The sequence below is a fragment of the Hesperophylax consimilis genome, chromosome 28 (assembly GCF_061612785.1).
Source record: "Hesperophylax consimilis isolate HC1 chromosome 28, BYU_Hcon_1.0, whole genome shotgun sequence".
In the NCBI taxonomy this organism is placed as follows: Eukaryota; Metazoa; Arthropoda; class Insecta; order Trichoptera; family Limnephilidae; genus Hesperophylax; species Hesperophylax consimilis.
In genome coordinates, this window is record NC_142863.1 from 24,666,522 (window position 1) to 24,810,700 (window position 144,179).

Below are 144,179 nucleotides of genomic sequence, written 5' to 3' on the forward strand. Positions count from 1 at the left end.
TTATTACATAGTTGTAGTACCTATTACGTATGTCCATAAAATATCATTATGTAATTTCGCCTGAGATTGTTATAAAAGGAAGGAAGTGTATGGATAGATAATAATGAATGAATTGAAAACAAGAAATATAATTAGCTCACGAATTGTAATTGACTGTTAATACATAGGAGTTTTGAAAAATGATGTGAAATTATTTTTGAAATATGTCATGCTAAGAAATTTAATAAGTTAGTTTTGAATGTTAGAAAGGAATCATGAAAGATGTCTAAATGTAGTAATTTTTCGTAATAGGTGTTTGTTGTGATTGCTCGAGTAATTACTGAGTTGTTTGCTGCATTGGTATTGTTGGCTTCAATGTGAAATAGTGTAGTGTGCCTGGTACGCCTCGTTGGAACATTTAAACCAATGACGGATAGCAATTCGGGACTATCTATTTTATTATTTAGCAGATTATGTAGAAACAACAAATCTGACAATGTGCGTCTTTTTTGTAAAGTTAACATATTATTTGTAGTTTTGTTGTATTTCTTGAGTAAATGTTTCGAAAATTTATTCTGTATACTTTCTACTAAATCTATGTATACCTTATATTGAGGATTCCATATTGTGGAAGCATACTCCAGTGGACTTCTGACCAATGAACAAAACAAAATTTTCAGAGTCTTAGCACTTTTGAAAACTTTGCATATTCTTAATAAGAAACCTAGCATTCTGTAGGATTTTGAAATAATGTGTTCAATGTGTTCAATAAGCCAGTTATTACGTTATTACGACACTATCCAAAAAGTTACAAATATATAAATATTGACAACATATCCGCCACCTTATGGAGGCCGCGATAAAAGTAGCGGATTTTGTCTACCTACTGTCGGAATCATTTTCTGGCCGTGCTCGCAAATATCGCTAACTGACCATAGATGGTGGATTTTGATATAGGGCTGATATTTTATATTTATTGAAATTTTGTCAAAATCCGTCCGTATCAGACCTACTAGCGAGCTTAAAAAAATATATGAATAGAACTTTAAGAGAACTTGAAATTTTAAATTTCTACGAATTGTTCAAACTCTGTGAAACAACTAACCCTAAAAGTTTACAAAACTTTAAATACATTTGAATAGAACTCAAAATTTAATTGTTTTTCTTTTTGGCTGATATATAAATGCAGATGATAAAAGGGGTTTTATGATAACTCCTCAAAATAACAATTCAACACACCTATAAAAAGTGCTATAAAGTTATGAAAAGTGATGAAACAAAAACTGGGTTAAATAAGTTACATATCTAACTATTTTAAATAGTTTTTATTTCCTCTGTTTTTTATAACTTTATAGCACTTTTTATAGGTGTGTTGAATTGTCATTTTGATGAGTTACCCGGTCACCGTTACCAAGTAATATCAAAAATTTTAAATTCTCAAATAGATTCAGAGATATGCTGAAAACATGGTTCCTAAGTAGACGCACTTTATATTAATCATCACTTTCTATCAATACTTATTTTTCATGAACATGTGCATTTAATATTATTTTAGATTATGTGTGAAAGTTATAATAATCTGAATATTTTATAATTAGTTACAATATTATGTATATTTAGAATTATTAATATTATGTATACATATTAACATTGCAATTGATCATGTACATCCTGTTGATAAATTGTCTAATTGTAGATTAACGAAATAATACTTTCAAGAACAATAAAAAAATTAAAAGTTTATATATTTTATAATATCTTCAATAAATTATGATTAAGTTGGTCTTGCACAGGACTATGGTGGTCCGTCAATATCCTTATATATCTTTCTCTCTGTGGTAATCTCATATTACAGAGAAAATAATTAAAGCATCTTCAGCCAGGAAGACATTGACAGCATAGTCATAATTCCCGTGTGGGACTTGAAGGAAAGATTTGCCAGAAAGTCACTTTTACATTATTACTAGCTGAAGTCTCCGGCGTTGCTTGGGTTTAACTAAAAGTTTTCATAAATCACTTGAAGACAGTAACCAATCTCGGAAAAAAAGTGTAGATCCGTATTAAAAAAAAAACCACAGCCACTCTTCTTCATATTTAGGTATATTATATATGCAGATAGATTGAAATGTTATGGAAAAAATATTTGAATAGGATGTGTAAGCAAATCCGTGCCGTGTCCAAAATGTCAGAAATAGAAAATTGAAACAAGATAAAGTACGAATACCGAATCTTGCGTCGCGCTTGGTGTGAATAATCAATAAGGCAATAAATTCGCCTGCGCCGCATTTACCAGGGCCGGGATAATGCCTTTAATAAGGTGACACATCTCGCGGGGATGCTTGAGCTTTAACACCCCCAGCGGAGGCGTTTAGCATACATATACATATTGTAATACCGAGGATCAAAGGGTTATGTCATAAATAAGTCGCAACACTTGAGAATGTACAGTTTCAGGTGCGGTAGGTGATGGGTTAACAGTTAACTATTCCGTTACCCGCTTGAAAAGTACCTTCAAGGCCGACGACAGTATAAAACATAGCGCGCGACTGAGTTTTGAAGTGTCACGTGATCAAGCGTATTAAATTAAAAAAGAGATTGAACTATTTTACAGTGAAGTTAACTTAGCGACAGCACTGGACAGCACTGACATCGTAATTTTAGGTCGCGCACCCAGGCCTGTGGGTACGTACTCTAGTTGCGTTACTCAACGTTACCTACCGTATTTTTGAGTTATTTACACATTTTCCTGCAGAAATCTTTTTGAAATATATTATTCATGACAAACTTCGACGAGGGCATCTAGAACGGTCGATAGATAAAGGTTTTGTCGATATTGTCGGGGTAACCTGTCATCGTCCCCGAACATGACTGCAAAACGCCAACGAAACAATGAACAACAGTTCACAACTATTAACTGTAGGTACTAAATGTATTAGATGTTCTTTATTTAAGTTTATTTAATACAGATACTGTACTTTATTTAATACAGGCAACGCTGTAGAAACTGCATAGACAGACCTGTTTTCGGACTTCTTTCACTGGGTTTAGAAGGGTTTAGTACTAAAATCTGACCCTGTGCAAGAAGTCTCTAACTGTCAGTCAGAAATGTTACAATACTTAAATGTTAATAATTAAACCATTACCTATGACAAATATAGGGATGGGATGGGATAAATTTATATTAATAATGATGGCGGTGATTGAGGCCATTGGGTTTTCTCACCAATCGAATAAATCTCTAGAGGTGAGATCTATAAACCGATTGAAAAAAAAACGGATGTAGTCATTTTAACGTAGTTTGACTCTTGCTTATTTACTGCTCAAGAAAGTTTTTGTTTTTTGAAAATGTTTTTTTCTCTCATGGAATGCGCATTTTCTTTTCAGACCTGTTTTGTGCGAGCATTGTGTTAATATTGGCTCCCTCCCAAATACCATTCAACATCTTCTATATTATCTGCACAGTTAAATAACATATAATGACAAACAAACAAGATCATCGGGGTTTTGTCCCCTTTGATGCAACAGTTTACGAGGCAGATGTTTTAAATCTTAATTTTACGTGTTTCTACGCGAAAACAACACTGAAGAGATAAAACGAAGGAGTATTATCAATTTACCAAATATCTTATGACTTCTTAGGCCCCAGTTGATATGTTCAAGAAAGAAATTTCGATATTATATGAAAATGTTTCACAAATCAATTTCACTCAAAGCAAGGCAAAGTTGACCTTACTCCGGGGCACTTACACGTCCACCATAACACACTTCTATCAACTTATCTTTTCAGTGTTAAAAAAAAAAAAAAAAAAAATTACCATTATGCCCCACTGTTGAAGTTGGGAGCTACCTCTGGTCTGGTGGAGCCTCTAAATACTTAACTAAATAACCCTCGACTCTGTGCAGAAACGGACAATCCGTTTGATAGATTCCCCTACCTTAACATATTGATTTAAATTAATTTGATTTAATTTGGATTGCAATATTTAAAGCACGTACGAGCACAGTTATGCTGTCCTTGTTCTATTGGTATTACAATGGAAGATGCTGCAAGGAACTAACGTCATTAATCCCTTCGAACAGGTCATTTCTACAACTCGTTCTTGAGTTTAACAGCTCGACTGTGAATTGATCTGCCGGCCTCTGCGTTTCCTCCTTCGTCTCCTTGATTAGACCCCCTACACAGCATCTCCAAAGATGGCAAAGGACACAAGGGAAATTATTTTCCTCTGGGCCTCCTGTGTGGAGTTAATGTACAAAAAAATAAAACGGGCGATATTACGAGTAGGTATAATAGAATCTGGAATGAGGTCTAAATAAAAAATAAAATAAATATGCCCACACCTGCTTTTGAACTTGCAACCTCTGGGTTTAAATGATATACATATGCCCACACCAGCTTTTGAACATGCAACCTCTGGGTTTAAATTATATAAATATGCTCACACCAGCTTTTGAACTTGCAACCTCTGGGTTTAAATGATATACATATGCCCACACCAGTTTTTGAACATGCAACCTCTGGGTTTAAATGGTATATGCCCACACCAGCTTTTGAACTTGCAACCTCTGGGTTTAAATGGTATATGCCCATTGCCCACACCAGCTTTTGAACATGCAACCTCTGGGTTTAAATGATATAAATATGCTCACACCAGCTTTTGAACTCGCAACCTCTGGGTTTAAATGATATACATATGCCCACACCAGTTTTTGAACATGCAACCTCTGGGTTTAAATGGTATATGCCCACACCAGCTTTTGAACTTGCAACCTCTGGGTTTAAATGATATACTTATGCCCACGCCAGCTTTTGAACATGCAACCTCTGGGTTTAAATGATATATGCCCACATCAGCTTTTGAACTTGCAACATCTGGCTTCAAAGCTGTTGTTTCCTCCACCAACTTGTCATAACTTACTAATCAATTTATTTAATTACAAGGGAAGCCACCAAAAAAATTGTTTGATTATTAAATCTCTCAATTTTTTTGTTTATTCAAAAAAACCTATATTAGACTTATTTTCTATATTCATTGAAAAAAACCAAATATTTTGTAATATCAAATAGTTTGCCTTTTGCAATTATTATTGTTTAATAAGCAGGCAGAGTCAAGGTCGGCCCTATGCGGGCCCAATTGGGGCAGTCCAATTGTCAAAGTCCAATTGTCAAAGAGTCAAAGCGCTAATAATGCCTAACACCTAACAGTCCTAACACATCGCCCTTGAGATTATTGTTCATAAAACGGCGCTACACGAAAATACAAATAATCTGAATATTATCAATCTTGTGAATCTTGATTAATTAGAGTTAGAGCCTTCCTAGGCGTTTACTGGTTTTGACAAAGGGTGCTAAAATTTTAATAGCGCCAGGGGCCGTTTGGCTCAGAGCCGGCCCTGGGCAGCGTTCTGCTTATGCGATGATATCTGATTTCAGCTTTAACAGTAATTGAATTTTCCTCTACCACTGAGCTAATGGGACCCTATCTCCTTCGGTCATATTTAACTGTATCATATTTCGAATAAGAACTACCATTGTCTTAATGTTTCTCAACGCAGATTTTTATTGGCAACTATCTTTATGTATGATAGCAAGATTCAACCCGAACTAAATGCAATCTAGAGAGTGTCTTTTAGATAAACATATCTTATTTTTAATGTGCGACATCTATTGACTTTTCTGCAAGTCTAGGATGAATATTTATTTTTTGGAATAACTTAGTAAGTAAAACATCAAATCGTAATATTTAATTATTGAAGACAATATTAGAGATTCCAAAACGAAAATCAGAAAAGGATACGGTCACAGTGTATATTAGCTCAGTGGTAGAGCGGTGCCCCGACGAGGCAATGGTCCTGGGTTCGAGTCCTAGATGTGACCGTATCCTTTTCTGATTTTTCTATTTCAGATGTTCGTTTAGGTTTAGGAATCTCTAATATTGTCTTCAATAATTAAAAGTAATTGAATTGTTTTAATTTTAAAATAAGTTGATCCTTTCGTCTCTCCAAATGAGAATCAAATGGAGCATCGGTTTATAATATTTGCAACATCGATGACATGTTGTGGAAGTTTGTTCCATGCGTCCACTATTCTATTTGCAAGGAAGCTTTTCCCGGGAATGGATGCAAACGGTGTTTTATTAATTTTTTAATGTTCGTGGAGATTTATATTTTTGACAAGAGATCCTGGGTTTGATTCCAAGTTGAGACCGTTATCTTTTTACTTTTCTCTGTCTTGTTCTGTTATATGTTTTGTTTAGATTTATTACTATTATCTTCTTCTTCAATGATATTTTTATATTATTCTTGGTGGTGAAGATTTCTTGGATGCCAAGGCAACTATAATGTACAGATAAAATTTTGAAAGTCACCTCTTTCTCTTCTTACTTTTAACATTGGTAATGTTAGTTCCTCGAGTCTATCTTCATATTGCTGGCCTTTGAAAAGGTCGGTATTTTTGGTTGTCATATACTCACTTATTATACTGGTACATACTCACCTCATTTGTATTTTGCTTCGCTATACTTACGCTTTGATTATAGTATGAGTGATGGCGTAAAAATTGTCTATACATATTAAACTTACATATAAAAATATGCAATATTAGTAATTATTATATTTACACAGTTTGAATGTACAAGAAACCGTACAGTTATTCCGCAAATTGCGCTATTCTGATGCACGTTAGACGTATATCAAAATACTAAATGACATATTTTATTCAAGAGACATGCGAAGCATCTGGTGCCAAATAAGTTGTTATGTGGTTGCCTCCAGAAAGTCGAAATGGTACGCGAATTTAGCTTTAGTGCAGGTCTATTTATTCTGATGCCGGTGGATGAAAATGATAACGACCAATTTTAAAAACAAACAAAATATATTTAACAGTTCTTTCTTACTTACAAATAATACAGTGCGGGAAACATCACCATATAAACAAATAAAATAATTTTACAAATGTCAATTGATCATTCCTTGAAGAATCCTGACCGCAAGTAGAAATCACCTCCACTCACCGATTTTCTGCTGTTTACTCCAGTTCCTGATGCCAAAATACTAGACATGCAAAGTAAGAAAAAAGTTCTTATTTCCACTGTTCGAGCGGGTTTATTGCTTTAGATAAACTATGGCATCTCCAATTGGGGTATGTTGCGTCTAAAGGGTTTGAGAAGGATATGTGGAAGAGGAAAGTGGGGAAGTACCTGGCTATTCAGATCTGATCACTAAACACGGCTAATTTATACCACTCTGAAAAGTGCTGCAAACATAACATATACCAGATATGATTTGAGATGTTCACGGTCAAAGTATTATCACATATTATGCTGTGTTGCACTTCCTCAAAGTGGCTAAAGAGGTAAACTTTGTAGTTTTTGGTATTCAATACTTGACGGCTACACCAAAACTAAACGCCGAAAATCACAGTAATTAAAATAATTATACTGAAATACCGGCCCTAAGAAGATTAACGCGCGCAACACAGTATCTCTTCAACATACATAAACACACACTTCACCACAGTCTACACATCTGCCCTGATGGTGGACACTGTAAAGCTGTCCGAAACCTTTGGCTAATTCCCAAAAATAAATCACGATAATAACATATAATACAATTTCTTTAGGTCAATTCGAATTTGCAAACCTTTGGATTCGTAATCAAAGATCTTCACCACTCGACAACAGAGGTCTTCTTCTTTAAGGTAAAGACGTTAGATCGTGAATAAAATATATACAGTCACAAATGTTTCATCAAATGAATGATAATTATGTGGTCACCGAATGCCCTCTCCATTCATTCCCCGGCGGGATTGATGAGGTTCACATGGCGACGCCTGAGGCCCTAGAATGGCTCGCAGACCTAGATGTCCCCCTCTGATCACCCCACCATACGAAAGAAGAATGATAATTATTTCTAATTACTTCCCACCATGACATTAGCGCATCTATTACACGGCTCATCTTCAAGCTTAGCCGTGAACCTCCTGCAACGTCCGCACTGCAATTTATCAACTTTCTCCACACTCAACACCCACTCCTCTTCGTGAGCTTCAGCCTCAGTCAAAACAACTTCCGACACTTGTAAAACTTCACACAACTCCCCGGAATCACTCCTCTCGCCCCCTTGCATTGTGAGCAACCTATCATACAACTCCGCCGTAGCCCTGATAGAAGCTGTATACTCTAAACTATTTAAACCAGCACACTTCTTATTCAAATCTTTCCTTATATCGGTAACAGATTCCATTAACATGTCAACAAATAGACGATTCCAAATTTCTTTCGGCGGTTCAAAAACAGTCTTAAAGAACGCTTTACCATCGTTCAACGGGTGATGACTCCAAACCTCTTCGACAAAATGCGGAATAATCGGCCCCAACGCTTGGCACAATGATACCAAAACATTATGAATAACAACTTGACAACCCGTACGTTCCGCAGAATTTTTTCCTTGACAATACAACCGATCTTTTACAATGTGGCAGTAAAATCCTGATACTTGATTGGTCGTAAAATGAAGTATGGACGTGCAGACTTTGTTGTATTGCATGGTTTCGTAATGCGCATTCAGCTGCGTCTGAAAGTTGTGCAGTTCGTGAAGCATGTACGAATCTACGTAGCCGAACTGTTGGGTTTCTGTTAACGTGTGTTGTTGCAAGTCACTTATGGCGCCGAGTAAGAATTTCATGAGTAGGCGCAGTCTGGATATCTCGGAGTTACTCTCGGCCATTATGTTGTCGCTGATGATGACTTGGGCATTCTGTGTACCGTGGCTGGCAACCCACCATCTTGAACAAATAAAAAATTATCATATTAAACTTTCAAAACACCGCGAGCCATCTTTAATATAATGTCAGGCACAAAAGGGAGTTGAGGTTAAGATAAGACGGGGGGTGACATACAAAATATTTTCTTTCAAATATGTATTCCTTTTCGTGATTTAAATTTACAGTCTGACAAATAATTGTATTAAAAATGAACGGCGCTGCAATCATTGAGGACAGGCTTTGGATGGTTATTCCAAAACTGTCCGCCGATAACCACATAAAAGAGGATTGACAGTGGCAACACAATGTCGATTCTAGTCGGGAAACATGCCAGATGCACCCAACATTTGTATGCAGTTGACATTTGTGACATGAGAACGGGTCGTTTCTACGAATCTTTATTGATTTTAACATCTCGGCTGAATCGGTCTGAATAAAGCACAAAATTAATTATCATAATACTACAAACCTCACTGTATCGATACCGTAAGCGGGATTCTTGTTCAGGTTTTTGCCTCCTTCTATTATCAGCTTGGGATCCACCACATTCCCCACAGATTTGGACATCTTGCGACCCTTCGAGTCCACCGTGAAACCATGGACGAACATACTCCTGAGAAAGGGAGAAATTTTTTAAATTTATTTTATTCGTAAGAAGCAAACAGCTTTTATACACAATGTCCAGATACTCGTAGTACAAGAGTCGATTTAGTATAATTTGTGTTTTCGTTTTCGACTAAAACAAGTCCAAAGGTGGAATTTTTGATATGATGCTAGTCTGATATGACAATATTACGCATTAGGCAGGAATATTTCACATTACTTACCCTTGCAATAACAACCGAAATTAGTATGTTTGATTATTGAATATTATTACTTGTAAGGAGCCTTGCCAGTGAGGGCCACGCTGGTGAGGAGGGAGGACTGGAACCATCCGGTGCACTGGTCCAGCCCCTCCAAGTACAGGTCTGCTGTGTGCCCACCCAACACCGAGGACCAGGTCAGGCCGCTGTCCAGCCAGATGTCCATGATGTCCTTGCCCTTCACCAGGCGCTCCATAGAGGTGTCGTTCTCCCGGAGGAAGTCTGCGGAGATGATGCGATCGTCCACCGCGTTGTTCCACCAGCTGTTGACGCCCTGCATGTCCATCCCGTCGCAGACTCTCTCCACCAGATCTCTGAAAGCAACGCGTCACTTGTTAACTAACTAATGGAGTGGTAGATACAAAGGTACAATAACCACTCGAGCGATAGCTACCCAAATTTGAGTACGTGATTTTTATGAATTTAAAATTAAAACCTAAAAATATGGGACAGACAGTGAAATCTAGGTGGATTCATTGGCTTTAACCACTCAGAACATTAGAACGTCAAAAGACGTAAATATGATAATAGCGGTCAAGACATTAGAACGTCTTTTCACGTAAACGCGCGAGATTTTACAAAAATTGATTTATTTCCATCACTAGTATACGGATTCCCATGATTTAAAAAACAGAGTATCGATAATGAATAACGCTACGCGTCTGTATTCAAGAATATCTATGGAACGTAGAGGTGCATTATCTAAGCCGATTGAATCTGTCATCTTGTTCGTTCATAATTTATTGAATTTCTAAATAATTTATTAAAAATATTTTAGTTTGGACGGTTAATATTTTGAGGTGACTAATAGTTTTTAATTATATTTCTTCAATATATAAAGTGTTATTTCTTTATGATACTCAGAAAAAAGTACATTTTTCAAGGCTTTGAAATAATGGTAAGCGATTTTTACATATTTTTGACGTTTTCATAAAATGTATATTTAGAAACGCAAATATTTAAGTATAACAACACAATGCGATAGTGGATTTCATAATCTTTCCAAAACATTTTTTTAGAATGAGGCTACGTTTCCCAAAACGTGAGTTATGAAGCTTTTAGCAAAACTCGTAAATAACACAAAAATTATCACGTTTTGACAGTTCTCAAAGGAACACATAATAAATAAAAGTCTTTGTCTGAGAGGTTAAACCACACTAAGCAATTTCATATGTTTCTGTATTAATATTTGGAGGTATGATTTTTGTAAGGAAATCCGAAATCACTCGAATAAAATTATATCAGCAAAAAATATAAATATGTAATTCGATTTATGTATATAAAACTCATTTGTGAAATCATTCAGAGCGCTAGATACTCTCTCTAGATACTTTTGCTCCGGTTAAAGATCTGTGCTCTTTTTCACATCTGGGCCAGCACCTTTCAAAAAAATTACTCAATAAATAGCACAAAAGTGGCTTGGGAGGTGTCTGTGACTGAACTCTCCATAATTCCAAAATGAATCAGGTTCTCACCTGGTGATCAGAGCCCTATCGCCATCATAGACAACGGGGATGGGGACTCCCCAGACCCTCTGCCTGGAGATGCACCAGTAGGGCCTGTTCTGCACTTGGTTGGTGAGGTTCAGTCGGTACTGTGCACTGCTGGAGGCGGGCAGGATGGTCACATCCTTTAATGCAGTCTGCGGAAACAACACACACATTTTATCCTTTTCTTTTCACTACGCTGAACTACATTGTGTCTATATAATATTATGATGTAATATACAACACTGCCGCCATGGTTGAAAGCACAGAATCCTCCTCGAGAGTCCCAAGGATATTGTGTTTTTACTTATGATGGCAGAATAATACCTCAGCACAGGTTCTCCTAGTTAGGTGTTCACAAAACACTACTACATACTAACCTATTTATATAGGTACATTTTTTACTAACATTTTCTGTATATTATTATCTGTGTAAACTGTGATCATCTGTCAAATGTATGTGCGAGACTGGAAATAAATAATGTCACATAGTACATGTCACTCTAATTACCTGACACTATTTAACATTATACACTATCTCCCTTACTTATAAATGCGTAAAAAAAACTTATATTTAAGTTTTTTTACTTAGTAAATATTACACGGCGCATAAGGTCAGAACAGTGAAAAACTTGACCACGGCGTTTGTATTGTTCAAACGGTCTCAAACCAGGCTCAAAGCTAGCTAGCACCAACGTTGAGCCGCCATGTAAGAATCTAATTAGTAAGACGATATCTACGCAAAGCGTATCAGCGTGTATCTGAAGGATTTTAACCAGCGATTCCTGAGCATATTTGTAGTAAAAACAGAAAGAAGGGAGAAGCATCCTCACCAGAGCCTGTTCCTTCAGCTTGCCCGTGTCGACAAACCACTGACTGGATGCCCTGACGATCAGCGGCTGCTTGGTGCGCCAGTCCAGCGGATAGGGGTGAAGGAAGGGGCCGCTGCGCAGGACTCGGGCCCCCAGTCGCTCGATGACTGCGCTCTGGCCGTCTTTTAGTGCCAGTAGACCGTCCAGGCTCGAGCCAAAGTCCGAGAAGCGACCGTCTTCATCCACGTAGCAATGCTGAAACAATTATATATAATACTATTTACCCTTAACTACCTACCCCCAGTCTCACAGACACCAGCAATATTATTTTTGTCAATTTTCTAACTACGCATTTTTACTTTTCGTGCCTGCGCTCTTCGAGGACGCACATGCAAGCGTTTGCATTCGGCGAGCAAAAAATTTCTCGTCTCCGGTCTGAGAGACCGAGGGTAGGAAGTAATTTTTAGTTGCAATTTTGGAAAATAACTACTTTTTAATGAAATTTGTATATTTATGCATAAGTAGATTATTGAATTTATGAAAATTAGTAACGAGAAGTTCCTAATTTATGTTTATGTGATCATGGATCTCATTTTCAAAACACATTGATTTTTTTCATTTATTCTTGAGTTTATGAAGAGATTTGATTTATCTAAGAAATACTGTTGATTTTTTATGTTTCTATAATTTTAATAAATAGAAAAAACCCTTAAAATAATTAGGATTATTTCAAATTATCTCCCACTGCCATAGTTTTTTTGCGAGAGCGATATATCGCCGATGTCTCACAGACCAAGGGTAGGTAGTTAAAATAGAGTATAGGTAGTTAAGAGTTAATTATTAAAAGAGTCAGAATAATAGAAGAGTATGTATGAATGTGAATGAGGCAAGAAGTGTGTGCCAAGAACGAGTTGTTTGGCGGTTCGTCCTCTCAGCCAACCCCTGCGGGAAAAAGGCTTAATGGTTAGTCAGTTAAGATTTTGAGCAAAGGAACATGAACATTTACATTTTTATTTATATAAATTATAGATTTTAAAGCCCTCACGATTTTCATGTTGTTTTTTAGGGCGACCAGGAAATCCTCAGGTCCGTGGGCCGGTGCCGTGTGCACAAGTCCCGTACCCTTCTCAGCCGACACGTGGTCGCCTTCCAGGAAGGGTAGGGTGACTCCGGTCCTCAAGGGGTGGTGGTACAAAGCAGAAGACAGGACAGATCCTGCAAAAAAGGGTTCAAATTGAATTCATTGCATAAATAAACACATTTTTTATGTGAATATCGCACTGAAAGAATGTTCTATCTAATGAGAACATGGAATGATACGAAATTGAGATTAACCCCTCCGGTATTTTTATGTACTTCATGGTACAAACTGAGACAGACTCATAAGTCTTCCTTCTCCTTTTGTATTATGGTGAGATATATGATTTAAGCAGAGTTAGAAAGAGGCAACAACATGCTTTGTATATTTATCTAAAAGTTTACAATTCACTTCCAAACAATTGTAATACATTCCAAAAAGATAACGACAGTAAAATTTGTTTTTATTTTTTAATGATAAACTAATGTTTATAAGACAAGGTTTTTTGCATAGCATAAAAGATAACAAATAATTGTAAGCAATAATTAGTCGCCTGAAATACATATCAATACAAATTGAAAATATCTCCCGAGTAAAAAATAAATGCCGCCAACGTGGTTATTGCTTATAATTATTTGTAAAATTTGTTATTTGTTTGCGAGAGATTTGTCAAATCTCTGAAAAAAGTGAAGTGATAATGAATAACCTTAATAATACTAAATACATAAGATTCAGCTCAACTATAAAAGGACAACCTAGCACACCATACACAATAAAAATACACAAGCTTAATTTTAATTCCGATATTATTGATTCTAACTGCAACTGTGAAGATTTGGAATGTGTGAAAAACATCAAATATCTAGGTATTATTATTAGAGATGTGCCGATTATGACTTTCGCCGACTAGCCGACTAGCCGATTAGTCGGTTGTAATAAGACCGACTAGTCGGCTAAGCCGATTACGGTTTCGGGGATAGTTCTAGGTACCCTGAAATGTCGCGCATGGCCAAAGTTTACCTCTGCTGTCCCGCAAGTTCTGTTTACAGTGAGAAGCTGTTCTCAGAGGCCGGAAACATATATGAAACAAAAAGAAATCGATTGCTACCAGAAAGGCAGAAGCTTTAGTCTCCTTACATCATAATTTACCCTTAATTAAAAAATATAAGTTATAAAAAATATAAGGAGATTATGATATTTTTGGTTGTCACAATTGTGACTTTGATTTGATTAGATTATGTAGGTATGGTTATAAGAAATATGTTTTTTTTGTTTTTTTTTTGTTTTTATCAAACAGTTCAACATTATATATAATATATACATATATTACTGTGCATCTTGTACATACAATCTTGATTTAATACATATAACTGAGTTTGTTAATTGAAAAAATCTACTTTTTATTTTAATAATAAGAAATACTTATAAATGTTCATTGAAGATAAGAAGATATTATGTTGTTTTTTATGTTAATTAGGATAGATACTAATTTTGTTCAATAAATGTCATAATTATGTTTTCTTTACAAGCAAGTAATTTTAAAAAGTGATTACCAAAGGAAAGATTGCTTTACATTTTTTAATGTATAAGACTGATTATAAAAAGAAAATATATATAATCAAGGTTTTTATTTCATGTAGTTCCCCCGCATTCATATTATTGAGAAATACATACAACGTAAGAAGCCGGATAGTCGGCGCTCTTTGCCGATTAGTCGCCGACTAATCGCCGACTACAATAGTGGCCGGATAGTCGGCTTTACCGACTAGTCGCCGACTAGTCGGAACATCTCTAATTATTATAGACAATAACCTTAAGCGGAAATATCACACCGAAAACCTTTCTATTTTATTTTTTTTTTTTAATTTTTATTCCAGATCTCGGGGAGGGTGGTGCAATCCCACGAGCTCCATATTATACATAAGGGTAAGAAAATTGATATACATATTCTTTGCATTAAGAAATATAATTAAACAACAAGACCTAAGAAAAATATATTTCGGATGGTGATTGTCATCTTAACATATGGTTGCATTGGTCGGGGAGCGTCAGGTAGAACAATTTTAGGTCCGCTTGTGAAGGCCCAGAAATCCGTTATTAAAGTCATTTTGCGTAAACCCTATAGATACTCTAGTGATCAGCTCTACATAAAATTTAATGTACTTGATTTTCGTCAAAACTTACATAAAAATGGTTATTTTTCACGTACACAAAAATCTAGAAAATCTAGATAAAATTGATCACAAATATATCACAAGAAGTCACACCCGAAAGGATCTCGTGGTCCCAGGGAGCAATACGGCAAAGTATCAAAAGTCGTATATATATCTGGGACCGAAATTATATAATATAATCCCCCAAGAATTAAATATTAAAAAAACTTAATATATATTCAATTTGGATAAAAGAAAAAAAAATTAAAAAAAACTTTTTTTGCACTTTAATTTTACAGAATAAATTTTTAGCAATTTAAACAGCATTTGGTTCCTTAGAATGGGCAATCTGCCGCTAAGAACTAATATTGACCTACAATTCATAATAACACTTGTACTTATTTTTCATATACTTATATGTACAGTTTTTTTATGCTTCCGATTTTGTTGTCCGGGTTAAATCTTCCCCATAGGAAAAACTAAACCCTTCCACTCACTTTTCCACAAATGATCAGCTAGTCAATCAACACTATGCAAGTGCATTATATAAGTAAAATAAATACAAAACAATACAAGAACAACAACACGTCAACTCACCAGAGATCAAATGGGAAAAAAAATTCACCGACTCCAGATATTTTCATATCAGAGGGTTCGGCTCAGTAGAACTTCTAACAGGGCCTATAAATCCTACTGATCCCTCAACATAAATATTTAAAAAATCTTTCGTTATCCTACATGTATTCAAAATGACCGACTTTTGCATCTTTATATATAAATTTTTTGATAGATCTAATACGCCTAAATTTTTAATGAGAGAGCTAGGTATAATGCCAGTAGCCGAAATAACAAATGGTAATATTTTTATAGTCTGAGAATGCCAAATTCTTTTTATTTCGTTTCCTAAATCTGTGTATTTTCTTATTTTTTCATTTACAGATTTTTGAATATTACAGGAATTTGGAATAGCGACATCAATGATATAAGTTATTTTTTTAATTTTGTCATGTAAAACTATATCGGGTCTATTATGACTAATCGTTCGGTCTGTTAGTATAGTTTTATCATAATATATTTTATAAAATTCGTTTTCTAAAAATGAATTTGGTTCGTATTCATAATATGGTACTATATTACGGCAGTCAATCAAGTTATGTTTAATTACCAAATTTTGGTGAATTATTTTTAAATTATTTTTTTGCAATATTATTATTTTGTCATTTTTGCTATATACATGTATCGAATATAATGTAATAAATAAAAATAAAAAATAAATATCATGTTTATGTAATTAAATTAAGTTAAGTTAAGTTTTTTAGTTTTGTATAAAGAGGTATTTCTAGGGATGTGATTTATTTTTGGGGTATGTTGTGCTACCTCATTTTTTAGCCAAATTTCGTAAAGCATTACAGTTTCCATCATCAGCCCACACATCAGCCCACACATCAGCCCACACATCTGCCCACACATCTGCCCTAATCATTGGCTAAAGAAGAAGGTAGCGCAACACGATTTCGTTCAAAATTTTAATATGTACATATTTTTAATTGCAAATGTAGATTTGTACTAAAATTTCTGCTTTCAAAAACAGTACTTTATTTTGAAATACATTTAAAACAGCGAAATCTCTTTGAAATTGAATGCCAAGTGGGAATATTTCATAACATGATATCATTTTGTCAAGGTCTGAGGGATCAATTAGCACAACAGTGGTTTGGAAGGTGTCCCTTACCTTCGAAGGAAAATACCTCCTGGTAATCAGTCTCCAGCGCCTTGCTGAAGTCCTCAAGGAGAGAAGTAGCCACGATGAGAAGCTGCCCATCATCAGGATGGCTCTGAGACTTGACTGCGGAGTAGCGCAAGCTTGGTGAGTAGCAAACGGCCTGGTTGCCGACCAGAGACCAGGGGGTCGTGGTCCAGATCACAGCCGAGAAGTTGGCACTGTTAAATGAGTATTAAACTTGAATGTTAGTTTTACCAATACAATGTTTGAAAACCCCCTCATGCTTCCAAGATAACAGGCAGCGTTAGCATGTGTAAAATGGAGTTATTTACAAAAGTCTCAGAGGAAAGCTGGTATTGTGTAAGCGATGAAACCATAGAAGAGCATTGTGGGCGTGTTTGTGTGTCCAAAGCAAGGTCAATTTTTTTTTTTAACACTGTTAAAATGAATCAAACATTTTCAATTATAACAGTACCACACAAGAGTTCCAACTGTTCCCAATGACTATGGCATCCCCAATTGGGGTATTTTGTGAGGCAGAAGAAAGTGGAGAGGAGAGAAGGAGATGGGGAATAACCTGGCTATTAAGATCTGGTCACCAAACATGGCTAAAGCCATTTCAAATATGTTTTGATTCTGAATGGTGGTCTTTCACCAGGGCGATACTGAAGGTATCGACCACTCTGAAATATACCATATATTATTTGAAATGAATAAATTGCGGGATAATATGCCGGGCTTTGAACTTGTGACCTCCACATTCGCGGCTAAGCATCGTAACCAATCAACTATGGAGGCCGTCAAATGCCGTGTTGAACAAGTAATCAATTATAATGACCTGCCTAGGACCTAGGAGTCGAAAAATCTCGGCCATATTTTGACAGAAGGTCAAAGTATTTCCGCTTATAATAAAATCCAAATAAATGGAATATTTCTGAATGTATCCGAAACTAAAAACTTTTTTTTAAAGGTGATGAAATACACTTTCAAAAATTATTATTGGTAATAAACGTGTGATTTTAGATATATTTATATTAAAAAATAAATAAAAATGGCAAACTTAATGTTTTTTCTCCCTACAATTACTGATAACAAAAAAATATATAAAAACACACATATTTTATTGGACAAGTGTATTACAAATGTTTCTGTCGTCTCGCTTCTTTGGAGTTTTATACATATAAAAATAATTCACAAAGTTTCATTAATTTTTTTTCGCTTACGTTCGGAATATTTGGTTTCATGGAGGTGTACTTTTAAGTTCTTCTATGGTTAGCTTCTAGATTTTAATATATAGCATTGTGTTTTCTCTTTCTAATACCGATTTCAAAATTATATTTCTTACCATGACAATAAGGGATATACATCGATTTCTGTGAGACCATGCAAGTTGTTCCCAAAAGCGAACAAAGGGTTAAAGGGTTGAAGGGTTAAAGAATAAAGAAGCTAGGTAACGTCGAGTACCATCTTGGATGCAGGAAGGTATGTGTATTGTGTTAAACAGATGAAATAAAAAACTTACTCGGGAGCCATTGCTTTAAGTTGCTCCGGAACATTGACCAGTGGAAGCTCCAAGTAGACCTGAGTGCTCTTGTGGTGTGGGTCATATTCCAACTCTGCCTCAGCCAGTGCACTCCTGGAAACGCAAGGTTAGTGCAATTTGATCAAAAGCTGAAAAGGACTGAGAGTTGGCCTTTAACTTATCTTCGATTGCATGGTCATCAAATATAATGAAGTTTAAAACACCCTAACCTAAAAAGAGTTAATTTTCATTTCCGGAAGAGGAAAGATTCTATAACCAGTTTAACCATCTTCTGACAGGTTAGGTTATTTTAAACTGGACCAGTCTGAAGATGCCTGTTGCAAGATGAAAGCTGTCCAGTGAAATAATAATAGTAAAAATAGATTATAAAGGTATTGAACACATTGGTGGATACTTGCTGGAAAATGTTCGAAAACAGAAATTCGTGATATGACGCACGCTGTCACATGTATTTTGTAAGTTGATTAAAATCAGTATTAAAAATATATTGAATTTGGGTGACAAATGGACAGGCTACATTCTACTACAATACAAAACATGACTTCTCTGTCCATTGTATCGTATCACATCACCGACTTACAGACGTATAAGTCCATTGTGTCATATTACATCTCCTATAAAACGACATCAATATACATTGTGTCAGTGAATGTGTTAATCAAAAATTCATTTTAAAATGGAACTACACCACAAATATAATAATAATTATAAATCATTTGTTTCAATATTAGTCTAATTAAAAACTCACCCTGACGATGGAGACCAATAGACGGGCTTCAGGTCTCTATAGATGAATCCCCTCTCGTACATGTTGTAGAACTGTCGCAGCTGATTCTTGACGTAGACCTTGTCGTTGGTGTAGTAGCACTGGTTGTCCCAGTCGGCCACCAGGCCCCAGCGCCGGAAGACTTCGCGCTGCGTGTATGCTGTCTCCACCGCAAACTTGCGCGCCATCTCGCGCAGCTGGATAGCGCCCATCGAGGACTTAGTGATGAGAACCTGAACAATGTATTATATCGATATTAGGTCATTTTTACTAATCATTCTTTTTTTTCTCATTCTTAACCTCTCGTGTGCCGCAGTAGCCGATAGGCACATTATAAAAAAACATTTCTCTGAACATAACTCAACGGTAACCAACTTACTCTCTTTCTCTCGACGGGTAGCACAAGGCCTAGACTGTAGGCATCAGACGGACGTAATCTACACGGACTTCGCAAAGGCATTTGACCGAGGTTTAGGTTATTTAGGTTTTAATCAACCCTTACTGACATTTTTTGTGTCATATTTAAAAGATAGAAGTCAGTATGTAAATATAAATGGATACGACTCGCATAAGTTCGCAGCTCTGTCAGGAATTCCTCAAGGATCGAATCTCGGTCCCATGTTATTCCTTATTCCGATAGATGACATTCAGGATTGCATACGTCACAGATCATGTCTACTATTCGCGGATGACATGAAACTGATGAAGGAAATCGAATCAGATTATGATTATTCGAAACTGCAAGCCGACCTCGATTCAATCATGATATGGTCGGTAGAAAATAAACTTAACTTCAATATTAAAAAATGCGTTGTTATGACTTATAGTCGTTCACAAAATCCGCTATTCTGCCAGTATAGAATGAATGGTGAAGTACTTACACGCGTAAACATCATCAAGGACCTTGGGGTGATCTTTGATCCCAAGCTGACATTTTCAAACCACATAGTCCAGCTTACCTCGGCTTGCTCCAAAACTCTTGGTTTTGTAATTAGAACTTGCAAACAATTCAATAACATAGAAGCAATGACCGCCATGTTCAACGGAGTGGTCAGAAGCAAGCTGGAGTACGCCAGTACTGTCTGGATACCTTATCAACTTAAATACATAAATATGATTGAACAAATTTAACGAAATTTGATTTTGAAATTTGAAATAATGAAACAATTTAAAAAAACATCATCAGTTATTACAAAAATAGAATCAGCTGGCGAAATGCTCAGATTTTTATTTTTACATTATCAAGTTTTTCTTTTATATATTCAACTATCTGATGTGTGCCCGGCATTGCTCGGGGTTATGAATGGTTTGGAGAAAAGATATGAATTTTTAAATTTTATAACCTTCTTGTACCTTTTAAAGTGGAAATATTTTCTTTCTCCGTTGTATGCTCAATCCATTGCAGAGATAAAGTGTTAAGTATTCCTTGATCATCCCAAACTTTTTCTACCGTTCGCATACCACATTGTTATTACTAAAAAAATATATTGTATGGACTTTTATTCGACTCCGTATCTCTTTCCAGTGCAGAGATAATGTGTTCAGTCTTCGTTGAGCGTCCCCAACATATTCTACAATTCAAACCACTCTCTTAACACTCCCGGCACTACTAGGATAAAACTTTTAAATTTTAAGCAATTTTTGAGTCTACAGGGGAGAAACAGTTTTATATTTTTTCCGACAATAATAGATATTATTATTAAATTTATTATTATTCAGTTTATTTGTGAACAAGTTCTGCTGTATAATTATTATTATTTTTTTATTTATTTTTCGGAATAACTTTACTGAGTAAAACCTCAAATTGTAATATTTAATTATTGAAGACAATATTAGCTATTTCTAAACGAAAATCTGAAACAGAAAAATCAGAAAAGGATACGGTCACATCTAGGTGTGTCCCGGCAAGACAAGGGTCCTGGGTTCGCGTCCTAGATGTGACCGTATCCTTTTCTGATTTTTCTGTTTCAGATTTTCGTTTAGAAATCGCCAATATTGTCTTCAATAATTAATTATTATTATGCATGACAGCCGTTTCACCTTCTGAAGGCATTATCATTGTCAACATTCTACAGTTTCTACTGTCAAACTGTCTAAAGTTCTACTATCCTACAGTTTGATATAATCGATACATATTATAAAAGTAAGTGTACAATGTGCATGCCGCTAAAACTCAGAAACGAGTCCCGGTACGATCAAGGGAGTTATATGGTCCATGAAGAAGGTTCCCGTTTTTACCTGAAGGGCTGCTTTTGAAGATATAAGGGTTGGATATTTCGCCCTCTAGAAATTTGTAGAACAGTCCAGAACATTTGAGAGTGTTCGAGAGCATTTCACACAGTTCGGGAATAGTCTGGAACGTTCGTCAAATATCCCAGAACATCCCAAATCATAATGAACTAAAAACAGGATTACAGGCCGTTTCCTGATAAACTTTTAGTAAATTCGTAATCGTGACGATACATTGGTATCTCCAAATAGTATAAAACTACTCTAAAGTCACTATCCGCGACTACTATAATATTATTTACTACTTACATACTAAAATTTGGACTTCACTGTCTGTCCGATTGTGCGCCTAGTTTTTCTAAACTATGCAACCGAGTTTGATAGGGTTTTCACTATAATTTAGAGAATTTCTTCCGGAAGGTTTATATATATTATAATACATGGATATTATATTTATTGAAAACAGAGACGCCGGGTACACGTCAGCTAGTAAAAAATAAAATAAAAATGGATTTTATATTTGATGTAGATTCACCAGTTTCCCGTTTGTACTACGACTTTCCGGACACTGTGTATAGTGTCTTATTTTGTCTTTGCTTCGTTCATATAATATTATGTACATTATATTCCCTTTCTGTAACTCTTATGTTTTGTATAATTGGACAATAATATATAAATAAATAACTTATTTATTTTGAAGTCGGGTGAAGTGAACTACCTTGGGGTCCTTCTTGTCCGCGTTGAGGGCCTTGAGCTCAATGGGCAGCCCGTGACAGTCCCAGCCCGGGATGTAGTGGACACGGCGCCCCCGGACCACCTGGTTGCGGATGGTGATGTCTTTAAGGATCTGAAAAGAAAACAAAATAATCATCATATTTATATATCTACACTGGTGATGGAATGCAGGGCTATTCTTGAAGAACTCGCTGCTATCAATAAAACAACAGGGAGGGTAATGAGCGGACTGACGGACTTAGCAAGGAAAACTATATTACTTTGAAAGATGTGTCAAATCCCAGCACTGGAAGGACCGGAATGAGACAATCCAAGGTACTTATTGAAGCAACTATATGCATCTTCCTTTAACACAGAGACGGTTCCTTGGTACGTACATTGTTAGTAGAAAACATCAATAGGTGCAGAAAATGTGAAGAGGATGAAAAGATTCTGATTCACCTATGGTGCCAATATCCCGCCCTGTTGGGAACAGTGGATCATGTACACATTGTGGAACCAGGAGCCAAATATCCATTGACAACACTGGCAAACAAAAGGGACCGGATTACTGTTATGAGGTAAAATGAGAGATAGCATAATTGGCCCAAGGCCTGAGTGCTTCCGGGAACAATTGGTAAGCCGTCTCCGCTTTAAATAAAATTTTAATAAATTTATCTCTCTGGGATCGCATTACATCTACTACTCCTAGGCACGCTTCTTTTGGTAATTTTTATTAGTAACTGCCGTAATCAATCTTTTGTTAACAGAGTTTCCTGCAATCACTCTTTATTCAAAATCTTAACAAGGATTATTCTACTTACTTTATTAACTGCATGCCCCATGTGTGGGTCTCCGTTGGCGTAAGGGGGACCATCGTGGAGAATATAATCTGGTCCTTTCAAGTTGTCCCTTTGCCAACAGTATAGACCTTCAAAATCTGCAGCCTAGAAAACATAATCATATTAAGAGATTAACTCAGGGGTGAAATGCAGATCACGCCAAACTCTGGGAATTGAATAAAAATGCACTTTCTAGATGAGAAAAGTGTGTAGAAACTCATTAAAAAAAGAATTAAGGCGCGGAAGAATAAATTGAGGGAGATACAGCCGATCAAAGTTTAATAAAATTGCACTTCGCGATCTGAGGGTAAAATTCGGTTTATGGGAGTATAACCGAAATTGAACTTGATTTAGACTAATTTAGGGCTGGGGAATCCGAATCTGAAAGAATTAGGTGGGGGTCGGCACTATTAACTGAGTTATAGGGTTTTGTTTTTGTTTTCAACTCATCTAATACGCGGTGCCACCACCTACTGTCAAATCACTCATCTACGTATTTTCTTTTATTGGAAACAAAACATTGCGCAAACTTTTGAAAATGAAGGGCATAACTTCACAAATCTTTCTTAAAAATCAGAAGCGTGTCCAGCGAGGCTGAAATTTTACCAATGCATTTATGAAATGGGCGATGATTCAATTCTAATGAATATTATGATTGAGAATATTTATAAAAACCTAACCTTATGTATGTCGCTGTCAACTTGAACTCTCTTCGCTGCTTTGTGGCGGGCGGAGTATTCAGTTTTGGGCAATAATATGGTACTTGTGTAGCTGGTGGCCTTTTTAAGAACATTTTGATGTGAATATAATCGATGTTCCCACTTATAAAATCGTAAGTTATTTGCTTTTTTCAAAAACCCGCCGCAGCAAAACGTCAAACCGGCTACAACCATTTTAATAATAATCATAGACAAATGTCTAAAATCTGCACATCTGCAGATGGTCAATAAATTTTCCTGCGCGGGTCTTTTTCCCTTCATTTTTGCCAATGCCAATGTCCTAAAATACAGACAATATTAGTTCAAAATCCTCAAATTGAGAAGAACAATATAACTGTTCCCCACAGGTTTCTTTTAATAATTCTAAGTCAAAAATTAAATCAAATTCTAATTTTTTTTAAATTAAAATTTATTTTAGGGTTTTTTCGGTTTTACGAACGATTGTTCAAGCATAAAAATTGAAATAAGTATATTGCTTCGAAAGAAAACGAAATTGTAATACATTATCCCCTATTATGTTTAAAAATGAAGGATAATCAAAGAAATCGTCATTGTAGAATCCCCGCATATTTCTCAAATCTGGTGCTTCTTACAAAATACCCGGCAAAATAATCGGCTTAAATTCTTATAATTTCCCCACAATTTGGGGAGTTTCCCGCGTATTTCCGGCTACCATGGTTCCGTTGACCGGTGACTAATTTACCACTAATCAAAATATTACCTACAAGCTCAAATATTTTGTTGAAATTTATTATAAACATAAATAAATTTGAATGGTTACGGTATTTTAGAAAAATTTCTCACCCTATTCATTAATTTGGCAAAAGATGTACATTATGTGGATTAAACATTACAATTTTAAAAATACATAGAAGTACGACTATGTCGGAAATGGAACATTTATGAACAGTGTGCCGAAAATTCGAAAATAGTATTTTGTGCGAAACAAAACAATTTGTTTGATCAATATTGATATGAGAGTGGTATATTTATGATTGATATCGTTTTTCGGTTGTCGAGTTAATTTATACTTTTGCATTAATATTATATTGCAATATATCTTGTGTGTTTTACTGGAATTTTTTCATTAAAATGGATAACCCTCTTGGAATAAAAGCAATAGAACCAGGAGAATTAGAAATATTTGTAACAAGTGCAGAACCATCATGCATAGATCTTATTGGAAGCAAAAAGTACTTGTTCATATCGTATGAGAATAGAACATTATGTATTACTTATTAGACATCATTCATTAATTTAAAGTGTAATTCTAGTTGGGTTGAGTGGCACCATCGCTTCCAAAAACTACATCAACAAGCGGTTTTGGAAGCTGCTAGCTTTTCAGAAGAACTTACAAAAGATGCCTTGATTTCGCATGGAAAGGTTCGGCCATAGTAAATATAAGTTTTTAACATTATTTGGTTTAATATTTAACGTGAATAATTATTGATATTCTTCTTTACTATTTCAGGCTCCTTTATTGGTTCATGAAGCTATATGCATTTCAATTTGGAGACAAAAGATTTTTCCAAAAATCCTTGATCTTGATCCAGATATGTCTCATACATTTTTGCTTTATGCTGTGGTACGTTATCTTATGTGACAATTTTTATTATTTCCTGCTGCAATTAACAAAATAAATAATGTTTTTAATAATTTATTATTGATTTTAAGCTTTATCATGAAACCGTAGCTGTTGGGTTGTTGGAAATCATCCTATTTGACGAAGAAGCATGTTGCGCAATGGCGGACATTTTAGTTGATATTATCGACTATAGTATGGAAATGATCACTTCTCTTATTGGTCTGCTCAAGTAAGTTTATAAACCTTCTAATTACAATAAAACATTTGATTTATTGTTAAGAGCTTGTTATAGAACCCTGCGGAATTATCCCAAATTAACGTTCTTGGATCACATATCACGGCGAGTCCTAGGGTTTATCATCAGAACATGTAAACAGTTTAATGAATCAGATGGAATGATAGCCACGTTCGATGGTGTTATTAGAAGTAAGCTGGAGTAGTCTAGTGGTGTGCGGATTCGCACCAATTACATAAATATGCTGGAACAAATAATACAGAAAAAATTCTAAGGTACATTTATATGCGGAGGCATGGAACTTGTCCGAGGTTCATGTACCACATATACTTACTTGAGGCAACAAATAGATTTAGCTTAGAAATCAGACATTACTATGCAAATCAAAAATGTTTTAATATAATTCATAACTATATTGATAGCCCATTCCTCTTGGAATGCTATGGCTTATACATGCCTGAAAACTTCAGCCGTAGTCCTCGCCACGATTGGTTCAAGATACCACAAGGAAGTGCAACAGATGTGCAAGCACAGCATAGCATAACACAAGGAATGGTGCTGTTGAATGAAATTTCGGAACGGTGGATGTTTTTAATTTTTCTTGAAATAGCCTTAACCACTGGAGCTGTATAATCGATTTGAGCCTCGAGCGCTCGGAAATTTTGAAGCATTTGGTTTGGCCACATTTTGGTAAGCGGATGCTCGTGGGTGTTCGCAAATTGGCCAAAATGTGTCCAAAAATATTCCAATGGTTGAATTTTTGTATAATTATCTTCCCAGATGTCAAGAGTGTCGGGATGAGAAGATTATTCTATAATTGGATGAATTATCTGTTGTACAATAAAAATAAATAAATAATACTTAAAATGGAAATTATTTCAGCTGTGGTTATTTGGAAGACAAAGGAACAAGTGCAGTGCCCAGTGAAGACATAATCAAGGAGCTTTTGTCACAACAGAAGGACTTGCAATTTGATATAGGAATCCGCTGCTTGACTATTATAAGGTGAGCCGTAATATATCTTTTAGTACATAATTCTAAACACTTGATACATCATACTTGGGCACTGTCAGGATGGTTGCAATGTTGCTTCACAGAATTTGGACAATTCATCAAGTTTCAATGTTAATTAGGAAGTTTTGTGTAAGTTCTATTCAAGTTCTGTTATTATTTCAGTTATGTTAAGCAACTGGCCCATAGTGATATAATAACAGAACTTGAGTAGGATTTTCACAGACCTTGAAAATTAATAATGAAATTTGAATAACTGTTTAAATAACAATGAAACAACCCGTCAAATTTTGAAATGTTCAAGATCGTATGTACGATCTGGTGGACATACTCACAAAAAAAATAATGTTTTATAATTGTTTGAAATGTTGTTCAGTGGCCTGGCGCAAGTGATGGACAAGATCCACGTGTCGGCATCTAGCCGGCTGTACGGGAGCCACGACACCCCGCTGCTGCTTGCACAGATGCTGGCCATGGAGCCGTGGAGGAAGCTGGACAAGGATGGGAACACGCTCCAATATATCCGTAACAAACTATATACAGTCTATCTATTTCATAGAATAAAGAATAACAAAATAAGTGCCTTGTGGGCGTGTTTCGTGATCAAATGCAAGCCCATCGCTGCCTATATTTCCATACAAAACTATGTTTTAGAAATTCAAATGGGATGAAGATCTACGATTTCAGGCGAGTGTACATGAGACGGAACGCTGGGCGGCTAGACTAAATGGAACATTTATTTTCATTGAAATTTGTATGAAAGGCACTTCTAGTGTATTCTTTATTCTACAATATTTCTTATGTTGACTGCCTCTACTTTCTTGAGCATAAGTTTCAAACAGCCGTGCAGTGCCCCTCGTTAGAGCAGATTTGTAAAAATGTACTGTGTCACAGTCATAGATAAAAGAAACCAAGGAGATGAGCCATGAACCATCATTGGTATGAAACCCTGCGCGTAAACTTGTTCACCCATACTACTGCATATTGCATCTACATTTTCATAACAACTTTGTTTCTACCGACACACTAAATGCATAACTTTCATTCACTTGGCTCCGTCGCTTTGATAGGCCATTCAGTTTGGACAAATCTCTTAAAATTGACCAAAAATCTTCAAACTTATCATCAGCAAAGAGAGGACATATATCATGCTTTAAATTTCCAGAAGGCAAATGGACATGTTTGAATGCCGATGATAGTGAGATTTGCCGTGCTGAGACTATGTGCTGGCTCGCTCTCTGGAGACTTCTACTGAACCCCGACTTGTACAACCACTATGAAATTACTAACTCTAGGAAAACTGAGTTCTGCAAGGTCAGTCCACTACAATTAATTCTGATCAAGTCAAGCGATAGATAAAGCTTCAATGTATCCATAGTATATTTTTGGTATTGATAACCTATTCGTAGTAAAGATTAATCTAAATAGTGATTTCACTTATAACTTCACCAAATTTTAAGCAAATTTTAAAATTGTATGTGGTTATCTTAAAGTAGATTGAGTGATCTTTGAGTGTGGTTGTGTAATGGATTCTCATTTTATGTCCCGTAGTCGAGTTGAAAATGTCAATGTGGTAGTAATTTAAGTTAAATGATTTTGTGGATCTGCAGCTAGGAGTTATGTTTATAGTTGGTCTTGCAAAGAGCGAGAGGAAAAGTAAGAGACTCTGCTGTCACGATTTGGAATATGAAATGATAGGCATTAAAGAATACCAAGTCTATCAATTGAGTTGTGAACAATTTTCATAACATTATACTTATCACGATCAGACATTGGCTTGGGAATGGGACTTGCTTCATCAGGGCTCCAAGCAAATTCAACTGAGCCTATCCTAACCTGTTCCAACCTATCCCTGTTCCGCGAATCAGGTTTTGTCTTTGTAAATACATACTGACAAACACCACATCTTTATTCCTAACAAACTGAAGGAGAACAGCAGGAGTTGACAAGTCCAAAAATCTCCAAGTATTTTAACGCCATTCATGTATTATATGTATTAGTACCTACTAAGTACTCATAAACGGACCAGACCCAAGGCAAACCAGACAACTACTCGATGGACAGAAACTCACTGAGGGAACTGGTAGGACTACTAACGGGACACTGCCATCTCAAGAGAAATGTTGGGAGTGGAAAACACCAATAGATTCAGGAAATGTGAAGAGGATGAAGAGACTCCACTTCACCTACGGTGCCAATGTCCCGCCATGATGGGAACAAGGCTCAGCTAATATCCAATAACAACCCTGATAAACTTTATTATCAGCGGGACCGGGTTACTGACAAAGGAATGAGGCAAAATGATTGTTTTAAATTTCCAGCTGCTGTATAAGATAACTGACTCCCACATGGACCAGCTGCCTTTGCTGGCGGAGCTGAAGAGGTTCCTTGGCCAACTGGCTCTGATGGACACCTCCTCCCCACAGGCCTCCACCAGCCGACCGCTGCTGGTCGAAGTAGTGCCGCAGGTAAGCAATGTCAACCATCCCGTTTCATCTTCTTCCCCCAGTCCTATTCGGGTCGGGGACAACTAACCTGCGGCCTCCGTCCATCCACCAATTCCCAATCAAAGTCAGTGGAAATGTGGCATCCCAATTTGGAGAATGTTGCAAAGCTGAAGGATTGAGAAAGGGGAAGGTAACTGCGCTGCCGTTGAGGTTAAGTATCTACTCACCAGAGTAAGAAACGCTTACAAGGATGTGTCACCGTATATAAATGAATCCGTTGTTGAAATTTGTAATTATGCTCTAGGTCAACTTTACTAGCCTACATAGGTAGGTATTCATAAAGTTCGTAATTATATTGTCAAAATAGATATATACTAATTAATTGATGCAAGGAAGTAATTTTTTCACAATTTGAGATGGTGTTATCAATGTAGCCCATTACGGTAAAATCATTGGTTTCGTCCACACGACGCCCGCACAACGCGCTGATCCGCTTCCAACTAGCAAATAAATAATTAAGCAGTCAAATAAAATTAATGGAATCAAATATTATGATTACAATATTGTATTCGGGCCTTCCCATCAATGTTCAAGTGTTTTAACTCACTTGCTAGCTGGGAGCGGCTCAGTGCATTATGCAGGCGTCGTGTGAACGAAACTATTGGTATCTAGACCAATTTCATTTCTACCACTGTCAAATGGTATTTTAGGTAAGTATACCTATGCAGTAAAGAATATTATTTGCAGTGATGATAAATATTTTTATAACAATGATGGTTTATATAATAATACTATGCAATGTGTTATAGAAAGGGCTTTAAAATTTTCCTCTTTCTTCACAGATCAAACCTTCCATAATGAAGAGAATCCACAAGAAGTCGAAGGTGGTAGCCAAATCGCAGCTGCAGTACTTCTTCAAGCCCGACAAGATGGAACTCAAGGAGTTGGCCACGGTGTAAATATACCTGTTGCATTTCTGATATACGAAAGCCTCAAAGTCTGATATCCGAAGGGTTAAGTTGGTCATTGAGAGCTTGTGATGTTTTTATTTGTTCCAGTCTGAGCTCTTCTTATGCGAGCGAAGTCCTCGAGCATATGGACGACGGGGGAGCAAAGTGCGCTCTCTGCGGACAGAAGGCGGCTAAAAGATGTTCTCACTGCATGTCCGAATGGTATTGCGGCAGGTAACTGACAACATATTCATTCCTTTATAGTTGAACCAAAAAAATGACCGCTCCCTAGCATCGTACAGATTGAAGCACTGTGGAGGAAGCGAATGTAACTACTAATAAATCATGCCCTAAAAAAATGTATTATATAGCCTATGTTAGCGCTCCATAGATGATCAATGTCAATTGTCAATAGTTACGTCAATTTATGCCATTAATGCGATTAACAATTGCTCGTTTACTGAGGCAAAAGAAGCGATTGACATATTAAACTTTCCATTGACAATGGGATAAGAGATTCATCAGAGAGCTTTTCTATTTTAGGTGGACATTCGAGTGGTTACGAATTATCTATCTAAAAATAATGATTGGATTTTTTGTTCAGAGCTGTTTTCGTGAGAAAATCACCTCAAGGGCGCTTAACAATTTAGTTTATACATTTAATGTATTCCTAAGACTCATAACTTATTACTTGTGGCGTATAACTAAGTTTAATAGCTTTTGACTTATAACTAGTGATTTACAACTAATAACGTACATATATATTATAAAGAGGAGCATCCCGGTGTATAAATTCACAGTTTTTTTCGAGATTGATGTAATTTTGCACACTTTACCTTCAAAACAGTCATCTACGATTTCAAAAAACCATCCCCACCCCATTTTTCCACTCCTTAAAGCAGAATTTTGATTCTTCCTAATTTGGGACATAATTATAGGAAAATGACTGTCTACATCTGATTTCGAAAAACTCTGTGTAAAACCCCCTTAGGGGACTTCAGCTAGTAAGCAATAAATATAACATTTTATTGATGCGTGGGGCAAACCAATAATAAACCTAATGACAAATCAAATTCTAATAAATTTAGAATATTAAAATTCACTGATAAAACAATTCTCTCGTTGAGTGTTGACCGCCTCCTCTCTCCACTCCTGCTGTCTCCCTTCAGTTCCTTGTTGATGAGTAAGCGGTTTTGGCCAACACTCTTTCATCCTGCAGGTTTTCTTCCATTCTCGAATTGAAAAAAAAAAATTATTAATTAAAAGGACGTCACAAAGTGATTTTGCCGTTATTGAAGAAATTAAATAATTGGGAAAATGTTATTGTTTCAGAGTATGCCAGGTGAAAAGATGGCCCAATCATAAGGACATCTGTCATCAGTTGGCTGCCAAGTAATGATTTAATCTGTTGTTTTAACAATGTATCCTTAATTTCTTGTAATAATTGTTTCGAGTTCAATGAACTTTTTTTTATGTTCCAGCATAGAAAAATATGATTTATCCTTCTTTGTTCAATGACTCAAGTAAAATGTGTGTTGGTTATAAAAATAAAACTACATTTTGATAATAATATATTTGTTTCTCTTTTTACATTTAAAAATAGTTTTCTCAAGTTCATCTGGTAAAGGCAACTGTGCGTGTGTGTGACCTTAGAAACCAAATAATAGATAGTTGCGTGGTAGAATTTCAGAGAAATGGGTATATATGCATGTGTGTATGTATGATTGCCATTAAAAGTTGATAGAATGCATTGTCATAGACAATGAGTGTATCTACCGAGTTTCAGCTCGATCGGATGTCGGGAAGTGGGTTGATTTCTACTTCATTCACAAAAACAAAATCGAAATTCAAAAAGATGTATTTAAAAACAAGAAACTAATCCAACACCAAATTTGGTAGTTAACATTACTTCCAGAAAATTTGCTAAATTACTGTGTATATACTACAAAGAAGTGTAAATTGGAGAAGGGATGTAAAATAAAACAAATAATTTTCCCATCAAAATGCTTTTCTTCCATCACATTTACAAAATAACTAATCAATCAAACAAACCATAAAATTTAATGAGGTGTCTGCTCAAAACAAAATGTGCAAATTGCTTGAAAATTGGCATCGCATACAAAACCAATAATTGAAATCACTAACAAACTCTTGACAATACCACCACCTGTACCACAATTACAAACAATTAAAAAAAAAAACAAAAAATTATTTGAAACTGTACAAGAGTCCCAACTGCTCGCAACCAACTGGGGCCAGTGAGACTATGGCATCCCCAATTGGGGTATGTTGTGAGGCTGAAGGTAATGGGGATGGGAAGGAATGGGGTAGAGGAAGGTGGGGAAGTACCTGGCTATTGATACCAAAAACGGCCAAAGCCATTTCAAGCAACGTTTCAATTCTAAATGGTGGGTTTACACCAGGGCGATACTGAGAGTATCTTCCACTCTGGAACGTGTCGCAAATACACTATATATATTTTTTAAATGAGTAAATTACAAATTAAACAAATAAAATTTTGCTGCGCGGGATTTGAACCCGCAACCTCCAGCTTGCTAGTCGATAGTTTGCTGTTTCATTCCATGTATGGACTCAATGGTTTGTTTGATATCACCAGTGGTTCAGATGGGCTGTGGCTATTGAGGATATGTACAGTCTGGCAAATAAATGTAGAAAAAATAGAGGTCGTTAAAATTTAGCTAGATACAATAATAACTTAAAAGGGTGCGAGCAGTTTTTGCTCCAATTTCCCCTCTAACTGCTGTGTCAATATTACTTCTGCAGACTTTACACAGATGGTGCTACATGCAAAAGTTTTAACACTAATTACAAATGAATATTATGCATTTCAAAAAACTTTTAACATGTTCCACTTGAAACCATAATTTTGATCATAAATTGTTATTGCACCCTGCTCCTCGGTTACTTAACTGGCAACACCAAGATGCTATAAAGGTTTGCATATATGTAATTTTAAAAAAGCACTATTATTCAAGTGCACATTTTTCACATTATGTATAAATGGTGTTCAGAAATCAGCAGTACCATCCGAAGCAGATGATTCTACATCATATTCTAAGGAAAATTTATAATATAACTTGTTATTTTTAAGGGTTTTTGTAAGCAAGGTAATAATAGCTTGGGAAGGTGTTTTTTAAATGGATCAAAGCTATTTATTGCAATGTTAAATCAAAATAACAGGTATGTGGAAGAATAGCACATTTCAGCAAAAAATAAAATAAGCTTGAACTGAATGCACTATATTTTTTGTTCCAAAATCGGTGTTGCCGTAGTAATGAAAAAATTACATAGTCGCTCTTTAAAATTTCTACATTTTATTGTCAAATTGTACTCTAGAGGTTTTGGATTTCCAGTCTTTATTCTATACAAAGTTAGGCTTCTGTATTTTGGGTCTGTTATTTTGCAAAATATGTAAGCATTTCGCAACTGCACAAGCCAAATAATCATTAAATTAATCAATTAATTAATTATAACTCTGAAAGAGCTTAACATTATTATCAAAAATATTACAAAATTCAGTCATCAAAATTAATGCAGTCTTAGCTCAGCAGCGGAGGATGCAGAATATTTTCAGCAGTTGAATTTCAATGAGAATTAAAACAAATCAGATGTCAAATGCTGATCTTGAAGAAGCAGAATTTTAAGAAAAAATACAAGCTGAGTATTTTGTATAAATTCAAAATGTGAAATTGTCATCAAATATGCCAAACAGCGCCAATTTGCTTTTTTGACATTTGAAAGGTCCCCGAAAGATAAACGCGGATTCTTAATCAGTTCAGCTTTCTATTAAAGTGCGACCAGCTGACAAGCATAACAACCTCAAAGTGGTGCTTTTCTGTTGATCACAATTTGTTCAAAAGCTGAAACGGATTTAGAATTGGCATTTAACAGAGGAACCTTTAAAATGTTTTAAAAATGGAGCCGATTAGATTTAAAGTTTTGGGAAATTCCCCAACCTAAGAAAAGGTTTTAAATTACGAATTTCAACATTCATCCCAGCATTCCCCATCCCGGGTCTTAAAATTATTTATTTTTTTGTTATCTGCATATAAATCTATTAAAATAATCTATAAAGAATATTTAAGTTATTTGACTTTTCGAGTATTGAGCTAACTTTCTCATAAAACTACAAGTGACAATATAATGCTATTGATGGGGAGAATCTTAAATAATATCAAAAAGACAATAAAGCTTGTTGTAAGCGAGGAACATAATATATAAATACAGGGTGTATCGGCACATACCCGACAAACTTTAACCAGCTATTCCTTAGCACATTTGGAGTAAAAAATGTTATGGGCACTTTGCTGTCCGGTAACATTTTTTTTTAATAAAAAATTTAATATTCATATTTTCACCACATGTCACCACTGTTTTATCCTTTGTCAAAGTTTGAAAACCCTCCTGGCAATATTTTATTTGAGTTTCGTTGAATAATATACGTACATACCTACATTAGCGCGCTTTTACGATCACAACGAAATGGCATGGCACCATTCGTCTCATTTTTAGCTATTATTATTTAGTGTGTATGAAAGAGCGAACACGCTTTTTGACACACTTGCTAATAACAGCTGTTGAACACGAGAAATAATGCCAATGACAGTGACGGAGTGTGGATTTTTTTATCATTTTATGTTTTTAATTGAAAAAAAATGTTACCGGACAGCAAAGTGCCCATAACATTTTTTACTCCAAATGTGCTAAGGAAAAGCTGGTTAAAGTTTGTCGGGTACGTGCCGATACACCCTGTATATGAGCGCGTAAGTTCACCAAAGAATTCTATACAGTCGTCACAGATAATATATCTTTATGTATGATAACAAGATTGATCTTTAAAGATAGCAGCTAGTAAAAATGCGAATTAAGAAAATGAAGATGATGTTGGTAGTTCTTAGTCGAAGTATGATAAAAGTTAAATATGACCAAAAGGGATAGGGTCAGATTAGCTCAGTGTTAGAGCAAAGCCCGGCAAGGCTGGGTTCGATTTCTAGATACGACCGAATCTTTTTCTGTTTCAAATTTTCGTTTGAGAGTGTCTTCAATAATTCGAGGTTTTACTCATTAAGTTATCAAAAAATATATATATATATATATATTATCCGTCTGTGACGACTGTATGGCAAGCGATATCGTTAGATAGGTCATGCTACTTATATTTATATATAATATTCCTCGTCCGTAACTAAATTAAAGTTATATTAAAAAAGAGAAAAAAATATTCAATAATTGCCAATATTTTTAAAATGCGTTTGAGGTATTATTAATTGATGCAATGCGTTTTGCATCACAACTTTAAACATTGAAATAAACAAATTGAATATAGTGCTGCAGCTTGTAAAAAACAATGTTACAAAAAATGAAGAACTGTAAAATACAAACCGCTTCATGTTAAAATGGTGCATATTTGTAAAAAATAGTACATTATAAGATATTTTTAATTAATTTATTAGTAAATATACAGATAAACTCTTTTATTAAAATCCTGAAGAAAACTTTAGCCGGTAGGGGCCGGCAAGAAATTTCAATAAATAAAAATACATTTTTGTTAAAGCCAAGATGTAGACAATAAGGGACTTTTTTGCCTTGAACAAACCTAGTAGAAGTAATATTCAAAGGCAAAATAAATATATAAGTTCGACACTACAATTGTAGTGCTTAGTACCGTGCGAGGGTACAATTCTTTAACACTGCAAATGCAGGGCTCCAACCCCTAGCGGTTAAACACAATAATTTATAGCAATATTATGTATAGAAAATTATTGAAATGTAATAAAAATACATTTGTGTTACATATAATAATAAAATGTTTTTCTTTTAGACGGATTTTTGCTTTGGAAAAATAAAAATTTTACGCCAAAACATTTTGAAAGGACGGAAAAAACCAAAAAATAGTAAATGCAGTTGATTGCATTAAACAAAATATTATTGTATGTACCTACACCAGCTAAATGTCAATACTACGTTTTTTTTAATTTTAAATCAAACTGTTAAACAATATATAAAATATTTATTTTAAAATAAAATTACAAGCTTACTTAAGACACAATTGATGCCATGTATGTAAAAAAAATAATAATAAACCGGTAGTAATTATGATTTGAATTGAAAAGAAATCATTTTTAATGATTGAGAAAATTAAATTAAATTAAGCATGCTGTGGATAAAGATTCTAAATTAGATGTCAACAATTATGATATTATGATTATTATTATAACTGAGTAAAAAAACGTACAGTTAGGAGAGTACGGAAATAATAATATAACATTATTTTTTTAACCTAGCAGTCCTAGCTTGATAACCGTGCGTCTAATAATTCTAAACTAAGTAATTCAACGAAAGAAAAATGATTGGGTAAATGTAAAATCTTAGTCTCGTTTCGATCATGTTTTTCACGAGCTGGCAAAATTTATTATTAATCAAATAAATTAATCAATTATTACCATTCTACGTAAATATAATTTCATTTAGATATTATATAGAGGTAGGGAAAACGTACAAAATGTAGCGTTTAAATATTGATATAGAATATACAGAAAAAAGTATTATGAATATTTTTGAGTAATCGCAACGCAAGTAATGTATATAGTATTGTGATCAGGCCCAGTTGTTTCTCAGAAATTCACAAGGCATCAACTGGCTCTACAAATCCATTTTGTTTTTGATAAATGAGAGTTTCCCATTAAATACCGATTCTAAGTTCGTTTGAGCTGTTCAACAAATTGTGATCAGCAGAAGAGGACAACTATCGTGTTGTTAAGCTTGTCGGCTTATTACAATTTAATAGAAAGCTGAAACACGCCTAGAATGGGTGTTTAACAGGGACCTTTCAAATGCCAAAAAATCCAAATTTGCTGAATGACCATTTGATGACAATGTTACATTTGAATTTCTGCGAAACAACCGGGCCTTAATAATTTAACCCATCAGAAATAAGTCGGTAAATTATCATATGCCTTTCCGGAGATTTGTACGTCTAACGCTTTAACGACCCGGCCCTGTGAAAGCTCAATTGGATCAGTCCGCTCGGGGCACCGACTTGCCAAGGCGCTGATAATACCTAACACAGCGCCCTTGAGGTTTTTACTAGCGCCATTCGCCGCTTGGCTCAGGGCCGGCCTTGCCTTTAACCTAGTCATTTTGAATCATTGAAACTACCCAAGCAATACCGCAGTTTGGCGTGAAGAATGCGAATGCACAATAATAGCAGTGGATGGCATGCCAACGGGTTAACATGTAAACAAACAAAAAAATACCAAAAAATCATTACTTCTCGTAAAAATTCTATACCAATTAGTCAAAAAGTTCAACAATTTGAATTTAGACGCACGGAATACATCCCTTTGAGAGATCTTGTGACAAAATAGTAATTACACATGATTTATTTTTCAACAGTTGCAATTGTGCGACTCGAGCAGCGCTAAGTTGAAGGACATCAAACCGTTGTGGACGTGAGATGTTGAGGACGTCAGAAGCGCAGTGACTTGGCTATCAAGGCCGCAGTAGCTTTTGATTTGTCTCCGTTGTTGCGAGATAACTCTGTTTCCACCTGTTCTCTCGTGAATCCGAGCTTCATCAGTTCTTGTATCGTGCTCTCGTTGCTGGCTTGAGGTGTGGCAGATGTGGTAGGTTGATTCTCCGTACGTTTTAATGCTTCCCCTTGAAGCAGTAAGCTCTCGGCTATTTCGTCTTCCATAGTTGAAGTGCGAGGGAGTTCACCCTCAGCTAAGAAATGAGTCTCCGTTCCCGTTGTGCCGATTCTTAAAACATTCTTTTCCAAGTCGATATTGCACTGGTGACGTTTTAGCATGTCTAGGCCTAGAATCATGTCCATTGGCTGTTCTTCCAAGACAGAGAATGAGGTAGTGAGAAAGACTTTGTCAATACGCATTTGCACCATGTGGATTCTGCCGATGATGCGCTGCACTCCCACACCTTTGGCGATTCCTGCCCATCTTGTATCCACTAGACGCATGATGTTGCATCGTTCCGCGCATGCTGAAGACATGATGGTTGTCTGCGCTCCCGAGTCGATGAAAGCTTTAACAGGGAAACCGTTGACGTGGCAATTGATGTACAGCATTACCACGGTTCCGAATGTCTCGGGATTGTATTCCATGGCAGCCTCCATATTGGCTTCTATGTTCTTTTGTTTGATTTCCTCGGCAATGAGTCTTTGAGCTTCCGTATCGAAAGGATCAGCGTTCATCATTCTCAGCCTTTGTTGTTGGCGCTCGGCTCTAGCGGCAACTTGTTCTCTCAGGACCCCGGAAAACGTATCCAGGTTACCTGTTAACAGAGCGTCCGCCAGTCTTGAATTGTTCTGTTTTAACAAAGCCAATTGATCGGGGTTAGCCATGAACATGTCCCTTATCTTCTTGGGGTCGTCTTCAGCGCCAAAACTCGGGTTTTGCGTCTGTTGGTTTGAAGCGACAGCTCCTGGGACTCTGATACTGCTGAAATCGAGTCCTGCCAGACCAGCGGGTGCAGGTGGTGATCTGGCCGTGGCTCTTCGAGCAGTAGGTGCTGGGGGATCATTGGAGGCAGAGTGCAGCATGTGCTGCAGCACGATAACGTCGCCATCAGTTACTCCGTGCTCTTTCAGAGTTTTCTTTTCGTCATTCAGAAGTCGTCCGTTGTGATTGAGCACGATCTCGCGGGCGGGGAAACCGGATTCCACTTCGCAGAATGCCTTGAAATTCTCCAATTCCAGATCTTCGGACACGTCCAACATGAAAATGTCGTCGGAGAGAGTCGTCACGGTTACCTTCATTGTTGATTATTTAGCAGCAGCGCGAGAACAACGAATGACATTTGTAGCGGACAACGAAACAACGACCCGCGATGACAACAAAATAACAAATTCTACTTTATGGTAGGATAGCTCAGCAAAATAATTAAAACATCTATAAATGACGACATGTAATAACAACGCAATTAAATGAAAATAAAAATGACTACATTTTGTATAAAATTTAAATACCCCAAAAACTGCGTAATATTAATGTTTCCGAAATTAGTTTTACAGTTCCTACTCAAAAATATTTAATCGCATGAAAAATAATTGTCTATGCTCCTTTACACATGGCATCTGTCAAACGCGGTGTGTTATTTTTTCGAGTCGCGAAAATAAATTGAACACTCGTCTGAAACTTCTATAAATTTCTTAAACATGGTAAATATATTTAAATCACATGATTCTTCACATATATACTTTGATTAAACCTCATGACATCAAGTAATTATGTCAGAAGTCGACATTTGTATTTTGAAGATTTCTGTCACTTGAATTCGATACATAATATTGAGTTTCGTTTGTTTTCAGCCGAAAGCCAAGAAGTTTATTGATCGCAAGAATGCGGTGACTTTCCACTTGGTGCACAGGTCGCAGAAAGACCCTTTGGCTGCTGACGAAAATGCTCCACAACACGTTTTGGTAGAGGCTGCTGAAAAACAACAGAAGGTTAGTTTGGAAAACATTGAAATGACCTACGTACTTCTGTTATCCCTATTTACAATCCTTGCTAAGGAGTTTATTAAATTTTTTTCAGGGAGATGCTAGCAACAGAAAGGAAGAGGAAAGAAAATGGGGTGTGTTCTTTGAAGATGAATACGATTACCTCCAGCATTTGAAGAACGTCCAGGAATCATCAGTTTCGTGGGCTCCAGCAGTGGTTAGTCTTTTTGATATTTTCGTTAATTATTTCCCTGTTTCAGTTTTATTTCAACAATTACTTCAAGAAACAGCTATTTACGTGTACAAAATAGGTTCTTAGTTTGTGTTAATTAAGTAATTTATGTGTAACGAAACTCTTGCAAGTGTCACTACATACAAAAATGGCGGCAAAGGGATCGTCTTATAAGGTAAATTTTGAACTTTGAATAAAATTTGTAATTCATTTTTTACCATATATCTGGACGTAAATCGTTGTTTCTTGTAGTGTAATTAAGTTTAAATGTAATACCCATAATTTGTGCCCATTAAAGAGCAGCAGTCAGGGAAATATTTAACATATATATATTTTTATTGTTTACTTTGTCTGATAACAAAGATTAGAATTTCTTAAAAAATACCCATAGAACTTCCACTCTAATTATTACATCGATTAACTGATCTACTATTTAAAATTCATTGGTTAATATTATTTTGTCAGATAACTCATACCCAAACATCCTGTTTTAATGTTGTTGGTTATCATGTAGATGTTATTTTGAACTAGGGCATTCAGTTGTCCCATGCATCAGTAAATAATATATGTAAAACCCATACTTATCAATTAACCTTACTCATTCCTGAGCAGTAAGATCCATCATTAAATACCTTTGTTTTTACCATGGAGAATCAGTTAATTATTCATAATCCACAAAACACAAATCAACCTAATCAATGCCCTAAACCCTAGGAGCATTGATTAGATTGATTTAGCAACAATTTGTAGTGATTTGGTTTACACTATTGAATATTTAATGTATACACAGGACCCATCCAAGCCACAGCCCGTGAAGCCAGTAAAAGCCAAGAAGAATGTCCGCCTCAACCTGCCAAGCTCCGTGTTTGCCTCAGAAGTTGAAGAAGATGTTGGACTCCTTAATAAAGCAGCTCCGCAGTCAGGTAACAATTCATCGCATACTGATCTATGATATAATTAACCAAACTTCCCACAGATGTATATATTTACATGAAGACGTACAGTTCTTTGTCAATTTGGCCTTGGTGGGGTACAGCTAGTATGTAATAAGGTATTTCAATTATGACCCGTTTTATGTATTTTAATCAATTCATTCATAAATTTCGAGTACAATACACGTAAAAGAATGAACGCGTAAAAAACAAAGTTTTTTTACTATAATAAATTCAATTTCATTTGTGCATGAGTGCCACCAAAAGTTGATAGAATACATTGTCTAAAACAACAAGTCTATGTGACGAGTTTCAGCTCAATTGGGTGCCGGGAAGTCGGTTAATTTTCACTTCTAAGATTTGCAATCATTCATTCCTGAAAACAAAAGTAAAATTCAATAGATGTTTTTAAAAAAAAACACAATTTTTTAATTTATTTTTTATTCTTCCAACAAAAAATTCCATAAGATTTGAAGATTATATTTTAGGTACATATTAACATAGCAATAATGCAGAAATAAAACTTTATCACCATAATAATGACAAATATGCCCAGCTCTAATCGCACAAACCGTCACTTTCAATTAAATGATGGCTGAATGATGTTGAAAGTGCGCTAAAGGCCGTCATCGTAGGTCTTGTATTGTCGTCTGTGATTGAGATTTTTTCTGTGAACGTAGTTGGATATATATCGCGTAATTACAGCATTATTTTGATAAAGCATAAGAGCTCAATTGTATGTGTGTTTGAAGATGTAGTAAATTAGTGTTTCATGCCTTAATGATAATTATGCAGAATGAATTAATAAATAGTTATGGCTTTGTTTGTTTAGGTCTCCGACTGGATTTGGACCCAGATGTGGTGGCGGCCATGGATGAAGATTTTGATTATAGCGATCCGGAGAATGAGCTGGAGGATAACTTCATGGAGATGGCCATGAAAGAAGGTAATACCGAGGTCACCTTATGTATTCATGTCACTTTGTTCTACGTCTCCTTTTCATCACATCTACTTTTTTTTTTTTTTTTTTATATTAATTCCACACAGGAGGCCCTGAAGAAAATAATTTCCCTCAGGGCCTATGTCATCTTTGGGGATGCTGTGTGGAGGGTCTTTTTGTGGAGAGGAAGGAGTGAACATGGGTCTTGAAGAGTCCCATGTTGTAGGAGGGAGGAAACACAGAGGCCGGCAGTTCGTTCCACAGCCGAGCTGTTGAACTTAAGAACGAATCGTAGAAGCGACCCGTTCTCATGTGACAAGTGTCAACCATGTACAAATGTTGGGCACGCGTTTGGCGTGTATCCCGACTACGCACCGGTGCCGAAGGGATCAATGACGCTAGTTCCTCAGAGCATCTTCCATTGTAATACTGATGTATGTGTAATAATAATAATACTCGATAGCGCATTAGTTCATCGGCAATAGGGTTTTCAAATCTGCGGGATCAAATATTTGCTGAAATCCCGCAGGGTTGCAGGATGTGGGATTGCAAACCCTAATCGGCAACAATAGCTAGCATCAATCTGCTGCAGAATGATAATGGTAAGGCTGAAAATGAGGAGGGGAAACAGATAGGTTTGCTGACTATAATATTGTTGCCTTACTGTGTACATAGAAACCCTCTTATTCTAGGCGCAGCACAAGACGATGATGAAGATTACTCCGGAGATGAAGATGATGACTCCCAGCGAGGCTATGCGTCAGACAACCAGTTCTCCAGCGACGAGGAATGCAGCAGCGAGAACGGAGACGCCATGGCGAGGATACGTGGCGTGGCTGGAAGGCACCACGATGACGCTGACGACAACAAGTCCAGATTCTCCCAGTACTCCATGTCCTCGAGTGTCATGCGAAGGAATAACGGATTAACACTGCTGGATGATAAGTTTGAAAAGGTTCATTAACTTATTATTTGTATTTCTTCCGCTTTAACTGTGTAACATTTTGTTTATATTCTTACTCTATACATTATTTATTTTTATTTATTTTTACATTTATTACATACAAGATATACAAATATAAAAGGAAGCTTTGACTGTCGAACTAGGAAGTTTCCCGTTTTAGGACAGTCAAATTGGCAGGTTGCGTGTACATAATTCGATTTTTTATGTTATTATGTTATAATTATAATGTTTGTTTGTTTGCCGCTAGATGTTTGCAGAGTACGATGACACAGAGATAGGTGCCTTGGACTGTGATGACATAGACGGACATCTGTCCGCCACCCCGGAGGTGCTGCTGAAGTGTGCGGAACAGTTTGCAGACCAGAGGAGATTATACAAGCTGGATGAGGATAAGGATGTTAAAAAGTTTGTCTATTTTAATTAATTACAATAACCAAATTTAACACCGGACTAGGCAGATATTGCTTCATATTCTAATATCCCCCTTGTCCCATTCGGGTTGGGTTGTCCTCATCGCTTGGACAAGATCCCTCCGGGCATCCCTGTCTCGCCTCCATCCATAGGAGGCCCGGCTTCTCCTCGCACAGCCTCTGATGCTGCTTCTCCCAGTGTTGTCTGCACCCTCTGGAATTCCTTCCAGTATTTTATGGGGAAGTCGCTCTTTTGACATTCTGAGTACTAGTCCAAACCATCTCATTTTTGACTTTTCTATAAAAAGTAGAAGGGATTTGACGCTAATCACATCAAAGAGAGTCGAGCTTTTCACTTTCGATAACCATGTCCCACTTTTCAGTATATTTGCCATAATTTGTAACAGCCTACTTTTGTTTTTTATGTGCAGATTTATCCGCATGCGAGGTATAGCAGAAGAAGAGGATGAAGAAGGCCAGGAATATGATCTGTTTGACACAAAGGACGCGGGCGAGGAACAGAAATGGGATTGTGAATCTATCCTCTCCACCTACTCCAATATCTACAATCACCCTAAACTTATAGATGAACCCAAGGTAAGCAACAATACAACGAGTCCCTAGTACCATGAAACTTCTATCGTTTTTGAACGGTCCTATTGAAATAAACCATGAATGCGGGAATATAGAAAAGCCACGTTCATATTTAATGTTTAATATGTGTGTCCTAAAAGAAGGGTTCCATGAAAACTCAGGACAGTGAAAAATCAACCCGAAAAGTGATGAAAAAAACTAGCATTTAATCCCTAATGTCTCTCTCTTATTGACCATTATGTTTGTTAACACACTTCGGCCGGGAAAGGTAGTTCTACCTTTTGCGCCGGCCTCATTTCAATGGCAGAAAAGACAGAATTATTCAATGTTTTTATATGAATATTATGTATATACCAATCTCTTTGTAAAGGTCCCAACTATATGCTAAAACCAGCATTTTAAGCTAACCTAACCTTTTTAATCTAAGTTTTTTTCATTGCTTTTCATGGCTTTAAATCACTTTTCAAAAGGGTGTTAATTTGTCACTGCTGTCAGTTGTTCGGTTACCAAAAAAAAGATACATAGATAGTATTTCACATAACAATTAATATGTTTAAAAAAAACACCGCAATTTAAATGCTTGGCTACATTTTTAATCTTTCTTGGAGAGGTTCCATCTTATCCACTGGTTTGCCTGTCTATCTTGCAAGGAGATGCCTAGCATGGCTCTTTATGTGGTGGTAATTTTCATCACAACTTTAATTCATACTGTAACCGCGGTAAAAATATTATAAAGTCGGGATAGTGGTTACTCATCGCTGCGGATGCGTATACGCGAAGTTTGATAAATATTGATCTGTCACCTAATGAAAATGTAAAAAAAAGCAGTAATACCCATTTGCAGTACATTGGGAGGGATATTTTAAATCAATATATCGATTTACCAAAGCAAATACGGGACGCATAATCGAATTGGCCGGATTTCATTGGAAATAAAAACAGACCGGGTCAATGACATTACAAATGTCATCTGAAGAAATGTGAAGTTACCAACAAAATCCGAAAATTACCATGTTTTTGAGGTATGGAACCAAGTGATGCCAGTCTAAAAAAATCTGGCATGAATATTATTATGAGTAACGATTTTAATCAGAGTAGTATACGGCCCTCTTCGTAATCTTTATAAGTAAGACACGTTTACATTTGTTAAATACAGGCATTTTTCAGAATATGACTAAGTTTGCTGAAAGCGGCCCATCCAAAACTTCTTCTCTCAATTTCCACCGTTCTGATATTTTTTAGATAGTTTCAGACCTTGACCCAAGCAAATTTTGTATTGTTCTACATTTTATAAAGATGTGCATTTTAAATCATTTTAGCTAAACTACACGGCATGCACCCAAACAAAGCATGCGCATAATTTACTAGTAGTTTGCTAACATTCTTTGGTGGCTTGCCACGACTCCTGCACTCTCATACCTCGCTAGGGAACGGTTTTATGTTTTTAGTCAAACTATAATAGTATTAAATTTATTTTACAGCGAGACAAGAAAATCAAAATTAGCACAAAAACCGGCATCCCTCTGGGTGTGATTGATGGGTCAGATTCCGGCAAAGTGACCATGAAATCACTGGCCCGCTTCAACATGGAGCAGGCGGAGTTTGACCGTGCTCAGCGAGACGAAGATGATGACTCCATCGGTGAATCGGTCCTGACCACCCTCAGTATCCTATCGCTCCGACCCAAGGACGAGACGCCTGAGGACCGCAAGGAGAGGAAAAGGCTGCTGAAGGAGTTCCGCCAAGAGCGGAGGATAGAGAAGAAAACCAACTCGGAGGCGTTTAAGGAAGAGAAGAAGAGACAGGAGAAGATGAGCGTTAATAATAAGCTGAATGTACAGGGGAAGAAGATTTTCTGAATAAATTTTATTTTAGTCAATATCGGTTGTTTTAATTCATTATTTTATGTTAATGGCCACAACAGAGTCAAGGTAAGGATACTTGAGCAATGTGTGCATTCCCAGGCCAACGTACATTTGTCCTACGCATGCAACAACCCAAATTTAAATTGTTTCACGATTTTACATTATAACACTGTGTATGTTATGTATCTCTCTAAAACTATCAGTTGTTTATCTCCCATTTTAACTGCACTGCGGAAAAGTTTCCATATACGGATACTATCTAACTGCAGTGCGGATATGTTTCCATATACAGTAGAACCCCGTTACTTCGAACCCTAATAATTCAAAAAAATGCATAACCCTCACACAGCATCCACAAAGATGATCTAGGTCCTGAGGGAAACTATTACCGAGTTAATGTACTAAAAGGTAATTTACTTAATGTTAGAAAGGGAGAGAAAATAAAACCTCACTTGTATACATTGGGTACTTTTTTATCATAAAATTAATGTCACTATTTACAAAAGAAAAAATAATTGCATTTAAAAAGTTAGTCCACTTTAATTGCAATTTTAAATTTCACTATTATATAAACCTCCATATTATAACACTATTTTAATAATTATAATTAAAACCTACAGTTTTTTTTAAGATTTACACATTTACAAAAATGTAGGAAACAGTTTACAATTAACTGGACTCCATCCCAACAAACAAGCAACCCTTGGACCCTTTTAGTCTAGTCCCACGGAAAGGAGAAAAAAAGTGTTATACAACTGCTTTATTTTGTGGGATGGAGTGTATAATACAGTAATATGTTCATTCAGTCATATTTTATGAATGGCAACAAAAGACAGAAAATCAGTCCATTTAATTAATTAATGGTTGCTTATTTTTATGCTGTAAACACCAAAGAGATACACCGATAGAAGTGTGTCCAAAGTAAGGTCAATTTGATCTTACTTTTAATAGAACATTATAACTTGAAGCAGTTTGTTAAAGGTTTTAATTCCTTAAAGATGTGACCAGTATGTTCAAAATTGTTGATTTATTTAAAAATTATAATTATTAGGTTACTGCGATTACAAATTGATTAAATATTTTTATAAATACAGTGGAAGTAGGCCGCTATTCGTACAACTCTTGACTCAAAATAACATGGACGTCAGGTCGAAATACTATGTTTGTTTTACCGGTATTTCAATGGAAGGTGCTATGGAGATCTCTGTTTTCAGCAATAGTGTAGTAGGAAGACATAACAAATGCGTACTTATCATTTGTACATGAAAAAAGTTTGTATTTGCAATTCATTCTTCTGTTCAACAGTTTGGCTGGTTATTGCGTTTCTTCCCTCCTACAACCGGTTGTCTCCTTCATTATTATTCTGTGGAAAAATTGATTCAATATTTGTACGAATAGCTAATTCCCACTGTTATAGATTGGCAAAGACGCGAAACGTTATATTGTTATATTACATAATAAACAACCTGTCTCTGCTATGAATGTTTTTTACACTTAAAGATAAACATTTGACAAACATATTGGAATATGACAATATTGCTTTTTTAGTTAATTCAAGCTTTACAATACAATATATAAATAACAGATACAAATTTCTCTGACCTTTAAAAAAAACCAAATCAAAAGCTTTATTCACACAAGGAGACGGTGCAAATTTCGTCATTCGGATTTCGCCTCGAACATTTTAACCTCGTCTGAATGCGGCCCGCAGCATTTATGAAACAAATTCAGAGTATGATATTTAAAATGTCAAGAAAATAATTACCATACCAAAGAGATGTGAATAATGTTATAACACATCTAAATCTCAAATTATAATAATTTTATAATATATATTAATATTTCTTAGTAAATAGACTTTTTTTGTCTAACAACATAACCTGCTGACCATTTCCATGAATATATTTTTTAATCAACATATGGATATATTATGTCTACACTTATTCAATGTTTGCTTGTGATCAACATGATATCAAACATACTTGATCAACATAACATGCAGTTGATCACGTATGTGACGAATGTGAGAAACGTACCATTACTTATCAATGAAATGCAATCAACATATACATTCAAGACGAGATACAATATTATTAGACAGATTTTTAGTACGTAATTGTGATTAACATGATAAACCATCCATATAAAGGTGCAATCACACAGTTTGACAAGAAAATGCAGAAATTTAATAAATAAAAGTACTTTTTTATTACTATGGCAACACCGATCTTGGAACAATTATAGTTCATTCAGCTGTGGGGGTTTTATTTGATTCGCGAATTTGACAGTTTGAGAGGAAAAACAGCATAACTGATGACGTTACAATACACATAGACGCGCTGTAGAAATTTCAAAGTGGCAAGCAAAAAACAAGACAGTTGTATTGCTTTCGATTTTGTTGATTTAGTACTAAACTGCCACGTGTCGCGTAAGGTTTTGTGCTAAGTAAATTGCATTAAAAAAGTGCCAAAATGGCCTCGTGCGTGATGACAAAAGAATTTCATTACTCAGCAAACACTAGTAAAAACCAAAAAATTAGATTTCTTTCGTACACAACGTAAGTACAATTATGATTTAAGATTTTCACGGCCAAAAGTATTTTTGTTATTTGTTTTTGGGGTATTATGCCGTGTTGCGCTAACTCCTTCTTTAGCCAAGGTTTCGGACAGCATTGCAGTGTCCATCATCAGGGCAGATGTCTTATTTGAGGTTGTGTTAAAATGTGAGCTTAAGTATGAGGTTGTGATACCGTGTTGCCAGCTCCAACCCTCTGAGCTAACATTAACGTATCATTTTTTTTATTTAAAGTGGTTTTCTTTGTTTAGCTCTGGTGTTTTTTCTGGTGTAACCACTTTAAATAAAAAAAATGATACGTTAATGTTAGCTCAGAGGGTTGGAGCTGGCAACACGGTATCACAACCTCATACTTAAGCTCACATTTTAACACAACCTCAAATAAGACATCTGCCCTGATGATGGACACTGCAATGCTGTCCGAAACGTTGGCTAAAGAAGGAGTTAGCGCAACACGGCATAATACCCCAAAAACAAATAACAAAAATAAGTACAATTATTTTATTATTATAAAAAATACAACTATTTTGAATGTTTCCCGAAGATTTTCAGCGCCATTAGAGAAAGTGAGATATCGAATGTAGCAACACACAAATATAAGAAGGACAATCTAATGGCAGTAGGTCGTCTCATACAGTATTTCGTGTTCGTCTTATAGTATAAACAAGTAAAGATATCTTGTTACTTGGTGTGAACCCACGATGTAGAATGTAGTATTCAACGAAAATGACGCCCGCTATCGTTTATCTCGTTCATACGCACTTATTCTTTGAATGTCTATCTTAGTCATACATCAACAACGTTTGAATTAAGAATTTACTGGAATCATACAATGTTTCTTAGTTCCCACATTTTATCTTGAGTTTGTGCAACAATAACGAGTCTAAATGTATTGTAACGTCATTGGGCGTAACTCAATTTTTTAATATCTCTTCAAGATAGCCTTTATTTCGACATGACATAATTATAATAAATAGGTTCTTTGATATAAACATTTCAAAAATACAAATAAAAAAAACACTTTTCCGTGCAATTATCTCCGCTTACGAACCTATTAAAAAGCAAGTTTGAATTAAATTACCTTAGAAAGTGACGTAGAATCTCCTTTCAGAAAGTATATCGATGTACATTATATGGAAAATATGCTGGTGTTCATTTCACCTAAAAGCCATCTCGGTGTTACCATTTAAAATATGCTGGTGTTCATTTCACCTTAAAGCCATCTCGGTGTTACCATTTAAAATATGCTGGTGTTCATTTCACCTTAAAGCCATCTCGGTGTTACCATTTAAAATATGCTGGTGTTCATTTCACCTAAAAGCCATCTCGGTGTTACCATTTAAAATATGCTGGTGTTCATTTCACCTAAAAGCCTTCTCGGTGTTACCATTTAAAATATGCTGGTGTTCATTTCACCTTAAAGCCATCTCGGTGTTACCATTTAAAACAATTTAAACAAAGTGCCGTCTATTATTTATTTTCACATTTTTTTGTCAAACTGTACCTAATAGACAACAGCTCAGTGACAGCCTAAACACTGAACTTCCGACGCATGAGGAATGACGGGGTTTCAGAGGACCAGTCCAGCATATGACAAGCCTTCTGACTCCGTTGACTCCAATCCGTTCCTCAGGTGCTCCAGCGTGTTGTTGAAATGGACATTGACCATTTCGGTTTCTTCCGATTGCTCCAGATTGGGGAGTTCTTCGCGGATTTTAGATATAACCTGAAATAAAACAAAGATTAATAACCATTCATCAGGATATATGTAGAGCAGACGGACGGAGAATAGATGACCGTGAGCTTCTACCCGAAGTCGGGGATGCCCCAGGAAGGCATAACACAATCTTTGGAGGTTTTCTCTGGCTCTCATTAGGGTAATATTGATCTTGCAGGCAGGCTGCAGCCCATAACAACTCTGTAAAACTACACTCGGCGTAGTCTTCTGGGTAAACTTGGGTATTTGGGTAATCTTGCAATTAATGAGAATCATCACAAAATATAAATAATACTTAAAATAAATTCCTAGGCTTTAATAAATCCTTTCCTACAGTGCCTACCTTAGCCCACCTCACAACGCCGCCCAACCGAGTGGCGACATAGTTCCCCTGCCATTACACTGTACAGACAGGGGCGCTCTTGTGAAAATAAGAAAAATCCAAATTGTGATGGACCACACCAGTAAAGCTCTTGGTTATGATCCCAATAGGATTGAGCGACTAACTGGTTGAAACACGTGCAGAAGAAAATTCTTTAAATAAGCAGCTCCTGCACGTTCGTTCGACAACAGTTCCATTCCCAAAAACAGATTTATTTTCTGTCAGGATTTTTTCAAATACAAACTCACTCTCATATCATTTCAGTTGTAAAAGGTTAACTAGAGTATTATATAATAACCTCGGTGGTGCATGTTGTGGAACGAATAGGAATATCAATGACCAAGATACAAGAGTCATCTTTTTAATAGCTAGTAAGTACAATTTCACAATTAAAGATATCACCCGAAAGACGATATACAACAACAGGCACACTTTGGTCTGTTTTGAATTGAGTACGCAACATTAGGCACATTTTGGTGGTCGATAGTTAGGAGTTATGGTAGGTTAAAAAACGCCCTGCATAGAAAACTGAGATAAAATGAACTGTTTTTCTCAGTTCCTGTAAAATAACCATGTAATATTCAGATGACGCCTTCAATTCTTGGTAATTTGACATAGAACTTCTGAATTTGTTACCCTATAAGTCCAAGGTATTTTGACAAAACATGTCATACCCTTTTTAAACAATCATGTAAGTATAATGACCTTGTTGAGTACTGCGGTGGTGATCTGCGAGTTGCTCTTCTCGTAGAAATAGATGTAGTGGTTGAGCAGCTCTACCAGCAGCTGGACCTGTACCGTAGGGTCCATGCACTGCGAGGCTATGCGCGCGCCCTTGTTCAGGCACTCCAGCACACGCTTGCCGTCTCGCATCTGCAAACAATCAATACATCTTTATTACTAAACTGCACCTGCATCTTATTCAATCCGAGTGGGGGACGCCCCTTTCCTGCACTACTTTGGTGGACACTTCCATGATAGGCCCAGCGTCTCCGCATACAAACAAGTAAATATATCAGCTTATACAGAAGATTTGGTTGAGCCGCCTTCAGCAAACTAAACAGTATACTAAAACAGCAAGATAATATGTTAACTTCCAGTTTTGACGTTTGTAGTGGAAGCCAAGACATGAACTCCTGATTAACCTAACCAAGAGCAGTGTGGTTGAAATGACCACCATAAAAAGAGCATGCATCGGATAAGCAGTAAGTCTAAGGTGGCCGAAATGAGGGAGCCGTATGTCCAAAGCTGGATGCCAGAAGGCTTATCAAGTGGAAGAAATATATCAGCTACGGTAGTAATTCCTCACAAACGGACCAGACAACTACTCAACGTGAAAAGTGTCCTCACTGAGGGAACTGGTAGGACTACTAACGGGACACCGCCACCTAAGAAGACACTTGCAGTAGTTGGGAGTGGAAAATACCAATAGATACAAGAAAAGTGAAGAGGATGAAGATACTCCAATTCACCTATGACACCAATGTCCCGCCCTGATGGGAACAAGGCTCAGCTACCTGGAAAGACACTTTGTGGAACCAGGAGACATAGCCGAATATCCAATGACGACCCTGGTGAACTGGTTACTGTCAAAAGAAACAATGGGCTCATGGCCCGAGTGCTCTCGGGAACTATATAAACTGTCTCCGTTTTATTAATAATACATTAAGAAAACTCCACACAAGAAGCTCTGAAGTTTTCCCCAGGGCCTTGTTAAGAAGAAGAGGGGGCGAACCTGGGTCTCGAAGAGATATATACTGTTGGACCATCAAACTGTTGAGACAAGCAGTTTTCATATCTTCATCTAGTTTAATGTGGACCTGTGAATGTTCTCACCTCTTCCCTACTCATGTTCTTGCCGCTCCAGAAGAGATGTGCGCAGGCGGTGACCCCTCTGCACTGGTCCGGCTTCTTCAGCAGTTTGCTGGCTGCTAGCGCACACTGGGTTCTGATGGGCTCCGCATTTTCCTCACCTAATGTAAATTAATGAACACATAATTACAATTCAATTAATCTATCTATCTAGATAAATAATAATGTAAATGTTTGTTTGTTCAAAATCTTAAAACTATGAAAGTTCTTCACAGATTGCTTTGAAATTTTTTGACACAATGTTGCATTTGTTTGCTTGTGTTTCTATATACCTATATTATATAGATGTCACCTGTGACAGGTAAAAACATGCTTTTTTGAAAAACAGTGCAATCTGTTAGACAAACATGCTTTTTTTAAAAAAAAACAGCGCCTTCTTTTGGACGTAAAAGCAACAGGTTTTTCTATCTGCACAGATAGCCTGAGCCACAGCAAAGCGTAGCAGGATGCAGCTTGTTAATCCAACAAAAAATTGATGTATTACAAAGGAGGTTTTTTAATTTAATACATATATTTTTTTTTTTATATTAACTCCACACAGGAGGCCCTGAAGAAAATAATTTCCCTCAGGGCCTATGTCATCTTTGGGGATGCTGTGTGGAGGGTCTTTTTGTGGAGAGGAAGGAGTGAACATGGGTCTTGAAGAGTCCCAAGTTGTAGGAGGGAGGAAATGCCGGCAGTTCGTTCCACAGCCGAGCTGTTGAACCTAAGAACGAATCGTAGAAGCGACCCGTTCTCATGTGACAAATGTCAACCGTGTACAAATGTTGGGCGCGCGTTTGGCGTGTATCCCGACTACGCACCGGTGCCGAAGGGATCAATGACGCTAGTTCCTCAGAGCATCTTCCATTGTAATACCGATAGAACAAGGACAGCATACCTACCTGACGCCTGTGCTCTAAAGATTGCAGTCCGTTTGTTAAGATTGGGGAATCTATCAAACGGACCGCCCGTTTTTGCACAGAGTCAAGGGTTTTTTTCAGGTATTTAGGGGCTCCGGACCAGAGATGGCTACCAAATTCGACAGTAGGGCGCACTTGCGATTTGTACAGGGTCAGCAGTTGTGTACTATTAAAGTATCTACGGGCCCTGTACAGTACGCCCAGCTTCTGAGAGGCCAACTTTACTCTGGCTTCGATGGAGCCCCCGTACCTGAGCTGGTCACTTATAGTTACACCAAGCATATCAATGGAAGGCCTGTTCGGAAGATTGCTTCCGTTGAAGGAGACTAGATTATCACACTATTAATGTCACACCCCAAAGTATTTCCTTACTGAATGAATGGTTCCGTATTATTCGAAGACCAGTTACGTATAGTACACCTTGGAGTAATAACATATGGGAACAGTTGAAGAAAGGTATCTTACCGAAGCAGTACATCTGTTCGAAGGTGGAGACTATGAGGGTGATGGCGGCCAGCTGGGCCTTGGAGTCGCTGATCTCGTCCTCGTACAAGGTGAAGGCCTGCGACAGGAACTCGTATGCGATGGTCTCGTACTTCTCAAACTGGATTAGTCCAATGGCCTGCGCGCCTTGGAGGAATAACCTACAGGGAATTCATCAAGTTTTAGCTTACTTAATAATATTAAGTTAAGTTGTTAAAAGAATGCACACTTCTGTCATGTTAAATAAGACACAATGTAGCGCTGTTTTGTGAATCATTCACCACAGGGCCAATTATTTACATTGGTTGTTTTATTAGGTAGCCCTTTCTAAAAAAAATACAATGTGTTTTTCACACACTTAAAGTTTTTACAGTTTCAGAACATAGAATAAATGGCAGGTCAAGCTCTGTCCCTAAACTTCACATATTCATACGAGAGAGTTCAACCAGTCTGCTTGATTTTTATTTTTTATGTGACACCTCACAAAAGCGTCCCTGTCTTCCCACCCGGTTGGGCAGCGTTGTGAGGTGCTTTAAGGTAGGGGCTGTAGAAAAGGATTTTATGTGGGTCTTGAAGAGGCAAAACAGAAGATGGTAGCTCGTTCCACATATGAGCTGACTTACACAAAAACAAGTCACAGAAACTACCCATTCTCATAGAGCCAAGATCAACTGAGTGTTGCGTTTGTGTCCGTCGAGTCTCACGCATGTGCGTCGGTGCATCGGGGATCAAAGCTGCTAGCTCCTTAGAGCAAATAAAATACTTGTAGAACAGACTCAGCGTGCCCACATTGCGTCTATGCATTAGAGATGGCAATCAGTCTGTTAACAATGGATTATCAATCAGACAAACCGCCCTCCTTTGCACAGAATCGAGCAGGTTTATCAAGTATTGAGGGCTCCAGCCCATAGGTGACTCCCAAATTTAATTGTAGGGTATACTTGAGATTTGTATAGGGTTAGCTGCTGGTCACTATTGAAGAATCTACTAGGCCTATCCAAGACCCCTAGTTTCCTAGAGCCCCAATACTTGAGCAGGTCTGATATACTTACTCCAAGCATTCAATAGAGTCTTTATTGGGGAGGGTGCTTCCATCAAATTAGACCAGACAGTCATTGATCTCCCTCTTTGCCGAAATCAGACACGCTTGGGTTTTTGAGATGTTGAAACTGACCAGGTTGGCCTTACCCCAGGCACGAACCTTCTCGAGGTATTGGTCCACATTTTGTTTCAAAACTTCCCGAGTTGATCACAGCTGTGGACATAAGTGGAAGCGGACTTGTTAAAAAGATAACCCTCGTGAACGGTGCTGTCGTCAGCGTAGCAATGAATTGGTGCACATTCAAAAAGATGGGCAACAAAACCAAAGTTGGTTGCATCAAGTGATGCATTAGACTTGGTCGACCTCAGCGTGGGTTGTCTTTGAGTAAGACTGACTAACGTAAAATGCAACATGGTTAATTGTTTGGAGTAATTAATTACACATTACCTGAGAGGTAAGTCTGCAAGTTCCGCTTTGACCAGTTGTGTAATTGTACCGTGGCAGAATTGGAAGATCTGCATACATTTCTTTTCCCACATCTCATCCTGAAATTAATCACAATCGATTAATCAAAATAATATACAAACAGATTCCTACTGCCATTTTTTACAATATTTTTTTATTTAATTTATTTACGATTTCTTATTTTGACATTTGGGGTATATCCGAATATACTTTTTAAGAAATTTCATTCAATAGAGACATTCATATGATGTTATGTTATGCTAGAACATCTATTCTGCCGTGTGGTATCTTGAAGAGCCGTCATCACCACGACCACAACTGAAGTTTTCAGGCATGTATAAGCCATAACGTTCCAAGAGGAATCAGTAGAGTTATCCACTACATAACATTAAAACTTAAGTATTGCAAGATTTGCATAACGTCTAGTTTCTGGGTTAAATCTATTCATCGCCTCAAAAAGTCCATTTGGTTCATGAACCTTGGATAAGTTCCTTATAATCTTCTCCTAGGCAACGGAAATTGGAAACAGCTAAGAGAGGTAGAAATGACACCACTGTCTATTTGGCTGTCCCCAACCCCAGATTAAACTTAGCCGACTCCGCTCATAGATTATTGTCATTATTAACTCATGACTGGAATTTCACGTACCAATATTACACATAGACAGAATTACACATGGAAAGAATTTCACCTACTTAAATCACACACGCCAAAAAGATCCAAATATCGTTAGATTAGATTTTATTGACTATTGTGTGCAATTCTCTTTGTGTGTAATTATGGCAGTAATTTGTTACAGTTCTAATACCTCTTTAGCCAGCTGCTTGTAGGTGAATGCCAGTTTGTAGGCCTGGAAGAGGATGGGGGGCACTGTGTGGGGCAGCCGCCGCGGGCCGCCGGCCGACAGCAGCTTCTTGGCACTCTTGAGGATCAGGTATTGCTGGTCGGGAGAGTCCGACTTGAAGTGGTGGATTAATCTGAAAAGACCACCAAAGATTAGAACTAGGAAACAAATGGGTCATAGACCAAATCAAATATTAAGTAAACAGTACTGTAAATTTTATTAGTTAGCAGGCTTAAATTTAATATGGTGTTAGCAGACCATTGAAGTTACCCACCGCTTTCCCACCCCGGTATAGGTGACTTATGGTCACCCCTTCGGAGTTCTCGCAAGAATCTAATTTTTTTGAATAAACGGCTCTACAATTTAAAGTGAAGTTAGACCTTCAATGTCCCCGCATACGGTGTTAGGAAGCGGTATGCAAGCGCTTACAGATGAGTGACTACAATGGGTGTTATGATCAATGAATACTTCTCAAAAATTTAAAACAAGAACAAATAAACACAGAAAATCAGGACAAAGTTAGAAAGCGTAGAATTCACAGTCTATTTACGAGAACAAAAAAGGGAGAAAAAAGAAAGAGGAACATATTGTACCAAAGTATCAGCAACCTAAAGTAGAGAAAAGAGATGAGAAGTACATGGTAAATAAGAAAAAAAAAGAAAAAAAATACATGATCAGTAACCATCGCGAATATCGTGTGGTCACCGAATTCAGGTGAGCTGTAAGCAAGAGAAAAAGAAAACACAAAAGAAAAGTGGTTCAATGCCTCGCAGCTGGCAGTCCCGAGGATGGATTGGTGGTGGTTGGGAAGACAAATGCAGGTCCAAGTGCCGCGCCCCTAAGCCGACCTCGTGGTGGTGCCCAGAAGAAAGTATATGGGATGATAGGGATTAACCCTAAAGACCCTAGGGGAGAAAAGCGTCAGGAAGTCGGAGGCAGGGCGGAAGGCACCCAGGTCAGCACGGACTTCCCTCTGACCCACAACCACCCTCAGGGGTGGCACAGATGTCTGGCAGAGTTCCATAAGTGCTAGAGCTTCAGTGAGCTTATGCGGGGACTAGGTCCGTGAACAACCCCTTATGGGGATATCAAACAACACAAAACAAGCAATGGAGTTCAGTTCTGGTCTGAATGGTTTCAAGATCTAAGATAGAAAAAAAAAGAAAAGAAAAAAAAAAGAAAAAAAACATACAGTCAGAAAACATTAGTGTCTATTAAGTAGATGAAAATTAACAATCGCAATAAACAATATAAAGTCAACAATTTAACAATCATAAAGTTTTACCTGAAAGAATAAGAGAATTAGATAAAAGAAGTAAAAATAAAAACATATGAAACACATTGTTTGGATTACTATAAAAGTAGATAAGTATATGCTAGAAAAAAGAAACAAGAAACATGTAGAGTTGCCAGTGCCATAAGATTAACTTGAACCATAGTCTGTCATCCTCACTTGTACATTGATTGCGGCAGCTTGGGCAGGGCAATCTCTATCCCCTGTGGGATGGTCGGCAGGTTTTTTGAAACGTGTACAAGTGGCACAGACTGCGGGAAGGGCTTTCTTAGGGCAAGTCTCGTAGTTATGCCCCAAAGTGGCGCAGTGACGGCAGGTTTCATTGTCTTGCTGACAATACTTACTAATGTGCCCATATTGTTGGCATTTGAAACACCTGGTTGCCCCCGTATAATCCCGAGTACGGCAGGCATTCCATCCAAGGAAGCACATACCGCTGTCTATGAGAACTTTTCTGGCTAACGGGTGACATGTAACCACCATGTTCATGGTGGGAGTGTCTCTCTTGCCAAAAAGCGAAACTCGCCGCATGGTTCTAAGATGATCTTCAAGAGAAAGCGTCGTTTGACCTACTAGATTATTGGTAAAGACCTCAGAGAAGAGCTCCTGGTCTGCAGATTGCTCTCCTTTAGGGACATTGTATAAGACAATCTTGGGAAGGCGTCCAAGTGGATTGATCATTTTAAGACCATTTGCAGCGAGCTTCGCTTCGGCCTTCCTGATGTTCTCCAATCCTTTTTTGTCTCTGGCTTGGAAAGCCATGCCAGCACCCTTGATTTTGCGGGACCGAACAATCTGGAAGTCATCTTGTTTAGGGTTGAGAACCTTCTCAAGCTTCTTCAGAGTGTCCTCCAAAGTTTTACCCTCCGGCACCTGAGGATAGAATAGGACAGTCAGCGGTTTCTGAGGAATCGGTCGTTCATGACCGTTCACCAGAATCTTTTTTGAAGCAGGCAGGTTAGCAGCAGCGTTAGCATAGGAGAAAGTCTCCTTATGTAGTGGCATAGTAGGAGCAGGAACTGATCGAGAGTTAATGAGCAGGTCTAGCCTAGTTGTAATGGCCGATTGAGCATTCAACATCTCGTCTATGGTAGAACTTCTTGTCGAGAGAGTGTTCATTTCCAACATCAGACGAGTAATGTCCGACATGAGGTCATCTAGGGTGGAGTTCAGCAAGTTTTTATCAGCCTTATTAAGCTTGTTACTACCGTCTGAGATTATTACACGAATTTTTTGGCATTTTTCCAGAGCTGGAATTGCCTTCATTTCTTGATTGCCAGGCGAGTCACTGTACCTAACTCGTTTTTTATTTTCGGCATTCGGAGTAGTGTAGGGAACAATGGAAGGCATTTCTTGATTATCAGCTCTAGTCGGAGTATCCTGGGCAGTAGTTTGTGTAGTACCTGCTTCAGCTCGTTTTTTATTTTCAGCAGTCGGAGTGGTGGAGGGAGCAGCGGAGGGCACTTCCTGGTTATCAGCTATAGTCGGAATATGCCGGGCAGTAGTTTGTGCAGCTCCTGCTTCACTGTCTGCCTCAGTTGTAACAATATCCCTATGGGACTTTTTTTTATATTTTGTGGCTTTAGAAGGTCCAGCAGTAGGCGGAATGGTGGATAAAATATCCTCAATTTCTTTCAACAATTGTTTACGACTCTTCGGAGGAATCGCAGAATTCCCAATGGAGCTGTCCGAATCATCGGAAGGACCCTCACTAGACGCCATTTATAAAGAAAGAGGGAAAAAAAAGACAAAAAAGGAAAAAAAAAAGAAATGGGGAAAAAATAATTTTTTCCCCAGATTTTACAAAATTTTCCCCAAAAATGGGGAAAAATGTCGGGAAAAAACTTTTCAAAAATGTCAATACATATGAAGAAATGTCAAAATTGGATATCAAAAAATGTTTTAAAGAAAAATCAATAAATATAAAAAAAAGTATTTAGGATTGATCCAACAAAGCTTCCAGAAGCCTCTAGAAGATTCCAGAAGGCTCTAGAAGGTTCTAGAACAATCCATTTAAAAAAAATAGCACGTGGTGAGAAAGGAAAGAATTTTGTAAACAAGTGACGTCACAGAAGAATGTTTGCGCGAGAGCTTCTAGAACGTTCTAGAGAGTTCTGGAAAAAGACTAGAGAAAAACATGGTAACAATAAGGTCACTGCCCTGGAGAAAAAAAACACTATTTTCACAAAGGAATATCACAAAATCACTGTTTTTTAACGGGAAAAGTATGGGCGATAGAGGATCGAACATATAACTGAATTTATATTGTTAAATGGAAAGAAAAAACACAAAAACGGGTACGCAAATACGACAAAGTACTGCGTAGTACGGAAAACACTCGTAAAAACGGGCAAAAGCACGTTTTTAAACAAAAGAAATACACCGTTGTGTTGTAAATAGTGATACTGATAACGTATATGTAAAAAAATATTAAAAAAAGCGAAAATTTTCGTTATTTTTGGGAGTACTACAAGGTTTGAGAATTGTAACTCCGGAGCGAGATTAAAGCGACTGCACTAGCGGGCGGCGAGAACTGAACTGTTAGCAGACCAGTTAAGTTCACCAATTTACCGCCAGAGCACTCTCATCTCTGTCGGCCAAGCAGGGATCTACGCTTTGCAAGTGGTTCACGGTACGGCCGGCAGAGGCGCTGCTGGTCTAAGGCGGGAGCGACCCTCCCCACCCACCCAGCCACCGGTGGGACGAGCAACGATTGCAAGCCATTAGCACAGCCAAGCTGAGCGAATCCAAACCGAACAAACTTTTCAATTGTAATACCGTGGAGATAAGACCAATATATTTCATCGTAACCATTTAATTAGCGTTTTATTATTGCTAACAATAACTATGTAAACACACAATGCACCTCTACCCCCAGTTGACACAGGAAGAGTGAGACAAAAAGTTACAGCACAATGTATTTATATATGTACAGTTTTCATTACAACACTGATTCTGTGCGGAAACAGTGATTTTGGAAAAATCATAGTTTGTTCAGATGTGAGGTTATATTTGAGTCCTGCAGCGGTATCTATTAGGTGAAAGGGTATGTATTGGTTTATGGTGGCGTACCTAGCCAACAGTCCCTGCTCCTCCACAAAGTCTTCTGCATCTTGAGGTTGCGCAGGTTGATCGGGCTGATCTGACACCAGGCAAGACAGCATCCCAAGAACTGCACTCACCTGAAAAACAACCACCACATTATTACAGTAGAATCCAGATAATTCAAACATTTTTCAAAAAAAGCTCAGAATTATGTGCGAATGAGTTAATTCGAAATTTGGTTTACAGATTCTACTGTGTATATAATATTGATCAAGGAAAATCAACTTTACTACCACTAGCATACCTGATCCTGCGTAGTGATGAGCGTCCCATTGTCCAGGACGCTGGTGAGCAAGTAGACCGCCAGAGCCTTCCGGCCACAGTAGTCCAGGTACTGCAGCAGGGGGGCGTACTCCTTGAGTTGAATCACGGTGAGGATATCTGCGTAATGGTCCACGGGCAACTTGAGCAAGCGGGTCAGCTCTTTGCACACGTTGGTGTTGTAGTCCACCCTGCAAATATTTACACGCTGCGTTAAATATAAGACTAACCAATCAAATAGTTCTCCCTCCATTTTTCTACCGCTACATCTATAAGAACAAATAATGCTCTCACAGATTTAGAAACGGTAAATGACCTCATATACCTAGACTCTTCTATAAGTGACGAAGGAGGCTGTGAAACAGAAGTGAAAAGAAGGTTTTCCACGACAAAAGGCGCCATGGGCAAAATGCAAAAGATATTGAGTGATATAGGCATAAACCATGTCACTCCATATCTGATACATGACCTAATATAAATTCCCCGGTTTTGGGAAATTTATATTAGTTGGGTTAATATCCCCGGGTGCACATCACTAATCGGATGAATGTAGCTACTCACTTCTGTATCTGTAGCTTGTCAAATATGGCGATGGTGTTCTGCAGCACCTTGTCAATGTAGTCCACACGGGTCGGGTAGCACTTGTGGGCGAGGCCTAGGAGGGCCACCTGCAGGGAGACCATATCCTCCGGGGGCATGTCTTGTCTGCTCTGAAAAAAGAATTTCAAATCAGATGAATGTCCATATTGACCACATTTGCCATATTTGACAATTTGTTTCCCGCTGGTTTTGAAATGTTATGCACCAATGACAAAGCTAAAATATCTTTTGCTCTGTACCGACCTTGCTAGGATGTTCAGTTCGATAAAATCGCCGTGTAGTTTGTGGCTATCTCAAGTGACGTCCAACGGGAGATAATCCATATTAACCAAATGCCTGTGATCTCTTACCAACAGTGTTTACCGTGAAAGTCAACCATACAAGTGCGGGGCCCCATTAAAAGTGGAAGATAGACCATCTGCGGTAAGTAGGCTTGTATCAGGATCATAGGAGTTGAAGGCAGAGAGGAGAACAAAGTTTTTCTTACACCTTGGGAGATGCAAAACGACCACTTAACCTTACAACCACATTGGCCCTTTATGACCACATTTGATCATCAAGACATTGGCCAAATTGGTTGTGTTTGACCATCTATTTGTCAATATCTTATGCTGTGTGGAGTAAAAAGGAGTGTACATAAAAAACTTAATAATATGTATGCGAACATTTTTGACCAAATATAACCGTATTTGGCCATATATGACCATTCGCAAGATTAAATTGTATTACTCAATGATATTTATATCGCACACAGTGAGTATAAATCATAGTAAGTCCAAACAATAAATTTATTTTGATATTTTAACACTCGAAAATTCCCCATTAAGTGTCGATTCTTGGTCCATTTTAGCTTTGGATCAAATTGTGATAAGCAGAACTGTTGAAAAGGCTTTGTTAACATATTGAGATAGAAATGTCAAAGAACCAACCTGTGTAATGGATGCAACTTGATCGGAGAAAACATCAAACAGGGGAACATTTGACGTTCCGGTTTCCGAGCCGTCTTCATCCAACACTGTCATGCTGATGTTGCCATCGTTTCTCTGGAAATAATGATTAAAACCATAATAATAAAAAATTATTATTGGAAATATATATTATCGATAATTTGCAATGAAAATATGAATGATTAGATCACGACCGAGACAAAAATTCGGAACTGCCAATTGAGCATAAGGTGAGCCATTTTAAACCTTTTTATATTTGCATTAATAATAATGATTGGATTATTTGTATAGCGCCGTTTTCGTGAGAAAATCACCTCAAGGGCGCTTCAACCATTTTATATTTAAAAAACAGTTTTTAGTTTTCGGATACACAATATTGTTATATACCTGACTGTAGGCGGCCAAGCGATCAATGAGCGCTATGATGATGTTCTTGACGTTGACTCCGGGCTGCAGCTCAGCGCAGGACTTGAGGAACGGCTGAAGGGTGGCGAGGTGGAACTCATCAGGGAACACCTGGAGGATAAAAATGCATTATTACTTTGAAATTCTAACGTCAATTTGGCAGAGACGATATTGCAAGACAGGACATTGTTTATTAATCTGCAGAAACGGGAAGAATGTTTGATATAAGGAATGGACTGCAGTCTTTGGAGCAGACATCAAGTGGGAATTATTCATTTCGAATTTATTATTCCAATGGAAGATGCACTGAAGAACTAGTGTCATTGATTTATTATTCCAATGAAAGATGCACTGAAGAACTCTAGCGTCATTGATTTATTATTCCAATGGAAGATGCACTGAAGAACTCTAGCGTCATTGATTTATTATTCCAATGGAAGATGCACTGAAGAACTCTAGCGTCATTGATTTATTATTCCAATGGAAGATGCACTGAAGAACTCTAGCGTCATTGATTTATTATTCCAATGGAAGATGCACTGAATAACTAGTGTCATTGATTTATTATTCCAATGGAAGATATTTTGTTTTGTTCAATCTTTTTAGTCTAATGTTTTTTTTCTATCTTGTATGGTATGTGTGGAAGTCTTTATCAGTACTCAAAGATGTCATAGGCCCTGAGGTGAAAGAGTTGAGTTAATAAAAATAAAGAAATTGTCAATTGAGAAATTTGGGTGTCATCCTTTAATGATGATGAATGATTAATGAAAATCACCTGTATGATGCACTCCATCAGGTATTCCTGCGCGATAGCATCCCGGCAGGACACGGCCTGCTCCAGGATGCCCGGAAGAATGAGCTTCTTGTACTGAGGAAGACCTGCGCTCTCCAGCTGCGAGAGACGCACCAGGTTGGTGCCCACCAGGATCCGAAGCTCTTCCCTCTCGCGTTCCCGACGCTCTTTATCCCTGAAACATATCACAGATTGATTCATTACTCATTATTGTGTGTTAACCGAGAAAGTAAAATGCATACCCCTAGATTGTTCATTGGATACGTAGATGAAACCACTTTGTGATAAGAATTAACGTTTTATAGCCAGACCGCAAGCAAAAGAAGGTGCGCAGACGCACGTCCGTTGCCATGAAAGGGCATGATTTATTAGTAGTTTGCTAGTGTCTGTTGGTGGCTTGCACTTCATTCCGGACGACACTAGGGAATCTTTCATTATTGGTCTAACCATAGCAATTTTGGGAGGTAGGCAACCCGGGAACCATTCATTGGATAACCACCACCTCTGCCATAGGTCTCTCCGAGTTTGGTGGTTTATCGGGTGTGCCCAGGTTCATGGGACGAAGCTTGTCCAGGTCTTGGGGGTGGATGCGGGCCATATTGGGATTACTGTCCAACCATAACACTTTTTTCCTTCCCTGAACTACTTTCCCTTCATTTCCTTAAAATACCCTTCACACAGCATCCCCAAAGAAGATATACCTAAATCCGGGGGGGGAAATATTTTCCTCAGAGCCTTCTAAGTGGAGCTAATGTAAAAAATTTATAAAAGTTTTCTTTTAAATCGGTGTAGATCAACCTTCTAGGGATTATTTGTTCGGTGGTTTTAGCTGTTTATTTGAAGCTTAAGTTAAGGCTTGATACTCCTAACTTAGTATCTGACTATAGCCGATTTGATGTTTACACAACAAACAAATAATGACAGACGTATTATATTATAATATGTAATGTTACCTGGAGTGTCCCTGGTGCTGCATCCGGACCCATAGCTTATTCATCTCAGCGAAGTTCATCAGCACAAAGTCTATGGCATCCTTAATCTAAAAAAGATAACCCAAAGTGTACTAGTTGTCAACAATAAAAATATAACCCAAAGTGTACTAGTTGTCAACAGTAAAAAGATAACCCAAAGTGTACTAGTTGTCAACAATAAAAAGATAACCCAAAGTGTACTAGTTGTCAACAATAAAAAGATAACCCAAAGTGTACTAGTTGTCAACAATAAAAAGATAACCCAAAGTGTACTAGTTGTCAACAATAAAAAGATAACCCAAAGTGTACTAGTTGTGAACAGTAAAAAATAATAATATAAAAATAGCCACAAGGAATAGAGCAAGGTGCGTCTACCTACCATTCCGTAGAAACGGAATAATGGTTAATCAGTTTCCGCATCTCCACTGCCATAAGTCTGAGGATGTTATTAACCATTCTACTGATTTAGTAAGTATAGTTTAGACTGGTATCACATTGTTTATACATATACATATTTATAATTGGGACCCTTATAAAAAGATTGGTATACAATATTCATACACATAGACTTATCGGACAGCAATGCCTTCACAGCCATTCAAGTAGGACCGGTGTAAAAGGTAGAATTACCTCTCCCGCCGTGTTAATAGATAATTGCAATGGGGTTGAAAACTTAGCTAACTTATCCAATATATAGCCACTATTTATAGGTTTAAGTACCAAATAGAAAACTCGGACTTAAATAAATCGTTAATCGAAAACATATATTCTATGGATAGGGTATCAAGAGGGTGGTGATATACCCCCTAAGTTACATAAATCCAGCTCTCAAAACAAATAAAAACTCTTCTAAACTTTTGGCAGTCTTTAGGAAAAAAATATGCGAATTTAAAAAAAAAACTAGATAGGAGTGCGAGAAAAATACCGCACTATGCTACACGGCCCTCAAAAGCACTTGAGCGGGGCGCAAGATGCACCAGAGGAGAGGGGGTGAATAGTTAGGAAAGTACCTAGAATATTGAGGCGCTATGGTTTCGATAACGTCCCGTTGATCACAATCAATTTATGCATGAGCGAAATGCTCATAATGCGCATTGTCACGGGTTAAAAAAGTTATCAAAGCGATACTTTGATAAATGGAGAAAATTGTTAGTTACCGATCCTTCTGCATCTACTTCCGCCTCAGTGACATCGGGCAGGACATTACGGGTGCACTGCAGCAGGTAGTTGCGCAGGAACAGTCCCCGCAGAGGGTGTTGGACTCCACGGCACATCTCCACCAGGTCCTGGAATATAACCATTATTATTTTTTTTAGTGTGAATATACCACAAGACTCCTAATAATTGCACGAGGTATGTTGTGAGGCTGAAGGAAGTGGGGAGGGGAAGGAAATAGGAATAGGTACATTGTTCTTAATACAATGAATCTTAGTATGTTATATTCTTGTTAATACAGACCGTAATGCATTATTTATATTTATCTTAATACAGATATTTATACATTATATTAATCTAAAATACAACGTAATTAATTACATATCCTTCATTGTATTAGGATTGCATCTTCAATCCTGTATACGTTTCATGTTTTAATTACGTTTATAATCTTAAAAAATATTATAAGTCTAAATCTCTAATATGTTAATTTTTTAAGTTATTAATAAGTTGTCCTCTCCTAACCACAAGCGTCAGCTTTTGTAGAAGAGTATATAAAATATGTAAGCTATAAATATGTTATATTTTGTAAAAAAAAAAAAATACATTGTATTAAGATATAATACGGAACTAAATAAAGATCTAATACATTGCAATTAATTACAGATACTAATTCATGGGAATTAATCTGAGGTCCCCCCCCCCCTCCCCCTGGCGACGCTCATGGATCAAAATTTATTACAGATTCCAAAATGTAAACCTATTTAATGACAAAACTTAAAACATTGTAATTAATTACAGATCTTTATACACTGTATTAGGATTACATATTAATACATTGTTATTAACTAGAGATCTTAATACATTGTAATTTATTACAGATCTTAATATCTACACCGTATTTAATGACAGGACTTAAAACATTGTACTAAATTACATATCTTAATACACTGTATTAGTATTACATATTGTAATTAAATACAGGGCTTAATACATTGTAATGAATGCATTGTTTCATAGTGCTTTCACATAAACGAAGTATTGAATTCTGTAAGTCTAAACTAAAACTGTGCAAGCGGGTTCCCTACAAAGCATTGGACCATCCCTAATAATGTAATTCCCTTCCTCACCTTGAGCAGATCCCTCTTGAGACTGGCGTTGGTCTTGATATACACCAGCCCCACGGTGATGAGCAAGTAGAGTCGGGGGACTATGTTTCCTGCGTGCTGAACCAGCTCATAGAGGTCTGCAACTCTCCGGCCTTTCTGGAACTCTTCCAGGAGATACAGTTCTAGGTGACGGAGCTCATCGGTGATGGCCATGTCTGAAGGTGGCAGGTTAAGGAAAACTACTGATACAATTGTTAGGTTAGGTTAGGTTACCGGTTGGTAGCCGAGTAGACAAATGTGTCAAGTTCCCACCCAGGTGTCATGTATTCAATTCTTCTGCTAGCTAAAACCCCCATCATTGCATAAACATCAATTTCTGCTTATGATGGAAGCAGGATAAATTCACACATTTTCAAGTTATTCGTAACCCGGGAATGGTTGTCTGCATTTAAAAATAAAATTTAAAAAAAAACACAATTTTATAAAAGGCTAACCTTCAAAAAACACCCGTTGACCAATCACAATGTGTAATAATACTACTGGTATTTTATGTGAATACCGTACAAGAGTTCCAACTGCCCATAGCCAGTGGAACTATGGCGTAGGGCAGGGGTCACCAATTACTTTCATTAGGGGTTCATTTTTTTAAAATACATGACCGTCACGGTCCGGAAAGGAAAAAGCCTAACAACCACGAAAACGTGGTCAACCGATGCCCGCTCCATTCATTCCCCACATGGATTGACGAAATCCACAGAGCTCGACGTCTACATCTCTGAACTCTGCGCCCCGGAAAACACTGGTCTGAGGCAGTCAACTCTTAGATCAGCAACATCATCAGCTGTAGGCAGACTGATGGAACCCATGCGCAAGCCAAATACTAAGTTTGGTGATCGCACTTTCGGAGCATCTGGGCCGAAGGCTTGCAATAAACTTCCTCCCGAACAAAGATCCATAACAAGTCCAACAGAATTCAGATCTAAACTAAAAACTTACCTTTTTAAGCTGTCATACCCTTAAATTAAATATACCATTCCTGAGAGAAAGTCCAGTTATATCCAATTTTCTAATTATGTCTGAAATCCTGTATATAAATTACGCTAATAAACAATTATTTAATGTTAAGTAAGTGTTAATCTTAAGTGACCTACCAGGTAAGTATGGTACTGTATATTATCTCCATATATAGTTAGTAATAACATAGATCATTGTAGAAATGTATTATATATTTATACAGCGCCCTTGAGGTGGTTTTGCACAAAAACGGCGTTATAAAAATCATCATTATTATTAGAGACTCCTGAGACCCTATACTAGCTCGTAGATCTACATGTCCCCACACCCACCATAAGAAAGAGGAAAAACTATGTGTCTTGGTGAAAATTCATTGATGACATACGCCACATCTTCTTACGGCGTTAGCCACCGACGGATCACGTGAATTAGAAAGGATACAAAGTTCATAATAACTTTTGGGAGACAACATAGAGGTTCTCAGCTCTCCCAGCATTGTGGAAGCGTGCTTCAGTGCTTCCGTCAGCTTTGACTTGTCCAGACATCTCTTCATCTGGAGTGCCTATGAAATAAACCAACATTCATTTGATAAATTCTTTATTTTTATTAATTATTGTGCTTTATATTTAATTATAGTGCCGGCAGCACCTAACAACAAATGCAAATTTCATATTGATGTTCTTCCACAATGGTGTGTCAGTTAAATATCAGTATTTTCCATAATCGTAAATGCAAATCAAAGGTTTTTTTTAAATTAAATATATTAAAAATGGTTGTTGTAGGTAAAATCTTACCCAAGTTTTAATTAGGTAGGTACTATCTCAAATACGTCATACATACCTACTCAAATATACCTATTTTCCTTATTTACAAAATATTGGAGTTCGACTAATGTTCAAAAATTATTTAAATAGGAAAGTTTTCCCAAATATTTGATTAGTGAGACTAACAAAATAATTGAAAGATAGCACAAAATGTAAACAAGGTGAATGTGTCAGCTTCTTGTAATTATAATGTTTTTCTATTAATAAAAGCATATTTTAAACGCTATAATGGTGCAATTACCTGAACTTTAACAACGCTGAGAGATTCATCTAACAGCTTTTCCTGCTCCTCCATTGGAGATGATTGATTCGTCATTGGCTAAAAAACATTCAAACATTTATAAACAACTCAATGGACTTTAATAGCTTCAAATGAACAATAGTAAATGTATTTAAAACATTGAGATAATATATTATTATCATTGACTGACCGCGAGCCAATCCCCAAATAAAGTACTCATAGTTGTATGTTTTAATCGGTAGTTGACAGAAAGTGAAGACTACTCCGCTTTAACTTTAAAAAAATACTTCACGGAATGTAATTTTAATGATTCTACATATTTACCTTATAGTATATAGATTTTGTTCCGCAACAATAACTTGCTGATAAAGCGGAATTTATTAAAACAAATAAAATGTAGGCCGAACGACGCTCCGGTAACACTTTTTGACAACTCGATAAAAGTGATTAATAAAATTGTGTGACATTTAGTTTATTGTGTTGCTAGCGATGTGCTTCTGTTATTCGTGTGGGTAAGTACTGAAAACTGTTTGTGCAGGCGATATTTTTTAACAATGAACAGTGTTTAAAGTAAAAATATTTAGTTTTAATAATGAATAATTAACTATTTATCGTTTTTCAATAGATGATATAATTAAACATATTCTTTTTTGCCCAATAAAAAGTAGTTTGCTTAATAGTAAATTTCACGGCATCTATAAGGCAAATAAATAAATTAAATAGTTACATGATAAAAAATGATTTATCTATCATTAATACAAATTTTCAGATAGATTTGGTTACATAGAAGTCATTATTTCGGTACAACTTGTCGAAAAATATGGTTTTATATGAGGTTCCTACCTAGCTTCTAATTTCTAATCAAAATGTCAAATGAAAACTGACGTCTATATTCTATGCATCTGTATATCTGTCAGAAATGATGTTTGTGTCAATAATTTTTACACGAAACCCACAATATTCATAGAATTTCGTCGTTTTCATACAAAACAGTTCATCCACCTCGATCGATCGTCGACAGAAATAGAACCGATCGATAAATCTCAATGCGGGCCCATTAAAAAGTACCAAAACAACAGATTGTTTTCAACAACCGGGGTCACGGTTCAATTGGCGAATGCTTCGGGTCAATTGCCAGCTGACATTTACATTACGATGAATGAAAATAATGGATCCAGACCGTCACTGAGCAACTACTTCGGCGCATCGAATATCTCTTCCTCCGCGGCGTTCTTCGACGAAATAACCGACATACAAAATGTCCCAATAACGCCTATTAACAACTCGCTCGCCAATATTGGAGTTTTAGCAGAAGGTTGATATTAAACTTGTTTTTTCCTATGTTACGTAATGATAATAATTGACGGTCTGCAATCGCAACTGTCATCTTCTCAGGAAAACTCTGGACTCTGGGAGTTTTTAACACAACTGATATGATGAAATTTTCATTGTAGGGACAATATTATTTGAAACACCAATTGGAGCTGTTGTTTTGTTATTTCGTGCACTTCTACCAACATTGTGAATTATTAATTTTTCTAGTGTTGCTCTCTTGATATTGACAAACAAACCTTTGATCAAGCAATAACACTTTTACATAACACTACATTGAATCAGACAGTTATAGTTACAAGCAAAAAAGACAATAGTTATTAAATCACATTAAGCCGCAATAATTCAACCTACTTAACAGTCATCAAAATAAAATTGTCTTCTATATGTATATGGTTTCTCGTCATGTCTGACCAAGATATTGGATTTTCTCTTCACATGTGACCAAGATATTGGAGTTTCTCTTCATAAGTGACCAAGATATTGGAGTTTCTCGTTATATGTGACCAAGATATTGGAGTTTCTCTTCATATGTGACGAAGATATTGGAGTTTCTGGTCATATGTGACCAAGATATTGGAGTTTTCTTCTTTTTGGTAAAATTTCACTATTTCTCCTCATTCTTAATACACGTAAATTATAATAAGAAATGGTAAATATACAGAAAAGTGGAACACGGTTAATATGCACTTTCTATCAGTTGGATAATAATGAGAAGTAAGTATTTCAGTTTCCAGAATAGAAAATAATGCATTTCAACAGTTATTTTGTTAAAATTATAATCGTTTGTTGTATTGGCTGCCATTGTTATTGATGTGAAAGTTTGAAGTATTTTTTTTCTTCTTTTATTTAACCCAAAATATGAACCTAAAAACGAAAAATAGGTTTTTCTGTGTATTTACCTAAGAAATAAGTATTAACGTCGAGAGAGAGTTATTAGAGCGTAATTACCATTTTCAGTTGACACCATGTTGTAGTTTTATACATTTTATCATATTAACAATATTAAACATGGCGTTAATTCTAATGACCAGGTCCACTATAAAAGGATTTACAAAATATGAATTTAAATTAAATGCATGTTTTTCCATTTCCCCTGATGTAAATAGTTGTTTTTTCTTGTAGTAATAATGTTAAAATGAAGTGTTATTTTAATTATTTATGTGTAAAGAATGAGACGGAATAGTAAAATTTAATTTTTTTTACAGCGAATATACTCAATTATTCTTGATCATTTGATGAAGTACTTCTAAATTGGTTTATTCACTTTCCCTATCTGTTGGGGGTATTTTAAGAATAAACTTATGTATCCACATTTCAAGGGCTTTTATCTTCCATATTTTCAAGTTTCTGAACTGTGAAGAATAAAGAAAGCAAACCATTTTGATTTTTAAACTTTAAATATCTTATCATTTGTTTCAGTTTCTGTGACAGATAAGCCGGACAATCAGAAACCAAAGCAACCGGAAGCTTTGAACAGTCAGATTGCAAATCAGGAACCTGTGGTTTGCAAATTGTTCGTTGACCAGTCTAGTGCCAATCCTTCGCTAACTTTCACCTCTGAGCCCAGAGTAGAGAAAGATACTCTGTTCAGCGCCCCGTTGTTTGACGTACCGAGGAGTATGTCTACCGGGGTCAACCAACTGCCGGATCCTTCGACGTTCTTTGATAACATTGGGCCTAATCCGTCCATGAATGTAGCGGGAGCTAATCCTAGTGTACCGGAGACTTTTGGTGCTTCCGTTGATATCGCTTTGGAAAAAGTATTGCTGCCGGTGAGTAAATGTATTATTAAATTAGTAGCATTGTCATGGAACGTTACTAGCAAAGAATGGAAGATCTACAGTCTCTCTTATCTAGGATGAACGTAGTATGTATGTGAAGAATGAGTTAATGATGAATGTAAGTAAGTCTAAAGTAATGTTGTTTGAAAGAGAGAGTACAAAAACAGTGTGCAATATAGTTGTGAATTAGGAATACTTGGAGCAGGTGGATGAGTTTGTGTATTTAGGGAGTACGTTTACGAGAAATGGGAAGACTGACAGAGACATTGAAAGGAGGGTAAATGCAGGTAACTCCGAGATTGCAGGGCTGGTGTAAGCCTAATGAGTAAGATCAAGAAAGGGATGCTTAGATGGTTTGGGCATGTAGATCGAATGAGGGAAGAAATGAATGTAAGGAGAATATACATGTTAATGGTAGCAGAATATAAATCATGTACGACTACCGTAATACGGGCATGAGCCTAGTATTATAGTTGAGAAAATCACCAAAATTGTAATCTTTTAAAATTTATAAAAAAAATAAATAAAAATTGGGTGTGTCAAGCCTACGCAAGACAGAAGTGAAACTTCTAGTATTCCTCTCTCTCTATTTTCATTTAATCATTTCTATTTTCTCTCTTAGGTTAGTTTGAAAATTAGAGGTTAAATAATTCAACGACGAAGCATGGATTTGCTTTTTCTAATATTTTCTTATAGATAAATCACGTTCGATTAATGTATAGTTCCAAAAATTTTCAATTTATTCACAAGTATACAATATTACATAAATAACAATATTACAATTAAATATCTCGTCACTACTCATTTTTAACACTGAAATTCTGTACCAAACCGTATGAACCACAATTTATGAATGTGGGTTCTGTTGGTTTGTCGGTTTCTTACCTTTGTCGTCTGCGCCTCGAGCCGGTACAGAAGAGATGTTCCTGGTCTCGAGGAACTGTCTCACCTTACTGCAATTGCTTTCCTCGAAGGTTCTATCGGAATTATCCACATTTTTGGAGGCAGCACTACTCACTAAAACCAGCAGCAGCAAGCTGAACGCACAACACGTATATTTACACGGCATTTTAAACATATTTTTTAAAGTTTATAACAACTTCCTCGACAGTAAACAATATTTATATACTGGAATACGAATGGAACGGCAAAGCGCGCGACGCGAGCGCTCTCGACGGACGACTAAACCAGACTGAACGGCGGACGGACGGTACAGGAAAGCCCTGTCCACGTCTGTACCACAGCTAAGGCATGCGCCAAACAAAATTATACTACCGAGTAAAAAAGTAGTTAAATAAAACACATAAAAACTTTTATGCGCATGCTAATGATTTGTTGCTTTTACTGAAAACAGTGAAAGGTGAACGGTGAGCGGTGGTGGGGGTACCCGCATTTTCGTGTCGATCCTGACTCGGTTTTACTCCGTCAAAGAAAATCCATTACGCGCCTAAAGAAGTTTCACTTCAAAAATATATTTTTTTATTATTTTACTCAATTCTAACTTCTTCTTGGGTTTTGAATAATGATGACAGTATCTTTCTACCTAGTTTGGTTTAGTTTTTTTTACTAACAACCAACCAGGGGTAGGCAGAGAGGACAGACCGCCAAAAAAACTGGCTCTTTGCACACACTCTTGCCTGATTCACATTCATACATACTCTTCTGTTATTCTGACATTACATAGCTCGACTCAAGTATTTGGTTCACCTGATCGTGCCATGTCTTCCTCAGGCATCCCCGACTTCTTCTATCATTCACGTCATACATTATTGTTAAAATCCTCTCTTCATTCATTCACTCTTCATGCCCAAACCATCTAAGCGTCCCTTAATCTTTCTCTCACCTCGCATTCTTTGCGAATCTCTGCGTTTCTCTTACGATCGTAGATGGTTATAAGCCTCATGGATCTCGTTTCCACAGCATTCTGTCTTCTTTCATCCTTCCTCTGCCAATTCCATGCCTCACTGCCATACCTCAGGGTAGGAATCAGCACTCAATTGTGGACTGCTAGCTTCGCTTCTTTCCCGGAGGCCCATAGATTTTCATTAGGACCTTTGTCATGTTGCAGAGTGTTGTTTAATAATAATGCCATGAGTAATGCAATGTATGTTTCTTCTCGGCAGAAATATTTAATAATATTGTACATTTTTAGGATTCCCAGCCGAGTGGAGGAGAGGCAGACAGAAGAAGAGATGCCTGGATACCCACCGATCAGGCTAAGAAGATACTTATTCAGGTAATTAAACCATCATACTACCCCAACTTCCTCTTCCCAATATCCTTCCCCTCCCCACTAACCTCCCACCTCACAACATACCCCAATTGGGGACGCCACAGTCAACTGGCTCATTAAAAGTGTTTCTGAAATGTAGGCAATAAACAAGAAACAAATATTGTTCCTTTTTAAAAATTTTATGTTATTACATTTAATTTGTAGAACTCCTTTTTAATTTTAAGTTTTTCTTTTGTATATTCAGCTAGTAGACCTCGCAATGCTTCGCTATTGCTAATTTATTTCTTGGGCGTCACCGACTTCTTCCATCATTCACTACTGTATACCACATGGTAACTGTTAAAAAACTATAATACATCGATTTAATGGTAAATAATGGTACTTATTATTCAATTTACAAAAAAACAGCTTATTTATAAACGAGTTCTGTTTAGTAATAATTATTATGCGTGACAGCTCTTTCGCCTTCTGAAGGCATTTCAAAATGTGGTGAAGCCACTTACGATGTATTTATATTATTTCTATTTAGGTACTTGTAATGAAAACAAATTGATTTTATTATTATTACCTATGCCATTATTGATTTCTGAGTAAAATAACGAAAATTATTAATAATTATCTTTTAAAGTTTCCCCAATTATTGTATTGTTTAAATTTGACTAAAGATCGTGAAAGTGCGGTATGTATTTTCAAATGAATAATTAGTATGAGTCGAGGGTTTATTTTTTCTGCATTATTATTTTACTAACATGTATTTTTGTGTTCTATAATAATTGAATTCGGCTTAAACGTATTTAGGAGTAGTGAGTGAATTATATTTTTTCGTTCATTCATCGCACTAGCTTCAGGATTATTAGAATTTTTAATAATTCCAACTGCTCTAAAAGAATGAGTTTACGGCCTTTATTTTGTATATGTAACGTAGTTGACTTATTATTATCTTTGATTTTTTATCTAGGAGATGTTTAGGAAATTGTAACTGTATTTTAAACATCTCAAAAAAACCTATAATGTCCCGATTTAAACCCGCAACTTAATATAGCAACGCTGTTTACAAACAAACATTTTCCGCGGCCGTGCTGACTACGAATGAGTAGATACTTCAGCGTGCCGGGGAGATCTTTGTATCCACCCGTCCGGTTCCAACGAGACCCTAGCCACTTATAGCAATCTTACAAGTGTTTCATTATGGTCATATTTTTATATTAATTTCTAGGCACAGACATCAGCAGCAGGATCATTCTTCCCTGAGAGGGATGTGCTGACAATGCCCGGTGTCATTTTAGAAGATGATTTGGTAAGCGTGACATTATTTCTTCACTTAACTTCAATCCTGCATATTAAATTAAACAAATAATATTGAATCAATGAAGATAATATTAACAACTCTCTGATGACGAATGTGAAACAGAAAAAAATTTGGTTGTATCTAGGAATTGAACCCAGGACCTCAGCCTTGCCGGGGCTTTCCTCTACTACTGAGCTAATTGTTGAAGGGATCAATGATGCTAGTTCCTCAGAGCATCTTCCATTGAAATACCGGTAAAACAAGGACAGCATTCCAACCTGACGCCTGTGCCTGTGATTGTAATTCGTTTGCCAAGAATGGGAAATCTATCAAACGGACTGCCCGTTTCTGCACAGAGTCAAGGGTTTTTTTTTCAAGTATTTTGGGGCTCCATACCAGAGGTGGCTGCCAAATTCAACAGTGGGACGCACTTGCGATTTGTACAGGGTTGACCCTGTTGACAGATATATTCTGTTTTGCTATGAAACCGTTTTTACAGGCTGTATAATAACTTGCCAGCTATTGTGTACATCCACCTACTAATACTCTGGTCTCTTCAAGACTCAGCTTTACTCCTTTCTTTCCTTATGGGAAACCCTCTGCACAGCGTTTCCGAAGATGATATAGACCTCGTAAGTGGATGTGAATCATTTGTGCCATTGCAGGAAGATGTTCTATACGACGTGGTCTCACATTACCTTGGAGAGGGGGAGGCAGTACAGCGGGGTACCCTGGGGTGCGAGCATGTGTCTCAGGATGAGAGAGGCTTGAGGGAGCTGATCCAGGGAGGGTGCTTCAGGGCTGCTGTCAACCTGACTACCAGGCTGCTTACTATATATGGTCAAGGTATGCCTATGATTGATACGTCATATCAATCAAATATATTTCAGTGCTCCAAACATCTAGAAAAGTAGAACTAAAAATTTTCACAACCCAGGAACATCGATTTTCGAAGAAATTGTAGTAGATTCAAATGTGAAGTTATGTTTGAATCCCGAAATTGACATTTGACTAGAAAAATGGCATAACTCAATGTTTAAACAAAAAAAATAGTGATGGCGCGTTTCTTCCGCATGGTTTTATATTTATTAAACGCTCAATAAATGACTTTTTTGATATTTTTGTGTATTTAAAAATACACTTTTTTTATGAAAATTATCTTGCTCACACAACATTGAAAAATAGCATATTTGAATATTAAATTACCTTGTTATAAAATGTAGAATCATTAAATTTATGATTTAGAATCATCTGTTTTCGGAAAGCACCACTAATTTCAATCTGATCTGTTATATCTGTTAATTTATAATCTGACCACGGTGCATACATGGTTATTTGTAATAGATAAATCCTTCTATCTTTTAGACATCTTGATTTTGCTATGTTAAGAAATTTGAACGATTACAGCACCCTCCATTTAATACCACACGAATTTCCAAGTTCTCTCAATTGTCCATAGCAGGACTATGTCATCCTGAATGTTGTGAGGCTGAAGAAAGAAGATTGAACATGTCTGTTTTCTGCAAGTCGTGTGTAGGCAAAACCGCCGACCGAATTATTATTATTCCTTTGTCGGGGCGTTGGAATCGTCGGCTCATATGAAAGGTGTTTAAGTCTTTCACCAGGGTGATACGAGTAATAATAATACAAGAGATAAGAGTATCTACCACTCATTGTAAACATGTTGCAGGGGTGGGCAGGGCAGGTCACCCGGGCAAGCACTCCCCGCGCTCCCTGCAGCTGTGGTTCACCCGACTGGCCCTGCTGGTGAAGATACACTCCTTCACAGCCGCCCAGATGGAAGCGGAAGCATTCGGTATGTTGGACAACCCTGATGTTTACTTCCAGGTGAGTGGACCACCCCTGTACACTACTAGTTCTGTGAACAGTTGACCGCTTGTCCATACTATAAAATAAAGTTGCAATCCGCGTCTGTCTGTTTGTGCGCTTAGTTTTTCTAACTACACAGCGGATTTTGATAGGGTTTTCACTATCATTTAGAGGACTTAACTCTAAATCATTCACGAAGTCAGGTACTTATTGATTTTGCTAACATTTCGGACAGCCGTGTAGTTTTCATCATCAAGGTGAATGTGTAGATTGCGGTGAAAAGTGTGTTTATCTATGTAGTTTCAGTAGCTTAGCATGAACAAATTTTCACTTGTAAAATATTATAATTTATGTACAAATTTAAAAAAATTATAATGTCTTCTTCTAGTTCTACCCTGATATGTATCCCAATCGCACGGGATCCATGGCCTGCTTCTCTTTCCGACTCCTGGTAGCGGAGCTACCCATGTACCTGAAAAAACCCGATGTCGCCATTGCCAGACTGCATCTTTTGCTCGGTGTTGTTAGAAAGGTAAAGCATTTTCAATAAAGGGCCGCAATAAGACAAGCGGCTTGTAGCAGTCCATTTTGGGCAGCATAAATGCTAAATGCTGTTCACTAGCTGTGAGGCGGACAGCACTGTACTGTTTACCCGGCAGCGCTCTACTGTCGAGCCAACAGCATTTCTAGTCACTCTAGTGAGTTCAACCACGGAACTTCAAGAGGAAGCACTTCTCCTTGTTCTCTTATATAGAAGAAGGCGTAGGAAGCGCTGCGATTGCTGGATTCATCATATTTTGAAATTATGAAAAAAATATGGATATTTTCATATCTTGTTTACACAATGTTTCAATAACGACAATATGTACTGACAAAAATATTAGCTGCCGACTCGACAACATGCTGACAACTCATTATGTGTTGTGGATGAGATTTTTGTAAGAAAACTGCAGACTGCTGAGATGCGATTGCATCATTCAATAAATGTGTCGGTATCAAAATCCCCATCACCTGTTATACCGAGCAATGTTTTAAAAAGTTGAGCATGGTGAGGCGCACTAGCGAGGCAACAGCAGCTGCCGGCTCGACAGCATGCTGACAGCTCAAACTGCCGAGATGCGATTGCACGGAGCCGACAATATTGTCAGTTGTTGACAATGTTGTCTGCTACTAGCTGCTTGTCTATTATGGCCCTAACTTTACTTTTACAGTGAAATAATTGTAAAAACCTAATCTACTTAAACCTAGGTCATTAGTGTTTTTTTTTACCGGCCCTTAATACTAGCAACCAAATCTTGTAAAATTATTGTGAAATATAATACTTTGAAACCCAAACATAAATACATACATACATTTATCTATTGTTTTCCACGTCAATTTCTATTTCATATTTTATGTACTGACCGAATTAAGCATTAATTTATTCAACAAATGGGTGAAGTAAGAATTTTTGAATTTTGAAGTAAGCTTGTTACATATTTATTCCAGATGATCAAGAACCTCAAGTCCTTAAAGTGTGAGGTCGGCTCAGACCTGGAGCTGTCTGCCCAGGACAGACAAGAGTCCCTCAAACTGTGGTCCGGACGAGAAGCGCGCATTCAGTTCTCTGTCGTCAACTGTGCGCTGCAAATGAAGGTACGCATTGTTTTATGTGCATATTTCTTTCAATGTTTTATCCGGTTAATTGAGTTAAGTTAGTTGGCATCAATATTAATTTGTTTCCTTTTCCCTGCTAGGACTACTCCCTGGCCATTCAGCTGGTGGAGAGCATGGCCGAGGACCCCATGTGGGCCCCAACACAGGCTAAGGCCCTCTACTCTGCCTTGGGGCGCTGCTGTCTGCAAGCGGGCCACGTGCCGGGGGCAGAGGCCTATTTCAGGAAGGCCACCCAGATACGCTGCACTTTGTGAGTTCTAATAAGGCTCGAGGCCATTTTTTCACTGCTACTTGAATAATAGCAACATAATCCCTTTGTATGACAAGCTATTCGCTGCGAGAGACTCAACTAGTAGTTAATAAATGTAGCGGTGACAGTTAGAACATGTTCATTTCTATTCGCCAGAAACCATCTCACTTACTACACAGCTACTATTGTATCCTATACAGACTAGTATATAGTCGCTACTACTTAATCGCAGTTCCTGTTGTTCCCTGTGACTGTCTATTAGCAGCTACAAGAAGTCCCACGTGACCGAACGTGTAACACCTCACAAGAGCCCCTCTGTCTGTAGTTTGCAGAATCTAGTAAAGCGATAATTATTCATTGTGCATCGCTTTCGTTGGAAATACAATGTGTTTCGAAAGTAGCATCTGACAAATTTTCCAAAAGTTTGGATGACATATGCACGAGACAACGAAGAAGCAACAGATTTATATTCATATGGGTGGAATTTTAAGTATGAAGTTTTATTGGAATGCTGTTCAAAAGTGTGATATTTTTCTCATAATGAGAAATAAGAGTGATTATATTTGTTTTCAGATACCCGGAGCAAGATGTGAGGGAACTGGTGGACCAGTCTCTCCTGTCGGTGGCGCAAAACGCCTTCACCGATGCCTACCAGTGTCTGGTGAAGGCAAATGAGGTGGATCCTGCCAATATTATGGTATGTTGACTTTTTCGTTTAGAAGTTAAAATACTCCAACTACAATTTGGGGATGTCCCAGTCTATTAGGTTCGCCTTAACGTTAATTTGTTATTTCAGGTGCTTAACAACATGGCAGTGTGTCTGCTGTATTCCGGCAAGCTAAAGGAGGCCATCGCAGTGATGGAAAACGCAGTCAACTCCAACCCCAGCCGCGGTCTTAGCGAGAGTCTCCTTCTGAACCTTTGCACGCTCTACGAGCTGGAGTCCTCTGACACCATGACCAAGAAGATGTCCCTGCTGAGGCAGCTCTGCAGATACAAGTCCGATACGGTCACCAATGTCCCCATGTGCTTGAAACTGCAAATGGCTACTAATTAAAATAATTGATTTAAGTTGTACAGTATTTAATAAAGATTTATTGCATTTGAATAATTATTGTTTGGTTTTTACGAGTCTGTAATTTATGCATCTTGTTTATATTTTTATAAAACTCCGCACTGGCATACGTCAAGTTGCCGTGTGGAGGGGAGGGTCTCTTTGAGGAAAGGAAGGAGTGAAACCAGCCAATCATTCCACAGCAAAGCTGTTGAGTCCTAGAATAGTAGAAACGACCCGTTCTCATGTGGAAATGTCGGGAGTGTACAAACGGGTTCCATGATATTTCATCAAAATGAAAATTCAACACACCTTAAAAAGTGATATGGAGTCATTAAAAGTGATGAAACAAAAACCAGGTTTAATAGTTACCCTTGTAACCTAGTTTTGTTTCATCACTTTACATGACTTCATATCACTTTTGGGGGGTGTGTTGAATTGTCATTTTGATGACATTCCCGGTAACCGTACAAATGTTGGGCGTACATTTTGTGACTGCACAGGTGTCTACAAGGACAGCATTCTCACCTAAGGTTTTTGTATTCTAAAGATTATTTTACATAGTGTCTTACAAAACTGAGTAGTACATATTCAGTTTGATTGTAAGAAATCTCTCATTTTTACGATTTTGCAATATACAAATGTATTATCTTTATTTTTTCCATTAGGTATACGTTTTCATGTTCTACGGAGGAAGAAAGGCCTGATTTTTCTTTTTATTTTAAATATAGATGTCTCTTTTTATGTCTTCAGGTAATTCGTTAAACATTTCATGGATTTTATGCCTCTTTGTTCTATCTCCGTACACATTTTGTGATTTGTTAATTATAAAAATTTCTGCTTCTCTATGTCTAGTAGGGTAATTGTGGTCAACATAGAGGAATCTATCAAACACCGTTTCTGCAGTCAAGTATTTTTCCTGGTACATATTTTGAATTGGTATGGTTTATAAGATGGGAGAAAATAAAAGCTCATCATTTGACATTTTATGCCACATTTAAATGGCAATATTTATTGATACAAAAACACAGAAAATGTACAATTTATTTATTACAGCGTTTCATTTTTGACAATAATCGTAAGATGAACAAAATAAAATGTTGCTGGTTTTATCTGCAATTGCCTTTGACTTATGTCATGCGTTCTTCCTGTAAGAATTTAATATCATTAGTCAATACATAACTTCAAATTTTAATCAAATCTTAAAACGATATGCGCTGCAAATTTATCGAAACATTTGAAAATAATTAGATTGAATATTGAAATTTTAAGATCATCAATTTTTTTACAAAAGTTCGTTAAATGTCTGAATATGAAGTTATTACGAAGAACTGTTATTTTCAAGGCATATTCAAAGGCAAAATTTTGACAACTTTATTGTATGTTCATTATAGTTTTGTCTTCACAAAAACCTTTGTTTAGACCAAGTGTTATGTCTATCAGAAAGAGAAATGTAAACTGTGAGCGATATTGTATGACGAGGGCGTTTTTAAACAATTTATCATCAAATGCAAATTACTAATAATCAATGTTTGATACGATTTTAGGTATGTATTTCCAGATAACTCTTATACAGTTTACATGAAACTATAATCAGTAACACTAGTGATGGTTTTAAATAACCCATACAATGATAAATCCTAAAAGAAATAATATTATTATTATCATTTAAGCAAATTATAATACTTATTTACTGAAAGGCTGGATAATAGATACAATAGTACAGAAATTCCAAACTCCACAAGGAAAAGTCTCACAACCGTATTGAACTATTATTATAGTTGATTTACCATCGTTTAATGTCCAAACTAAAGAAAGAAATATATTGATTTCTGTGGGTGCCACACAGCTATCTTATAATATCAAAAACAAATTTCAAACGATTTAAATCTAAGGAATCTAGCGAATTTATGTATAAATCTATTCACAATACATAATTACCACATCTTACCATGGATATTTCACTTAATATAATTGCAATTTAGTTGAGGATTCATTGTGATGAAAGTGCTCATATTAGAGTGATATTTGGAGGTATTTCACCACCTCTGAGTAATCTAATGAACTACTCGTCGAGTAAATGCCTTTTTTACTCAACAGTTTAGTGCGTGATGGTGGAATACCCCCTAAAAGTATTAAATTCGCAAATCAGTTTTCAATATCTTTATTTCAATCAGTGTTTGTACAATGGTAAATCAACGATTATAAAATGAAACATTAAAATCATCATTGTAGACAGATCTCTTTATAACATTAATTACTACTATTCTTGTTATGCCATAACTGTGATGTCGCCTAAGGAAAGTAATAGACAATAGTTGTATCAAAAATAAATAAGTGTCCTCGAAAACCAGTGCTAGATTACTAAAAAAACTTTATCAGAATAGACGTCTCAAAAAATATTTATTGTTCGGGGGAAATTATATAAAATGATGGCATCGTTGTAGAATACAGAGAGACTCATTGGGAAAGAAAAGTACTAAATAAATTCTCAGTAGCATAACTAAATGGGTTGGGTTCTCTCGTGGTAGATGTATTTATGACAGGTTCGAGAGCCACACAGTGCAAAAATACCTTCAAAATTGGTTGTTCCATGTGTATTAGGTTTGACTGGCATTATCAAAACGAGCTTTACAACTGTCGAAATTGACATAGACAAATGATCCAAGTAGATTTGGATTGAAATACAAAATAACTAACAGTATTACGTGTCCATTGCTGAAACTTGTAACGACTCGTGTAACTCTACGAAGTGAAAAGAGTGTGAACGTTTGTCTAATATCTCTTCTTCAATACCTGTTAATCTAGTTTCACACTGGCGAATTAGCAGCGCGATTCAGCCACGTACATCATTTTGTATATGAATTGCACGGCTATACACATTAGCGACTTTTCAATTGATTTAAATGGTAAATGAAATTACAATCCATTGACTATTATTCTGCTACCCCAATTCATAGTATAATAAATGTTACATGTGGGACAATTATGTCAGGTATTTGACTCCGCGCGACAGAGATATTGTAGGAGTATAAAAGCATGTGTATTAGTTTTATCTCTCTCTCACATCCGAGCTTGCAATTATTATACATTATAGTTACGATTCGTAACCTACTTCCAATTATCGACATGGCTTGGATCTTTGCTATATCTTCGTGCGAAATATCAATTCAAATAATTTCCATTGTTGTCTAAACAGAGACGGAAAGAGTGCCATATATTACATCGAGGTTTATTACCTGTTGATGATGTATTCCACCCCTGAAAAGCCTTTCAAAGTATTCTATAACGTTGCCAAAAGCATAGTTCAACGAGAAGCGAATGGATTGTATTAATGAATCGACAGTCAGAATTATAAAAAAAAAAAAAACAAAAAATATAAAATTCCAAAAAGCATAATTTAATGATATTAACATGAGATGTAGGATTTGCAGCATATTTATAAATTTATTAAATTTTATATTGAGAGGATCAAAAAAAAAATTTAAAATGCTGTTTGAAATTTAAATGTTATATAACTTTGAGTAGTCGTTATTATTATCAAATTTGAATACAACTTTGTACAGCGCTCAACTTCAGCGTTAAACTTGTACCTATGTTACATTTATACATTGAAAGCTTTATTAATAATTGGGAACTACGTATCTATCTAACTATCAGCTTACGTAGCGGATTAAATTGTGGTTAAAATCTGGCAATTGCTGGGAGAAGGACGGATATTTAAATCTGAAATTGTTTCAGAGCTGTCGCTAGGGATGCAATGAATCTGTAAGGCAAGAAAATTAGGCCATTGAGATGCGAGTTTGTCACATTTATCAAATTATCGCAAATAAAGGTGGAGTTAAAATTGAAAATAAGGTGGTTTTATTTGAGATTTTCACGACTAAATATTAATTTCACGATTAAATAATAAATGTTTGGGTTATTTTGCCATGTTGCGCTTCCTCTTTCTTTAGCCAATGTTTCGGACAGCATTACAGTGTCCTACATCAAGGCAGATGTGTAGATTGTGTTTATGTATGTAGAAGCGATAGTGCGTGAATTAACGTGTCCACACGATGACCGAATTTTCACTCACTTCTAATTGTTTTTATCTCAACACGGTGTGATAGAATTAATAATTTAAGGTTGTGTCTCAAATTACATCACAATAATGATTGATGACCTCAAACTGATGATCAGCGCCATCTAGAAGTTTACAACGGTTCCTGTTTAATGCCAATTTTGGCCCTTTGCAGCTTTTGATTAAATTGTGATCAACTGTCAAGCATTTCAATCATGTTGTTACGTTTGTCACTTGATCACAATTCGATCAATAGGTCTAACAGGTGGAGAATCAGATGATCGCAATCCGATCAAAAGGTCTCACAGATAGAGAATCAGCTTTTAACAGGGTGTCAAACGTCATTAATTCAAAAATGGTGCCGATTATCGATTTGATGATTATCAAATGAAGTCATCAGCACATCTCAGGTGTGGGTTATTATTAGCTGAGAAAGCCAGACAGATTGATAACAAGGTAATTTGGGTTTATATATAATTATTATTAGGTATGTATTGAAAACAAAAAGAAGTTATATTAATTATCAAAATGGCGATAGTATGTATTGTTTGTAACAAAAGCAATTACCAGATTTTAATCAGTTGAATGTGTATACGTCCTAGGTACAGATATCGTATTACAATATGAACAGTCGCTATAATCAAATGAAAAAACATCAATTATTGCCAATCTTATACTGTGGCAGTCTACGAGTGTTCGGAAGCTAATTCATTATTGCAGTGAAACCTTTCTTACCCTTATTCATTATACACCATCAATATGAAGAAACAAAGAGAATTGTCAGAATTATAAAGTCTCTCCTACATTAGTAGAATTGTTTCTTCTCTAGAAATCTCGTTTGTCAGAATACTGCAATGACAATTCAACAGGCCATTGCGGGTACTGACTCATAACATAACCAGTCAGTATTCAAATTGCTTGCAATTTCATCGTACTAGGCTTAAAAATAGACATTATGCTATGAGGTAGGATTTAGCTAGATAGAATTTTAACTAAGTCATTATTCAAATTTGCAAAAAAATTACTCTTGCTTGTCAGATTTTTAACAAAATTACGATTACCTAAACAAATAGAAAATGCAATACAGTTAGGATGAAATCTTGAATGTTTTTTTCTTAACCAGCGAATGTAAGTTCCAATAGATATTATAATGACCATAATTTATTAAAACTCATTAGTTTTTCAGGTTTGATCAATAAATTGGACACTTTTTATAACGCAAATAATTTGAAACCGATTTATTCATGAAGACAGTTTTCAGTTTATTTTGATAAAAATTATCTCATGGTGTCTTCGTGTCTTGTCTTCATTCGTATCGATTCACCTCCACCAAATTCGCGCATCATTTTTTAATATCAGAAAGGCCTCACTGCGTTTTAAAACTAAATCGCATTAGGACGAATAGAATGACATTGAAAATACACAGTATAATTGTGATTAATGGTGGATGAGCATTTTTATAGTAAACAGGACATGGTTATGAATTAAAATATAAGAAATTGATGCAAAAATCATATTTTATATTAAAAAATAAACTTAAATTATTTTACTACAAAATTGACAAAAATGATACGAAATCATTTTTTGAGCATCATATCCAACTTATAATAATTTGAACTAAATTAAAAATGGAATCACACAAAAAAAAAACTTGCTTACATTGAAATAAAGTATTTAAAATTGAATGAGTTAATTTATATAAATCAAATCACACTTTTTGTTTAGTAAAAATATATAGATATTTCTCAATAAGAAGCCTAGCAGAGCTTAAATATATTATTAAACATGTAAACTAGTTCGTCCTATCATCCATTGGTGTTTTAAATCTATTCCTAAAGGTGTTAAGATTGTCAGTCCAGCCAAACTTCTATTTTGCGAAATATCTACATACTTTGTAGGGACCGAAGGGGTTTGAGACAAACTCAAGAATCTAATGGACATTTTTCTACCAGAATTCAGTGATGACGGATGATTAAGATTGAAAAATCTGGTGTTTCAATATGAAAAACTATTTTTAAAATGACCGAGATAAACTGATTTGAAAGAATACTGTTGTCGCTAATCATTTTGACACCGAGGTCACATTCAGGTCAATGAAATTAAACATCTCTTCAAGAACGAATTTCACGCAAAGTAAGAAAATAACCTTATTTCTGGAACACAGACAATACGCTTCCATTGATTAATCTGCTAAGTGCGACGGAAAAAGCTCGTCTCTCGTGTAAATTTGAGAATAATATACATCATGTCCTGTTTGAGACAAATAAGCCCATTTCACAGTCTTAAGTTAAAAATGAAATGAGAGTAACTCCTTTTAATCCTTAATCTACAATCACCAGTTTCCCTAAAGTTCTCCAGTGAAGAAACTAGGAAACTCGTTTGCTTAATTAGTAATTTCACGTAAACACTAAAAATACTCGGGTTTTAATATTCCCTTCTCATCGAATTGTCAATAATTGTTCACATTTTAAAGTTTAACTTTTTCAGTTCACAGATTGTTCATCTTGTCTTCCGTTCCTTTATCAAAGAGAATAATTATTATTTGTTCTAAATTACAGTAACATTTAAGTATTACAATAAAGTAATTGTTAATGCATTAAGTAGCGTTCTACTCGGGAGATTAATCTCATTGATTCAATGAAATTAAATACATCGTCAGAGAGCGGCAAATTCAGATATATATTAGAGAAAATCATTATTTGATCTTATTGAAAAGATTGTTTGTAATATGAATTTATAATGTCTACTATTTTACTGAAGTTAATCAAGTATTCTTAAATAAGAAGCCGAGGGAAAATGCTCACGAAGAGTTGATACACGGGGCTTCGCTCGTCATTGTTAGTGTTAGCGTAGGTGGGAAAAAATAATAATATTATTAGATAAACTAAAACTAATATCCACCTTTTAACAGGAAAATAACCTGCCGCAATTGAGAAACGAGTATTCTATAAATCTAGCTCACTCACTATGCACAAATATCAAGACGGCCAGCATCTTAACAAGCGATCACTAATTACGATTAGGCAGACCATCGCTCGAAGAAGGAACACAAAGAACAAGAACAGCTGGAATCATAAACATGTGAACCACGTTACAGATCACGTCATCTCTTCGTCGGCGGGAATATTCACTATGCGCAATCAGCCGTAACGCTGACAATTCACGTCCCCGTTTTGGCTGATACCGATCCGCTTGATGAAATCTTCTTGGAGCATAACAGTCTTCATGATGTTGGGGGAGATGTTGTTGTAGATTTGCTGGTCGTTCCGTTCCGGACACATGGTGCCGTAACCTCCGTCCATTAGCTGCGTCCCCGGCTGGTCTAGGGCTGACCAGTAGGCCTCGCTGGGAGAGGTCGTGGAGGCTCCAGGGGGGGCCGAGGCAGGAGCTCCCGTATACCTAAAGTAAGGGTTCTTAAGATCTAACGTGTTGGAAGAACTGATTGTAGTGCCTTCTAATACAAGGTCCATGGTCACGTCGTAACTCTGTTTCTTGTTGGCCAAGAGGAGCACGCGCCCTGTCATGACCTGTCCTTGCTTCACAAAGATCGGGGTCTCCAGGAGGCAGCGGACCTGGTACCAGTGCGTCAGGGGTTCCGTCGGCGCTGTAGACAGCCACACGTACTGGGTGCTGCCGGCAAAAGCCACGTCGAACCAGAATGCCAAGCCGTGGCAGGTACCCGATTGGAGAATATGGAACTGCAAAGGAATCTCTAATCTGTGCAGATCTGACTCTGTTGCTTCTAGGAAGTCTACAACGTGACGCACAGATTTGGACATGCAGATGCGTATATCAAACGTGTCTACGATAGGCTGTCTGAAGTATTCCTTCATGGCGGCCGTTCTCAGAGAACTCAAGTCGACACCGTGGAAGCAAGTCTGGTACCAGAAGTTGGCCTTGTTGTATTGTTCCATGAAGAGAGCATCGTCTGTGAAGGGAGCTATGTGCAAGTCTCCCCGGGAAGGGAACATCTTCCCTCCCGGTGTCAGCCACTTCTTGGCGTGCAAGTACGTTTCTAGCATACGCTCGTTGTACAGCATATAGCCCATAGGTTCAGATATGATGACATCTACCGACTCTGGAAGTTCTATTTCTTCTATTTTGCCGGCGACAATCTTGACTCTGTCGTGCAGGCCGTTGGCGTTGACAAGTATCTGAGCGTGATGCGCCATGTTACTCGCTTCGACGGCGTACACTTTCTTGGCTCCAGCCTGGGCGGCGAAGAACGACAATATGCCGGATCCTGCGCCAACGTCTAGCACCACTTTATCCTTGAAGTCCAGGATGTTGTTGAGAATAGCTCGCTGGTAGGTACTGGTCCGCACATAATCCTGCATCATGTTCTGCTGTTGGCTCAGAAAGCCGTAGAACTGGAAATACTGCATGGCCGACGAGTCCTCGGTTCTCACGGTAAACATGGACGAATTACGGCCAGCCTTCACGTCGGTGATCAATAAATGAAACTTTCGCGTGTCGGCCTCGCAGTTAAACTTAAAAAACAGCGTTTCATTATCAATTGTAAATATGTACGATTGAGCGGCGACTCGGGAGCACTCAGTCTGACTGTAGACGGGGATCTCGAGCAATTCCTGGGCGAGGACGGGGTCGGATCGCAAAATCTTTATTGTCAACCCTTGAGGATCGTATTCTACGCTAACACTCGTTGGAAAATTGTATTTCGGTGTTAATCCGCCGTCGTTATTGACCGCCGAAATCGTGACGGCGCGAAACATGTTCGCCATTTTTAATGCTTTTTGCGGCAAGGAAGTGGGACTATTGGAAATGGCAAACAAAGAACATTACCGAGACGACTTCACACCGCTCTCGGCCAATCAGCTATCAGCGCCATCTGAGTATTAGAGGAACAGACACCATGCTCCCTTGTCTGTGGTTTTTAACTGGGGCTAGTTGTGTCATTTTAAATTTTACTAAAAACTACTAATTTTGCCGGCATAACTATATAATAAACTAACTGACGTGTACCCGGCGTTGCTCAGAAACTTTTCTCTACTTAATATAAATAAAATATGCATGCATTATTCCGGAATAATATATCCGTTAGAAGAACTAAGCGTACAAACAGGTAGACGCTAGCTACTATTATTAAAAAAGATTTTTAGCTGACTAAAAAACAATCGCAAGCGAAAAAGAATGATTGTTTTAATTGAACTCCATAATATGGGGGGTGGCTCTGGGGGCATTATGTTTTTATCCTCAGGGCCTATGTCATCTTTGGGTATGCTGCGCTGAGGATAAATTATTGAAAATTTTTTTAAATGATAATAAAATACTATAATATATCAGCAAGGCGCACAATTACTGATTTAGTTTGTCTTTTCAAAATAGCGAATGGCAAATTAGACGCCATGAATTTAACGAACCTTATTAATTTTCAGGTACCTACGCATAAGACAAGATACACTGGTCTCTATAATGTTCCAAAGTCTACTAATTTTTTTTTCCAAAATTCGCCAATTCAGAGGCTACACAGACTAGGTAATAAGTATAGTTCAATCGATGTTTACCGCCACCACTACAGTGACCAAACTAAAAATCAATATATTAGAATATTTGTAACTAATCTACTAAATTTCTTTTTTCTTACACGCACACTTTATCTTTATATATTTTTTTCTATATTCTATAAAACAACCAATTGGGCGTAATAAATGTTTGTTGATTATAAATTTGCTTTTCAACAAACCATACTTATGTTAATGTTCTGTATAATACCCAATCTGGCATTATAAAGACTTGTTAAATACTAACATGCTTAGCAATAAACAATTCATATTTATTTTACTAAATATTGTTCCGTTACTACTTTCAAAGTACCTTGTACTTTTATTTTTATATTATTTATTGAAAAACTATTACTTGAAAGTACAACAACTTTCAACGATAACTAGTATTGTACCTGGTTATATTGTCCGTATTTGGCATATTGTGCTATGTAATATACTCATTATTGTACTCCTGATCAGCTTACCTTAAACATTGTATTCATGTAAAAGCCTTCATATCGTGAATAAATAAATAAATAATGTTCTAATAAAACTCTTCTTGGAATTTTCAATGACGTGCCGGCAAAAAAAATCGAAAGGTCCATTACTTCTCAGATGCACTGAGAGTTTATGGAACTTTACGTTTTTACGAGTAGGTACTTTTTAGGACATTTATATTATTTTTAGGTATATTCTTTAGGACATTTTGGAATATTTTTGGAACATTGTTACTGGATATGACTTATTCCCATGTTTGTGTAATGGTAAAAAAAACTAAATTTCATCAATTATGGTAATAATTAACAAAATGCTGTATGATTACCATAGTTTTAAGCAAAATTGTACCAGTCTGAAAATTAAAATGATTGTCTGACATCGAAGTGAAATAAATTTTACAAATTGGCTTTATTATATTTGATAGATTTCCACTTTTCAGCAAGATATTCACAGTTGAAACAAGTAGATATCTTAAAAACTCCATTTTCCCACAAAATGCACTTGATAAGTGTAACGTTGTTTGCCTAACATTAGGCGTTTACAAATAAAAGTAATGGCTGTCGTCTAAACCTTGTTCAATGTATCTTTTTGTTAAATTTGTTCATTTAGGTATCCTCGTATAAGTTCAATTTGTTACTCATTTAGGTATCCATATATAATTTCAACATGTTACTTTTAGGTATCCATGTAAAAGTTCAATTTTTTACTCATTTAGGTATCCATGTATATGTTAAATTTGTTACTCATTTAGGTATCCATGTAAGAGTTAAATTTGTTACTCCGTGTATAAGATCAATTTGTTACTCATTTAGGTATCCGTGTATAAGTTCAATTTGTTACTCATTTAGGTATCCATGTACCTATAAGTGCAATCCGTTTTAAGAACATCTATTTTGATGTTGTTTTCTTGAATGAATGAAAAAATAAATGAATTAATGAAATGGAATCTTAGAAGAGGAAATTAACTCACTGTCCGACATCCGATCGTGCTTAAACTCGACAGATAGACTGGCTGTCGATGACAATGCATTTTAACAACTTTGGTGGCAATCAGGTACACACACGCATGTTTCAAAAGTGGTGTGACGTTTAAAAAAAATTACAGCAGTTAATATAAGAAATAAATCTCGGTCCCATCCAATCAGGATTTGGCTTAAGGCCACGTAGTAAGCGTTCAAAGATGGTTTGAAAGGGAGATATGTAAATACAAATGTTAGAGGGAGCGCGCTAATAAAAAAACGATAACAATTAAGCGAAAATGATAAAAAATATTTAATAAAACGCGACTCGTTTGAAATATAGAAAAAAATCTCTCGACAAACTCCTTAGTTGCATTTAAAGATACACTGTGAATTTGTTCATGCCTATAACATACTGCTATTAAAATTGATAAGGCTACTTGCGATTTTTTTCTGTCGATGGAATTTCAAATAATAAAATTTTTTGCATTACAAATATATAGATATTTTTTTCAAAAATAATGTTTTTAAAACTCAATAACTTGAAGAGTTAAAGGAAAAACTTGTTATAAATCGATAGAAATTGGGAATTATTATACTAAAAGTTTTTCACGGGTTGATTTTTTTTTATAATCTCTTTTGTTTCTCGTTTTGTGTTTTATGTATTTTTAGTTTTACTTCTTACATACTTTGATGGGTATACTGAGATGATTGCATAACCTCCCCCACCCGATAAATAAAAGGTAGGTTAATATCTTAATTATGAAAGTAAGGTTACGCAATGGTCACCTTTGAACCACAGAATAATCCGTGTGAATGATATAACAGTGATATACCTAACCTACCTAACAGACTCCAATTCTCACAGTGCCGATTCGCTTCCTAAATGTGAAATGTAAGTAGCTACCTGCCTGTTTGTCTATCAACGCTTTATCCGGGCTAGAAACACGAAATGGATATGAAATTTGAGCACCTAGGTATATTAATCACAGTGAAATAGAAAACTTTACAGTATATGATCGATGGGCATAACTACCGATGGTTTTGTACCGATTTTCCGTGCACGGTCGCGCTGTTGAGTTGGTGATAACCATAGACATATGAATATTAGTAGACCTGCCCTAAGTGATTAAAAGCGTATTATTCCCCACTCCCCATACCGGTTCCATTGGAGCCGGCTGGGCTCGCGTATGGCTTCCCGTGAATCTTGAGAATGTGACGTCATCATTCTTGTTCGAACTAGCGTCGAGCTATGGTCGAGGCATTTTATGAAATAACACGGCAAAATAGTGGCTTGTGATATGAAAACTTGTAAAAATAGATGTGAAAAAGAGAATAAACCCAATTGTCGTATTACATTCCATATGTAAGCATCATTTTAAGCTTATTCACGTCGTATAATATGAATCAGTTGTAGAAACATATACTATCACATCGAGCCAACATTGGTCGAATGTAGCGATTCTCAAGTGTGCGCATCGTTGTTACTGGGAAGTAAATTATGAACACTTATAAAAGTGTCTTAACTAAATACGTAAACAAAATATTCGACTCTGAAAATAGAAGTTTTTTTTTTGCCGAAATTGGACTTTGCAAATTTGTTCATAACGTGGCGAGTAATTTGCGCTCCCATGAAAAAATGTCTATTCATTCAAAAGCAGATTTTACTTTTAAGAACTAAATGGTGATGTTATAATGCGAGATGCCTATATACTGTCAGACTGATTTATTGACGAATCACAGTCAGCTTTACCCCCTTCGTTCTTCAACAGTTGATTTTACCCCTCACCTTTAATTTCTAGTCTATATATTCATATGTCTGTGGTGATAACGCAATAAATCAGAATTCGATATACGCTGGCAACACTGGTACATCTGTCTATGGCTGACAGTTAAAAATACTAATAAATTGACAATTTCGAATTGAAATATTAACTTTTAATATACATTGGCAGTATGCATCTACTTTTTGACATTAAAAAGGGAGTTGATTAATTTATGGGGTCATTAGTAATCACCAACAACAACCCATTCAATAATAAGCCAGTTATTTTGCATCACGAACGACATTATTAGAAAAGTTGTGCATATTGACAGCTTGTCCGTCGCCTTGGAGGCTGCGCTAAAAGTAGCGGCGTTTGTCTAGCGACTGTCGGAATTATGTTCTGACCGTGCTCGCAAATATTGCTAACTGATCATAGATGACCTAAAAAATCATGGACAGAGCATTAGTGCGATTGTATGAACGGGATTGAAGCCAAATCTAGGGTGAGGGGAAATTGCCTGTCAGCAATCTTGTATGACCAACTTTATGCAAAGTGACGCATAACGAACTATTATAATTTGATTTTTGTGTCGTAAATGCATTTGTAACGGCTTTTGCTTGTTTTTGGGTAGTTGATGAGACAAATAATGGGATACGTCATTAAAAGTAGGTTTTGGCATTTTTCACACATCTTCTCCCTCATTTCGCGGCTTAAAATTGTTAATTTTTCGAAGAAAATTTCTTCTGAAAGCTTATCACTTTGTGATGTCATTATTTATTAGAATACTACACAAATAACTTTGTATCACTTTAATATATGCAACCTCTACATTTTTCATGAACAATGTTCACCTCAGTATATACTTGCTCCTGATGAGGTGAACATTGTTCATGAAACATGTAGAGGTTATATATATTAAAGTGATGTAAACAAAGTTATTTGAGTATTATTCTAATTAAATTTGTTTTCGAATTGCTCCGGCCAGGGCTTTTAAGGTTATTGTTTTGACAAAGATCAAACATTGACCAGATCATTAAACATATCCATGAGGAAGTCTGCTACAGAGAAATTTTATGTTTTTTTTATAACGGGGAATGCTAGAGGTTCACATTTGAATTAATTTAGACGTATTCGTAACTATAACCATTTTTTTTTCAGAGCGATACGCACGGATATAAGTTATTTATATTTAAGATTAATAAAAACACTTTCCTAAATAAATACCTTAATAAAAAACATTTCTATTAAAATATTTTAAATAAAACGGTTAGATAGGTTTATAAAACGATTTTCAACTATTCAATTAGCGGTAAGTAGCAGATTTTATTTTTCAAAACGTTGAATTTGTAACTTCCCGAGTTTTACATATTGAAGAATCTGAGATTTTAGTAATACATTTATTAGAATTAATTCTAATAAACCCCGCGGAAAAACAGGTTTTTTAGGCCTGCTAGAGCAAATTCACTCTTGGTCCGTCCGATACGCGCCGGGCCGCACGTTGATTTTTTTACACGTCTTATACACTTACGTCGTTAAGATTCCGACTTCATCTTTTTGGCGACTTGATTTATTTTTGAATTTTTCAATGACATCCTTATTGCGGAGGCAATTTGAATCCACAAAGACCCTATAAACGACCGTGTAAAGCCCGGAACACCAAAACTAAACGCAGAAAACCACGTTAATAGGATTAACGCTTACAATATGATATCACTTCTACATACATAAATACACACTTCATCACAATCTACACTTTGTCTACAATGATGATGCAAAAATAACAAACAATTTTGTATGGTTTTTTATGAAGTCATTTTTTTTCAATACTAGGACTAGGGCCTTACTAGGGTTTAAATTTACACAACTGTTAAAAAACCATTACCATATGGCAAGGTGTTGTATATCAGTTGTGTAAAATTGAAAAACAAGTTTATTAGTAAAGGGGAATAAGGTCCCATAGAAAGATAAAACACCCACACGAGGTGAAGTTTGCAAGGCGTATATTTATGACTCCATTCTATTTGTATAAGGAACAGTACATTGAACGAGTAACTTTAGCAGATTTTGACACGAAAGTTAGCTTGTCAAAACTTACTTTTTTTACTGGCGAAATATATTTAGGGGCGGAATTTCTTCGGTGAGTTATGAGAGGTTCCAGTTTTGGTCGCTGTGGGGTCGCAGGTAAATTTTGTAACGGTTTTTCAGTATGAAATCGGGTCTTAATTATCTTAATTTTGAGTTATTATCTTAGTAATTATTCGCTGTTTAATTTTAATAGTCTAAATTTAATTTGGAAGAACATTAGAGGGTGTGTTTCACATCAAGTGACGAATCCACTTTGTTAAAAAAATGTAACACTTTATTCAATTAAAAAAATACATAAAAATTCAACATTGTAAGAATACCTTCTCGACAGTTAAATAATTATTGAGGAAAAATATTCAGCCCAGTAAAAATATAAAAATAACATTTAAAATAAAATGGTGCCCAGAGCCAGTTTTACACGGAAAAATGAGAAATGATTATTAAAAATCTCGTTAAATTATTGTTAATCCGGTTAAAAACGGGATTGCAGGCCGTTTCCTAATAAATTTTTGGTAAATTCCCAATATATCGGAACACGTGTTTATGCACCTGCATGTGCCTTCATAATATACATTGACGAAATGCGGAAACATTAAAATTTTTATGGACATGTGTTCCGGTATATTCCGTTTTTTCCTAAAAGTTTATTAGGAAACCTATCAATTCAATCGTTAAGGCCTGAAATCACGTTTTTAACCGGATTACGAATAATTTGAAGAGAGTCTTATAAAATTATCGTTATTCAATATTAGTAATTTTTCTCCGTGTACCAGCAATTGCTCTAGATAGGAAAAAATTCTTAAATTTTTATATTTTCAAATATGCAGACGGTCCTAAAGGGTTAATCAGGACAATACCCAATACCCTTCATTTTTAGCTAAGCTAGTGCATCTTTATGCTAGCATTATAAATATAGTACTTTCGAATAACATAATGAGTAGAACCTCAAATTGTAATATTTAATTAATTAAAACAATATTAGCTATTTTTAAACGAAAATCTGAAACAAAAAAGGACCAACCGAATTGATGGAACCCTATCTCCTTCAATCATATTTAACTGTATCATACTTTGAATAAGAACTATCAACATTATCTTCATGTTCTCACCGCACATTTTAGTTAGCACGGAGTCGAGGGTTTTTTTCTAGTACGTATTTTGAGCCATTTTCTAACTAGGGTGATCAGTAATTGGCCCCAGTTAGAAAATATATTAATGAATTTAAAGAGAATCGGATATGTAAATATTTTTTTACATTTAAAAAATGTTAACTTGTGTCTTTACTTGTAATTCCGCCTAGTACCAACCTAAATAATATACTTAGTCGGTATTGCGTAAGATTGTTTTTTCTTGTGTGAATCCAGGTGTAAGCTTTACTTGATGGACCCAGATTTTCCAACAAACGAAAGTACTCGCCCGCTCACAATGGGAGGTGTGTATTTTTATATTACTGACACCACCGATGGAATTAGTTGTGGTAATGTCAACGTGAGAGACAAAACATGGTATCTAGGTAGGTACCTACTACAGTATGTTAACAAAATCTATAAATTTAATAAAATTTTAGGTGGCTACTAAAATGATTTTTTAAATAAAGCTGGGCAACCTAACACAGTGAATCGATAAGTTTACATTATCGGATCGATAGGCGTAACTACCGATGATTTTATACCGATTTTCCGAGCACGGCCACGCTGTTGATACCAAGACCGATGTTTATAATGCAAATTGTCATACGCTGGCAACACTGGCGCATTTGTCTATGAATTGACATTCCTAAACTTCAGAAGGCTACGTAAACGTTAAAAGACTGATAAATTGATAATGACGAATTGGAATAATAATAACATACATTGGCAGTCCGCATGTACTTTTTGACACTAGGGAGCACAAGAGAGCAGACTACATAGAATTATCTAAAAGCCGTTTGAAAATGGAATGGAATTGTTGTCCGTTGCAAATTTATTCTATTAGGTACGTTCAGACCTACTTCCATTGTCAATTCTATATAGAACAGTGAAGATTGAAGTATGAAGTTGATTGATCATTCTGTTTCTATTTATATCAGGCGTTCTATGCATCAACCAATTATTTTCCTTCTGTGGCAAAGAAAGCTTCTTCCAGCTGATCACAAATGAGGTGAGAACGAGCCGTAATGCAATTTGAAAGGCTTAAATATTTTCATCTACGCTTCAGTCAAACATTAAACAACCCCATTTTGATATAAAATTGACTAACATCTACGACATCGCATTATACCTGTAAACATAACCTCGATCATACAACATTTAATTAGAAAAAACAGCGTATTAGGTCAAGTCCATTGTTAGCGGTCATCTTGTTTATTTTACCATAAAAAACAATACCTATGACTTCTTTAGTTACAGTACCTACCGATAATTATAAGGAAGACGTATTACTTAGGTACCTACCTTCCTAACAAACTTATATTTCTCTGGAAAATTTCGAATGAAATTTTTAAAATTAAAATCGCAATATTTATTTATCTATGTATTTATACATACGGTACAGAAATACATTAATTTTCGAGAGATGTTGCTAGGGCCGGACTTATCGGTGACTAGACTAAGCTATAGCCCAGGGCGCGAGGATTTAGGGGGTCTCAGTATTTTGAACGGATTCTGTGTTAGAAAAGATTAAATGGTGTTCATTTTCAGCTCTTTCCAAAATATGACTAAGATGCTGAGAGTTCATGATCAACCGCACAAGAGAAGATATTATTGGGTTTCGATGGTACTGCGAGAAAATATTGATATTTATATATATCAATAATGATGATCATTGATGATCATGGAACCAGTTTTACTGTTTTGTGACATACGTCAAAAGATAGTTGCACAACTGTCTGTGAGTGAAATTTAAATTTCAATTTAAATCGAATTAAAATTAAAATTTCAATATAATTTTCTTATTAAAAAAATTAACGGACAAGTGCTCCTGTGTTAACTCATTGTGAACCCTAAAACGTTTTAAAAAAAAACTCCCATACTAAGGTCACACAAGAGCTAGCCATGATAACTTTAAAAAGTGATATAAAGTCATTAGAAACGATGCAAAAAAATATTTTTTTAACCTAACCTAACCTAACCTACTTAACCCAGTTAATAAAGTTTTTGTTTCAGCACTTTCCATGACTTTATATAACTTTTTAAAGATGTGATGAATTATCATTGTTATGATTTATCCGGTCACCACACTTATATATGCGCGACCAAAAAATCATAACTCTGCAACGGAAAACATTATATGAGTTATTCGTGCGTCGTTGTGTAGATCTTGAAGTGCTCTAAAATATAAATTAAGCTCAGTTACAAATGAAAGCCGTTTTCACGCAAAAAGTAACGGTAAGGAAGAGATACTACCCACCCCAACTTTCTTGATCATAGTTTTAACTGATGTAGAAATTGTATTGAAGCATTACTTGACGTATTTCTAACCTTCGAAATATCAGCAAATCAACCTTACACCTTGTTCTAACTACTACATACTATTTTCATAACACCCGCGAAGGTTATGACATTAATTATTATTCAATCAGATGCCAAGAGGGATGAGTGTTGAACTGTTGAAGAATTAATCCACTCTCGGGTACATCTAGATCAGCATTATTAATTACGATTCGTGTGAAATGTTAGACAACACCATACTTGCGTGCAGCACGCAGAAATCAGTCATTATTGTAGGTAGTCTCTTGATGATTATAATATTATTATGAATATATCGGCGATAGATCTGATATCATCACTTTTTGCTTCGGTTTTATTAACAGTCTGTTGATGTTTTAGTAATTTACTACAGACTGTCAGATTGGGACAGGTTTGTTTTACGTGTTATTGTGATCAATTCATCAATAAGGTCATGGTTAAGTCATTTCGCCTTGTCGCTTTGAAGTCAGGAAGATTGTTTTTTAATAAATATTGGACGACTTATTAATCATTAATTTAGAGTACAAGATATCTAATTTTAACATTCTTAACATTTATTTAATAATTGGGAAGATATGTTTGTGGTTTTATTGTAGACTATAATCAATGTTTGATAGAACTGTTGAGGTGACTGTGGTTAACAGTTAGAAATAGGAATGAATTCTGCCTTGCCTCTGGTGTTTTCGATGAGGGATAGTGAAGGTTATCACTGTAAAAGCTTCCGTAACAGACTCGAATTAAACGCACTGAAGCGACATGTTCACTGCCCCGGTTTTCTAAACAGATTGGTGATGTATAAATAAACTGTTGCAATGCTAATTTTAACATTCCCAAGATTTAATTAACAATTGGGAAGATATGTTTGTGGTTTTATTGTAGACTGTAATCAATGTTTGACAGAATTATTGGGGTAACTATGGATATCAGTTAGAACTAGGAAAGAATTCTGACTTATTACAGATTGGTGATGTATAAATAAACTGTTGCAATGCTACTGAATGTAGGTAATCCACACTGTCAGACAGGGACAGGTAATTGAGTAACAGCTAATTGGGTGAAGGAATGCAGGAATGTAGGTTAGAGTGAGATGCATTTGCGTCAACAAGTGTAGAAAAAAGTTTCAAGGTTATTAAAAGACTAATTAAATATATCTACGGTTTTAGAAATTTCATCCAATATCATCATTCCTCTTGTTATGTTATGCTGTGCTAGAACATCTGTTCTGCCTGTGGTATCTTGAATAAGTCATGGTGACGACTACGGCTTAAGTTTTCACGCACGTGTAAGCTACTCGTATTTCTTTCCAAGATAAATGGACTCAACTTTCAACAATAAAGTAACCTCTCTTACGGATAACTGTAGGTAGTTTGTAGGTACCATTCTCTATTCAGATGTAGGCAGTTTGTAGGTACCATTCTCTATTCAGATGTAGGCAGTTTGTAGGTACCATTCTCTATTCAGATGTAGGCAGTTTGTATGTACCATTCTCTATTCAGATGTAGGCAGTTTGTAGGTACCATTCTCTATTCAGATGTAGGCAGTTTGTATGTACCATTCTCTATTCAGATGTAGGTAGTGGGTAGGTACCATTCTATGTTCAGGTGTAGATAGTTTGTAAGTACCATTCACTATTCAGATGTAGGCAGTTTGTAGGTACCATTCTCTATTCAGATGTAGGTAGTGTGTAGGTACCATTCTATGTTCAGGTGTAGATAGTTTGTAAGTACCATTCTCTATTCAGATGTAGGTACCATTATTTTCTGTCGTTTCTATATTATTCAGATGTAGTTAGTTTGTAGGTACCCCATTACCTTCTGTCGTTTCTATATTATTCAGATGTAGTTAGTTTGTAGGTACACCATTATTCAGATGTAGTTAGTTTGTAGGTACACCATTATCTTCTGTCGTTTCTATATTATTCAGATGTAGTTAGTTTGTAGGTACACCATTATCTTCTGTCGTTTCTATATTATTCAGATGTAGTTAGTTTGTAGGTACACCATTATCTTCTGTCGTTTCTACATTATTCAGATGTAGTTAGTTTGTAGGTACACCATTATCTTATGTCGTTTCTACATTATTCAGATGTAGTTAGTTTGTAGGTACACCATTATCTTCTGTCGTTTCTATATTATTCAGATGCAGTTATTTTATAGGTATACCATTATCTTCTGTCGTTTCTACATTATTCAGATGTAGTTAGTTTGTAGGTACACCATTATCTTCTGTCGTTTCTACATTATTCAGATGTAGTTAGTTTGTAGGTACACCATTATCTTCTGTCGTTTCTACATTATTCAGATGTAGTTAATTTGTAGGTACACCATTATCTTCTGTCGTTTCTATATTATTCAGATGTAGTTAGTTTGTAGGTACACCATTATCTTCTGTCGTTTCTATATTATTCAGATTTAGTTAGTTTGTAGGTACACTATTTTCTTCTGTCGTTTCTACATAATTCAGATGTACCTAGTTAGTTTGTAGGTACACCATTGTCTTCTGTCGTTTCTATATTATTCAGATGTAGTTAGTTTGTAAGTACATCATTATCTTCTGTCGTTTCTATATTATTCAGATGTAGTTAGTTTGTAGGTACACCATTATCTTCTGTCGTTTCTACATTATTCAGATGTAGTTAGTTTGTAGGTACACCATTATCTTCTGTCGTTTCTACATTATTCAGATGTAGTTAGTTTGTAGGTACACCATTATCTTCTGTCGTTTCTATATTATTCAGATGTAGTTAGTTTGTAGGTATACCATTATCTTCTGTCGTTTCTACATTATTCAGATGTAGTTAGTTTGTAGGTACACCATTATCTTCTGTCGTTTCTACATTATTCAGATGTAGTTAGTTTGTAGGTACACCATTATCTTCTGTCGTTTCTACATTATTCAGATGTAGTTAATTTGTAGGTACACCATTATCTTCTGTCGTTTCTATATTATTCAGATGTAGTTAGTTTGTAGGTACACCATTATCTTCTGTCGTTTCTACATTATTCAGATGTAGTTAGTTTGTAGGTACACCATTATCTTCTGTCGTTTCTATATTATTCAGATTTAGTTAGTTTGTAGGTACACTATTTTCTTCTGTCGTTTCTACATAATTCAGATGTACCTAGTTAGTTTGTAGGTACACCATTGTCTTCTGTCGTTTCTATATTATTCAGATGTAGTTAGTTTGTAGGTACACCATTATCTTCTGTCGTTTCTTAATTATTTAGATGTAGGTAGTTTGGAGGTACCAATCTCTTCTGTCATTTCTATAGCTTCTCAAATACTGTTGCTTTGTTATTATTGGATAAATAGTCTGTAAATAAAAAAATAAAAAAAATAATAATGCACATCGAGCAAAAGCGACATAAGCGTGCCACACAGTTTATTGATTCGACTAGTCGTAGGTCGCTTCGTCAGCATTTCCTGAAAATTGGGGTCGTCAACCAACGAAATGCTGAGCTACTAATTCTAATGTTTGTGTACGAATGGAGTCAATCGAGTTCGTAGCCCTTGAAATGGATCTCTCAGTAATACGTTTTATATATTACTTTATGAAAAATACTATTTTCTTAAATAAAAACGTAAGAAAAAATTGTTAAATTTAAAAAAAATACTGCTGCCGAGAATCGAACCCCGATCAACTGCTTGGAAGACAAATATGCTTTGAACCTTTTTATATATTTTAACACTCCCGTACCGGACGGGGGGAACACACATACACTAACGAGAGTTTTATGCTATATCTAAGTTGTTTTTTACACCACATACTCTATAATTTAGGTATTCCTAAAAAAACTATTTGGTTATCGATCTGCATTTAAAAAAATTATATTGTATTTCTAGTTTCTTAGATATTAAATAGTTTGTACAAAATTCCGGCAAAATTCCTGTCCCCTGCCCCGCACCTCAGCTTCGTAGCATCGGCTAAAATTCCCCCGTCCCCATCCCCACTCTCCGCTCTCCACCGAGAACGATCCAGCGAGCGTAAAAGACGAGCGTATTGGACCGTAAAAGTTGCATTTTATGGAAAGGGCTAACTCCCGGTCGCGTACACTGCACTTCTGGGATTTCCTTTTGCGATGCTAAAATGCTCGCTCGCTGGACTAAGATCGACCTGTCTGGCGTACATCCGGTAAATTTCTCATGTTTAGAAACATTATTAAAATTAGGTCTGTCTCTGTTTCTCACATGGAAAATAAATCGGTCAGAAAGAGACACATATTTTGTTAACATTTTTAAGTAATTTGAAGGAACTTGAATAAAAACTAAGTACTATATGGTTAAAAAGTCTATCGCAAACTTCTGTTAAATTGTATATTGGGTTTTAGTTGCTAATTCTCTAAATTTTCGTGTTAAATAATTCTCTGTAAAAGCGGACTAGTTTCGCCCTGCTATGGGCATCTTCAGACTGGTAAGCAGTACATTTACACTTATGAAATGGTGTTTATAAATTAATATCTATTTCAGGGTTGTAAAATATTTATTCTGTACTTACAATATTAGAATTTATGTAATCAGTCGGCATGTATTTATTGCAGTTTATTACGGCATATTTACCAATGTTTTAAATTAGATCAGAAAATTCTATCGTTTTAATTCATTTGTGTGAAAACCGCACAAGAGCCGTCCTAGCCAGTGGAATTATGGCATCCCCAATTGGGGTATTTTGTGAGGCTGAAGTTAGTTGGGATAGGGAGGGGGAGGATATGGGAAAGACAAAGGTTGAAGTACATGCATATGCAAATCTAATAACCATATAGACTTAAGTCATTTCAAGCAACTTTTGGATTCTACATGGTGGTCTTTTACTAGGGCAATACTGAAAGCATCTACCGCCCTGCAACTTGATATTATATATTTTTTCTTTCATAAATATTACAGCATCCGTTGTTGAGGGGTAAGGCTCTAGACTAGTAAACCGGAGGTCGCGGGTTCAAATCCCGGTGTGCGTAAGTAAAATTTAATAGATTACTTTGTGATATTTCACAATTTACTGACCAGAATTCATTTCGAATGTTGCTTGAAATGACTTGTTTGGTGACCAGATCTGAATAGCCAGGTATTTCCCCACCTCCCTCTTTCCCATCTCCTTACCTTCCCCACTACTTTTAGCCTTACAACATAACAGTAGCGGCTCGTGACTTTTGGGTCTACTAATAATTGAAATATTATCACTTTAGTACACCTAAAATTTATAAGTTTTATTACTCCAACATACCCCATTTGGGAATGCCATAGTCTCACTGGTTCCAGATGATTAGGAGCAGTTGGGACTGTTGTGGTGTTTTCACATAGAAAAATCAAAAACAGGAATATCTGGGGTTACAGTAAAAAATAATTTACTTCACGTTTAAGTTTTAAAAATACCTTATTTTTCACTATTTCCCAAAAATTCCTTTTTTCTCGAACCCCTCGACATACAAACGAACCCATTATTTATGGTAAGGCAAACACTACGATTTAACCCTAAATGTAAATGTACTATATAAAATAATAAATTAGGAATTATAATCTTCACTTACATCTAAATATTCACATAATGTTCGAAATAACATCCGCACCTAGTTAAGTAGTGCTAGGTTTTTAAAACTTAAAAAATATATATTTATAAATATATCCATCATTTACGGACCACCCTGTGCAACAAACTAGCTACGCTGTAATCGCCAATCGCCAGTCGAGATTCAGAATCGAGGAGTTATGCTCGTTATCGGACCGCCTTCCCTGTTTTGTATGGAAAAAGGCGCAATATTATCTAAATTCATTAGAATATTAACTACGACTTTATTTATGAAATTATTTTGATAATGACTTCTGAAACACTTTGAATATACTCCCCCCTAATTATTACTAAAACAAATTATACAATATTATGCCATTAACATCCTTTAATAAGCAAAACAAATTGGGGTCCCTAGTGACCCCCCTTCGGATCTTATGTGATTTTTTTTTCTCCGGGACGAAAAGGTTAACACTCCCGTACCGGACGGGGGGAACACACATACACTAACGAGAGTTTTATGCTATATCTAAGTTGTTTTTTACACCACATACTCTATAATTTAGGTATTCCTAAAAAAACTATTTGGTTATCGATCTGCATTTAAAAAAATTATATTGTATTTCTAGTTTCTTAGATATTAAATAGTTTGTACAAAATTCCGGCAAAATTCCTGTCCCCTGCCCCGCACCTCAGCTTCGTAGCATCGGCTAAAATTCCCCCGTCCCCATCCCCACTCTCCGCTCTCCACCGAGAACGATCCAGCGAGCGTAAAAGACGAGCGTATTGGACCGTAAAAGTTGCATTTTATGGAAAGGGCTAACTCCCGGTCGCGTACACTGCACTTCTGGGATTTCCTTTTGCGATGCTAAAATGCTCGCTCGCTGGACTAAGATCGACCTGTCTGGCGTACATCCGGTAAATTTCTCATGTTTAGAAACATTATTAAAATTAGGTCTGTCTCTGTTTCTCACATGGAAAATAAATCGGTCAGAAAGAGACACATATTTTGTTAACATTTTTAAGTAATTTGAAGGAACTTGAATAAAAACTAAGTACTATATGGTTAAAAAGTCTATCGCAAACTTCTGTTAAATTGTATATTGGGTTTTAGTTGCTAATTCTCTAAATTTTCGTGTTAAATAATTCTCTGTAAAAGCGGACTAGTTTCGCCCTGCTATGGGCATCTTCAGACTGGTAAGCAGTACATTTACACTTATGAAATGGTGTTTATAAATTAATATCTATTTCAGGGTTGTAAAATATTTATTCTGTACTTACAATATTAGAATTTATGTAATCAGTCGGCATGTATTTATTGCAGTTTATTACGGCATATTTACCAATGTTTTAAATTAGATCAGAAAATTCTATCGTTTTAATTCATTTGTGTGAAAACCGCACAAGAGCCGTCCTAGCCAGTGGAATTATGGCATCCCCAATTGGGGTATTTTGTGAGGCTGAAGTTAGTTGGGATAGGGAGGGGGAGGATATGGGAAAGACAAAGGTTGAAGTACATGCATATGCAAATCTAATAACCATATAGACTTAAGTCATTTCAAGCAACTTTTGGATTCTACATGGTGGTCTTTTACTAGGGCAATACTGAAAGCATCTACCGCCCTGCAACTTGATATTATATATTTTTTCTTTCATAAATATTACAGCATCCGTTGTTGAGGGGTAAGGCTCTAGACTAGTAAACCGGAGGTCGCGGGTTCAAATCCCGGTGTGCGTAAGTAAAATTTAATAGATTACTTTGTGATATTTCACAATTTACTGACCAGAATTCATTTCGAATGTTGCTTGAAATGACTTGTTTGGTGACCAGATCTGAATAGCCAGGTATTTCCCCACCTCCCTCTTTCCCATCTCCTTACCTTCCCCACTACTTTTAGCCTTACAACATAACAGTAGCGGCTCGTGACTTTTGGGTCTACTAATAATTGAAATATTATCACTTTAGTACACCTAAAATTTATAAGTTTTATTACTCCAACATACCCCATTTGGGAATGCCATAGTCTCACTGGTTCCAGATGATTAGGAGCAGTTGGGACTGTTGTGGTGTTTTCACATAGAAAAATCAAAAACAGGAATATCTGGGGTTACAGTAAAAAATAATTTACTTCACGTTTAAGTTTTAAAAATACCTTATTTTTCACTATTTCCCAAAAATTCCTTTTTTCTCGAACCCCTCGACATACAAACGAACCCATTATTTATGGTAAGGCAAACACTACGATTTAACCCTAAATGTAAATGTACTATATAAAATAATAAATTAGGAATTATAATCTTCACTTACATCTAAATATTCACATAATGTTCGAAATAACATCCGCACCTAGTTAAGTAGTGCTAGGTTTTTAAAACTTAAAAAATATATATTTATAAATATATCCATCATTTACGGACCACCCTGTGCAACAAACTAGCTACGCTGTAATCGCCAATCGCCAGTCGAGATTCAGAATCGAGGAGTTATGCTCGTTATCGGACCGCCTTCCCTGTTTTGTATGGAAAAAGGCGCAATATTATCTAAATTCATTAGAATATTAACTACGACTTTATTTATGAAATTATTTTGATAATGACTTCTGAAACACTTTGAATATACTCCCCCCTAATTATTACTAAAACAAATTATACAATATTATGCCATTAACATCCTTTAATAAGCAAAACAAATTGGGGTCCCTAGTGACCCCCCTTCGGATCTTATGTGATTTTTTTTTCTCCGGGACGAAAAGGTTAAAGTGAATACCACACAAGAGTCCCAACTCTTCCCAACCGTCTGGAGCCAGTGATACTATGGCATAGACTAGAAAGGGCGATACTGAGAGTAGCTTCCGGATGTATGAGATGGCTTCAGGTAGGTTTGTGACCACGTGAATAATGCAATCAAAATGACAATTCAATACACCTCTAAAGAGTGTTATAAAATCATGAAAAGTGATGAAACAAAAACTTCGTTAAATAGTTATGTATGTTAAGTTTATAGTTATTTTTCATCACTTTTGATGACTTTATATCACTTTTTAAAGGTGTGTTCAATTGTCATTATGTTCAGTTATCAAGGAACCGATCTGAATAGTCGGACACTTCTCAACCTTCCTGTTCCACTTTTTTTCTCCTCCCCACCAATCATTTCATCAATCAAAACATCAATTATATAATTGATTTGTCTTGATAATATATAGAGTGACGACGCAAAGAATTTACGTTATAATGCAAAAATATTCCCATTTTCATGAACACGTATTCCGACGTCATGATAATATATTTGTAATTTACTAAATTTCATCAGTAAACCTGCTAATTCATTTGCAAGGCCTGAAATCCCATTTTTAACCGGAATTGCCAATAATATGAAGAGATTCTGAATAAATTAGCAGTAGTCATTTTTCTCCGTGTTGGTTGAAGAGAGTGGAGGCGAAGTAGCTGACTATTCAGATCAGGTCATTAAACACATCTAAAACCATTTAAAGCAACGTTTAAGTTGTAGAATTTAGTCCCTCTTAATCCTCTCTTCTATAAAACCTTACATAAAATTGCTTCCCCTCCGTTCAACATCGCATCGCAAGTCTGAACTCGACTACAATCTTACATATTATTATGAAATTTGGCCATTTGAATAAAATGAATGCATTCATTCACCTTCCCTCTCTCCACAATTTGAAATGACGGCCTAGAACACCCATGAAAGGTGAAAGCCAGAAACATGAAAAAAACGTGGATTTTAACAAAGACGATAGGTACTGGGAGTACAAGAACATGAAAAGTCATTCACCCTTATTTAATTTATCAACAGTCGGCTATGTCTAGGTGTTGTCTGTGCTGCTTTTTTGTACTTTGGCCTTTCCCAGTAAAGCAAATAGTTAGTAAAAGAAAATGCAAACTCATATTTACTGCGAAATTTGGCGTCAGTAAAATGATAAACCGAATATTGGCACACTCCAAACTCTCCACATGGTATTAAATAGAAGTTTATTTTATATGATAAGGTGGTAGGATAATTATTTACGTCTTATTATTTGTTTGTAGGTAAATACCGCACAGTGGTTTAAGTGACTTATAATTTCCTAGCTGACGTGTACCCGGCGTTGCTATGAGTTATTCTTAGAAAATAGACCTATACTACAATTGACTTTTCTGTAGGCCTTTTTAAGATATACAATTCCGTAGTACATTATTTTGATGTAGATATCTCATGAGGTTTAGCCAGCGTTAACAATGTAAGCGCCCGAATTTTTTTTTTATTTTCGACTTTTTACAAAAGATCGTTTTTTCTCTACTTTTTATAAATATAATATGCATGTATTATATACATAAACATTTAAGAAGAAAATCTCTAAATGATAGTAAAAACCTTATTAAAATCCGTCTCGTAGTTCAGAAGAACTAAGTGCACAAACAGACAGACGCGGATAGCTACTTTATTTTATACTATTTAGAGATGTATAAAATATATCTAAACTAGTTTCGGTTATAACCTAACCTTCTTCGGGAATTTGTTTTTATCACATATTTTAGGCTTGTATTTTGGCATTGTATTTTGACATTTTATTTGTTTATTTATTTATTTCTATGGTCGTACGTACAGTTTACAGTTAAATATATGATAGATGCAAGTGAAAAAGTTCCTAATATGAAACATGGCAGTAGTGTCAAAAAATTAGTAACTTTGTGTAAATGATTTAGTAGAAACTCACTTCCTCTTGATAACGTTTTGCGAACACCTCATTAAAATAACGTTTTGTGAACACCTCATTAAAATAACGTTTTGTGAACACCTCTCTTGGAGAACGTTATGTGAACACCTCACTAGTGCTGAGGTGTTCGCATGTTTTAGACGAAATGTTATTGTATATTAGGTATAGAGCTACAATTAGAGGCGCTACTTCGTACTAACATCTCGTCGAAACTTGTTCCACTATTAGAACGCGATAAGCGGCGCGTAGACCAGATTCGATAGTTTTAGTTAGAGCGTTGGGAGAGTTGGAGGTCAATTGGAGGTAAGAAAGCTGAACCTACTTTTTCGCTTCATGTCTATCTAAATATAATAGAACAATGGTGTTAGGTAAGTATCAGTTAAAGTACGTCATCTGTCTTCTTATGGTTAGCAGTAAATGACAACCATGATTATAGATAGGTATAAACACTGAATATAAAAATATTTTTTCCTGAAATATTTTTATATAATTCAAATCATATTGAACTTCATTTATGTTTGTCTTATATAAAATAAATGTATTTGACATAAATGAATTTACAAAAATCTTTATTCCCATCGGCATACTAATTTTTATTTGTTACATCTGTGCATACTTCGGCCGACATACTTCCCGATACTTTGGTGACGGCCGGCATAGTCCAGTGGTAACGCATTGGACTGCCATTCCGAAGGTCGCGGGTTCGAACCCGGCGTGCGCAAATAAATTTTATTTGATTAATTTGTGTTATTTCACAATTAATTAATTAAAATAATATAAAGTATATTTGCGGCACGTTCCAGAGTGGAAGATACTACCAGTATCGCCCTGGTGTAAGACCACCATTCAGAATTGAAACGTTGCTCCAAATGGCTTTAGCCGTGTTTAGTGACTAGATCTGAATAGCCAGGTACTTCCCCACCTTCCTCTTTCCCTTCCCCTTTTACCTTCAGCCTCACAACATCCCCCAATTGGGGATGCCATAGTCTCACTGGCTCCAGACGGGAGCAGTTGGGACTCTTGTGAGGTATTCACTATAAAAAAAAAAAAAAACTTCAGACGGATTCTTACTGTGCACTGATTACTGATTCTTCTTGTATTCTTACTGATTCTTATTGCATTCTTACGGATGCTTATTGCATTCTTACTAATTCTTATTGCATTCTTACTGTTTCTTATTGCATTCTTAGGTATTCTTATTGCATTCTTACTGATTCTTATTGCACCTCACTACATGTCTCTTCTACATGTTTCGTGAACGATGTTCACAGACTATATATATCGGGGACAAAAAAATATACATTCTTGTCAAAAAATTCAATTGATTGATTACAAACTATATATAGCGCCCTTGAGGTGATTTCTCACGAAAACGGCGCTATATAAATTAGCCAAATATTATTATAATTATGACAGTCCAAAACGCATTCACAAACAAGTTCTTATGCAGATTGAGGTCAGTAGTGTTATGGCATTTTCTGCATATCGCATTCTTTTATATAGCGCCAGTTCACTGCACTCTCAACGACCTTTAGATTGCCTATTTATAATATAATGGTGATTATTTTATTCACCGAGTTTGAATGCATTACTTTAGTAAAACACCCAATGCAAGGTCATCCATTTTTAGACATTATTGTCAAATTTGCATTCTGTTGGAGTTCCCGTGTGGGAAATTGGTGCAAAGTCCAACGTTATATTGTGATATTTATTATTTGTTACTATCCAAGAATTAAGTATATTTTTACAATTACTACTATGTTGAAAAACAAAACCGATTGAAAGGTTTCTAAAATTGTATTAATTCCTGGGGATGTCATCTTTGGGATGCTATAGGGTATTTTTGAGGAGAGGAAGGAGTGAATATGGGTCTTGAAGAAACCCAAGTTGTACGAGGGAGGACCCGTTCTCATGTGACATATGTCAACCGTATACAAATGTTGGGCGCGCGTTTGGCGTGTTCCCCAATTATTCGCCGGTTTCGCAGGGATCAAAGACGTTAGTTCCTCGGAGCATCTTCCATTGAAATACCCACAGAACAAGGACAGCGTTCCTACCTAATACAGTGTAGTACTCATTTTTAAAAAGTCGTGTGAGAGGTTTCTGAGTGAAGATACTCTTAGTATCACCCTGTTGAAAGAGAACCTTTCAAAATAAAATTGTTTGCTAGAAATGGCTTCATCCATGTTTGCTGACAAGATCTGAATAGCCAGGTACCTTTTCCCAAACTTTTTCTCCACTACCTTCAGTCTCATAACATACTCTAATAAGGTATACCATAGTCTGGCAACTGTTGGAACATGTGCGGTATTTGCTTAAAATAAATCTAATATTTACTACTACATTGAATTTCCTGAGCTCAATATGTCTATATATTCCTGTAACTTCACAATTTGAATCAAGCATCAATGTACAAATTTTAAGAGTTAAAAATCGGTTATGTTTATTCGTGACACTATCTAGGATACAAACCAATTCTTTAGAATTTTGTAATCTTTCAAAAAGATAGCTGCTAAAAATATGAGAAAAATTAGTTGCAAGATAATATTGTTAATTATGAATTTAAATATGAGATCGGCAAAAATGACATATAATAATTAGGACCCAATAGTCAAGTGGTTAAAGACTTTGTACCGGTAAGATAGAGATCTCTGGTGACTGTGTGGTGCAATTTGATGGGAGCACTCTCCCAAATAAAGACTCCATTGAAATGCTTGGAGTTACTATATCAGACCGGCTCAAGTATCGGGCATCCATAAAAGCCCGAGTAAATCAGGCCTCCAAGAAGTTGGGCGTCTTGTACAGGGCTAGGAGATTCTTCAACAGTGACCAGCTGCTGACCCTGTACAAGTCTCAAGTCCGCCCAGCTATTGAATTTGGAAGCCACCTTTGGGCTGGTGCCCCAAAATACTTTATACACCTGCTTGAATCTGTGCAAAGGAGAGCGATCCGTCTGATTGACAATCCGTTGTTAACAGACCGATTGCCTTCTCTAATGCATAGACGCAATGTAGGCATGCTGTGTCTGTTCTACAGGTATTTCAATGGGGCCTGCTCCAAGGAGCTAGCAGCATTGATTCCTGATGCACCGGTGCACGTGCGCGAAACTCGACGGACACGAACTGAACACCCGTTCACGGTTGACGTTGGCTTCATGAGAACGGGCCGTTTTTACGACTCGTTTTTGTGTAAGTCGGCTCGTATGTGGAACGAGCTACCGGCATCTGTTTTTCCTCCCTCCTATAATCCGAGCCTCTTCAAGGCCCGCATTAAAAAATCCCTTCCTACAGCCCCTACCTTATTCCGCCTCACAACGCCGCCCAACCGGGTGGTGAGATAGTTCCCCTGTCTGTACACTGCACAGGCAGGGACGCTCTTGTGAGGTGTCACATAAAAAAAAAAAAAAATCTCGGGTTCGATTCTTAGTTGAGACCCTTATCGTTTTATTTTTATGTGTCTTGTTCTGATCATGTTTCGTTTAGGTTTAGATGTAATGATATATTAAAAATGTAACTCGTTTTTAACGAAAATTGAATCACGCTGTCCAAAATCAGTATTCCTGATAATAGACATAACACAAATAATGCTGCCAAAAATCTTTTTTTACTTGTTCTCTCGATTCTGTAAATTCAAATCGCTATGCACTGTGCAGCCTCCCATCTATACAGATCTCTGCTCGGGTCATTGTACTGCAAACCACGGTCCCAGGTCTAGAGTGTCTAGACTATATACTGCACACCTCAGTACTGTACTCACTGTACTCACCTGTATACTTGTATAGTACATGTACGGAGTATATTGTATAGTGCAGTGTCAGTACCTACACGGTGCAATGTACCTTCATATGCACACGTGATCCAAGGTGGCTGATCTCCTAAATGCTAAACAAACTAGTTTTAAAACAATGGCATTTTTAAATCAGTTTTCAAAAGATAACAACGGAATTCTGAGTAGGTCGGTACGACATCCTCTATGTAAGGCTCTCGAGGTATTTTAAATATTTAAAAAATAATTAAATGATTATTTCATAAAAAGTTTTTCTTATTAATTGGGTGTTTTAGTTTCGTATAAAGTTTACAAGAAAAAACACACCGGTAAGAAATTAAAAAAAACTTTATTTCGTTTCATAATTGTAACATAGTGATTGTATCATTCATCAAATTGTGCTTTGCTGCAAACTCAATACTAATCTCGAGAGAATAATGCAAGAAGTGATGAAAATAATGAACTTTCTTCCTGCAAAATCAGCACTGAAACATCGTGAATTGAAAATATTTCTTGACGAAGTGGATGCTCAATATGACGATCTGTTGTTGCATAATAATGTTAAGCAAAGGCTGCGTTTTACAAAGATTCTTCACCATTTTGAAGACATTTTTTTTAACATTGATCAGACGTCATCAAATGCCTAATTAAGTTTTCTTAGCGATAAAGAAAATTTTACTTCCATTGCCTTTTTATCAGATATTTTTAAACACATCAATGACCTGAACCTTAAACTTCAAGGCCAAGGAAAGCTTGCATTGGAGCTCTTGGGAGAAGTAAAAATCTTTTTGCGAAAACTCGATCTTTTCAACATCGATCTTGATAATGAACGCCTGTTTTTTTCTAATTTATAAAAAATCAGCAATGACACCGAGCTTGACGTCGGCTAATCACGACGTTCATTAAGGATCTTATCAGAATTTGAAATCAGAATTTGAAAAGAGATTCACAGATTTTAAGAAAATTTCGAACGTCGTCGAAATCCTCAGTAACATTTACTCACTTCATCCCGGTGATGAATTGAGCAATAAAGCTGCTCTCCAGGTGGAAATGATCGATTTCTAAGAAAATTCAGTTTTAAAACACCAAAAACAGGAAGTTTCATGTCAAAAGTTTTATGTCATGGGTCATGTATTTTAAAAAAACGGACCCCTAATGAAAGTAATTGGTGACCCCTGATGTATAGTATAATAAGTAGGCTCCGAATGAGAATTTTACCGTCTATATATTGGCATATCTATGGTTTATTTAGGACCAATTGGTTTTTGTTGTTTTCCCACAGACAGTTCTCCAACTCGAAGTGGACGGAAATTTTAAAGAGAACCTAACTACAAGCTAGCTAAATGGGATCTGGGAACAGTAAGTTTGTCTGGGAGCATTCTCACTTGCCCTGGTGACTACTGACTACTAGCTGCCATCTTGTGGACTTCCAAGCAAGCTCTTTGCACTGCCCTCCATGAGTGCATCTGTGAAGCTCTTAACTAACTCACTTCTCAACAGTTTTATACAAAAAGCCCGAAGACATCGATCGAAGTGCGTTGTTTATTTATTGCAGTGGGCATCTTTTTTGCTGGTGACCGACGGTTCCGCTCGATTTCGTTATCATTAATTTTATAAATCTGAAATCTTCATTCTCGGACGATGAATAATCGAAAAGCTTATTCTGATACTGCAATTTCACGAGCTTTTGTCTTTGTGACAAGATTAACAAGGCGATTCTAGAACTTACAAGAAAATTATTTGTTGCAGTTCAAGCCGAGATGATATGCTGCTATCAGCTGTCTTCGACCACTCTGCAAATCGGTATCACACGATTCCATATATTTAAAGCTAGACAGTTTAATTTAGAATGCAATTTTAATTTAATATATGAATCTTAAATGCGTAAATCTTTATGTATTGTTTTTGTGTTTAATTCGTAGAACTCCATTTAATTTTTTTTTATAAATTTAATTTAGATTAAATTTGATAATATTATTATTAAGTTCTGCAAGTGTTTTAGTTTTTTATTATTGTGACAGCTGTTTCGGCTTACAAGGCCATTTTCAAACTGTGGTTAGTCCACATTGAGACGACGTATTTATACTATTTCAAATGTAAATTTGAAGGTCCATACATTGATTTATTACTGGTTAAACCGATGCCATGATCTATTGGTGGTTAAACCAATCTATGTTTTCCCCTCAGTAAATGGTAATGAGTTCTTAATTATTTACTAATGACTTTATTGCTATGAATTATTTGGGTGCATTATACTGCTTGGGTTTTGTGAAAATACTGAGAAGTGGTGAGTAAATTATTTTCCGTACTTTATTAATTAGTGTTAAATTTGGGTCATTCGTTCGTTTATTGATTTCTAATTGTTCAAGTAAATTTAATCTAATGCCCTTTTTTTCTATATGCAATGGTTTAGGACCCTTGTTGTTAAGTGGGGTATGATTATTCACCAAGAGATGTTCTGCGAATTTTGAGGATGTGTTTTTATTATTATAACAACACAAAACTAAAACACTTGCAGAACTTAATAATAATATTATCAAATTTAATCTAAATTAAATTTATAAAAAAAAAAAAACCTAAATCTTTCTTTCTGTTTTATAAAAACCTCATCCTCTAGAATATTAGTTTGTATGATACAAATCAATTTTATTAATTGTTGCCACCTGATCCCGCGGTAACACTTTTTAATTGCATAAATATGTCCGTAATATATTCGACGGTCCTGATACTTATAATCCGGATAATGTCGGATGTGTAAACTTGTAGTTTTGTTGCAGAGCTGTTTAATATTTAGTTTCTGCATTTTGTTTTTGATCATATATTTCTCCCAATTAAATGAATAGGGGTTAATGTAAGATTTCAAACAAAACTATTTTTCTTGAAGTCAAAAACAGTAGAAAAGCAGAAAAAAGGTAAACTTTAAAGCTAACAAATTTGCACATCCGACGTTGTTCTTCGGGATCGTGGAATATGTTTGTAATATTCAAATCTGAAATCTTACTCATCTGCTTTTAAAATTAAACTTATTACAAATCTTATAAACTGCAAATAGACGGAAAGAAATCATTTTTTGCCCTCACAAATTAACAGGCCTTATTAATTAAACGTCAATTTAAGACTTTTTTTAACGATTTGTCTTGATAAATATTTCATGACAATACAAAGAATTTCTGTTGTAATGCAAAAATATTCGGATTACATGTCTTCCGACATCATGATAATCTCTTCGTATTTTAATAAAAGCTTATTAGAAAACGTATTAATTCATTCGTTAAGGTTCTGCCATCTTGCTTTAATAATTTGAAGATATTCTTAATAAATTAGCAATGCTGATTTTTCTCCGTGCACAATGGCTTCGGACGTTAGATCTTTTGTATTGTATAGATAAAAAATAAACTAAACTAATAATATATTACTTAGAATCTAATTGGCTAGTAGTTGCTTCCCGGCTTTGGCAGAGTTTAAACTTTTTTTCTTGTCAAACGGTTGAAAGATATGAAACAAACAAATTGATGTGTTGCCTTGATTTTTGACAGATACCTAATGATAATTTAGAGCTCCCCAGATCATGATGGAGATGTTCGTATATGAAAATAGAAACGTTCATCTAGATTTACTAAATGGAAAAGCTGTGCACATTTCTTGACACCACAAAGAGAAAAATGAGTGTTGCTGATTTATTAAAAATCGGTTAAAAACGGGATTGCAGGCCGTTTCCTTTTTCTGCATTTGTCCTGATATGCAAAAATATTAGAACTTTCACATCGACATCGCGATAGCACATTCGTGCTTTACTTAAAGTTTATTAGGAAACCTATCAATTCATTCGTTTAAAGTCCGTTAAATCCCTCTTTGAATCGGATTACGAATAACTTGAATATTCTTAATAAACTTGAAATATTTTTATATCAGTAAGTTTTCTCCGTGCAAAGCTCAACGTTCGATTGTTTTGGCTGCCTCAGAAATTTGTATGAACCATATTGTTTTTCCGAGATACAAATGTATTTTTTAGTTTATAGCAAAGATTCTCGCGTCTCTCAATAATTATATACGATTTAATTAATCGAGAGTAATTACTAGTTAATAGCTTGTTGTAGTAAATAAGTTCTTTGCATTGTAAGCCTGCCTGTTATGACTGAAGAAAACGCATGTCGCAGTACACAGACTCCCAGACCAGATGTCAGACAGTGGCGGTTTTCTCTAAGGAGCGTAAGTACGACTCCCGAAAAAGTACCCTTTACGAGTTAGATGAACATGGAATATACCGCACTTTGAAAAGAGAGTTACCAAAATTTCACAAAAAAATCACCCGTATAGGAGCGGAATCCAGAACGCACCTATGGAAAAAATGTTTCCCATGAAATATTTCATACGACAAAAAATATTCGTTCTCGTGTGGTGATAGATACATACTTCTCTATTTCCAGAGCTTAAATATTCGTCGTTTGGAGCAGTGCTCCTTCCACTCGCATTTAGCACTGCGCACGTGACATTCGCGAAATATGAAATTAATTAATGAAAAAATTAACTAACTTTCACGCTGTTTCTCCTCAGGGGTAGGCAGATAGGATGGACTGCAATACAACTCGGTCTTGACACACACTCTTTGCTTCAGTCATATTCACACATCGTCCAATACATACTCTTCTATTATTCTAACTTTTGATATGGACAACACAATTATTTTGTTCACTTGATCGTGCCAAGCCTTCCTCGGGCGTCCCCAAATTCTTCTACCATTCACATTCGCTTCATATTATATTCTTCTTTTACTCCTTTCTTCGTTCATTTGCTCTTCATACGTTACGTTAGATGTATACTGATTATATTATTATTTTTTTAATGCGAAACTAATTGAGGTGTGTTGTGAGGCTGAAGGTAGAGGAGAGAGGAAGGAAATGGGGAATAAGAAGGTGGTGGAAGTACCTGGCTATTCAGATCTAGTCACCAAACACAGCCAAAGCCATTTCAAGCAACGTTTCAACTCTGAATGCTGTTCTTATACCAGGGCGATACTGAGAGTATCTTCCACTCTGGAATGTGCCGCAAATCTATTAATAATATATATTTTTTTTTATTTTAGGTAGCGCAATTAGTTTTGGCTCACTTAGGATTACATGTTTTGGTATATTTAACTCTCATTGAGAATAAACACGAGCCGCTTGGTAGCTACAGTTAGCACGCTGCAAGTGATGACCTTGCTTCAGTTTCCCACGTGCCACACGTGGGTCAAGTAGGTGGAGGGAGGAGGGGGTATGGTACACGTGCAAGTAGCCGGGAGTACCCACCTGCTAAACTGGAAGATCATCTCTGTAATGCGATACCACCTGTGACGGCAGTGAATCTCCCGATGGAATATAATAAAGATTGATAGGGCAGATTAAACGTAATAATATACCTTCCAGTACAAGCATTATTCTTCTATATTGGGGTGCAGGTTTCTACTATGGCTATTGAGTGTAATATATTAACGGTCAGTGGCTGAGTTGGCATCGCGTCTGGTTTCCACAAAACTAAGACATAAGCAACATTTTCCAATACCTTATATTGTCTGGTAATTCGTAACCCGGGAATGTTTGCCTTTCATATAGGTATAAAAATATACTATATATAAGTTTGTTATTTTGATAGCTAACAAAAAATTCATTCTACTGCTCAATAAGAAAACCTATAAATAATGGTGTCCCGGTGTGGCTTTGTTTTTTCATCCACAGTTTTATTCCGAGATTGATGAAATTTTACACGCTTGACATTCTAAACACTTCAAAAGAAGGTCACTGTTTACTTGATATTTTGAAAAATTACCCCACCCCCTTTCCCACCTTTAAACATTTTTTTGATACTTCTTTATAAAATTTTACACACTTGACTTTGTTCCAAATAAGAAGAAAATTACTGTCTACATCTGATTTCAAAAAACTCTTTGTATGGCCCGGGCAACGCCGGGGACTTCAGCTAGTCTGATAGTATTATTAACTTGATGACTGTAAACGGAAGTGGCGCCCTCTGTTATTTTCAAAAAGAGCCGTTGAAGTTTTCAAACCGCTGCAGCGAGATTTTATCTATGTAAATAAAGAAAAGTGTCACGGAATGGCGGTGAGGCTTCGTTTTTCATACTAATCAATAGTTTTGTTCTGAGATTGATGAAATTTCGCACACTTGACCTTCAAAACAAGAGGAAACTGACTGTCTAGCCACTCGAGCGATTGCTTGTACGAGTATATATAATATACATTTCGCCGTTTATCGATCGCTCAAAACGTTTTTCAAACTTGCCATAATATGCCAGAAATCGAGACGAGACCTTTTCACATTTATCAAAGCAGAATTTTAATATTTTTAACAAAATTTTACACACTTTACATTATTTAATATAAGAGGAAAATTACTGTACATTTCTGATTTGGACTACGGCTTTCAAACCCGACGCTTTATACCACTCGTTTACTACTCTTTCTAATTCATTTGTTAGTCGAGTACTCGTTTACTACTCTTTCTAATTCGTTAGTCGAGTACTCGTTCACTACACTTTCTAATTCATTAGTTAGTCGAGTACTCGTTTACTACTCTTTCTAATTCATTAATTAGTCGAGTACTCATTTACCACTATTTCTAATTCATTAGTTAGTCGAGTACTCGTTTACTACTCTTTCTAATTCATTAGTTAGTCGAGTACTCGTTTACTACTCTTCTAATTCGTTAGTCGAGTACTCGTTCACTACACTTTCTAATTCATTAGTTAGTCGAGTACTCGTTTACTGCTCTTTCTAATTCATTAATTAGTCGAGTACTCATTTACCACTCTTTCTAATTCATTAGTTAGTCGAGTACTCGTTTACTACTCTTTCTAATTCATTAGTTAGTCAGTACTCGTTTACTACTCTTTCTAATTCATAGTTTGTCGAGTACTCGTTCACTACTCTTTCTAATTCATTAGTTAGTCGAGTAGTCCAAAATGATTTGTTCCGAGTCGTAGCAGATTCTGTTTATGTAATTATTATTAACCATATTTGGAAACAAATCAAAATCATTCTTTCGATATAATTAAAGTGTTAAAAGTTTAAACATGTGATGTGTTTATAACTAGATAACTTTGAAATTATAAAAACAATTAAATATTACACACTTTGTTCGAAATATCCATCTCTTTAATTTATTTTCGCTCTACTGCTTTATCGATAATAATTCTAATGTTTGTTATTATTTATTCATTTTAGTTACTCCTTGATTTTTTATGTTAAATATTTTATTTTATTTAAATATAATTTCGCTATATACATAAATGCAATAATTGAAATTTTGATAGTTTTATTTATTTTATATAATTATTTTTTTAATTATTGAAGAAAATATTAGCGATTTCTAAACGAAAATCTGAAACAGAAAAATCAGAAAAGGATACGGTCACATCTAGGACACGAACCCAGGACCCTTGTCTTCCGGGGTTCGTGTCTTAGATGTGACCGTATCCTTTTCTGTTTCAGATTTTCGTTTAGAAATCGCTAATATTGTCTTCAATAATTAAATATTACAATTTGAGGTTTTACTCAATAAAGTTATTCCGAAAAATAAAAATTATTTTTTAAAATAAAAAATAATTAATCGCCTCTCATTATAATACCTACATATATTTTTTTCTTTATGTAATTATTTGTCTATAATTTTCTGTTTTTAGTTTTTTAAATTTTCTTTATACTGACGAAGAAGCTTTTTGAAACATGTAGATTATTATTAATTAAAAGTGTTGTTTACAAAGTATTCAATTTCATATAATGAAAATGATGATACGATATAATGAAATATACGTTTCATGATAATGTAACAAGAATCTGAACGATGTTAATGATGACCTTTCGAAGGTACTTTGGTTTTTATAAATTTGTAATACTTATTAAACCTTACATGAATCAACAATTGCTATATATCATAATATATTGTTATTTCAATAACGTAAAAACAAGATCCAAGCAGGTTCATTTTTCTCTAGAACAATGGATGATAATACAATAAGATAAATAATTGTTGGTGAAGTGCCAGGATTTTCAATATTTTGTTTTGATGAGGTTGTAAGGTAATTTTAAGTTATTTATTAAGTTTTTTGGGGATCGTTTTTATCATATTAATTATATTTATGAGGTTACAAACTGGAATCCCCTCCCGAAGAAAACTAGCTTATATAAAAAATTATTAATATATTAAAAATCTGGTAAAATTATTCCTGTTGAAAACAGGACTGCAGGACTCACACCATGGTTTGTTTCTCTTACCTTTATCGGCATGTTATATTATTTCTCATGTCTACGAGATCGATGCACGTGATGGACCGGTTGGGAGCTATTGATATAGTGAAATACATAATAAGTGGTGCTGTGATTGCGATGAACTATGTTGCTAAAATAATAGTATTAATTATCTACGACCAGCACGACATCTGAAGATTACGTAGTTTTTATGGCAATACAGAGCACCATAATTAATAGACATTCTTAATAGCAACAATAAATAAGTTTATATATTTTATTCACTGGCTCTGAAAACTTATATTCATGGTGATCTAAGAAAAATGTTCCCATTCAAGCGATAAAGATTTTCGGGCGTTTGGTTTTGGATTCCGCTGAGCTGTTTTCAAAAATCATAACGCCAAATATGAATATGGAAATATAATACAGTAAAACTTGGTTATAACGATCGACTAACCGACTGACCCCTGAGGGGAACGATTCAATTTGCTCATTGTAGTCATTAATCCAAAATAGGTTTTTTAAAGGTATGATTTGAGATTTTCACGGCCAAAAGTATTATACTGATTTGTTTTTGGGGTTTTATGCCGTATTGCGCTACCTCCTTCTTTAGCCAACGTTTCGAAGTGCATGGCAGTGTCCATCAAAAGGGCAGATGTGTAATGAACACGGCATAATACCCCAAAAACAAATCACGATAAAAGGTTTTTAAAAGTCGTATGTACCTACCTACCTGCCTCTACTATCAATATATTAGCAACAGTACTAGTTTACTCAAAATTTATTTTCAATGATTGTTTTAAAGATTTCGCTTTCATGCTTTCATAATTATCATCATCTGGTTCAAAGCTTCCGAGAAAAATATCACTAAATTGTGTGTACTCTACTCTTGTGTGGCTTGTAAACTCGCACTTATGAACCCATTTTAGGTTATATTTTTTTTTGTAATGTGGCATATTAAGTTCCTTAGAAAATGATGGTAAACATTAAGACATTAAAATATAAACCTAAAATGCTTTTTTTTGCATAATAGACGGCTAATGTTAAGAGGGAATGTAAACCTTACCTATCACCAACTACACAAGGAGTGTTATTGTTAGCGGTCTGATTCCAAATGTTACCCGACCTGGTGCGTCGCCTATACGAGTATGACCTGTTTCCAAAAGCGAACAAATTATAAGCCAATGAATAAATATTTCACCGTTTATTCCATATTTTTATGTTTTATAAAAAAATCTAATATGGAAATTTTTGGACGAATTCTCCCCAAAAAACAGATCTTCTTTCCAATTTTCTATTGTGAATACTCAGTATGCTTGTTAAAGGTTAGTTTGGAATCTAATATAACTCGTAAATATTCCATAACGGTGAAATTTTCAATAATTTCACCATCGATTTTAATTTCGCTTTCTCTGCATGCGTTCTTATGTCCAATTATCATACATTTTGTCTTTTTGCTATTCAATTTAAGCTTCTTTATTTTTAGCCATCTTGATAAATTATACAGTACATTATTTAAAATATTTATTCATTCGTCATAGTTATCTGCATTTATCATTGGCAAAAATATAAGTAATTTGCACTTTGAAAATATTTTTACCGTGTCATTAAAATAGAAAATGAACAACACAGGTACAAGGACTGATCCCTGCGGTCCTCCTAATTAATTCTCCTTTGGTTATTTACTATTGTTATTTTGATTTTGCTTTCTGGTCTTCTTGGGACCTAGGAGTCGCAATGTCTTTTGTAAATTGACAACAATATGTGTCTTTCAAATCAGAATAGATCACAGCACTACTACGTTATTTATAATCGTATTTTACTGGAACAAAAATATAAAGTTCTCTTCCAAATGAATTTTAGTATTTTGAAAAGCAAAGTGCATTGATTATATTAATTGACTTTCAATAGATCAGAATAAGTAGAAGATTGAGGTTAGTGCGCCAATGTTACGATTCATCCTTACCCTTGAAGGTTCGCGTGTCGGACCTTATTTAAATCTGCTATACTAATGTTCATAGACAATGGTGGATTCTAGAATCGCTGTTGTTTTTTCTAGTTCATAATAATCAATTTATGCAAATTAATAAGAATACAGATGTAAGTAATTATTTTCTTTATGATCAAGGTGGCCGCTCGGTGACCGTGGGTGATGGGAGACTGCTATAGATTATAGTAATAAATAAAATTTTAAACGAGATTTAAAAAATAAGATGTTATCATAAGATTTTATTTATCTCCTGAGGATTCAAAAAACAAAACATCATTACATATTCCAGTTTTACATTCAATTTCAAATAGTTTCGTTTATTTTGAACGTATCCAAAATGAAATACTGTCTTTGAAATATGTTCAATATAGCGAACTTATCTGGAATCGAATTGACGTTCCAGGGTTTTTAAAATTAAATGTATTATATTTGCAGAACGTTCCAGAAAAACCGCCATTCAGAATCGACACGTTGCTTGAAATGGCTTTAGCCATGTTTCGCGATCATATCTGAATTACCACGCGAAGAAAAAATGAGTTCGGCTTTTTAAAAATTAAAATGCTGTTTAATATGTGACTGCATGACCATTTCTTAATAAAATATTTGTTATATTTATATCTGAATACGTATTCACGCAGGTTGCCTTGTCCGTAGAAATATAATGGACGATATGCGAAAATACTATTATTTTTAAGAACACGTGTTCCGACTTCCTCATAACATATTAGTGCTTTGCTGATAGTTTGTTGTGAAATTTTGCAATTAATTCGTTATAGGCCTCCAGTTCCGGTTTTTAACAGGATTTTTAATAAATTGACAATATTTCTTATCAGTAAGTTTTCTCCGTTCAGGTGCTTTCCTACCTCAATCCCCTCTACAATACATTCAGCCTCACGTCATACCCCAATTGGGGATGTTATAGTCTCACTGGCTCCGGGCGGTTGGAAGCAGTTGGAATTGTTAATATACCAAACTAATTCTAATTATATTACCAATTATAACGATTTCATATAAAATTTTGCGGATGGAATATAGATTTCTTGATTTTGAGTATTGGTTAAAAAATAAAATAATTAAGTAGATACCCATGTTTTTTCATACAACTTTGCTAATGATTGTCAGAAATTGTGAGTATTAAAAAACAAAATTAATTAATGTTTAGATGTGTTGTTTTTACTTCAAAGTACGCAAAGAAAAATGATTTGATCCGCCCCCGGCCCAGTAAAATTCTATAAGATTAGGCATGCGCAGAAACACAAACACACCCTTAGATATTACATAAACTGAATACGCCCTTATTGTGGGAGGGGTTAGAAAAAATAACTCCCATTTTCAGTGGCGTGATTCCTAGTTACCTGTTCTGCCGTGATAAGTAAAAATACAGAGTCAACTTTGAGAGTCTCAATTAAGACACTGTGTTCTTAGTTACCGCGACAGCATTTACTTAGTTAGAATTATTGTTCCTGCACTTTTACTACATGACTCTTAACATTAAATAATCATCGCCTCTTTGACTTCTGAAGGCAAAACAGCTGTCACGCGAAATAGTATTACACAGCAGAACTTTTTTTATAAATAAGCTGTCGTAATATATTTAATTTAAATAAAAAAAATAAATAAATTTCACTACAAAAAAATTTAATATAAAAAGGAACGACATGTTTCAAAACCAATGGTTTCTTTATCAAGATAAATGCATAATGAAAATTAATAAATTAATGAGAGACTAACAAGTATAGACAAAATATTAGATCGATAGGTGAAAAAGTAGTTATTATGATTAAAAAAACATTTATTTAAAATAAACAAAATTATCATAAAATAGGCAATAATTGCATTTATGTATACAACAAAAACTTCTATAAACTAACATAATCAAGGAGTAACATAATCAAGAAGTAACATAATCAAGAAGTAACATAATCAAAGAGTAACAAAATCAAGAAGTAACATGTAAAATAATCAAGAAGTAGCATAATCAAGGAGTAACATAATTAAGGAGTAACATAATCAAGAAGTAACATAATCAAGAAGTAACATAATCAAGGAGTAACTAAGATGTCCAAAGAAGAAAAAATAATAAGAAATATAAAAATCGAACCCATTTTATTAAATAGCGGTGAATACAAAGTTATTTGTTTTATTTAAATTAAAATGACTCCACAAAGTGATTTTGCAATTATTGAAGAAGTGAATTGTAATATTATTGAATATACAAAAGAAAACATAAAAATAAAATGTAGTTTCAAATTAAACTTGATAACAATAAATTAAATATCCAAGTGACAAGAGATTTTTTCTATTACAAATACAAAACACTAGTTTTAAAAAGTTTCATTTCGTTTTTTATTATACACGGCCGCCGCGCCGTTCGGAAACTACTGGTACAAGCGGGAAACTGGTGAATCTACGTCACGTCGAGTAAATCGAGTCAGAAATTGGAATTATTTGGTCAAATTAAAAGTCTCCACGAGGTCACTATCAGCTGCTTATAGTCTTTTAAAATACGTCGAAGTGCAGACCCGTCTCCAAAAGTTTTTTGATCGTTTTAATGACGGAAAATTTTAATCGAAAGGAAAAAAATCGGATCAAAACAACAAAAGTTTTTTGGGTTCTTTGTGTGTGTGTGTGTGTGTGAGGGTGGGTGTGTGTGTGATGTAGTATCACCATTTTACCGCTTATCCCACGAGTTTCAGAATACAGTGAATACATAATGACCTTTGTTACAGACGATAAATTATATATTTTTTTAAATTGATTTGTGAAATTAGAAGACTTTGTAAACTCGTGTTTAAACTTTGACGATCGTTTGAATTTAGTTTTTTAAAAGTCTGAATGGTAGTCTTAAACTAGGGCGATACTGAATGTATCTTCCAACTGGAAACTGCCGCAAATATAATATTTAGGTTACATTTTAAATGAATAAATTGTGAAATAACAAAAAAAATTCTTGCGCACGTCGGGTCTTGAACCTGCGACCTCTGGATTCATAGCCGAGGATCGTATTTATAAAATTTGTATGATTTTAGTTTTTTTAAAACATGTGTAAAAAAAAGATTATAATAAAAAGATTAAATAAAAGTTGCTGCAGTTTTTAAAACAAAAATATTATTAAAAGCTTCTCATCAACTTCTTTTAATTTTTTGCATTTTTTCGTTACATTTGCACACAATAAATGCTAAGATTCGTGTAAAAAAAGTATGCATTTTGAATAGGAATCTAAAGATGGGTGGTTTAAAAAAATTTGAACAATTCATCAGTCGATTTTCAAGTTCTGTGAACTTTGCAACAATAACATTTGGCTGTCATCAGTTGTTTTGTTTTGCTCTATCTAAAATTAATTTTTTACCATTCTTTTTTGTTTTCTGGCAAAAAAAAGTGTAGTGTGTTGTGCCTTGAGGTTTCTTCTCCCTCCTGATCTTCCAGGAGTCACTTTTCGCTGCTGATTTCCAGATATTTATAAACTTTTTTACTTCTGTCATTTTTCATACTATTATTGTAGTTGTTTACTGTTGTGAATAATGGAGGAAGATTTCCCTCCTGGACCCCCTACAAAGCCCCCAGATCCCTCTCCAGACCCCCCAGACGGGGAAAATGTAGAAATTTCTGACAGTGATTCTGTCATCTTGACTTCTACCAAAAAAAGGAAATTTACTCCTTCTTCCCCAATAAAACTTGACTCGCCTTCGACCTCACTGTCCCCACCAGAACTTTCTCAACTTCCTCCAACAAACTTTTATTCTCCTCATTCCCGTGGCCCATTCATAGCATACGCCCAAAAAACTGAGCAAGGAAAAACCATCCACCCTCTTGAATTTGGCAAATTCCTATCAAATAGCAAGAATCTTTCAATCAAACCTGGAGGTGTAAAAGCCGAGGGTCGCTTCCGAATCTCCGTCGAATTCCTCTCAGGGCCAGCTGCCAACAGTTTCATCAAAAATATCTTCATTTCATCTAATTCAAAGTTCAAGGCATATATCCCTACTTTCAATGTCACTCGCATGGGCCTGGTCAGAGGTATCTCGACCGATCTGTCCATCGAAGAAATTCTGTCTTCACTTTCAACCCCCCAACACATTGGCAATCCCATAAAAGCCAGGAGGCTAAATTACAAGGACTCCTCTGAGGGTATAATTACCTGGAAGCCCTCCCAATCTGTTGTTATCACCTTTGAAGGTCAATCTCTTCCCTCCCATATATATTTATTCTTCAACTCATTACCAGTTGAAATGTATACATATCCCACCACTCAATGTTTCAATTGCTGCCGTTTTGGTCATACCAAAGCTGCATGCAGATCTCAACCCAGATGTTTTAAATGTGGAGAAAACCACGCAGCTGACCAATGTCCTTCTTCCTCCTCACCTAAATGTTTTAACTGCTCAGGCTCACATACAGCTATCAACACATCTTGCCCAGAACAATCTCGCCAAAAAAATATTAAAATTTCTATGGCCTCTCAGAACTTGTCTTTTCTGCAGGCTTCTAAATTATTCCCGCCTGTCAAAAAATCATTTGCTGAGGCTTTATCCAGCAACTCCTCATCCAACCCTCTTCCCTCCACTACAACAACTTCTTCTCGTTCAACTAAATTCACATACAAAAACGCTATCTCTAAACCGGCTCCTGGATACGATCAGCAACAACACAACTCACTGCTCTTAAATCCCAATGGTTCACCTCTTTCAAATGCCACAAATGGGTGTGCAAATAATTATAATCCGTCCTCAATGAACTCTCTTAAACTTTCTGAAAAACTCTCCCAAGACAATTCTTCATTTATCCAAACTCTTATTATTCTTCTAATTGACCTTATTTCTTCTCAAACTAATCTACCGTCCAACGCTGCTACTATTATTTCCACATTAAAATCATTTATTCAAAATGGCTCTTCAGGATGTCAGAATACTTCAGTGGAATAGCCGAAGTGCTATTTCTAACAAATCTGATCTCCTTAACCTATTAAATTCCAACTTTATTTCTTTGGCTGCTATCTCGGAGACTTGGTTTACTCCATCCACCCACTTTAATGTGGGGGGGTATTCCTGTCTCCGCGACGATCGCCCGGAAGGTTCGGGCGGCGGTGCTGCCCTTTTTATTAAAAAATCCATATCATTTTCCCCAATAAATAATATCAAACCCCCCAATGCTGACTTCCAAATGGTTGCAGCTAAAATAAAGGACACATCCTTTATTTCAGTCTATCTTCCCCCAACAACCCACTTCAATAAACAAACTTGGTTGCAAATTGTAAGTCAACTAAGCCCTCCTTTCTTTATATTAGGCGATTTTAATGCCCATTCCCCCGTCTGGGGTTCTGCTTTCTCCGACCGAGATGGTCGAAGTGTGATGGATTTCCTAGATCAATCCAACCTTTTCCTTTTGAATGACGGATCTCCTACTAGGATCTCACGTCCCAGCACAAACCCCAGTGCAGTGGATCTCTCGATATGTTCTACTAGTCTGGCTTCTCTCTCCTCGTGGGTGGTGTCCCCCGACCCTTGCTCCAGTGATCATTTCCCGATCATCATTACTTATCAAACTTCTTTCCAATCGGACAAGTCTCATATTTCGACAAAGATTAAAACGAAACACACCAAATGGGATGAATTTAACTCTCATATGGACAAGTTCCTACTAAATTCACCCGTCACCGATATATTTTCCGTCAAAGATGATTATAATAACTTCAAATCAATGCTCATAACTGCAATAAATAAATCAAATCCTCCCCCTAAAACTAAATCTCTCAAAAAACTCCCTCCAACTCCCTGGTGGGATGAGGAATGTTCCAAAGTAGTAAGAATTCGGAAAGCTAAATCTCTTTCCTATCGTTACAATATGACTATGGAGAACTATCTTATATACAAAAACGCTGAATCCAATGCCAAAAGGGTATTGAGGTCAAAAAAAAGATCCGGGTGGTACAACTTTTGCAGTTCAGTATCTCCAAACACTCCAATTTCGGAAGTTTGGTCTATGATCCGAAGATTTCGATCCTCCTTCAGTTCACCATCTCCTCGAGCGTCCCATTCTAAATGGATAGATGAATTCTTGGACAAAATTGCCCCCCCTTCTGTTCCTAACTTAGATGAAATAACGCCCATCTATAATACTCCCATGTCTAATCATTGGCTAGACTCTCCATTCACCTTAATTGAGCTAAAAAATGGTTTATCAACAGTCAAGGACTCATCTCCAGGCAGAGATGGTATACCTTACAGCATAATCAAAAATAGTAATGATAATGTTCTAAACCACTTCTTAAGCATCTTAAATAAAATCTTCCAGACTGGTATAATGCCTGATGACTGGAGTTCTCAAATAATCATCCCTATTTTAAAAACAAACAAATCTCCAAATTTTGGATCCAACTACAGGCCAATCGCTCTTTCATCCACCCTCAGTAAACTTTATGAAAAATTAATTAAAAACCGATTAGAATTTTTTGTCGAGAGTAAACAGCTTCTCTCTCCATCTCAATTTGGATTTAGGAAAAAAAAATCCACTCAGGATAACCTTGCCATCATCAGCACTGATATTAATTTATCAATTTCTAAACAGGAAGTTTGTCTTGCCGTCTTTATAGATATAGAAGGCGCCTTTGACAATGTTTCCATCCCAATCCTGAAAAAAAAACTTCTAGGCCTTGGCCTTCCCCCCATGTTTGTCCAATCAATTATTAATCTATTTCTAGATAGAAAAATTTTCATTGAACTTCCAGATATTTCTCCTCAAAGTAGGTCTATTTGGAAGGGTTTACCACAAGGCGATGTATTGTCCCCCTTACTGTATAATATATACACATATGATATGCATGTCACTATTCCCCCACAAATAAAAATTATCGAGTTCGCAGATGACATAGCTTTCTTCTTATCATCCAAAATCATCCCTCTTGCCGTCAAATATCTTAACGAAGCCATGAATGCCCTTTGCACATGGCTCACGTTACATGGTCTTGAACTTTCAATCCAAAAGACTCAGTGTGTCACCTTCTCGAACCGCCATAAAAACCCCCCCGTTCAAATTTTATTTAAAAATTCTCCAATCTCCAACGCTTCTGAAGTAAAATTTTTGGGAGTAACATTTGATAGGAAACTTAAATGGTCTTCCCATATTAATAATTTAGTTACTAAATGCGAAAAAAATTTAAATATCATCAGATCATTATCTGGCGTTTGGTGGGGAGCTCACCCTACTTGCATTAAGTTGCTTTACAATGCACTTATTCGAAGCCATCTCGACTATGCCTGCCCACTTTTTAGTACTGCCTCAAAAAATGTACTTAATAAATTAGACAAAATTCAATCTAAATCTTTGCGAATAATAACTGGAGCGATGCAATCGTCACCCATCAATTCCCTTCAAGTAGAATGTTCTGATCCTCCTCTTTATTTAAGGCGTCAACTATTTGCTGACAAATTTGTTCTTAAATGTTTAAATTCTAAATGTCATCAGGTTATCCCCAGCGTCTCGTTGTTCATTGACTCAAACCATTCATCTACAATCAGAGCTTCAACTAAACCTATTCCTGACATCTGTAAAAATTTTAAGTCTCTCTCAGAGCTCCACATCATCCAAAATGATCTACTTCCCTTATACAAACTAAAATATAGTCACGTCACCCTATCCCCAACAATATTAGAAGGGATCGGAATCTTTAAAAGTCATTCCAATCTCCCGGCCCGAACTGTCAATAATATGTTCAATGACATTATTTTATCTAAATGGCCCAACTTTTCTCTTTTATTTACTGATGGATCCAAATCTCCCGACTCTCCTAACTGTGGTATAGGTATTAACGTTTACCACAATAATTCTAATGATAGAATATTTCATTCAATTTCAAATCAATTTTCAATATTTTCAGCTGAGTGCATTGCAATAATAGAATCTCTCAAATATATAATCAAAAATAATTTTGAACATTCCCTCGTTCTCTCTGACTCTCTCAGTTCCCTCCAAAAACTTAAATCCAGTCCTCTTCTTCATCCTGATGATCATTTTGTATGCCTTATTCGAGTGATGATAGCATCCATTCAAAGCTCTGGTAAATCTGTAACTCTGATTTGGATTCCTGGACATGTTGGTATCATGGGTAATGATATTGCGGATGCCTTGGCAAAACAAGGAGCGTCCAACCCTGTTGTTACCCTCGTAAACCACATTCCCTTATCTGACATTTTTTCCATCATCAAAGAAAGATCCCGCAATGTTTGGTCAGAGTATTGGCACATTGCTAGTCAATCCAAGGGAGCCTGCTATGCCTCAATACAAAGGACTATACCATCAAAACCGTGGTTTCAGCAATTCCCTCATTTTTCCAAAAAAGAAATTTCTTCACTCATTCGAATGAGGATCGGTCATTGTTCCGTTCCTTCCCATCTTTTTAAAATTCACGTCCTTGACTCCCCAGATTGTACATTCTGTGGTCTAGAAGTGGGAACTTTAGATCACATATTTTTTGGTTGTCCCTCTCTAAACAAATATCCTCTCTTCTATCAAGCCTTAACTAAAATTGCCTCCCCTCCATTCAACATTTCATCTCTTTTAAGTCTGAACTCGACTCCAATTTTCATTATAATTTTGAAATTTGCCTATTTAAATAAAATTAATATTTAAATTCACCTTTCAATACAACTTTCTCAATAATTTTAAATGATGGCCAAGAACACCCTTGAAGGGTGAAAGCCAGAAATAATGGAAAAAAAAAAAAAAAAAAAGTTCTGTGAAGGTTCTATTCAAGTTTTTTAATCAAATCAGTTTTATGAAACAACTGGCCAATAATGACATAATAACAGGACTTGAATTCTTGAATTGAACCTTCACAGAACTTGAAAATCAACTTTGAAATTTGATGAATTGTTCAAATTCTGCGAAACAACCCGTTCTTATACATTAGGCTAGCTTTAGACTTGTAAGTTTTTTCGTAAATTTACGACTTCTAGCCAATGGGCATATTGGATTTTCAAAATGCAATATGCCCATTGGCTAGAAGTCGTAAATTTACGAAAAAAACTTACAAGTCTAAAGCTAGCCTTACGCTTGAGTAACGTATCAATTTCCTTGAATTACAAATTGACCAGGCCAAGCTGAGCCCTACAATAATTATTTTGTAAGCTGAGAGAGATATAACCCGTAGGTGTAAAATCCAATAGACGTGTGGGTTGAACTGTAAATGAATCTACTTCACTTCATGTCCTCGGGGGAAATGTTTGTAAAAAGCAAACCGGGTAACATTTTGCCAACGTACACTTATCTATGGAAATAGAAATAGTTTCAAATCGTTAGTTTGTAGCTTGAAATCCCCACTTCTAGACAAAATTAGCATCAATCAATGTTTAGTGGATAGTTTTAGATTTGTACAGGGTGTCTGAATTTAAATAGTAGAGTATTACTTAAGACTTATCTTTTCTTCCTAAAATTAGAAGAATAATTTATATGAATATGTCTTTCTTTTAATTACCTCAACCAAAATAAAGGAAAATTGAGTGATTAGCATCTTACAGAGAAACACTTGTCTTCCGAGATGAAGGAACTTAAAAGCAGTAAAAGTCCAGGATCGGAAGATGTATTTGGATATTCCACCATGAATGCTCCTGAAATTAAATTAACAAGCGGATTAATCGGTCTCAAGCCAGGAGGGTGCCCACTGCTCTGGTTTTTGATTGAACCGCTGATTTAGCAACTAGGGTTGCCAGATGTACGGTTTTGGACCGGACAGTGCGGTTTTTTGAACTGCTGTCTGGTCTAGAAAATTTTGTAAAACCGGACAACAGAATGTCCGGTTTTTTTGAAAATACGCGATATATATACCTCACTCACGAGAAAATTTACAGAGCAAAATCCGTGAGCGCTTCTGGCGGGTGGTAGTAAGACTTGCGGAGGATGGGGACGCAAAAAAGAAAAGTGGTACCCTTTTGAAAACAATACCTACAAAACTTTCAGTTGCTTGAATATTGAAAGCGGGAGGATAACCCACGCTAGAAATATGGTTACTGTCCTCATGGAAGCAGCAAACTCCTCCTGAAAATCTTTATGAGGAACTGGCTTCACTTCAAAGAATTTTTCTTTTACTTTAAGGAAATTCCATTGATATGTGGCGTAGGTTTTTCAACGATGAATCAGCACCAAATCTTTTGAAAATGTTTACAATATGTGTGCAGTATTCCCGTCTCCAATGCCTTCGTAGAAAGAGCTTTTAGTGTAATGGACTGACGAAAGAAATCTATTAAAAAGTGATTTTTTGCTTACCAATAGCAATAATAAATGTAAGTTTTAATGTGTACTAAGTATTTCATTGTGTTCACCCTCAGTGATCTCGCCAAAATCAAAGGGGTTTATGATTATCACAGGACCCTTTGATTTTTCAACAAATTGTACCAAAAAAAAATCAAAGGGGGAGAAAATTGATAAAAAATGTGAGGTTTTTTTTACTGGACCATCTGGTAACCGATGTGACCCAAAAAAATCCAGGGTTGGCAATGCGTTAATGCTGGAGGTACAACATACCGAAACCACTGATATTGAATATGTAGAAGGAACCATTCACCTTGATACAAATCCTTTATGTAACATTACTGTAAGTGGTTTTAAGTATGTCGAGACGAATGCCAAATCCATTTTGAGCTCATAATCAGCTCCACGAAACATTAGAAGACAGCAAAAATCTAATTCAAAAGGTCTAATAAGGGCTAACGACTTCAGTTTTCTTTACAATCAGTGTGTATCATTCTTCTAGAGTTCAGTGACGTCCATAATATAAGCCTACAGAGATAGCCTATACTAATCCTACTATGCAGTTTTATTTTATTGCAACATTGATAACCAAACAACCTGTATTATGTTGTACCTGTATAGCCAGCATTTCAGATATAGCTAGAATTAATCTGGAATACGCCCCTGAAGTGCCGTTCATAGAATTCCCGCAATTAAATAAATGCACCCCTGGGATTTTCTCGTGAGAGAAACGCTTTCATTGATTGCTCTAATAGTTATTAAAACGTACCCTTATTTATTCTTGAGTATTGTCAAGTCTTCTGAGGTTAAATGCTTTTTCTTAGATTTGTATATATTTGGTACATATTTTGCAGACAATTTAATGTAGGTACTAACCACTAGATTCGTTAGAGTTTCAGCATTTCTTTTTAACCCCTCCAGCGTTTGAGGATCACATATGACCCGGTGCACAGTGGGCTGAAAATCGCCTTTCAGAGACATAGAGACTTGAATTTTCAAGGGTATTTTTTGGCTAGAAATGTATTCTGCTGATCATTACCATGCTATAAAATTTCGTATGAAGCAATTGCGTGTACAAATGAACAAGTTATCATTTTTTAAAGAAAAAATTGTATGGCACTGACATTAAAAATGAGACTATCTCTGGAATCATAAGGTTGGCCATTATATCATTACACACAAATATACTACTATTTATTCTATTCTAAATACCTACTATGAAGAGTAGATATATCGCCACATTGGTAAAAAAACTTTTGTTATTTCTTAGACTGTTTTGGTTTATGGTGTCAATAAAATATTGTAAACAAGACAAAGCATACTCATATGTAAAGCATTTAAGCTTTAAAATGAATCATCAACATAAAAAATTTTTTTTCAACTTTGAGGATTTAAAAAAAAATCGCACGTTGCGCCAGAGTACAAAGCATGTCAAAAAATACAAATAAATAGTTGTATATCTTTGCGAAAGGATATAATGGCCAACCTTATGATTCCAGAGATAGCCTCATTTTTAATGTCAGTGCCATACAATTTTTTTTAAAGAAAATGATAACTCCTTCATTTGTACACGCAATTTCTTCATACGAAATTTTATAGCATAGTAATGATCAGCAGAATCCATTTCTAGCAAAAAAAGACCCTTGAAAATTCAAGTCTCTGTGTCTATGAAAGGCGATTTTCAGCCCACTGTGCGGCGTCCGTATTTTATAAAAGCATTTTTATATTTTTTTCTATCATACGGAAATAGTTTTTGATGTTAGAAAGAAAAATCATAATGCTCTCCAGTTTGTATCAAATATTTATACTGGAATCCATTAATAATTCTAAAAATAGCCAAAACAAATACTTCATATTTCGCGCCGCTATCGTAACCATCGGATTTACTTTAAAAATTATTTCCTTTTTTTATTACATAAACGAGATAAAAGTGAAGGTACAGTTTTCTTATAAATACTTAAAACTATTAAAATTTTATTATTTAGAAATAGTAATTTTTATTTTAAATGCATACACCGAGATAATTGTATTTACTTTCTAAAACAGTATTTGTTTTATCTGAAAATTTAAAAAAAAGATGTATATAGCGCATATGAAATACACAGAAAATATTGCAAACTGTACAAAAGTGATGAAAGTATTGAAAGGTTAAATATTAAAAAAATTTGGGCTTAAAAACATGTTGTCATAATTTTTTACACATTCATGGTCAATGATGTTGAAAAATAATTGTCAAAATCCAAAAAGTCAGAAAAGGCTGTGCAAATTTCACTACCACAGAGCTCACCGTTTGAGAGCTTTTGTTGCTTGACGCATTTTGTTATCTATTTTTTATTTATTTTTTCGACGAGTCTCTTTTTTAAACAGGTTTCAGTGGCAGCATTTAATCATAGTAGGGAGATAAAGGAGATGAGTAGGAGGAAGGTTGGGGTCACTAATTATGGCTAAAGTAATCTCAAGCAACTTTTCGTTTCTAAAGGCTGGTCTTTCTCAAGGGGGATACTGAGATTATCAAACACTCTGAACAATAAAAAAAATTGACTGTTTTCCGTCTTATCTCATCCCACACGGAGAGAAATCAATTTCTCACAATAAACTATCAGGCCTTATTAATAAATTAAGAATGTTTACGAAGAACGTTTTTCAACGGAATTGCAGATAATTTGAAGAGATTCATAATGAATTAGAAATAGTCATTTTTCTTCGTGCGAAGACGTGACTATTTTATTAATTTAAGCTGAACAGGGTGATACTAGACATAACGTTATATCCAACAGTGATTGTCACTGGGTTAAAGTTTATATTTACTTTCATTAACAGTCACCTGTCACAGTTTAAAATGTCGAAATCAGACAAACAAAGTAGGTTAGACAACAAAAAACGAACGTTGAATACCAAAATGAAACTGAAAGTAGACAGTCATAATTCTGGTTCTAACAAGTGGTCATTGTTTCTCGATTTCCCCGACAGATGTCAATGTGTTCCCGCGACGAGCGGCCGGTACCTACTTTAGTTAGGACCTTTGACATATCAATATTATCCGGTTGTGATGAACTTTCTCTTATAAGAAATTTGCCCAAAATAATTATCGACTTACCAATAATAATATTAATTGACAAAAGAACACTCAATGATGTTCAGGTTTTAATTAAAATCTATTTAAATACGTTTATGAATAGAAAACAGTTGGTACTTGGTATTTAAATTAGGATTATGCGCTTTTGTGAACAGCTTTCAGTAAGTCATCTATATATTGGAAAGCAATACATCGAAGACTTTTGAAAGGTATAACATCTTTAAAAAAATTAACTTTGTTACTAATGTAAAGATTTATATATGATTTGAGATTTTCACGGCCAAAAGTATTATCGTTATTAGTTTTCGGTAATTATGCCGTGCTGCGCTTCCTTCATCTTTAGCCAACGAATAGACACTGTGACGTTATCTGAAACGTTGGCCAAAGAATGGGAACTAATCACGATAATGTAGAGATTCTTCATTGAATGGCCTACAATTAGGTACTGCGAAATTGCATTGGATTTAAACATAGTATATAAGAAGTCCAATAATTTCTCAAAGCTCGGGTGAGAATTTTACATTCAGATTCGAAACTTTTACACTTCTTCGTCTAATCCATCCCAACTTCCTACAAAATTACCGAAGTTGCCAAAATTATACATTCTATAGCGGCACTGATTCCGGGGATTTGGGACTTCATGTCAATGAGTATTCAAATATAAATGGTTAAAGGTCTCACGGTTTATCTGCTCCACATATCAATTACTCTGTAATATTCTAACAAAGGATAGGTTAGGTTAGAAGACCGTCAGGGCGGACCCTGAACCAAACGGTGAAGGGAGAGTAAATTTTTTCCGCACCTTGTCAAAACCAGTAGACGCCTAGGTAGGCTATAATCAATAATATTCCCGATGATTTTTATTTTTGTGTAGGGCCGTTTTTTGTGAAAAAGGGCAATGTGTTAGGTATTATCAGCGCCCTGGAGCCTTGAGAATTCGGCGTCCGAAGCGGACTAATCCAATTGCGTCGGCCTTGAAGACAGTCCTTGTGGGATCCTCTCCACGATGAATTCTTCCAACTGGCAGTGATCAGTTTAAAACCACCAGAATTCATTGTCTTCTAGTTGGGTTATTAGCATCTTACCCTTAAAGCCTCTCTCTTTGAGCGTTTGCTTTGTCCGTCACCAATTTGTTGAGTCATTTAGGCCTACAGTATCTGCATTAGCAATCATGTATTCTGATTAAATACGTGTCCAGTTTAAGAAAGCTTTGAGAGATTGAAAGATCGTTGCTTAAATTGATCACGCTCTCATTTACACTACTGTTTTGCAAATTAATCCCAAATTTGACATGATCGTAGAATCGTTGAAGTTTTTCTTCTTCTTGTTGTATTATCTTCTATCGAAGGTTGGCTATCAGTAGGGTAATCTTCACCCTGCATTCTGCAGCCCGTAATAATTCTAAAAAACTGCATTCATTCAAGTTATTCCAACTTACACCTTCCCCTGAATTATCAATTGTAATTTATCTCATACAAGCAAAACTGGAGCCATTTGAGGTAGCCCTATTTTCAATGCTTTATTATTAATTATTTTATTATTTTTGGGTTTGTTATTTTTAATATAATGACACTGTAAAACGAATATTTAATTTCCATTAAGTATCTATGTGATCAATATTTGGTCAACGTATGTACAACAATGTAAACAAAAATAAAAGTAAAAAACGACCATATGACAAATAAACAATAAGAATACTAGAAACAGTAAAAATACTTATCAAGAGATACATTCAGCCAGATTGATTATATACATTTTCGAGGTACAGTTGACAATGTCTACATCTCGTAGGGTGTTGAATGTTTTACAGATACAACCCATTAATGAATTTAACGTGTAATTACATTTAAAATGTGGTAAACTATATAAATCTCTCGATCTGGTGTGGCGTTCAACCATGTCTAATAGATAAGATGAATCATTGACAATTCACAATTTTGTATGAGAATAACTCAGTGATTATGATAGAGCAATAGAATATTAAGAAGGTTATCATAGATCGTCTTCTATAAGTAATGGACTAGTGGTGCACCTCCTAGACAATGCAATTGAGTAGCTTAACAACTAACAACAAAACCAAAAATTGAGGTTAATTAGGGTTTGTTTTCGGTATTTGAATGCGAATCGGATTCTCCTCAGGCGCTACCGTTGCGCAATTCCACCAGAGAGGTGTAATAATACACAAAGTGCAGTAGTGGATATGCCGCTTAACTACTTAACACTGGATGTTACATAACTTTCACGATCAATATGTCAAGTTACACTTCTTCTGCCGTAACTTGGGGCAATAATTTCTCTTTTCCAGTGCTCCCTCCACTTCGTGAATAGATTCAGTCACAGACTTCAGTCATGCTACCGTGGTCCGTGACTCTCTCTCTCTCTTTCTGGTGTTGGTGAGTCTGTCTCACGACTTGCGGTTTCAGCCGGAAAGTAGGCCAATTCTTACGTGTGAAGTTGATAGATTGATTCCGAGTACAGAATTATACTACTTATCAAATGACAGATCGGATTGAGATCAGAAGATATTCATTTTAGAATCCAACATGACATCAAATATAGTAGTGTGATGGGTGGTATTTAAAGAATTTGGTCTTTCGGAGACACAGTAACTGCACAATTAATACTCCATACTATTTAGTGTGGGTATGGAAAGATTACTCGAACAGTGAATTCTGTGTACCTACTTACGATAATTATTTTTAAGTAGCTGACGCGCACCCGGCTTTACTGGGTTATTTATGGTTATCAATCAAAATTTCGACCCAAAAACGTCTTTTCAGGTGTTTTATTATACAGTGTCGCTTATAAAATTATGAACATAATTTTTTAATGGCCTAAATTTTATTATTTAAAATAAAATAAACATAGCTCACATCCGTACACTAGTCCCAACGAAAGATCGTACGTGATGTCATCGTTATATTTTCTTCTAGTAAAAGACCAGTAAGAATTTATTTTACTAATGGGATTGCAGGCCTTACGAACGAATTAACAGGTTTGTTGATAAACTTTTAGGAAATTACGAATATATTTGTATCGTCATGATATAAGGGTATCCGGGGGTAAAGTGCGTTACATTCGGGATGTGATTCTAGATGATGGATAGAAGTAAAAAAGATAAGTAACTTTTTCGAAATTCCAGTGTTATTTTCCCGTGCAAAAATATTTTTGCATTGTAGATTATTTAATTATTGAAGACAATATAGGCGATTCTTTGACGGAAATTTGAAACAGAAAAATCAGAAAAAGATACGGTCACATCTAGGACTTGAATGCAGGACGCTTGCAATATTTCGAAGAATATTTATTTTCCCATACAAACATTATTACTTTTTTTACCTAAAAAGTAAAAACTACATTAAAACATGTTCGCACTTTACCCACAGACACCACAAGGCAAATTGATAAAACATTTTTAAATTGATGTTTTATTAATAAGGGCTATTAATTTCTCGTGAGGGAAATAAATGATTTCTCTCCGTGGACTAGTTTGATTTTTTTTCAATTATTCAGTTTGGTTAGGAAGTTTGAAGTCTATTCCCAAATGAATTCGGAAGGAACTGAACCGGGTTCTATACGACCGCGATACTTCCAAAATGATTGTTACCGACCTTCAATAGGAAATGACACCTTCTTTGTTCATTGAGATGACTCTCCCTTCTAATGAGGAAGGAAGGCATTTCTTTATGATTAATGTAATCATTTTAAGTACGGGCCTCTCACCTCACTGCCTACGTATCAACACATTCTGTGACATTGAATCTAACGACTAAACATATTCCTTACTCAGAGTTATCTTCTGACCTAGAAAGTGAAAATGCAGGAACGTTATTGGAATATGAGAGTGGTGATTTTTTTGTTAATTTATTGGTGTCATTTTAATTTTCTAGATTCTTATATTCCATGAAGCTGTGAATCATTTAAGTTTACTGAATTTAACATAAATGTTCATTATACAAATAGAACGGCGTCATAAGCGCCTTACAATTTTTACTTAATTATTAGTGTAAATTCATTCTATGGGTATATTTCGGAACAAACCCATATCCTAGAAATATAAGTAAGTGGTGTATGTAAGAGAATATACGTACTATCCATTCTCATATCCATTCTTTTATCCATTCTTATATCCATTCTTATATCCATTCTCATATCCATTATTATATCCATTCTTATGTCCATTCTTATATCCGTTCTTATATACACTCTTATATCCATTCTTTTATCCATTTTTTATATCCATTCTTATATTCATTTTTATATCCATTATTATATCCATTTTTATATTCAATCCTATATCCATTCCTTTAAGTATAGGAATGTTTTATTTAAAAAAACTTAGAAACACACCAAAAACTATTTTTAGGTAAACCGTTTTTTATTAAATAATCTCTGGAATTATACTTAAGTCCCCTATATTGAAAGACGTTTACTTATGTGTGCCTAACAAGTATACTGGGAGATCCCATGCCCTTTTGATTCTATTTGTATTTTCAACCCCTTACAGACACTGAAACTGCCCCTCAACGACCTTATATACTTCCGTACATACTCAGTTTCATATCTCAAATTTAGTATTATAAATATATAAATCTCCGTAATATATCGGTGAACAAGAATAAATACGTTAATAAATAATTTTTAAAACAGTTTTAACTTTTATTCCAATTTTTAATTTCAACCCGAACAGATCGGTTTTAGACAATAACGTCCATCTTCAGACTGGTACATTTTTACATGATATTGGACAAAGCACACGTGAATGCATGGGTGTTTTCCTGCGTTTTCCGGCAAGTTTCTGAAAGTGTGTTTATTAATCATTATTTCTTTTTTTGCTTCTTACGCGTATTGGTATGTAGCTCTAAAAGTCTGAGATCAGGTAAACCTGAGGTTTTACTGTTAAATTCTCAACTATGATCTCAATTTGCTCTTCCTCCACACAGCAGGCCAGATTTTTTTCTTTGGGCCTGTTTATCTATTGGGGATGCTATGTGAAGGGTCTTTTTGAAGAGAGGAAGGGGTGAACATGGGTTTTGATAAGACCAGAGAGAGGAAGGAAACCCGTAGAATCAAGGCCGTAAAATCGTTCCAGCGTTTCAATAGAACTCAATAACTATTCGTAGAAGCGACTCGTAGTTTATGGGAAAGAAGGAGAGATTGTCTTGGAAAGGAAAAGGGTATGAGGGGTGGGCAGGAATCTGGGGATTAATGTGTCCAGGAGTGAAGGACGTATTAATCCATTCCTCTCACTGCGGTGCAAGGCGATGGGTCGAGATGGTCCTGCTGGAGAGGTCAAAATGTGCTCCTCAACCAGTTTCCCAACCCGCCACGCAGTCAATACCTAAACAAACCTTACCTCATGATCCCGGGCACCCCTGCTAAGTCACTTGGGGTGAATCATGGTCGAATCATTTGGGGTGACCTATTGCAGGGGTGTTGGTTATTCAATAAATGGTTCCCAGGGCGGCGGTACACATACCCGTCTCCCAAATTGAAACGGGTACATGTGTGGATCTTACATTGTCGTCTCAAAATGATAAAAGTTAAAAAAAGTATATACTTATTTGATTTGCAACCCAAAAGCACGTAGTTCGATCGGAAATAATTCCACGTACGTTTATGAATCAAAAGTTGGTCGTCCAGCAAATGTATTTATAAAACAATTGGTACCTTGTTACGTCACCAGGTTCTAGTGACTAGATTCGCTTTCAGCCCCTTCTCTGTGCACTGCGGCCTCCTTTCCTTTCCCCTCCCTTCCCACGTCTCTTTCTGTTCCGCTCGGCTATCTTCGGAAAAGGTCGAAGATGCACGAGCGGCGCAGCTTGGGCAGAGCGGAGGGTGCCACGAAAGGAAGAACAGCGGTCCATTTGGAATCTATATAAATATATCTACAGGCGAGAAACTGTACTATTTTATTTGAGTTTTCTTTTTCTAGTAAATCGAGTTCGAAATCGCAATTTTTAGGTAAAATTTTAAAACAATTCGTCTCTAGGAGGTTATTATCAGCTGTTTAATGTCATTTAAATGTGCCGAAACGTAGCCCTAGCTCCAAACGTTTTTTTAACCCCTCTCCCTTGCCTCCCCACTAGAGAAGAACTCCCTCCATAGGGTTGAACCTCCCCCCCTGTGAATGATATAGCTACGACACTGCCACAAAGTATTACTATCATCACATTGATCAAAGAGGCGACGGGATCGAGGCGTAAGGTTCTCGACTAGCAAGCAGAAGGTCGCGGGATTTAAATCCCGGCGAGCGCAAGTAAATTTTATTTGACTAATTTGTGTCATTTCACCATTTAATAATTTAAAAAAAATTGTATTTGAGACACGTTCATGTTGCCCCAGAATGGATGATACACTTAGTATCGCCCTGGTGTAAGATAACCATTCAAAATTGAAACGTTGCTTGAAATGGATTTGACCGTGTCTGGTGAACAGATCTGAATAGCCAGGTACTTCTTCTCATTCCTCTTCCCCATCTTCTCCCACCACTACCGCCAGTCTCACAACATACCCCAATTGGGGACGCCATAGTCTCATTGGCTCCAGATGGTCGGGAGCAGTTGGGACTAAAGCGTAGTTGTTGTGTTATTAACCTTCTCCCTCCCATGTGAATGCTATAGCTACGCAATACTGAGGGCGATGGGAAGGGGATCGAACCCTCTACCTTAGGGTCGTACCTTCCCCCCTATTTTAATGCTATAGCTAAAATGCACTTTAGAGAAACTGTTTAACTAAAGCTATCAAACCAATAGATCAATATGGAGTCAAGTTAGGAATATATGAAACTATTCCCAAGCACCACAGAATAGAAAAGTTGAGAGTGCCTTCAGCTGTGTCCCACTTAGAAGTTGCGCCATGCCCCGAGGCATAGGCGGAAGCAGTTATGTCACTTTCCCCAGCAAGTCTCCAGCAGGCTGTAGTAGTCTATAGCGGGCTCGTAATACCTCTAATGGCACTCTGTACCTCCTGTACATCTGTACTCTGCAGACAGATCATACCAGTTCCTAGCCGGAGCCATACTGCCTATGCCTACTGCCTACTACCTGCTCAAGAACCATATCAACCGAAGTCTTTATCCGCAAATATTATATTTTCAATCTTTGAAAACAGACGAAAAATAAACTTTAAATTTCACGGTTCTAACCTCCTCATTTAATTAAAGTTCCTAAATTCCATGGTTCCAACCTCCTGCATTTAATCAACGAACCTAAACGAACAACTAGACTTTTTACATATATGCACATATTAAATCTTATCCCACCTTTGGTCTTGAGGCAAATAATTGCCCTCAGAGCTTATGTCATCTTTGGGGATACTGTGAAAACGGTCTTTCAAGTAAATTAAGATGTGGAGGTTCTGGAAAGGAACAATTCTTGAGGGGTGGGTAGGAATCTGGGGGTCAGTGTGGTCAGAAGTGACGGATGTATGAATCCATCCCTCCAACTTCGGTGCAAGGTGAAGGTCGAGAGAGTCCGGGTGGAGAGGTCAAAGGATCTCCTTCACCCTTTAGGCTTGCAGTGTAAATAAAATATTGTAAACTAGACAAAGCATACTCATATGTAAAGCATTTAAGCATTAAAATGAATCATCAACATAAAAAGTTTTTTTTTCAACTTTGAGGATTTAAAAAAAAAATTCGCAAGTTGCGCCACAATACGAAGTATGTCAAAAAAATACAAATAAATAGTAGTATATCTGTGTGTAAGGATATAATGGCTAACCTTATGGTTCCAGAGATAGCCTCATTTTTAATGTCAGTGCCATACAAATTTTTCTTAAAAAAATGATAACTCCTTCATTTGTACACGCAGTTGCTTCATACGAAATTTTATAGCATAGTAATGATCAGCGGAATCCATTTCTAGCCAAAAAATACCCTTAAAAATTCAAGTCTCTATGTCTATGAAAGGCGATTTTCAGCCCACTGTGGGGCGGTACCCCAAGCTGAATTCGAAATTAGTCAAGCAGTTTTTTCATCTTATTTTGAACATCAAGTGTGCCAAATTTCACCTATAAATATTAAGCTATAAGGGTTGAGAAAATGGGGTGGTTTTTTTAGATCTCATGTCACAGTCACTTTCTTTTTATTTGGAGGTCATGTGTGTAAAATTTTATTATTCTAATAATACCATTATTAAGCTGCGTTAAAATTTTTGTCTCGACGAAATAGATTTGCATTATTTAGATCTCTATTTTTATTGTTATTTTTGAATTTTTTTTCCTTAAATATGTTTTTTCCTCGTTTGTTTCTGTAAAATATTATTTTTATAGTTCCTACATTATAATTTAAATCATGTACGAATACCATAATACGGGCATGAGCCTAGTATGGTAGTTAAGAAAATATAAAAAAATCTCTGTATAAAACTGTTGAATTGTATAAAACATGTGCCACGCCGCTACAGACACTCTCATTTATATAAATATATCGATAGTTTAAGAAGATATTAATCGACATGAGCTAGAACGATTTGACAGTTGATATTGACTAAAATATAGTTAGTTTATCGAACCCGTTCGCTCTATATCGATAAATAAAGAAAATGTTGGTCGACATGAGCGTGAACGATTTGACAGTTGATATC

General features: G+C 36.0%; 7 protein-coding genes across 9 annotated transcripts; 3 read left to right on the forward strand and 4 right to left on the reverse strand.

Annotated features, from left to right (window-relative positions):
* Positions 1–7,065: 7,065 nt before the first annotated feature.
* IleRS-m (Isoleucyl-tRNA synthetase, mitochondrial) lies at positions 7,066–23,846 on the reverse strand. The gene is made up of 12 exons (XM_089648635.1): positions 23,634–23,846; positions 22,936–23,058; positions 22,116–22,244; positions 19,151–19,401; positions 18,382–18,495; positions 16,869–17,077; positions 12,951–13,120; positions 11,927–12,160; positions 11,082–11,248; positions 9,621–9,920; positions 9,213–9,356; positions 7,066–8,764 (listed from the first exon to the last, which is right to left on the reverse strand). The coding sequence occupies exons 1-12, from the start codon at positions 23,844–23,846 to the stop codon at positions 7,891–7,893; spliced, it is 2,928 nt and encodes a 975-aa protein (XP_089504761.1). The 3' UTR covers positions 7,066–7,890.
* Positions 23,847–24,697: 851 nt separating this feature from the next.
* On the forward strand, positions 24,698–31,400 carry Zmynd10 (zinc finger MYND-type containing 10). Its single transcript, XM_089648636.1, has 11 exons — positions 24,698–24,865; positions 24,947–25,055; positions 25,144–25,257; positions 25,347–25,486; positions 26,357–26,497; positions 26,880–27,028; positions 27,669–27,817; positions 28,825–28,971; positions 29,793–29,905; positions 30,009–30,134; positions 31,233–31,400. Exons 1-11 carry the CDS (start codon positions 24,765–24,767, stop codon positions 31,294–31,296), a joined length of 1,353 nt encoding a protein of 450 aa, XP_089504762.1. The 5' UTR covers positions 24,698–24,764; the 3' UTR covers positions 31,297–31,400.
* A 3,504-nt stretch (positions 31,401–34,904) lies between these two features.
* rngo (DNA damage inducible 1 homolog rngo) lies at positions 34,905–38,855 on the reverse strand. Its single transcript, XM_089648531.1, has one exon. The coding sequence runs from the start codon at positions 38,692–38,694 to the stop codon at positions 37,390–37,392; it is 1,305 nt and encodes a 434-aa protein (XP_089504657.1). The 5' UTR covers positions 38,695–38,855; the 3' UTR covers positions 34,905–37,389.
* Positions 38,856–38,982: 127 nt separating this feature from the next.
* On the forward strand, positions 38,983–45,329 carry LTV1 (LTV1 ribosome biogenesis factor). Its single transcript, XM_089648785.1, has 9 exons — positions 38,983–39,096; positions 39,247–39,384; positions 39,473–39,595; positions 40,401–40,533; positions 41,375–41,488; positions 42,175–42,437; positions 42,694–42,851; positions 43,288–43,453; positions 44,932–45,329. The coding sequence occupies exons 1-9, from the start codon at positions 39,094–39,096 to the stop codon at positions 45,307–45,309; spliced, it is 1,476 nt and encodes a 491-aa protein (XP_089504911.1). The 5' UTR covers positions 38,983–39,093; the 3' UTR covers positions 45,310–45,329.
* A 3,053-nt stretch (positions 45,330–48,382) lies between these two features.
* Vps35 (Vacuolar protein sorting 35) lies at positions 48,383–68,762 on the reverse strand. The gene is made up of 18 exons (XM_089648752.1): positions 68,640–68,762; positions 68,316–68,393; positions 67,692–67,812; positions 66,258–66,451; positions 65,130–65,258; positions 63,955–64,040; positions 62,984–63,176; positions 62,191–62,319; positions 61,786–61,899; positions 60,818–60,966; positions 60,240–60,447; positions 59,963–60,072; positions 55,561–55,729; positions 54,735–54,832; positions 53,228–53,406; positions 51,825–51,961; positions 50,694–50,861; positions 48,383–49,615 (listed from the first exon to the last, which is right to left on the reverse strand). Exons 2-18 carry the CDS (start codon positions 68,388–68,390, stop codon positions 49,460–49,462), a joined length of 2,415 nt encoding a protein of 804 aa, XP_089504878.1. The 5' UTR covers positions 68,391–68,393; positions 68,640–68,762; the 3' UTR covers positions 48,383–49,459.
* Positions 68,700–79,763, forward strand: LOC149410412 (trafficking protein particle complex subunit 12). 3 transcript variants are annotated; one of them, XM_089648754.1, is made up of 11 exons: positions 68,700–68,827; positions 71,070–71,422; positions 73,584–73,667; positions 74,881–74,961; positions 75,618–75,798; positions 76,643–76,800; positions 77,171–77,314; positions 78,271–78,417; positions 78,519–78,688; positions 79,262–79,385; positions 79,485–79,763. In XM_089648754.1, exons 2-11 carry the CDS (start codon positions 71,270–71,272, stop codon positions 79,743–79,745), a joined length of 1,503 nt encoding a protein of 500 aa, XP_089504880.1. In that variant the 5' UTR covers positions 68,700–68,827; positions 71,070–71,269; the 3' UTR covers positions 79,746–79,763. The 3 variants fall into 3 exon arrangements, with proteins under 3 accessions (XP_089504880.1, XP_089504879.1, XP_089504881.1); XM_089648753.1 differs by lacking the exon at positions 68,700–68,827 and adding an exon at positions 69,196–69,630; XM_089648755.1 differs by lacking the exon at positions 68,700–68,827 and adding an exon at positions 69,872–70,243.
* A 975-nt stretch (positions 79,764–80,738) lies between these two features.
* Art4 (arginine methyltransferase 4) lies at positions 80,739–88,556 on the reverse strand. The gene has a single exon (XM_089648843.1). It carries the CDS (start codon positions 88,545–88,547, stop codon positions 86,946–86,948), a length of 1,602 nt encoding a protein of 533 aa, XP_089504969.1. The 5' UTR covers positions 88,548–88,556; the 3' UTR covers positions 80,739–86,945.
* Between the last annotated feature and the right edge of the window lie 55,623 nt (positions 88,557–144,179).

Bases quoted from the DNA above. Each gene is read 5' to 3' on its own strand.
- Vps35 (XM_089648752.1), bottom strand. From the start codon at position 68,390: ATGACGAATCAATCATCTCCAATGGAGGAGCAGGAAAAGCTGTTAGAT. The intron at 53,407-54,734 runs GTAATGTGTAAT...AATTCCCTGTAG, and splicing joins CTTGCAGACTTACCTCTCAG to GTTATTCCTCCAAGGCGCGC. The intron at 49,616-50,693 runs GTCATTATACTT...GTTTTATTTCAG, and splicing joins CCACCGCAGTACTCAACAAG to GTTATATCTAAAATCCGCGA.
- Zmynd10 (XM_089648636.1), top strand. From the start codon at position 24,765: ATGGATAACCCTCTTGGAATAAAAGCAATAGAACCAGGAGAATTAGAA. The intron at 25,487-26,356 runs GTAAGTTTATAA...AAATAATACTTA, and splicing joins TCTCTTATTGGTCTGCTCAA to AAATGGAAATTATTTCAGCT. The intron at 28,972-29,792 runs GTAAGCAATGTC...CTTTCTTCACAG, and splicing joins TGGTCGAAGTAGTGCCGCAG to ATCAAACCTTCCATAATGAA.
- rngo (XM_089648531.1), bottom strand. From the start codon at position 38,694: ATGAAGGTAACCGTGACGACTCTCTCCGACGACATTTTCATGTTGGAC.
- LTV1 (XM_089648785.1), top strand. The intron at 40,534-41,374 runs GTAACAATTCAT...TTGTTTGTTTAG, and splicing joins TAAAGCAGCTCCGCAGTCAG to GTCTCCGACTGGATTTGGAC. The intron at 42,438-42,693 runs GTTCATTAACTT...GTTTGCCGCTAG, and splicing joins TGGATGATAAGTTTGAAAAG to ATGTTTGCAGAGTACGATGA.
- IleRS-m (XM_089648635.1), bottom strand. From the start codon at position 23,846: ATGGTTGTAGCCGGTTTGACGTTTTGCTGCGGCGGGTTTTTGAAAAAA. The intron at 23,059-23,633 runs GTTAGGTTTTTA...TATGTTTTCTAG, and splicing joins TTGACAGCGACATACATAAG to GCTGCAGATTTTGAAGGTCT. The intron at 13,121-16,868 runs GTAAGGGACACC...CCTTTTTTGCAG, and splicing joins GGAGGTATTTTCCTTCGAAG to GATCTGTCCTGTCTTCTGCT.
- Art4 (XM_089648843.1), bottom strand. From the start codon at position 88,547: ATGGCGAACATGTTTCGCGCCGTCACGATTTCGGCGGTCAATAACGAC.
- LOC149410412 (XM_089648753.1), top strand. From the start codon at position 69,471: ATGAATGAAAATAATGGATCCAGACCGTCACTGAGCAACTACTTCGGC. The intron at 71,423-73,583 runs GTGAGTAAATGT...GTACATTTTTAG, and splicing joins TGGAAAAAGTATTGCTGCCG to GATTCCCAGCCGAGTGGAGG. The intron at 78,689-79,261 runs GTGAGTTCTAAT...ATTTGTTTTCAG, and splicing joins ACCCAGATACGCTGCACTTT to ATACCCGGAGCAAGATGTGA.